General features: G+C 37.0%; 4 protein-coding genes across 14 annotated transcripts; all 4 read left to right on the top strand.

Annotated features, from left to right (window-relative positions):
* The first annotated feature begins 6,380 nt into the window (after window positions 1-6,380).
* Window positions 6,381-15,597, top strand: LOC120526197 (green-sensitive opsin). The gene is made up of 5 exons (XM_039749234.1): window positions 6,381-6,750; window positions 7,882-8,050; window positions 8,214-8,379; window positions 14,451-14,690; window positions 15,466-15,597. The coding sequence occupies exons 1-5, from the start codon at window positions 6,390-6,392 to the stop codon at window positions 15,595-15,597; spliced, it is 1,068 nt and encodes a 355-aa protein (XP_039605168.1). The 5' UTR covers window positions 6,381-6,389.
* A 10,779-nt stretch (window positions 15,598-26,376) lies between these two features.
* c3h6orf89 (chromosome 3 C6orf89 homolog) lies at window positions 26,377-58,580 on the top strand. Its single transcript, XM_039749232.1, has 8 exons — window positions 26,377-26,630; window positions 30,700-31,203; window positions 31,980-32,145; window positions 49,318-49,472; window positions 49,663-49,814; window positions 49,943-50,078; window positions 50,264-50,387; window positions 58,330-58,580. Exons 2-8 carry the CDS (start codon window positions 31,015-31,017, stop codon window positions 58,410-58,412), a joined length of 1,005 nt encoding a protein of 334 aa, XP_039605166.1. The 5' UTR covers window positions 26,377-26,630; window positions 30,700-31,014; the 3' UTR covers window positions 58,413-58,580.
* A 5,492-nt stretch (window positions 58,581-64,072) lies between these two features.
* On the top strand, window positions 64,073-77,586 carry LOC120526196 (peptidase inhibitor 16-like). The gene is made up of 6 exons (XM_039749233.1): window positions 64,073-64,210; window positions 64,858-64,961; window positions 74,096-74,314; window positions 74,570-74,679; window positions 74,844-74,932; window positions 76,735-77,586. The coding sequence occupies exons 2-6, from the start codon at window positions 64,950-64,952 to the stop codon at window positions 77,157-77,159; spliced, it is 855 nt and encodes a 284-aa protein (XP_039605167.1). The 5' UTR covers window positions 64,073-64,210; window positions 64,858-64,949; the 3' UTR covers window positions 77,160-77,586.
* A 5,941-nt stretch (window positions 77,587-83,527) lies between these two features.
* LOC120526193 (6-phosphofructo-2-kinase/fructose-2,6-bisphosphatase 2-like) lies at window positions 83,528-131,068 on the top strand. 11 transcript variants are annotated; one of them, XM_039749222.1, is made up of 18 exons: window positions 93,734-93,807; window positions 94,758-94,862; window positions 96,038-96,163; window positions 101,098-101,194; window positions 104,500-104,566; window positions 104,658-104,732; window positions 104,956-105,012; window positions 105,770-105,894; window positions 106,172-106,379; window positions 112,359-112,505; window positions 114,729-114,833; window positions 119,360-119,489; window positions 122,167-122,229; window positions 122,360-122,424; window positions 124,551-124,583; window positions 125,833-126,024; window positions 129,557-129,703; window positions 129,969-131,068. In XM_039749222.1, exons 2-17 carry the CDS (start codon window positions 94,778-94,780, stop codon window positions 129,671-129,673), a joined length of 1,692 nt encoding a protein of 563 aa, XP_039605156.1. In that variant the 5' UTR covers window positions 93,734-93,807; window positions 94,758-94,777; the 3' UTR covers window positions 129,674-129,703; window positions 129,969-131,068. The 11 variants fall into 11 exon arrangements, with proteins under 11 accessions (XP_039605160.1, XP_039605156.1, XP_039605159.1 ...); XM_039749225.1 differs by lacking the exons at window positions 93,734-93,807; window positions 129,969-131,068 and adding exons at window positions 126,690-126,712; window positions 127,259-127,316 and having other exon boundaries at window positions 94,093-94,862; window positions 125,833-126,018; window positions 129,557-129,631; XM_039749221.1 differs by lacking the exon at window positions 93,734-93,807 and adding an exon at window positions 94,094-94,231.
* The last annotated feature ends 13,111 nt before the right edge of the window (window positions 131,069-144,179 follow it).

Here is a 144,179-nt window from a genome sequence, read left to right as displayed (position 1 = left end):
AATTACATTAATTTCTCTACCACACTTTCATACAAAACATGAAGCATGATGTTAAAGAACAAAAGTGAATAAATCAATGAAATACCAAAAATAATAAATAATAAGAAATCGATGTGTACTCACATAATGTAGATAAACAAGCAATGTGTTAAGCAGAGTCCCTCATTATGGATTATTTGCTACATTTTTAGGTCTTTAATGATCATAATGATAATTCCAATGTCATGATCAGATGGCCAGGAAAGACAGAAAAAAAACTCCTGTCAACACAATGCTAGAGAATGTAAACTTGCATTTGTTCCAAGGTCAAATGACCACCCAGTCTCCATTGAACATTCTACCTAACATAAGTGTGGTTAAAGGATATAAGTTTGGCATTTTTCCAGTTGAAGTTATTTCTTCACATACATGGTATCTATATTCTAAAGTTAGGCATTATAAGAGGAGAACGGGCATTGCGGTCAGGAAGAACTTATCATCGGGACTCGGGGCCAGAGTGGAATGTCAAACGAATTGGCTGGCAGGATGGAGAAATAACTTATTTTCTGGCCGGTGTCATTTAGTGGATGGACTAACAGAAGCCGAGAATTAGGAGATGTTCCATCTCATATGGCAACCCAGTCAGGACACCCACAGGGGTACTTGGGAGTCCAGATGTGCAGCCTGCCGGGGTCTCTGGGTGCCAATAGAGAGTGCTGTTGGGGGAGGACCTCCCTACATTCTTTATCCCCCAGAAGTGCTTCCTGGAGGACATGACATGGCACCGTAAGCATTCTTGGGTCCAGCTTAAAAGGGAGCCTGCTGTCACACATCAATGAGTTGAGAGACAGCCGGCAACACTAAGTGTTTATTATATTAAAGGTTTTGCCATTTCCAAGTGGACATATTTGGTAAGTTTTAAGGCTTTTGTTTTCTAGTCACATTTCATGCTCTGTAGCGTCCATTATAAAATAGCAGGATAGGCAATGTACTTTTTAAAATTTATACAAAACACTGAACTGTAGAACACAACTTTGCATTACAAATCCATATGTATATATATATATATATATATATATATATATATATATATATATATATATATATATATATATATATATATATTGTCACACACGTGCGCATGGGAGGCAGCTAAAGGGCTTGAGTGAAGACAGTTCTGGGGCAGGCCAGGGTGTGGCAGAGTGCACTGACTCTTTTTCTCACTTCCCTGTAGACCATCCCTGGGAGACTCCTCCTGGCTCTCGTGACATCACTTCCGGGACCGAACCAATGGAGACAGAACTAACCGGCGCCGGCCCTGATGTCACGCCCGGGCCTGATCCAATGAGTGACGAACACATGCCCGATTCCCAAGACCCCACTTCCTGTTTTCCCCTTTAAAAGCCTGCCCTTTTTCCCTTTTCCCTCAGTCTTGTTTTGGACTCAGTTGTATGCACTTCAGTGCTGATTATTTGTAAAAACGACTTTTGCAGCCAGGATACCACATTATACGGGTGGCTGCCCCAAACCTTTCTTGGAGTATGTCTCAATTTTATGACAATATATATATATATAGTACCATGTTTGTGAAGAAATAACTTTGACCTGAAAAATATCAAACTTATCCTTTAAGTTCCTTATTGTTTTTATGTCTCATCCTACAAGATTCAATGCAGCAGTAGTATAATGTTTGTATTCTTCTAAGTGTACATTTTCTGGCTGCCTTTTATTTTGTTCTAGTGTGATCTTTTTATTCTTACATTTTCAATGACATCCTCGTTCATCAATTTCAGTCATTTCTTTAGTTTTTTTGTATTATTGTCTTTAGGAATAAATTTATTTTGGGCTTGGACTGGGCTGTCTAAAATGATACTATTATTAACAATTGCAGTACATTTATTCTTCCATTCTTCATTGTCTAGATGCTTATTCATGCTCATAAAGTCTTCCTTCTGCAAATGATGTCTTTATTTGGATGTGCATTTATTCTACAGGACGTCTTTAAATTTTACCATGATATGATTACTGTTGCTTAAAGCATCAATAACTTCTGTTTTTATAATTCTGTCTTTATTGTTGGAAAAGATGAGATTTAGGCAGTTGCTACCCCATCAGGAGTGCATTTGCCGTGAGCAACATTTCAATTTCCTCCTTTCTATTTTCAAGAGGGGCTTCCCAATCAACATTTAGGAAGTTAAAATCCCCATTCACTACCACATTTTGTTTATTACACATAGGTTCTGCTTTTCTTAAATAATACTACTGCTCTAATTTCAGAATTTGGTGGCCCATAGCAAACTCCAATAACCAAATTTGTGGACAACTTCTTTATTGCTGTAACCTGACTTTATAGGTGCTGCTAGTACTTAATTTTATACCCTTTTTGTACATGTACAGTACTGTGCGTGTTAGGCACAACGCTATAATGTGGGGATATTTTCATTAATGCCATGAATAGCATGTATTAATCAATAAACTTCTGCAAAAGTGCAGTAATCACAAAACATGCATACATTAAATCAATATTTGGTGGGACCACCCTTTGCTTTCTCTTAGGTCCACTATCACGTGGTTACTGAAAGGCCTTGTGTAGTCAGTTATTGTAATCCTTTTGGAGAAGTTGCCACAGTTCCACTGCAGACTTTGTCTGTCCTATTGTATTTTCAGACTGGCTTGATGATTTTGAGATCAGGGCTCAGTGGTCCATACCATCTTCTGCAAGATTACATGTTCCTCTTTTAGCTGCAGATAGTTTTGTTATAATTTTGACCATGTGTTTTGTGTCATTGTCATGCTGTAAAAGAAGACGGGACTGATCAGATGCCTCCTTGAAGTATTAGATGATGGATATGAATCCACCTGTACTTCTCAACAGTGGGGGCATCATTTTTGATCAAATTTCCATTTGTGGAAATGCAGCCTGCAGGGGACCTCTACAATGCTTCACTGTTGCCTGCAGGCATTCATCCACGTACCATCCTCCAGCCCCTCAGCAGATTGCCTTCTCTATGAGCTATATTTTTTCAAATCAATTCAAAGCACATGCTGCCATTTTTGCACCCCAGTGTTTTTGATTTGTGCATGTGTGAGTCATTTGGGTTATTTCTACCTCAGAGGAATGGCTTTTTGGTCACAGCGATTCCATGAAGACCACTTCTTTTAAGACTTCTCCAGACTTTAGATGGGTGGAGCAGGGTCCCAGTGGTTTCTGCCATTTCTGAAATGATAGTGGTGCTTTACAACCTCCAGTTTTGTAGGAAAGTAAGCTTGATACATCTGTTATCCATTTCTATGGCTGACCATTGTGTTTCCATACCTTGGACAGCACATCTGGAAACACCTATTTCCGTTGAAATTTCTACTGAAGATACACCTTGATAATTCAGGATGTCCACATTTTGTCTTTCCTCTGTGCTCACGTTTGCCATGGGATACAATCTGATGGTTAAACCACTGCTTCTACCACAACCTTACCCTTTTAGTCTGGCTGTCTCTTGCCCAGTTTTATATTCCTTTTACACAGTTTTTTCTGTTTTAGTTAATCACTTTGGTTCAACCTACACATGATGCCACTAATCATTATCACCATAGGAAAGCACTGGGCTGTATGGCTTCAAAGATCTCACCTTTCTGAATGGAAATTATATTAGTTTATTCTTTAAGGACATTCAAATATCTTATTGTATTGCTTTCACTTTTCGCAAAAAGAAGGTTTGAAATTCTAAAATATGCTTCTTACTATTGACACACTGACCCAGAAGACATAAAATAACTATCTGAGATAAATATTTTTGTGAGCTATCTAAAGACTTTTGTACAGTATTATTATTCATTTTATGATGTGGAAAACTCTTGCTAATGCTAAGCAGCACTCTGTTGTTGACTCGCAATTTCTACTGTATATTGAACAGGTTGTGTGTCCTGTGGGATAGAATCACATTAATACTTGCATTTTGAAACCCACTTTCAATTTAACATGGTTTGACTCAGGAGAAGGCTCATCTTTACCATAACTGTATTATTATTATTATCTTTCCTGCTCTATTCACTCATAATGCCAAGTCCATCCCTTGAGCTTAAGGCTACCATGAGGATGTGACGGTTCACGTGATGGATAAAGTCCTCTTCAGTATACCTGTATGAGCAGTGCCAAGGAGGACGGTCTTCTGCACCTCTTGTATTTTGATATTAACAGGGATTTTGTTGGTGTAGTTTTCCATCCCTTTCTTCACCAGCCTGAGAGAACCTCTTACTGGTATTATTGTGGTTTTCATACTCCACATTTTCTCAATTTCTATTTCGAGATCTTTATATTTAGAGAGTTTTTCTGTAATTTTAATGGAGATATTTCTTTCATTGGGGACAGAACAGACAAGATCTCTCCTTCTTCTTCACTACTATATCAAATATGTTAGCCTTGATTTCTTTATCAGTTTTCATTGGCATAATCCATAATATAGTCACCTCATCATTTTCAGTTACCGTTGGCAACTCATGTTCGGAACATTTTCCTTTGACTTGGATATTATAGTCTTTGTATATTGCCCAATGGAGGTATGCTGCTGCTTTGTTATTCAATTTTAGCCAATTCTGAAAAGCCAGAGACTAGATGGTCTATTATCTGTTGTTGTTTGTTGCATATCCTACATATCTGGTTGGTGCCATCTTTCAAGATATTGTTTTAGTAACATTTGGACTTGATGTAATGGTCTTGAGCAGCAACAATGAGCCTTTCAGTTTCTGACTTTAGGCCTGCTGTTTTTAGCCAACGGTTTGTTTGGGCTTGGTCCATGTCTTTGCCATTTATTCATTTCGGATACTCTCCATGTAAAGATTATTCTTCCCATTTGCTCTTTAGTTGTTCTAGGATTTGATGTTTGGCTTCCATTATTGTTCTTCAAGCATAGTTAATAATTGGCTTGCTATTATTATTATTATTATTATCTCCTAGTATAGGCGGCATGGTGGTGCAGTGCGTAGCGCTGCTGCCTCGCAGTTAGGAGACCCGGGTTTGCTTCCCATTTCCTCCCTGCATGGAGTTTGCATGTTCTCCCCGTGTCTGCGTGGGTTTCCTCTGGGTGCTCCGGTTTCCTCCCACAGTCAAAAAACATTCCAGTTAGGTGCATTGGCGATTCTAAATTGTCCCTATTGTGTGTTTAGTGTGTGTGCGTGCGCACCCTGCGTTGGGCTGGTGCCCTGCCTGGGATTTGTTTCCTGCCTTGCGCCCTGTGTTGGCTGGGATTGGCTCCAGCAGACTCCCGTGACCCTGTAGTTAGGATATAGTGGGTTGGATAATGGATGGATGGATGGATCTCCTAGTATGGAATCTTCAACCACTGATGCTATTTTCTGCCCCCTTTTTATTTTAAGTTGGTTTGACTCAGAAGAATGCTCACCAGTACCATAACTGCATTGTTATTATGGCATTTTATCTCCTATACCATGATAACAGGCAACATTGTTCTGTTTGTATATAAACTGATTTCGAATTATATTCAATCTATCAAAGTACAGGATATCAGTGTCATCTAAGAATAATTAATACAAGTGTTTTGTTGGTTATAAAACATTATACAAAGGAAGCCAAGAAATGTAATGTTTTAAGCTATTCATTTTTTATGAATTATATTTTTGATAGCCTTCAAAAAGTATTATTGCAAAAGCCAGAAGAATGCTTGAAAACATCATACTGCAGCAAAACAAATCATTCATATTATACTTATTTAAATATTAGTGAACAATCATCTAAATTAACAATGTCTCATTTTTTCTTCCTCAGTGGTCTCCAAAAATCAGTTTCTACTGATCCAGCTTGGGCGTCTTTAGTCTAAGCTCAGTGAAGGTTAAAAAAAGGAAAGCAGAAGTAGTGTAGCTGAGCTGAAATTTTACTTTGAGGATTCAGAAAATCCCCCACCATCTTTAAATAATGCTGAATGACCAAAGCTCATGAGAAAGATGTAGAGCACATCCTCTAACAAATGCCAATCCTGGCAAGTGGCTGCTTCCTGGGTGGGTTGGGGGGTTAGTTTGACTTATGCTTTAAGAAGTCCTCAGTTTCAGCCTAAATCGAAAATCTTGTAATGACGAAATACATTAAAGGGTCTTAAGTGGGGTATGGGCCAACTAGCTAATTAGAAGGTTCTTAAATCGTCAGTTCCGTTCAATCTCCTTGTCCTTGTCACAAAGTTTTGTCTGCACCTAATCCCTAGCGGTATCTACTTAAACAAGGTATAAAACCCTCAGGCAGAATTGTAGAGAGCCCAAGAAGACATTGCAAACATAAGGAGTGTGCAAAGGAAACAGCAGAAGATATAGGCAGGTTTTGAGAGGGGCAGCTGCATTGCTGGTAGTCCTGTCCTTCAGTGTGATAGCACCATTTTCTTTTTTGAGTTCCTTTAAGTTACGGCACCATGAATGGCACAGAGGGCGTTAACTTCTATGTGCCCTTCTCAAACCGAACGGGTTTGGTACGGAGCCCTTTTGAGTATCCGCAGTACTACCTTGCAGCTCCCTGGAAGTTCTCAACGTTGTGCGCCTACATGTTTATGCTTATTAGTCTGGGCTTCCCCATCAACTTTCTGACACTGGTGGTAACTTTCAAGCACAAGAAGCTTCGGCAGCCCCTCAACTATATTTTGGTTAACTTGGCTGTTGCAGGTCTCTTTATGGTCTGTTTTGGCTTCACCATCACCTTCTATACAGCCATGAATGGCTACTTTGTCTTTGGACCTACAGGCTGTGCTATAGAAGGCTTCATGGCAACACTTGGAGGTAAGAGGCTGGAAGCAAAAAAGGGCAAAACTTCGATGGCTGAGAAATAGGAATATATCTTGACAAAAAACATAGTTTCTTTTGAATCTTTTCTGCAGGATGTGGGTATTACCTGGCAGAAATTTCTTAACAGACCATCAGAAAAATGTAGTGATATGTATGGGTGCATTGTGCTTTAAGTAGCAGACTAAGCAAAAGGAATAAAAAAGAATTTCGTAGGTAGAAATCAGTGGGTAGTAGTTTGTTTTTAAAATTTTATTAGGATTTTTATTACAAATATTAACAGATGTGTGAGTGTAGGTGTGTGTGTGTTTGAATTAATTGCATTCTTAAGCATTTTTAAACAGTATTTCTCCAATGTTAATCCGTATTGTGGTAACAGTAGTCATTTGTGGCTGCAAGAAGTACTAATAGAAAGTTAAAAAATGCTTGATGGATCGTATTTCATAAAAAGAGATTGTTGTGTTATTTTTATTTAAATTTGCATACATTAACAAGCAGAGCCTGGTATTTATTGAGGAGGACGTGATGTTTAGTAGATGGGACATACTGTAGTTGGTAAGTCATAAACTAAGCTGCTATTTAAGTGAGCTATATAGATCACTGAAGCTCTTGAGAGCACAACCAAAAAAAATGTAAAAAATTGTTTTGAAAAAATGGAGAAGAGGAAAACACAGGTGTGAAAATATGGACCTCTGTATAGGTTGTAGATGGTATTTTCTATTTATTTCTAGTAATGACCATCCAGATACTGCCCACTTCCAACCTAAGCATTGTAAGACATGCTGTTAAAGGTTTTTTAAACTCAGCAACATTTTCTCTAGCTGCGATGGGCTGGTGCCCAGTCCTGGGTTTGTTCCTGCCTTGTGCCCTATGCTCGCTGGAACAGGCTCCAACACTAGCCGGTTAGAGAATGACTGTCATTGGACTGCATTGCAGGATGTCTTTAGTTCTTAACACTAAATCTAAATGTTTTTCAGACTACAAGGTTGGATATTGAAATTGAAAGAATATAAACAGAAAAATTCATATACACTTATGAAGATTAAAATGAATAGTTTTTTTCACACAATTTTCTTTGTTTCAAGTTGTACTAGCTGGATGTTCTTTACCTTCTCTCCTCTTCCACAGGTGAGGTAGCTCTCTGGTCCTTGGTCGTGCTGGCCATTGAACGATACATTGTAGTCTGCAAGCCAATGGGAAATTTTCGCTTTTCTGCTACTCATGCTTTCATGGGCATTGCTTTCACCTGGGTCATGGCACTGAGTTGCGCTGCCCCACCACTATTTGGCTGGTCCAGGTATGTAAAGGGTTGGAAAAGGTCAATAATTTAAATGTTTCCTTCTAATATGTGTGGGCAGTTTCTTTTTTTTTTTAATATCTTTTCTTTAAAGAAAGTCCACCATAACAGTAAAATATATTTTAATGCCAGCCACAGATGTATGAATGTGGTTTTGTTTCAGATATTTGCCGGAGGGAATGCAGTGTTCATGTGGACCAGACTACTACACTATGAACCCACACTACAACAATGCCTCCTATGTTATCTACATGTTTGTTGTGCACTTCTTTATTCCAGTAGTTATAATCTTCTTCTCTTATGGACGGCTCATATGCAAAGTCAAAGAGGTGAGTTATAACATAATCTAAATGTGAATATCAAGCCCATGATATTCTTGAAAGTATAAGTTTTCTACTACATTAGGACACTGTTAATAGCAATTGAAACCAGTCTGAATTATCAAATGTACTATCTAATTTTTCTAGTTTGCTTCCTGCAAGCATCAAGGTTGATTTGATTACTGATATTAACATGCTTGAGAATTGTAATAGTCCAAAGTCTTAATCACAGCATTTTTGTTTTAACATTTCCTATACTTTCCATAAGTAGAAAATAGTAGGAATCTTCTGGAATTAAGCTCATAATGTTTACACGGCTAATAGAGATCAAATTTGCAACCACATAATATATGTACAGTAGTTCATCATTACTGTGTGCACATGTTATAAACTGACCTAGCCTGGATTTGAAAGGAGGTTTTCTAACTCAAATGTTTTTTTTCTAAAATATGCCTATATGTACATGCATATTTCCTTTAATAGTTTTTAATGTTGCACATAAGTTTCTGATAGGGAGATCCATCCATCCATTTTCCAACCCGTTGAATCCGAACACTGGGTCACGGGGGGTCTGCTGGAGCCAATTAATAGGGAGATCTTTTTTAATTTTTGGAACTGAATAAAATGCAATGGTTTAACTGAAAACACAACAAGACTACTCATATGTTATGAGGCTTCCCCCAAATTACAAATAACAACTTTGCAAAAATTTGCATATACAATTCTATACAATACATTTTTTTGACTTACACACTACACAGAAGTTGAATTTTCTCAGTTTTGATCATTAAACCTGGAATGATTTTGAAACACATGCCACTAGCGCTAACACCCATTCATTTTCTCAGTCATTAAAAATGTACTTCGTGGCAGCCTGCAAAACGTATCCTCAGTGTGGAATAAGGAATCATTAAAAAGGCCGTGCCTTTAAATGTGAAGCTTGAAGTGATAAAGAGTAGGTAAACAGCTTAGATAGATAGATAGATAGATAGATAGATAGATAGATAGATAGATAGATAGATAGATAGATAGATAGATAGATAGATAGATAGAACTTTATTGTCCCCAAGGGGGGAACTTTGGCTTTTTACAGAAGCTCTTTAAATAAACACAAACATAAACAGATAAATAAATATATATACAAAAAACACACACATGCACACACATGGACACAGAAGCAATTCAACAGTATTTAATGAAGGGTAATATCTTATTTGATTTTGTTTTGATATCTAATGTTATTATTTAATTAGTTCTGTCAAGAAATATTTTGATGTTATCTGAACAAAAATTTATTCATTATGGAGGCCAGGAAATGTTAAAAATGTTTTCCATTTTAAATTAATGTTGATTAGACTTTCATGTTACAAAAAAATATAAAATAATTTGCTTCATAAAGTGAGGGAAGCTTATTTCTATAATTACTGAGTAATTTGCTTTGATATCACCAAGGGTTTGCCAAGTTACTTTTTTATTGAAAATAACAAACCCAAAATATTTCTCACTTGAAGTTAAATGAAGGCTGTCCAAGACCTATGCTATTTTGTTCCTACGTACTACAGAATTAGATCATATTACCTTTAAAGGTTTTGTAATTATGTTTTCCATACCTTTGTCTAAAACCAATTTAATATTCCCCATGTTCCTATTATGGGGAGATTTTCAGAATTTTATGGCATTGAACGCAGTAATCAGGGTCATCCACAGTCAAACTCAGAATAACTCTGACAACATTAATGAATGACTATACCCAACACCTATTAACATTATGTAGGTTTATATGAAGTTGCTTATTATTTTAAAATGTGCCTCAATGCTTTTCTTATTGAAAATGATCAACTTTAATAATTTCTGAAGTCTAACCCCTAATAGCTAGATGAAAGGAGACAATTTTCTTAGTGGTTTCAGCACATTTCTGCACCATTGAAACGTTTCACTCTAATTGGCCCAATAGAGGATACACTAAAGAGATATTCACAAAAGGTATTCTTTAAGGTTTTCAATACTTAATTTTAAAGCCACACCCTGCAAGTACAGATGAGCTGCTGTTACAAATTAAATTAATTTATAAAAAACAGATGTAGTGGCTCCAAAGGTGTGCTCACATGACAATAAAATAAACAGCAGCAAAAGGAAATGCCATATTAGGTTTGCAGTGTGTGACTATGAAATTTTTAAATAGCCAATCTAAATACCTAAACATTAAAATGACAAAAAGTATATTTTATATATTACTAGCTGTCCCCTACGGCTCAACCTGCATAGTAGTGAAACAGGAAAAACTTTAAAAATCAATAAAAAATAAATAAAAAAGTGTAATAATTTGTATTGAGAAGAATTTATATTGATAGCTTTCATATCCGAGGGCCTCTTGATATACAATATTTTTGGATTTGCTATCTGGGGTGAGAATGTAGCTGTGATCTCTTTGCCAACAATGTAAACATTTGGCAAGGTATCTCTGCCCAAGCGGAAGGTAGGTACACTCCAACGTCAAATGTTGCCACTGTATCTGATCATGTTCAGCTCTGATGGGAGAGCATTTGATCATGCGTGCGGGAAACCAGTGTGTTAGAAAAAAAGAGGTCTCAGACTGGCCGCCCTGTATGTCAATGAAGTGACAAATGCCATAGGAAGGATATGTGATAGACTAACATTTAAAAAAAATTTTTTTTGGAATGCAACGCGATCTACCTGCACTATCTTTGCGATCTACCGGTCAATCGCAATCGATGCATTGGGCACCACTAGTTTACATAATATTGATGAAAGCTAACACATACTGCACAAACAAAAACATGAAAAAATTCAAACAGCCTTTAAATGAATTGCTGTTGTACTGGCTAACACTTAATATCCTTCACAGTTTATACATTCAGCAATATTCAAACTCATACATTCATTTTCAGATCATCTTTATCCAAATATATGATAATGGGCCACAGCATATTCTTGTAACATGAGACACATGCCAGTAGCCCTCCCCAGATGGCTTGCCACTCAATTGCACAGCACATTTAAAAAACATAAAACAATTTTGAAATTTCTAACTTATTCAGACTATGCCAGTTTTCAGAATTTACTTCTAATAATCTTAAAAATGCTCAAAATTTTGTCACGCTTCTAACAATTGAAGCTATCTCTCACTGACATGAGACCTATTCTATAATAATAAAACTGAATTGTTTTATTGAGCATATCTCTTAAAATACAAAATGGAAAGTTTTACAGTTGTAAAATACATATTTCCTTAATACTGAAAATTATTTTAGTTTAAAATATAATTATTAAAAAAGACTAGAAAAACCCACCATGATTCAACCAATAATTATGATGCTCAGTAACCAGCCATGTGCTGTCTGCTTTGCTTAATTAGTATCACGAGTTCAATGGCCAGATGGCAGACTGTTCATAACCGAAGGAGCACCTGCCTGTACTCCAAGTCTATTCACTACGGACAGTCTTGTGCCCTTTATTATCTGGAAATACAGCAAGTCAAAATGGACATTAATGTAATGACAATGGTCAATGCTTTTTCAGATTGAACCTTTACATAGGTAGATACAGTAGATAAACAGAAAGATATCACTTTATTAGGGAAATTAGGCTTTTTACAGAAGCTCAATTAAAGAACTTCCATCCATCCATTTTCCAACCCGCTGAATCCGAATACAGGGTCACGGGGGTCTGCTGGAGCCAATCCCAGCCAACACAGGGCACAAGGCAGGAACCAATCCTGGGCAGGGTGCCAACCCACCGTAGGACACACACAAACACACCCACACGCCAAGCACACACTAGGGCCAATGTAGAATTGCCAATCCACCTAACCTGCATGTCTTTGGATTGTGGGAGGAAACCGGAGCGCCCGGAGGAAACCCACGCAGACACGGGGAGAACATGCAAACTCCACACAGGGAGGACCCGGGAAGCGAACCCGGGTCTCCTAACTGCGAGGCAGCAGCGCTACCACTGCGCCACCGCGCCACCCAAAAAACTTAGCAAATAAATAAATATTATTACATTATGATAAACAATAAACCTCTTATATTATGGCAGACAAGAAACCCTTCTCAAATACACACCAGAATAACAAAAAAGAAAGAAAACCTCTGACTTGGCAGTTACAGTCACAGTAAGGAATTATGCAGGCATATTATTGTTTGTATGAAGGAGCCCCCTTAGTATTTCTTGACACACTTTAGCCGAGTAATTTGTTCGTTGAAAGTCCTCAGTATTAGTGTGTTACAGAGAGGCTGAGCAGCATTGTTCATAATAAACATCAGAGGAGCAGAGGAGCTTGACAAACCTCCAGCATCATTTAAAAAAAAGTTGTAATCAATAATGTAACTTTCCCTGCAGCGTCAATATGCAGCGCCAACAGGAGCAGACACATCTCCTCCTCAAAAGAAGTCGGCAATGGCGGAGCTTTTTGGCGAGACCTTTGCACAGAAGGACATGGTCAGCATGTGGCAGCCATTCCAGTCGATGGTGATCCACTAACTTGGTGGAAAAGCAACGAATGTAAATACCCTCACCATGCCACAATGGCAAGACACCATCTTGATGTGCCTGGCACTTCAGTGCCTAGCGAGAGGGTGTTCTCAACAGCAGGGGACATAGTTACAGCAAAGTGATCTACACTTTCCCCAGAAACTGTAGACATCCGCATGTTTTTGAAAAAAAAAAAATTGAAATTATAAGCGCAGGTCTGCTTTGCTTTCTTTCGTCTTTTTTGATGATGTGGACATAGGCTAGTTTTTATTTCTCTCTCCATGTTCAAAGTAAGAAGCAATGATGCCTTAAATTGCATTTAAAGTTGTTTTTTATTGTGTCCACATTAAAGGAAATAGTTATCATGCCCTATATTGCACCTTAATTTGTATTTGTATACAGTAATTGAGTGGAATGAGTCTTGAGTTGAATGTTTTTTAATGGGCAAAAAATACTTAACAAAATAAATGGAGAGCTAAATTTGTCTTTTTTTAATTTTTTTTGCTGATCCGAAAATTGATCCTATCTGTGACTTAAAACCGTGATCCGATCCGAACCGTGAGTTTTTTGATCCGTTGCACCACTACTCCCCACATTAAAGGAGTACAGTCTCCAAAGGAAAACAGTCTCCTCTGCTCATTTCTTAAGTAGTTCCTCTGTGTTTAATGATCAGTTTAGCCTGTCAATGATGTGGACCTCCAGAACCTGTAGCAAAGTACCACATTCACTACTTGACTGAGAGACTGGACATAGAGATTTGTTGAGTTTTGCTGACAATTTTTTCTGCACCAAGAGACAAAGTCCTCCAGAATCCTATCCTCTGTCTCATCCCTCTTGTCAATACACCCCAAAAGTCCAGAATCATCAGAAATAACTTGATCAGGTATTATATTTATAGTGCAAGGTGTACAAGGTGAAGATTGTACGATTCTAAATATAAGAATTTAAGTTAATTAAAAAAATCTAAGAACCCAATGAATTAGCATCAGTAAAAAACATTTTACAAGGGGTGTTCACATCTAGGTCAGTATTTAACATTTCTGCAGCATCTGTTAGAAACAAAACCTCAAGGTATCACATTAAAACTAGACAAGTATGAAACTGAAAAGTCATGCACACACAGGAAAAACTATGGACTGAGCAACAAGACATTACTGAGCGCACATAACCTTGGCAATTTTGATTGACCAATTAACCTAACCAAAACCTTTAGGATGTGAAGAAAATCCACATGGAGAGGTGAGGTAGCAGCGATTAACAACTGCGTTAACCTTTTTTAATGTACTATAATTCAAGTGTTGAGTACTTTTACATTACAATGCTGTCTACAACTACATCATGAAACTGGGAAACAAATGTAGCAATTAAAAGATGCCATGTAGTAAACTGCATGTAAATTACCCTTTTCATTATCTATACTGGTAATAATTATCTAAAAATATATCAGGTGTGTTCTCGCTATACAGGTCTAAGTCTCAGGCAAGAGTAAAAGGGTAAATTACATTAAATTAATCCTGGACAATACTGAACCTTGCATTCTTCTTTCAAGTAAAACCTTAAACAGCACTTCTTTCTCTTTCTCTTAGGCAGCAGCATCACAGCAGGAATCAGCAACAACCCAGAAAGCTGAGCGAGAAGTCACACGCATGGTTATCCTCATGGTTATTGGGTTTATGTTTGCCTGGACCCCTTATGCCACTGTAGCTTTCTGGATTTTTATGAACCAAGGGGCTGACTTCACTGCCACTCTCATGACCATACCTGCCTTCTTCTCCAAGAGCTCCTCCTTATATAACCCTATTATATATGTCCTGCTAAATAAACAGGTAAGCAAAGAAGTTTAAAGGGTCCTAAACAAAACATAACCACCTGCTGCAACATCTATACTACTTAAGTAAGCATCACAAACAACTATAAATATACTGTATATATTTGTACATGTATATGCATGTGTTGTGCATATTGTACATGTGTATTTATACATTTATGCATAATCTTAAAGTGCAGGGCAGTGCCTCATGCATCCAGTATTCTGGATTCAAATTCTGTGCCAATTAATTTCCATGAGGAGTTTCCATGTTCTCCCCATGTCTGCATGGCATTGCCTTCTACACCCCAGCAGTTGCTATTTAGGTTAGGTACATCAGCAATTCCAAACTGGCCCTGTGTGAGTCTGAGTGTGTGTGAGTTGGGTCTATGATAGACTGGCATCCTTTTTAGCACCTTTTCATGTCTTATGTCCAATGCAGTCAGTATTGGCTCTGGCCTCCCTTAACCCTAAACTGAACTAAGCTAGTTAAGAAGATCAGATTCTTCAATGTCAAATTATCTTGGTGTTCAGGCCTCTTCAGACTTTAAATGTCCTTTGATGGTATCGATCTATTTTTAAGCCAGTATCATAGGCCCCATTCCAAGTCAAAATGAGTGAGGTCTGCTTTACATTTGCCTCATCATATCATACTACTCTCATGTTATGTCCTTCAGTGTCCATAAGCATCTGACTGACGGAGGGAGGGAAGAGTTCTATGACACTTCTACTCAGTCTCTAAATGATTGGTTATCTCAAAATGTAGCCTTCAATGCCTTCCTTTTTCTCCTTAGTTCCGTAACTGCATGATCACCACAATCTGCTGTGGCAAGAACCCACTTGGAGATGATGATGTGTCCTCCACAGCCTCTCAAAGTAAGACAGAAGTGTCCTCAGTGTCTTCTAGCCAAGTATCTCCGGCATAGTCACATTTTTTACTGACCTAAAACACATTATGGTGACTGCTCTATTCCACAGTAGCATCTTCCTCATTTTTTTTCGATAACGTGCATTAACTGTGACAAAGATTTTACTGATCAAAAGGTGAAAGTGAAAAGGCAACCAAGATCAGAAGAGTATGTCTGTCAAGAAATCCGTCTTCCTAATGGTGAAAAAGTACATTTATGTACTATTATATTTATATACTTTCAGCACAGAATTTGTCAACCCTTTTCTTGCTGCCACTCCTTTTTTGGCAGCGACACTATCATCAAGGCAACAGCAAGACTGCAGGAAATATCACAACGTCTCCAGGTAAACCAAACTATATTGGTTAATGATATTTGAACATTCAGTCATCCATCTGATAGCAGGTACAGTTTATCAAATGAAATTAAAAAGTAACATCACCTTTGAACCTCTATAGTCACTGTTCATGATGCCTCCCTAACTCCCTAGTACTGCAAAGCAGCCTTCCACCCCTAATACAGGAGTGTGAAAATTATACACCATGTGGAAAGGTCCTACTTTTCCTAAATATTCATGGGCAACCTGTGGATTTGCTTTTCTCTAAAACGCACTCTACGGTTTGCTCCATTCAGCTAAAGTGAGCCTCTTGATGACACTTTTCTTTTCAGTGTTGTAAAGAATGAGGATAAACATTTCATTTGTAGGTTAACATCAGCAAAGTGAAAAATGGAAACATATGCAAAGAAGAGCAAAAGCAGCAGGAGAACTGTGCAGTTTCACTGGGCAATATTGTTTTAGTGTTCTGAATTGCTGATATCTACCAAGCTCCTTAAGTCAGCAGAATATCAGAATATAAGTCTATATCAAGATAAGCACAGAAATGCAAGCTGAAAAGCCAGCCGTTCCAGTATGATGGCAACAAAAGTTACTACCTGTGATTGGTATGATAAAAAAACACTTAAGTAATACTAGTGCATCTAGTGACTGAGTAACAACAACATGGGAATTAGTTTCCAAGAAGAGCTTTAGAAGCTTCAGTCAGCTTGAGAATTAATGCTGTATATAACATCAGCTTTTTCTGTGGCGGAGAGCTGCAATATTTACAAGGGTATACTGGACTACACACCTGTTTTGGTTTGTTTTTTGTCACTCTGGGCAAATAATTCTTTATTTGTCTGACCTTGTCACCACTGCTGTATATATTTTATAAATAAAGTATATAATGTGAATTTGTAAAGTCAAACAAAACATAGTAATAGAAATAAATGCATGCATCAAAAACTTGACGCTTGTGTGTTTATTTTTACACTGGTGTTTCTAAATCAGTCAATACCTCCTTAGCAGTCCCATTTCCTTACTTGTGAAGACCTCAGAAAAATTCTTATTTAGAGCATCCGTTACTTCACTGTCTGTATTTTTTAATTCCCCTTTACTATTACTGATGCACTTCACCTCTTCCTTGACTGTTCTTTTAAAAATAAAATATTGAAAGAATCTCTTTTGGTCATGTTTCACCTTATCTGCTGTATTACTCTTCAACTGCCTTTTAGCCTCCTTAACATCCTTCTTAATGGATGCCCTCAAGTTCTCATATGCCCTACGATTCACATTGGAGTTATTAGTCTTGTACACCTTGTACAGCTGCTTTTTCCTTTGCAGCTGCTTTTTTTGAACTTTTTGTTAAACCACTGCAGAGTTTTTTTATTTCCTAATTAATTCCAAATTTAGGTATGTACCTGCCCTGCATTACCTGTAAACCATTGTAAACATGTTCCATTGTTCCTCAACTGTTTCTGCTCTTAACAGCTTATCCCAGTCTATCTTCCTCAGACATTGCTGCATTTGCTTAAAATCTGCGCTACCTAAGTTAAACTTAGCAGTTTTGGTCTTTGCATAGTCTTATAAAATACTGAGAATTGTATTATATCATGGCCAATTGACCCTAGTGGTTCAATCACCTCTATACCCTCAATTTTATCCTGATTATTACAAAAAAACTAAATCTAGACAGGCTTCACCCTGCATTGGTGCTTTAACATACTGAGTTAAAAAAACAGTCACTGATTACTTGTATAAACTCTTGTGCTCCACTATTTGCAAGATTACCTCAGTTAATACTGGATAGTTAAAGTCCCCCATGACTATAATATTCCACTTATGATGGATGGCCGGCCATTTATCCCGGCCAATACCCCCAAGCCGCCAGGTGGAGCCCTCCTTGCAGCATGGAGGTCCCCAGAAGACCAGCAGGGCATCATGGACATTGGAGTTTTTATGTAAAGCCCTGCTGGATGCTGTGGGGGCCACAGGAGGGAAATGCAGGGAGGACCAAGGGCTTCTTCGTGCCCTGTGACCCGGAGGTTTGTCATAGGAAGAGCGACGGACTTCCAGGTTGAAGAAAAGGACTATTTACCCTGACCCGGAAGGAATAAGGACTTGTGGACTGTTGGGCAGAAACACCTGCGGGTCAGGGAGTATAAAAGGACAATGGGAACTCACAGACAATGAGCTGAGCTGGATGGAAGGGTGGCAACGCGTCTGGGAGCTGGAGGATTGTATTATTGTGGTTTATTGTTTGTTAATGAGTATTGTGGTGGAGAGTGTGCTTTGTGCACTGTGGCGACAAAATAAAGTCAACATTTGGACTTTTACCTGGTGTCTGGAGTCGTGGACAGGGGTTCAAGGGAGCGAGAGCACCCCCTATCGTTCACACACTGTAAACTTGTCTTTTTAATATTACTAAAAAGATGTGCTTTAAAATTACTGTCTGCATTGGGCGGACTGTAACACACTCCTAAAATAAGACCTCTTTCCCTAATGCTTTCCAGGCGAAGTCACATGTCCTCATTAACATGGGGCTCATCATCCAACAGAAGAGGACTTGCATTTAAATTCTGTTTGACATAAACAGCAAGCCCACATACTTTTCTGTTCTGTCTATTTTTCCTACAAAATGTATACCTCTCTATGTTATACTCATCCTCATCTTTGTTATTTAGCCAGGTTTCCATTATTGCTCTAATATAATAATTATGCTCTGCTTCATAAAATTCCAACTCACTTGTTTTATTTTTGATACTTCTAGCATTAAGAAAAGCTCTTTTTAATGTGTTACTCCTTTTAATATTACATTTAAATGTTGGGTTAGAATTTACATGCATTGTTATTTTTTACACTATTGTTTGTTCCACCATGTACAGTTCGAAGCCTAGCCTGTCCTAAACTCCCTGCCCCCCATTTCCTAGTTTAAACAACCCTTGAGTAACCTACTCATACACTTTCCCAACACATCTGTGACCCCTGGTTCAGATGTAACCTGTCATATCGGAACAGGTCCCATCTGTTCCAAAAGAAGTCCCAATGCCCCATAAACCTATACCCTTCTGTCCTGCCTTCTAATCTCCTCAGTCTTACCTGGACAGGTGCATGGTACATGCAGAACTTCAGAGAAAACTATCTTGTCAGTTCTGCTCCTCAGCCCGGCACCTGACGGGCTACTCTTAAGTATGTAATTTGTTCCAATATGGACAATGACAACTGGATCCACCCCTGCTCTTGCCAAGAGCCTATCCACCCTTCCAGAAAGGTCTCCCAGCTGTGTACCCCAAAGGCAACACACAGTGTGAGACTCTCTGTCTCTGGAGCAAACCTGTACTTTAATCACCCTAATGATTGAGTGGCCAACTATTACTACCTCTCTCTTTCTGGGAACTGGTTTTGAGGTGGCCTGTTGGTGCTCCTCCTCCCTGCATACCACCTCAGAATCTCCAGAGACACCATCCAGCTCCGCAAAGACCTAAAAACAGTTTGACACTTCCAGTTCTGGGGCTGTTGCCCCCAGACAGCGTGCACCCTATACCTTACACCTTGTGACCATGACCCACCTATCACTACTTGTCTGGTTTGGATACTCCTCCCGCACCACCTTAGGTGTTTACACTATCTCTCTAAAGGACACCTGGGCCAGGTCCACCAATTCTCTACTACAATGCATGCTAACCAACTCCTCCTCAACTGGCAAAAAACAGGAGACAGAGCTGGAGGTGGCAGAGTTAAAGATGTTAAGAATTGCATTGGGTGTGACAAGGATGGACAGGATCCGAAATTAGTACATTAGAGGGTCAGCTCAGGTTGGACAGTTGGGAGATAAAACCAGAGAGGCGAGATTGCATTGGTTTGGACAAGTGCAGAGGAGAGATGCTGGGTATATTGGGAAAAGGATGCTATGGACAGAGCTTCCAGGCAAAAGGAAAATAGTAAGGCCTAAGAGGAGGTTTATGGATGTGGTGAGAGAGGACATTCAAGTGGTGGGTGTGACAGAGCAAGACACAGAGGAAAAGAAAATATGGACACAGATGATTTGTTGTGGTAAACCCTACTGGGAGTAGCCCGAAAAAAGAAGAAGTCATAGTTTTCCACAGTGCTATCCAATAATGAAACCCTCTTGTGTTACAATGATGTATTTTATAGATTCCACTGGCCAATATAGCCTGTCAATCAGAGATGTGTCGTTGATAGTTTGCAAGTCACAAATTTGCCTAAACCTAAAGAAACTGCACTGAAGGATATGCTACCATGCCCATTCTTCTGTAAGATCTAGTTAAACAGTTACGAATTAGAGTCATGGAAGAATTGCCAAGTAGTTCAGTGCATATCTCTAGTCTGAAATTCAATGTTTAGATTGAAGACGATAAAAAAATGTCATATCACATATTGCAAAATATTAAGCATACAGGATTTATTTCTAATATACATAAACACTTGGCTATCTTCTTTTCTCCTGTTGTGTAGGTAGCTTGCCAGTATTCTACATGATAGTAACATCTTTTTGTTTTTTCAACAGTATTACAATAATAATGTTGAACAGGGAAGATCACTAACTTATTAGCTACAGTATAGGACAACATTGCAAGGTGAAAAAACTAATTGTCTGAAGTTTACTACAAGATGCTAATATATTTACTGAAACGTGTTAAATCAATTATAACTATTATTACTAGTAGTAGCATTATCTACCTTTCAAACCATCCGGAATGATTGAGTTAAAAAAAGATGACAAATTTCTTCTGTCTGGAAAAAAATACAATAATGAAAAGTTTCTTTAAGTCAGAAATGCAGAAGGGTGTGTTGTTAGTGCCACACAGCTGAGCCCATTAAAAAGATTTAATACTTTAAATCAAGTTGGCTTGTATAACTTGTATAAAAAACACTTTAAAATGTTTTTATTTTTAATTTCAATCTTTGGCTATTGTAGATTGCCTATAGGTTGTTTGCTTAATTTATTAAAAAGATGTACATTTGAAGTTCTGAAAATCCTAACATTATTACAGCACATTAAAACTAAAATCAATTTAGCTTGAGTAGTTGTACTTTACTTACATGTGAGTACATTTCTGGATGAGTACTTTTACTTCTGGTCTGGGCTACTCCACTCCCCTCTGAATAGATTAATTTCTGTTGCTGGAAGAAGTATCATTATAAGTCAGCTGGCTGATGATATATTATTTTGAAAAATTCTAACAATATGGCCAGCTATTGACATACTCGTAATTAATGTTTTCTCTAAAGCCACTGGTTTGTTTATAAATATTAATAAATATTATTTATATTATATTATGTATACTATATTATTTATATTAATATAAATATTATAAATAACATTTGATTTTACTTCCCTTAAAAAACTTTAATAAAGCAGCTATAAATAGCATCTCATTAAAGGAGAGAATAAATTATTCAAGCATCTTGATAACTATAGACCATGTACTCGTTAATTTTCTGTGGAAGAATTGTGTACATTGTATTAGAAAATCTGTGGTTATTAACATATAAAAGTAGAGGACATGATTTTTAAAAATTTTATTTAGCTCCTTTGGCTCTTCAAAGGAGTTGCTGAAGAGTCTCAAGTGTGATATCCTGGATTTTATTTAGCTGATGCCAAACTTTTACAACTTACAACTTTTGAGAGACAATTGATTGCATTTTTTTTTGTTTTTCCGATTGGACCATGGGCAGATGAAGTGACTTGCTCTTGTTTACACAGTGTCAGTAGCGGGAATTGAATCAACTACTTGTTCTTGAGTGCTGTTTGAAGCATCAGTACAAGGAGGAAGGCAGCTGAGAGACTGCCTACTCTGCAGCTCCACTGCTATAGGTAGGGTAAGCCCTTAAAAACAGCAATCCTGAAAAGTCACAAACAGAATTCCAACTAGTGCAGCAAAGATAAGCAGTCATTTTAAGCATAGAAAGCTACCCAAAAAGCAATTTAAAGAGCAAAGGATTTATTTTGTCACTTGGTGCCAGTGCGATAATACTATCTGTCGTCTTGCAATTCAAAATTAGTCCATTCTCCTCCTCCTTCTACTTCCACATTTAATATTTCTTGTAGTTCTTTTTCACTTTCAAAAAAAATAAGAGTATCTACAAGAGTTGTACAAAGAGTAATCACCTTTAACAGTATACAATAATAATTGATTAATTAATTAATAAGAAAGTTCCTTACTCCTTAAGAATGTGAAATGTATGTGAAAGATACTAAATTTTCCATAAATAACAAAAAGTAAAAAAATTTTTTACAAATTTATAGTGAATTCAAGGCTTTTGTATCAAGTTGACAGCTATTTGAAATTAGTACCTTTTTAAAATTATGTTCATCATAATTTGGAAATTTGGTTTGTATAGAACTGATGTAAATTGTCTGTGCAATTGTTTTGTTATTTCCTGCAATAGAACAAAAGATAGACTTAAAAAAAAAACAAATCAATCACAGAACCGATAAAGAAGTTCATTCTCCTATTCCGAATTTTTAGAGAAGTACTGACTTCCAATATCCATTAAAGAATAAACAATTAAATTTAAAACCATACCTACTGTTCAGACATATTAAATTATTACATAATATAGTCATTGTGAATTTAAAGTCAAATGTAGATATAAACTAATTTCAAAAGACAAAACCTAAAACAATAAATATCTTAGAAAAAATTGTCAAAAATATACAATCTAATCAGCAAAAAGCCTCAGGCTTTCTCAGTTTGACGATATTGATTGGAAGGAAGCTTAAAAAATCTCATGAAGCTACTGCTTTACCAATAAAATTTGTGACGGTACAGGTACTTTAAAAAATATTCATTGTATTTGCCCTGCTAAGCAGGTGCTAGTAAAGTTTAAAAATGGCTTCGATTTACCTTGTGTTTTTTGTAACTTTGAGGTGGAAAGTAGTGTTCAAGTAGTGTTACAAATTTAACTGAACTGGAGAGATTTTGTATGGAAGAATGGTCAAAAATAACTCCATCCAGAATTCAGACACCTATCAAAGGCTATAGGAGGCATCTAGAGGCTGTTATATTTGTAAAAAGATGCTCATCTAAGTATTGATGTAATATCTCTGTTGTCCAAATGTATGCACCTGTCTAATTTTGTTATGATGCATATTGCATATTTTCTGTTAATCCAATAAACTTCATGTCACTGCTGAAATACTACTGTGTCCATAGGGCATGTCATATATTAAAAGGAAGTTGCTACTTTGAAAGCTCAGCCAATGAGAAACAAAAATCCAAAGACTTAAGAGGGGTTCCCAAACTTTTTCATATGACTGTAGATAGATAGATAGATAGAACTTTATTGTCGCCAAGGGGGGAATTTGGATTTTTACAGAAGCTCTTTAAATAAATACAAACATAAACAGATAAATACATATATATATATATACAAACAACACACACAGAGGCAATTCTAGGTAGTCGGGTTGGGGGCCTTAGACAAAAAACTCCATGCGGCATTCCAACTCACCCTTCAACAAGCCCCAACATGGCAAAATCTATTCCAATTATTTTAGCGCAAAATCTAAATGAATAAGGTCAACAGGGTGTTAAGGGATGTTAATAGGAATGCTAAGATGGAGATATTTTTTTCTGCACTAAGAAATATAATTCTCCACCTGAGTCCTATACTCTGTCTCATCCCCTTGTGAATACACCCCATAAGTACAACTACTTTATTTTAGTCATCATCTACCTTGCTTAGTCCTGGACAGGGTCATGGGGGGGTGCTGGAGCCTATCTCAGCTAGCTAGCTTAGGGCACAAGGCAGGAACAAATCCTAGACAGGGATAACTTTTGTAAAGAAGAAAGAAAAACGACAATAATATAATATAGTTTAAAAGTCTAAATTAAAAAAGCAAATAAAAGTGATGAATATCTATTCTAGGTCTGACCTGGTGACTTGGGTGCCCAGGAAGTAAATTTTCTTAGACCACAGTCTCACTGTTACCAACTTACCCTTGTGTCTGAGCTGGTTCTGCTGATTTTGGCTACACACTGACTACAGTGGGGTCTGGACAGACTGAAGCCGAAGAATAAATGGCCAAATTGTCTAAACAAACCGATATAATCCAATTTTCAGTTTGCCTAATCACTATTAGATTCCTAATGTGGTCTTCTAAATTGAGTATTTTCCAGACCAACTCTGTCAGCGGAGACATATTAATTGAATCAACATTGCAGATTCTCCACTACTTACCACTGCTGTGCTTCTTCTCTTCTTCATGTTCTTGTGTTTTTTGTTTTTATCACTTTTAACTTCCAGATATGTATATCCTCTCATAATTAATGCAAAAAGGTGCTGATTACATTTAACATTTGTAAAAAAAGTAACAGTTTCTCAACGGAAATTGGAGCACCACATTGTCATTGTACTGTAGTGTGTCAATGCTTCATAGTGGGTTCAAACAGAGTTGTCATTGCAATGAGTGCCTATGTAAATGGATGCCCTCAATGACCCCCTCCAAGTTTGGGACACCAGGAAATTTCCTGCCTTGCCTGTCCTTTTTGCTACGCTTCTGCACACACACCACAGTGACGAAAAAAGTAGAAAATTAAAACGAAACAAAAACTTATGAATCGGCAGTCACATTCACTATTCAGGCATACTGCTATTGTATAAAGGAACTACCAGTATGGCTTCCAGACATACGTCTGCTTAATAATGTGTTGAATGAAATTCCTCAGTGTTAGTGTGACAGAGAAAGGAAGTGCAGCATTGTTCAAAATGGCACTCAGTCTTGTTTTAATTTTCTCCTCCACTACTGCCTCTATGCGACCCATAACTGAGACTGCCTTTTTTGCAATAGCTTCTTGATCTGGTGGGCCTAGAGACTGACCTACAGTTATGGACCACATCTACATACACTCCCTGCAAAGTGAGCGAACACAGAGGCTCTTTGGTGTGGCAGAAGTCAATGACCAGTTCCTTGGCATTGTTGACGTTAAGATGCACACAATATTTTCTGCACCAAGAAATACATTTCTCCACCTGACTCCTATACTCTGTCTCACCCCTTTATGAATATACCCCATAAGTGCATATTCATCCTAGAATTTCTGCAAGTAACATGGCCTGTTGTTATATAGCCTGAGGTGTACTGAGTGAAGAGAAAAGGAGACAGGACTGTTCCTTGTTGTGTCCCAGTGTTGCTCACATCCATATCAGAGACACAGACCTTGAGCCTCACAAACTGCTATATGCCTGACAGATAGTCCATTATCCAGAATACCATATGCTGATCATAATTTAATCATCTAAACAATGTGCACAAATGATTCAAAAGGCAAATAAAATGTTAGGTTATTTTGTAAAAAACTATTGAATTCAAATCAAGTGATGTTATGCTTAAAATCTTTAATATATTAAGGTGACGGCATCTGGAGTATTGTGTGCAGTTCTGTTCACCACATTACAAGAAAGACATAGCTGTGCAGAGGAGAGCAACCAGGGCTATCTCAGGACCTAAGGACGTAACCTATGCTTACAGACTCAAAGAATTAAATCTGTTTAATCTTGAGCAAAAGAGACTGCATTGGGACCTCTTCCAGGTTTTCAAAAAGAGCATTTAGGACTGAATTCAGAAATCATTTCTTTATACAAAGAGCTGTGGAAATCTGGAACCAAGACATGGAGTTGAAGCAGAAACCTTGACAACATTTAAGAAATATCTGCATGAAATATTAGGACAGCTTAGATTTTAGCTAAACAAACACACTTAATGGACTGAATGGTCTCCTCTCGTTTGTCAGATTACTTATGTTCTAAGTTAAAGTGCGTTGAGAATCAATGCTTTATATTTTTATAGTTCTATTTCCGACTGAGCATTTTTCACTTCTTCCAATGTGTTAATAAAATGACCAGATTTTATTTTAAATTGTGCAAAGTTAGGCATCTTCTTGGACCATTAAATTAATGAATGTTGAATTTACCTATTACTTATTTATTTAAAGAGCTTCTGTAAAAAGCCAAATTTATCCCTGGGTATAGATAAAGTTCTATCTATCTATACTTGAGTTCCAGTTTTCTTAGGATAATTTTATTTAACCCTTTAATGTTAGTTGTGTGTAACATTTACACAATGCTTACATATATATATATATATATATATATATATAGTTTACACTTAATTTTAATTAGATTTTTTCAGACGTTTTGTACTAAAAGTTGATTCCCAGAAGGCACCGCGGGACAAACATGTATGTGCACCTAATTAGGTGGAAAATACGTGTCGACGATTCATCGAAAATAAATGTAAAATGTTTAAATTGCATTTAACAGGAAATATTTACTAAACTGTTTCCACGTTTATGTCCCTGCTTGAAATTATGTAGCTCTGAAACCATATAAACTGGGCGCAGTGTGGAATGTGTCGCGGTAAAGCAACATCTTCGGCGTCGCAATCGGAGACTGAACAGACCAATCAGAGTCAAGCATTGAAGCACTCGGCCGCTCGCAGTTGCGCGATGACACGTGAAGCCGAGGCTAAACCGGAAGTGTTGCTTGTGTAGCTCTTAGTCTCAAGGCCAGAGCACATCTACGAATTATCACGGAAATAAAGAATTCAGTTTCGTGACACTTGATCTTATGATTTATGCATAAAGATGTGAGAAATTAGCAAATGTTAAGCGACTTTTTACCTCAAAATAATGAAAGGAAAACTGAACTTGAGTGCGCTGAAAAGTGAGGGATGAAAGGCAATTTCACCGACGTATCGCTAACCCAGGTAGTACAATACTGCAACGGTGAGGGGTGGGAAGTTCCTGTAAACTGCCAGGTACCATGCCTGGCAAGGTTTTGCGTACAACACCTACCAAGCGTTGTAAGATGTTCTGAAACAGAATTGTCAATCTTTAAAACTGTCATGTACCAATACACATTCCGAAGGGTTGTTTAATCAAGTAACACGTGTAATGTTTACTGACTTATTTATAGGTTGAATTTTGTTAAATATGTTTAAACTTATTCAACAAAATATGAACGTTGCTAATTATTAAACCTGTGCCTTTGAGTAGTTCGAATATCTTGTAAATTCACATAGGAGGTAAAGAGTGTAGCAAATGTGAAGCTAGTCCTACTTGGGCTGATATGCTCACAGACTACAACAGCGGCTCTTAACGCTCACTCCTCGGGGCCTCTGTGGCTGCAGGGCTTTGTCCCAACCCATTTCTTCTCTCAATTGCACTTCTACCTTAATGAAGCAGGCCGTTATTTCCAAGTTTCTGTGCTTTTAACAACCTCCCGGATATTTCATTATTAGTCTTTTTCTGAGTGAAATAGGAATTAATATGTGTTAGATGGTTTAGAAGTCATTGCTCTATCTTTCTATTTCCGTCTATGAGCACTCGAGTGGGTAAACACTGAAGTAGCTGCTTCTTTGGAGTCGTAGTTATTTCTGCTGGTGTCTGCTCTGTTTAACATTAATTGTTTGAATTCAGATATAATTAAAAAATGCAAACTCCACTGAAAATGTGTATTAAAAACCCAAATTAAGCATTTAAAGATACAGAACAAATAAGAATATGTTTTAATTTCCTACAAGTGTAAACCTAACACTACTGCACTTTTCTAAATGCAAAATAAAAGGATTAGCATGCCAGCTACTTAAAAATTTCGATCAATTAACAGTAATTAACAGACTCTTCAATTCCACCCGGGGGGAGTAAATGCTAATTTTAATTTTTTTTTCATTTTTTTCATTTTTATTACTATTTAATTTAATATTGTTTCTTTGTATCAGTATACTGCTGCTGGATTATGTGAATTTCCCCTTGGGATTAATGAAGTATCTATCTATCTATCTATCTATCTAACAATAACTGACTGCTTGAGGAACTGGTTGGAACAAAAATATGCAGCCACGGGGGGACCTTAGGGCTGAACATTGAGAACAACTGAACTAGACTCTAGCTACTGTATCCAACCAGAAATGGGATTGAGCACCCCGATTAATAGTAAACGTGTTAACAGTTTGGGAAACTTACCATTAATATAGATGATCTTGTAAGTGTCCGATTTTTCATAAATTTACGTCTGCATAGTTTAAATCAGAAAAACCATTGTCACAAAATGTTTTTATTGCAAGTTAAAAATAAAAACAACAAGCTGATATGTTCTATTAGAGCAAGATTTAAATATTTTAAATTGACTTGTTGGGTGTTGTTTGTGGTGATCTGATTTTTATTTATTTTTTTAAGCTTTAAGTTAGAGTTTCATGGTAATTTTATTTCCCAGGTTTAGAAAGGACTGAGATGATCTAGATATCTGCACTGGCAATCGGAAGGTTGCCGGTTCGAATCCTGGAAATGCCAAAAGGGACTCTGCTCTATTGGGCCCTTGAGCAAGGCCCTTAACCTGCAATTGCTGAGCGCTTTGAGTAGTGAGAAAAGTGCTATATACATGCAAAGAATTTTTATTATAAGAAAAATATATAAAGTGTTAAAATAACATTTTACAAAGCGATTAGAAGGGCAAATGAAGGGAAGAATGAAGAATTGATGTAAAGGCTATAAGTCATGTGGTGGTAATAAATAGGCAATGGATGGTTTGGATGTATAGTGCCAGAAAGTTTGAACACATCTTAAAATGTCTTGTTTTTTGATAGTACTAGGGTGTTGTGCCGTGTTAGCCATTATGAATGTAGTGAGAAGTCAAGCAAAATGGCACATTTTATTGGCTAACTAAAAATATTACAATATGCAAGCTTTCGAGGCAACTCGGGCCCTGAAATTTTTTTAGTTAGCTAATAAAAGGTGTCATTTTGCCTGACTTCTCACTACATTGTTTTAGATAGAAATGCTAAATACTGGTGGTGCTTGCAACAGAGGTAAGGTGATTCCTGAATGTTGACCATAATATGGTCTTCCGGACCTCTTCAGTCCAATGTTTGTGTTCTTTTGACCATTTTAATCTTTTTTGTCAGTTTCAGATATGTCTTTTTTCTTTGAAACTCTGCTTCTAGGGCCAGCATCTTTTATAGAAAACAAGTATGAATTTCTAATAACACCATGAAAATGTCTGGAAGTCCAGACTTTTGATTGGTACTGTAAGGAGATAAAGGCAATAACTGGGTGAAATGATGCCTCATTTGTTTTGCCCTGTGACTGAGCATTCAATTAATCTTTAAAGTTGTTTACAAATGTGGGAATACAATTAGTCAAATTGTGTTGGTCACTCAGTCTTTAAGTAAAAAATATAATAAAACAGCCTCAGTAGAATACAAATTTAATGATACACATTTTAATGCATAATTGCTATCTATTTGTTGGTTGTAACACAATGGCAAGATAAATGATGCTGTGAATGTGGTATGTTTGTTATTGGTAGTCTTGCAGATAGACTTAGATGAAGCTTCAAAACTAAGTAACACTTTTCTCTAGGACTGGAGTAGTAATATTTTTGTACTTTAACATCAGGGTTTTCATTGTTGTGTGAATAACAGTGCATAACCAGCACAATAAAGAGTTCTGTTTTGTTGGTGTTCAATACTTTCTGGAGTTAGGATGCAGCCTTTTATAAAATGTAGTAAAAATATAAAGCTGAGGAGAATTTAGGTATGAATAGGGAAATTTCTGATTGAAAAAAATGATTTAGTTAAACAGAACAGTCTTTGTTAAAAACATAATCTGGTTTCATAACATACAAACACAAGTTAAATTTGTTGTGGAACTAAAGCATTGGATAGTATGCAAGTCTATCCATCATCCATGTTCCAATCCTGCTTATCTTGAGCTGGGAAGTTGGAGCCTATCCCTGCACTAACTAATATCAGTGGCATAAGTAAATGTTATATGGAATTAGCATCTTGGATGAAAGCTTGAAGGAACAATGTAAATTTACTTTAAAAAGATAAAAAGTGTGTAAAAGAAAAGAGCATGATTATGGATAGCAAGGCAGCCTCAAAAGACAAGCTAAAAATGTATTTTAATAAGGAGCCAAAGAAAGCCTGACAGGTATCACCAGCAGTTGCTGGTGATAAGAACTAGAAACACTGTAAAACTGTTCAGAGTGAATGTCTGCCTGCACATGATCTGAATAATTTATTATATACATTTAACAAGCTTCATTTTGTTTTAGACCATGAAAGGGATAAGAGCAAGGTATACTATAATGCTGTTAGTTTACAATTTTAGTCTTGTAAAACAAGGAAAAACACAAGACCCAAACTGAGTCAGCCATAAAAATGTAGTTAGTTTACAAGCATAGTGAAATAATTCTTGACCTTTGGGAAAGACCAGGGGCCCAAAATAATTCTGCAAAAGCAAGTGGTCTGTATACATTACCGCTCACTTTATATCATTGATGTGTTCTGTGTAGGTTGTAGTAAAGTGGTTTCCTCTCATAAGTTACATTGCTCTAATTACATGTTGATTTTTATTTCTTTAAAGATGTTTTTTAAAAAGTTAAATCTCATTGATATAATAATCACCATGACTATTGGGTGGAAAGTAATGCTAATGATGCCCAGTTAGTCATTCTAAACATAATCTTTGAATATTTGCAGCAAGCGTAAAGTTTAAGAAAGATTTTCTTTAAAATATTCAGATACTGTTGTGCTAATGGAGTCCAGGGCTGCTTACTTCTTTGTATCAAATGCTACAGATGTTTGGCATCGTGACCCTAAATTGTATTAAATAGGTTTGAGAATGTTGTGTTGTATTAACTTTTGAATAATTATAAATGTGTTTACAGTTTATTTCTACTTCAGTTCATGTTTTCTGAACAAATAGAAATAGTCTGATTATGTGCAGATCATAAATAATTAAACTTAAATATATGCTTTCTTTTATTAACAGAGAGAAAAAAAAGCATCATTCCAAACCATCTGCTAGCAGGGTTGTGAAGATAAGTCCTCTATATCTTGTTAATGATTTCCTGAGTTCAAAGTAAAAACTCTTAACCATGAGGACTCGTCCAGGAAGTCGACTAAGCAGAAGTGGCATGACCTGGTTAATTGCTGTGATGTTCCAGAATATAATTATAGAGTCCTGTGATGCCTTACTGTATCCTGGGTTTATTAAATACTGAAGGAGTAGGACCAGAATCCATCAGGAGGAAAAGACATTTTTTTCCATTTATTGGATCAGTGCTTCAGATGGGAGTTTGAAAACATGGGCATGGCCCCAAGTGAACCAAGCATCTATGACAAGCTGTCTGAAAGCATAGATGTCCTACGTCAGTCAGGACACCGGTTTGGCATGTCTGAGAAAGAGATTGAGAAGTTCATTCTGGAGGTGCTGGAGACCAATGTACCCAGGAGGGACCCACCCCGATTCCCCATTCTGATAGCAGCTAGTAAGGTGCGGGATAATATATTAATGGTTTTCAGGAGAATGTAGAAGGTTGTATGTCATTTTGAAAACATTAGTCATACTTGTAGGTTTTTGTAAAATGGAATTGTATTGCTTAGATTTGTAGGTATTATTCTAATGAGCCTGAAAAAAATAGTTTTGTGTTAACAACCTTATTAATCACTGTTCTTTATCAGTTATTTATTAGTGAGATTATGTTGTACAAGTTTTGGTTAGATGCAGAAGTTATTAAGATAGGTGATCTTCTTGAGAGAGTAGTTAATAGGTGTGGTATATAAAATGCAACAAAACAAGACAATCTTGAATTACTAAGTTTGAGTTATAAAAACACGTATTTAGATAAGTGTTAGAGGCAGTGATGAATGAATAAGATGTCTTATGGCAGAATTGGCCATGACCTATGATCAAGTAGCCTTAAATACTTGAAGTCTTTGATTGTTCCTGCTTTTTTTGTGGCACTGAGGTCTTATTTCATTTGCAGCTTTTGTCTACTAATCATCAAACCAAACGTGTATTTTTAATAAAGTTATCTTTATTTTAGCAATGCTTCCTACATTTACTTCTCACTTGCCCCAAGACTAAAGGGTTTTTTAATTTTTACAATTGATGAAGTCACATGAGCACTCAATAGCAAAACCTGTATCTGAGTTGCATAAATTGGAATAAATTGGAATGCTCTTTTAGGATTAGTACAATGCTATATAGTTTTGATACATATTCTGTACTAAAATGTATTAATGTTGATTTTTTTTTCCCTCCTGCAGCTTTTTTTCATACTTGCATTCCTTCTCCTGACAGTGCTGGCCTTCCTTTACCCTCAAAGCTCCCTTCAATATGGACTTGCAGGCCATCACTCTTATAACTGGTCTTCACCCATTAGCCATGTGCGCCTTCTGTCTCTGCCGATTGCCAAGAAGTACAACCTTCAAGGTACTGTGTTACCTAATGTTGTTTTTGTTTTGAAAGGGACTATGAAGCTTCACTTATACTAAATACCATACACCTGTTTTGTAATTTTTGGGATGATATACTAGATTTTAGCGAAAATTGAGACAAATAGAGAATCTACAGAAAGGTCATCATCAACATTGTTTTAACTGAAAGTGATCTTTGTTGAAGGGATATTCCAACTGAAAATGATTATTTTTTATCTGTTATTTATCCTGTGTTTGTAGTAATGACCACGAAAAAAATGCTAATCTAATGTTTTAATAGAAAATGAAGATCACAGCATTCTTGATACACTGGATGTCAGTGGGGAGCAATGTTGATTAAAAGCAAGCTATATTAAAATGTCATCGAAAAAAATCTGTTACTTGTGTCACGTAATCCATCTGTTAGGTGTCCAGTTGTATGCTGCCAATATGTATATTTTAGATCAACAAATATGTGACACAGGAGAAAGTAATAATTAACACCTTTGGGTGGAGTTTTGCTTTACGAATTGCATAACATAGGTGATACTAATTTGGCGGTTTTGTGATGTTTAACTGTTTTAGGCAATATCTTGTTCTAGAAACAGAATATATTTTCGTTGTTTCCAATAACAAGCCAAAATTCTGTATGTGCCATGTTCAAGCTTAGAAATCTGTGTTGTAAAGTATAGGCCCTTTCCTCAGTAATAGATTCAGGGTGTAAATAGATATGGAAGTCTGCTGGGCTACAAGCTTTGCAGACCTGATAGTCCATGTATGCTTTCTGGTAGCCCAGTGTTATATACAGGGTGAAGGGTTACCTGTAATATTTTACAGCGTTGTTTTTTGTAAAGCATTCTTTTATCACAATATAAACACAATCAGCATCTTGGATGAGAATATTTTAACAAATACAGTAATCCCTGCTCGATTGCGGGGGTTGCGTTCCAGACCCCCCCGCGATAGGTGAAAATCCGCGAAGTAGAAACCATATGTTTGTATGGTTATTTTTATATATTTTAAGCCCTTATAAACTCTCCCACACTGTTAACATTATTAGAGCCCTCTAGGACTAGAACTGTGCTCCATGACAAGACTGAGATGGCAGTTCTTTCTCACAATTAAAAGAATGCAAACATATCTTCTCTTCAAATGAGCGCCGTCAGGAGCAGAGAATGTCAGAGAGAGCGCTCGCTAAGAAACGCAAACAATCAAAAAATCAATATGTGCTTTTAAGTATGCAGAAGCACTAAGATAAAGTGGCATTTTGTAGAGGATCATCCGTATCTTCTAGGCAAACAGCTTCTGTGCAAACAGCCCCTCTGCTCACACCCACTCCGTCAGGCACAGAGCGTGAGAGAGATAGAGAGAAGCAAACAATCAAGCACCGCGCGGGAAGCATATCTTTATATCATTGAGGAGTTTTAGTTAATATGTAATACATGCTCTGATTGGGTAGCTTCTAAGCCATGTGCCAATAGCGTCCCTTGTATAAAATCAACTGGGCAAACAAACTGAGGAAGCATGTACCATAAATTTAAAGACCCATTGTCCACAGAAAGCCGCGAACCAGCGAAAAATCCGTGATATATATTTAGATGTGCTTACATTTTAAATCCGCGATAGAGTGAAGCCGCGAAAGTCAAAGTGCAATATAGCGAGGGATTACTGTAGATGATTTTTCAAAGGATTGTGTGATATTGATGTGTGGTCTTTTCCAATATATACAAAAAATATTTCAGAGAAAATGAGCTGTAATACCACATTAATGTTAGTTTCTCCATCAAAAATATCATCAGTTTGACCTTCAGGGTTATTCTGATTTGCAAGACGTCCCTTACAGTGTAATACGCTAAGAAGTTTAGGCATATATGATGTGTGAATAATGTGTTATGTAATTGGGTTGATGTTTTGTTTTGATTTTGTTTTCTTCCCTTTTAATGTTTAGTTGATCAGAGTGTTGTAAGAGTAGACCTCATTCTCCTTGAAAAAGTTTATTATTCTTGCATATTGTGTGATGATTATGTTGTTTTAATTTCTATCTTAATAAAGGTTGTTAAAAATTTTAAACATATTTATCTATCTAACAGTCATGCTGTGCACACTGTAGTAAACACTTAAACATGTTCTTTAAGTAAATGGGACCAAAGCCATTCATGTCATAGTATTTTAGAAAAAGAAAGTTGAAATTAGCTTTAAACATAAATGCAATCCAATGTAGTGATTTAAGAATAAATGTTATGCAGTTGTACTTTCTACTCCTAGTAATTATTCCTCTGCTAGCATTTTTTAAAGCAAATCATTTTAACAACCTGTGAATAACAAGTTACAGTAATAAATGTTGTTTAAATTAGTGCATTAACATATTTACTTTTATTCTAAGATGCACATATAGTCACATATGTCTTGGAACTTTGCACTCAATATAAAGAAACTGATATCAGCATGCAAAACTGAAAGGTGTGATGTCACTCCAAGCTGTGAATTAGTTTACTTTTTTAGTTTAATAAATTTGTGAACCCCTAATTAGCATTTTTGTCAGGAAGATTTAATTCTGATGTATCTCTTACACAAATTATTCTATATGTAGCAAACCTTGGTGAAAGCTGCTTTATTAATCAAAGCAGATGTAAACAATTATTTGTTTTATGATTATGAAACTCACGCCTATTTGCAAATCAGTAGCACATAGAGCTAGATAACTTACATTAAGTATATGCACACAAATGTAAAAGATTGCTTCAGGTGAAAGATGTAGCCCTCACAAAACAACCATCCTTGCATCTATGATTAAAAGAAGCAGTTTAAGAATTCTGATTTTTATTTGAGTGTACAGTGCACTGATAATTTAAACAATGTAAAGTTGTTTCACTCACCCTCCAACAAAAACACTTAATTCCTGTTTAATTAAAATATGACATTTTGCAGGGTGGTATTTATAGGGTTTACTAGGTATCGGCTAAGAGAGGATATTTTGATATATCAATATTTAGGGGTAACCCCACCCACAGTAGAAAAAGTAAACTACCACAAAAATCTCAAAAAAAGCTTTGATTTGATTTAAATTTGATGACATTATAGAAAAAGGAAAATTAGACCTCTGTACGCATAATATAGTACTTGGCGGCTTCAACAACAATGTCAACTGCCCTCCTTCTGCTCTTACATGCTTCACAAATCCTTTGAACTTAGTCAGGTCCCAGTATAATTTGTGCTGCTGGTCAAACTTGGGACATCCCTGTTGCTTCCCCTGCAAAAATTTCTTAACATGACTTTGCTATTACTAAAAAATACAGTGCAGTCTAACAGTATAACTTTACCTTGTTTTTTCATATATGATGCTACACAAAATGTTAGTGACTTTGCATGTGGTAGTAGTAGTTGGTACTAGGCCTCTTGGTTCTTGCAGCTGTACTCATGGGCCAAGCATGGTAAGAAAAGCAAAAAAACTACCTATGATAGATGATCCTATAGACAAAATTAGCTTGTTAATCAGAGTGGTCAAACGAGAAAATCATACAAGGAAATAAACGGGCCACAGGCAGGGAAATCTGAATTCAAGATTGTTTTGCAGTGTGTGATCTCAGAAAGCATCAGTTTCTGGTGATGTCTGAAATGGGTTACTGCATTCAATGTTGTCAGCAACTAACCAGTGGAAGCATAAGAATCAAAACTTGATTGTTAAGTAAAAAAACATTGCTTGGTCAGATGAATCCAGGTATGTTTTGCACCATACTGATAAGAACTTTGTGCAAGCAACATGAGTCAATGGGGCTGTCCTGTTTGTAGTACACAGGTCATGCTTATGGTGGCAGTGTGCTGTTGTGGAGAATATTTTCATGGCACATGTTAGGCCCCAGGTACTTACTGACAAAGTAAATCTGAACATCTGCACATGTATGAAATGTTCCAGCATGTTAATGCGCCATTGTGTGCACAGTCCCTGGATCTCAATACTATTAAGTATCTTTGGGATTAGGAGAAAAGGGCTGTTTGTAGCAAGATTTTGCAGCATTCAAGTTTACAGCTACAGTGCAGTACAATCCTTTAAGTATGGTACAGAATTCCCAAGCAACATACCAAAACAAATTCATTGTGTTTTGAAGGCTAAAAAAGGTGCAACAGAAACATTGCTAGATAGGTACACCTATAAACTGAATGTATAGACAAGATTGCAAGATTCCTACACAAAAATTTACTACTTCTTATGAGATCTCCATCTGAACTTGAAAAGCGTGACCTTTTCACATTTTTTTTCCCTTCAATCCAGCTGATTTTTCCTATTGTCTACCGACAATAGCCCTGGAGTCATAGTTGCCACTACTCTTCAATTTTAAAGCAAATTGCTGTAATAGTCAGGATGCCTTTCTACTTTTTCAGAGCATGACTAGTCTCTCACCTTTGCTGTCCCCTGTTGATGCCCAAATATCCTGTCACACCTCTGTATATTCTCATTTAGAGCCTTTCACTTTAAATTATCAGAAAATTAGAGCAGTCCAGAATGCTATTTCAAGATGTCTAACCAAGCATAATCAGCCCATGATTATTCAAATTTGCTTAATTTCACCATCTTTATGGTACTGTATTGTCTTTTTAACTTAGGTACTGACTTTCAAAGCTGTTAACTATAGCATCCCAAATTATCTGTAATTGTTCCTTGCCTTATACCAGCTTACTAAAATCTTCATGTGTTTTAATACAACCATTTGATTATTCTAAGTGCTCATTCTGCAGCTATTGCTAAGTGTTCATTATGTCTTTTTGTAGCTGCCTTCCTAGGGTCTGTTGGTCAGGTCACATTGACATTGCTCTTGAAAAGTGGAGCTAATAAACAATAATGTGGTGCTAATTGGGTCATGGCTGAAGTTTTGTTTATTTTTAGGTCTCAATTCATATTTATATATCATACTGTGATTTTGGTACAGGAATCAGGCAGTTTTTGTTGACCTATTTTATTTCTTTACCAGTTTGTATAGTAATTTTTTAAATGTTGAAAGTGTTCACAAAGTGAGAGAGTTTGCTAAGATTTCTCAAGTAACAAGTTGAAAAGCCCAGGGGCCTCGTACATAACGCCATGCGTAGAATTCGCACTATATCATGACGTAAGCACAAAAGCCAAATTGTGCTTACGCACAAAAAACTCCAGATGCAGGAATCTGTGCGCTCACCAACTTCCACGTTCTTCCGCTACATAAATCCCGGTCAGCATGAAAAGTAACGTTTGTGCACGTGCCTGCTGTCCCGCCCCACTCCTCCCAGAATTACGCCTCTTTAAATATGCAAATAAATAAAAATAGCCCTTAAGCTAAGCGTTCTGTGAAAAGATAATGGGAAAAGAGGGAAAATGGAAGAATTTCAACGAATACCAAGTGGAGGCAAGGAAAACATACTATTTGTTGGTTTAAACAGTGGTATAAACAACAAAAGGAAGCTGATCGAGTGACATAGCGTGTCGGAGAAACTCGAAAGCTCAAGTTCACAAAGTCACACAGTGCTCAAAATAAAAAAGAATGTTTTCAGATATGAAAGTCGCCATGAAAAGGCGAGTTGTAGCCCACCATCTGAGTGTCATATGAAAGCTTATTAGGATACAGAGGAAAAAAAAGGCACACAGTGGGGGGAAAAAGCACGAAATGTCAACTTCAATCTCAGAATTTCCACTTCAATCACGTAGTTTATTTTGTCATTAAAGTAGAACATCATAAACTTCATCTTAAAATCGTTTAACTAGTTTCTCAAATTACATCGTAAGTAAAGTAGCATGTTAAATGCTTTGTTTTGTATGTGTTCTTCTATGTGCTCTATGTGTGTGAATCACTACGTGCTTCTTAAACCGGCTTTCTCTACCTCCGACAGGACACAGAATCCATTAATTTTGTAATATTACAGCTCTCTGAATAACTAAAATACTGAGATGTATATGTGATATTTTCATGATGATAGCAGTTAAAGCACGTTATTAAACATTGGAACACTGTGGTGCAGTGATTGTGCACGACCTTTGATTAAATAATTTATTGCAGCAGTACTCGGGGGCGGCTCTAGGCTCGTGGCGGCCCTGGGCAGAGAAAGAATCGGTGGCTTCTTCGCCTGCCAATGTCATTATGATATTTTATGCACAGTGGATGGCCACGTCAGTTGCGGACACTGCATAGCCGCCTCGTGCTCATGACACAAGCGTTTAACTGTTGCTGAAATTTAACACTGCATTTTTAGCTGTGTTGTTATTTTCTCTTTCTGTTTTATATTCAATATATATTGGCGAGGCAGCCCTGTGCAGGTACACAGTTTGCACATGCCTAAGGCCGCCCCTGCAGTACTGTCTCTTTCAAACGTACTAACCTCCAATTCCTGTCCTTCCTTTTCTTTCTCCAAGTTACCGATCACCACACAATCAGCTCTATAATGGACGTTAAGCCATCTGTAAGCTTATAACGCCGATTCTTCAAAACTTTTAAGGAACATTGAAATATCTTCCTAGTACATGTTTAATTATTCAATCCTTCACGCTAGTCCCAGTGAATTTTACAGGGTGCGGCAGGAACAATCCGTGAGCGGAGCGCCAGATCCTTGCTAGCGTAGCAACACCATGTCCTTTAATTATTAACAATATAAATTATTTAAATGAAGTTAAAGTTTTATATATAGATATAGATATATATATATATAGATATATAGATATATATATAGATTATATATAGATAGATATACATATATATATACACACACGCACACACACACACACAGACACAGTACAGGACAAGACAAAAGTTTGGACACACCTCCTCATTCAATGTGTTTTCTTTATTTTCATGACCATTTACAGCACTCCATCACTCTCCTTCTTGTTCAAATAGCCCTTACACCTGGAGGTGTGTTTGGGGTCATTGTCCTGTTGAAAAATAAATTATCGTCCAACTAACCTGACTTCTGCACAACACAACTGCTGGTCCCAACCCCATTGATAAAGCAATAAATTCCACTAAATAACCCTGATAAGGCAAACCTGTGAAGTGAAAACCATTTCAGGTGAATACCTGTTGAAGCTCATCGAGAGAATGCCAAGAGTGTGCAAAGCAGTAATCCGAGCAAAGGGTGGCTATTTTGAAGAAACTAGAATATAAAACATGTTTTCAGTTATTTCACCTTTTTTTGTTAAGTACATAACTCCACATGTGTTCATTCATAGTTTTGATGCCTTCAGTGAGAATCTACCAATGTAAATGGTCATGAAAATAAAGAAAACACATTGAATGAGGAGGTGTGTCCAAACTTTTGACCTGTACTGTGTGTGTATGTGTGTGTATATGTGTGTATATATATATATATATATATATAATGAGTAATCCCTCCTCGATCGCGAGGGTTGCGTTCCAGAACCCCCCACGATAGGTGAAAATCCGTGAAGTAGAAACCATATGTTTGTATGGTTATTTTTATATATTTTAAGCCCTTATAAACTCTCCCACACTGTTAACATTATTAGAGCCCTCTAGATATGAAATAACACCCTTTAGTCAAAAGCTTAAACTGTGCTCCATGACAAGACAACGATGACAGTTCTTTCTCACAATTAAAAAAATGCAAACATATCTTCTCTTTAAAGGAGCGCTGTCAGAAGCAGAGAATTTCAGAGAGAGAGAGAGTGTGACAGAAAAGGAAGCAATCAAAAAATCAATACGTGCTGTTGGGCTTTTAAGTATGCACACCGCGATAAAGCAGCCGCAACAGAAGGGAGCAATGTGAAGGTAATCTTTCAGCATTTTTAGAGTAGCATCTGTATCTTCTAGGCAAACAGCCCCTCTGCTCACACCCCCTCCGTCAGGCAGAGAGAGTGAGAGAGACAGAGAAAAGCAAACAATCAAGCACCGCTTGGGAAGCACATTGCTTATCATTGAGGAGTTTTCGTTAATATGTAATACATGCTCTGATTGGGTAGCTTCTAAGCCATCCACCAATAGCGTCCCTTGTATGAAGTCAACTGGGCAAACAAACTGAGGAAGCATGTACCATAAAGTAAAAGACCCATTGTCCGCAGAAATCCGCGGACCAGCGAAAAATCCGTGATATATATTTAGATATGCTTACATTTAAAATCCATGATAGAGTGAAGACGCGAAAGTCGAAGTGCGATATAGCGAGGGATCACTGTATATTTATATACAGTGGTACCTCGGTATACGTCTGCTTTGGAATAAGTCCAACTTGGTATACGTCCTGTTTAGAGGCGAAATATTTTGCTTGGTATACGACCTTTGTTTGAGTCGTGTGCTAGAACAACACGTGTGGTATACCGGGCGCGCGCTGGGTGCCGCCAGTCTGCAAAACCGAGCAGAGAACTTGCGTATGTCAGGGTATGAGGTACCGTGGAAATGTGCGTGGCTTTATGCCAAGTTTAGGTTTTATACATCACGATTTGAACGTGGAAACATTCCTATGCAACATTTCTGTGCCTACGTACTGTTTATACATGAGGCCCCAGATGTTCAAATTTTAAATGGTTGCAGGTTAATGGGTAAACAAGGTACAGGAAAGTCTTGCAGAGCACCCAGACCTTCTTTACAGCTGTGGGTTCAAGTTGAGTAAGGTAACCTTTTAAAAATACATAAATGTTTAAATTCATTATCAATCAATCAATCAACATTTATTTATATAGCACATATTCATACAAAAAAATGTAGCTCAAAGTGCTTTACAAAATGAATAGAAAAATAGAAGACACAATAAAAAATAAACATAAGTCAACATTAATTAACATAGAATAAGAGTAAGGTCCGATGGCCAGGGTGGACAGAAACAACAAAAAACTCCAAAGGCTGTAGAAAAAAATAAAATCTGTAGGGGTTCCAGACCATGAGACCGCCCAGTCCCCTCTGGCAATCTACCTAACATAAGTCAAACAGTCCTCTTTGTATTTAGGGTTTTCATGGAAGGACCTGATGATGATGGTCACGTAGACTTCTGGCTTTTCAGTCCATCAGTGTTGGTGCATCATGATGCTTTGAGTAGGTGGTGGTGGAGCAGGCCACCACCACAAAGAAACCGGAAAAAGAAACAGAAGAGAGAGTAGGGGTCAGTATGGATTTTGGAGCCACTGTGAATAGTTATTATGAAGAATTGAACATACAGAATATCAGTATTAAGTTAAAGTGAAGTTATAAAAAGGCCATGTTAAAGTAATGTGTTTTCAGCAGTGTTTTAAAGTGCTCTACTGTATTAGCCTGGCGAATTCCTATTGGCAGGCTATTCCAGATTTTAGGTGCATAACAGCAGAAGGCCGCCTCACCACTTCTTTTAAGTTTAGCTTTTGGAATTATAAGGAGACACTCATTTGAAGATCTAAGGTTACGATTTGGAATATAACGTGTCAGGCATTCCGATATATAAGATGGAGCGAGATTATTTAAGGCTTTATAAACCATAAGCAGTATTTTAAAGTCAATCCTGAATGACACAGGCAACCAGTGTAGTGACATCAAAACTGGAGAAATGTGTTGGATTTTCTTTTCCCAGTTAGGATTCTAGCAGCTGCATTCTGCACTCGTTGCAAGTGATTTATGTCTTTTTTGGGTAGTGCTGAGAGGAGTGCGTTACAGTAATCTAGTCTACTGAAAACAAAACCGTGAATTAATTTCTCGCATCTTTCAATGATATAAGAGGTCTAACTTTAGCTATGTTTCTTAAGTGAAAAAATGCTGTCCTAGTGGTCTGATGAATATGCGATTTAAAATTCAGATTACAGTCAACGGTTACCCCTAATTTTTTTACTTCCGTCTTAACTTTTAATCCTAGTGCATCAAGTTTATTTCTGATAACCTCACTGAATCCATTATTGCCAATTACTAAAATTTCAGTTTTCTCTTTATTTAGTTTGAGAAAATTACTATTCATCCATTCAGAAATACCAGTAAGACATTGTGTTAGTGTATCGAAAGAGTCGGAGTCATCAGGTGCTATTGATAAGTACAGCTGTGTGTCATCAGCATAGCTGTGGTAACTCACGTTGTAACCTGAGATAATCTGACCTAACGGAAGCATGTAGATTGAGAATAACAGCGGACCCAGGATAGAGCCTTGTGGAACACCATATCGGATATCATGTGTCTTTGAGATGTGATTACCACAAAGAATTTTCTACCTGCCAGGTAGGATTCAAACCAATTTAAGACACTGCCAGAGAGGCCCACCCATTGACTAAGGCGATTTCTAAGAATATTATGATCAATGGTGTCAAATGCAGCACTCAGATCTAAGAGGATGAGAACAGATAAATGGCCTCTGTCTGCATTTACCCGCAAGTCATTTACTACTTTAACAAGTGCAGTTTCTGTACTGTGATTTGTTCTGAAGCCTGACTGAAATGTATCAAGAATAGCATGTTTATTGAGGTGGTCATTTAACTGCATAATGACTGCCTTCTCTAGAATTTTACTTAAGAAGGGCAGGTTAGTGATGGGTCTAAAATTTTCAAAGGCAGAGGGGTCAAGATTATTTTTCTTGAGCAGGGGTTTAACTACAGCAGTCTTAAGACAGTCTGGAAAGACCCCCGTATCTAATGACGAACTAACTATGTCCAGAATATTGTCAATTAGCACACCTGATATTTCTTTGAAAAACCTGGTTGGTATTGGATCAAGGACGCAGGTGGAGGGTTTCAGTTGAGAGATTATACTATGTAATTCAGGTAAATCTATCCTGGTGAAAGCATTTAATTTGTTTATAATGGAGTACCGGGGCTTTGGAGGTTCTGCAGTGTTGGGGAGATATACTATGTTATCTCTAATATCATTAATTTTTTGATTGACAAATACAGCAATGTTCTCACAGGTTTCACTGGAAGTATTCTGGGGGCATTCCTTTGTGTTACCTGGGTTTAACAGACGATCAGTTGTAGAAAATAAGACTCTGGGATTACTAGCATTGTTATTTATAATATTAGAGAAATAGCAGCGCCTGTCAAGACGGACAGTGTTATTGTATTCTGTTATTTTAGCCTTCAATATCTCATAATGGATAGTTAGTTTAGTTTTCCTCCATTTACGCTCAGCTCTGCGACATGTTCTTTTTAAATCAGACACTCTTTGGGTCTTCCATGGAATAACAATACTAGAGGATTTTTTAACTGTCTTTTCAGATTAGTAAAGAGAATTATTTATTTTAAGTCTTGCACCCGTTTTCCTTTATAGACTGGTACACATTAGTTTTGTAAATCCTCAGAAGAAATGGTAAATGTTTTTTGCATTACATTATAATTATCATATTCTGTACAAGACAGTTTTATCCATTGTGCTGGAGCCCCATCTAGGTTTAGTTCCTGTGTTATACATAATACTGTTTGGATAAGCTATGCATGAGTTGAGTTTGGAAAAATAATGAAAAAAATGCACAAGATGCATCACTACGCACTTGCATTTATCTCTCTCTCTCTGTCTCTTTTATTTGATCACACTTATCCATTGCTTGGATTTCAGACCTTTGATAACTGCTTAAATTTTATTCAGAGCCCTCCATTGTTTTACATCAGTTGCTGCCAGAATATGTTTAGATTATGTTCAGCCTGTTCATAATACATTCAACCAGGAAATACAAAGCTGTATCAAATTTCTGAATATAGTTTTCCAGTCAGTCTGAATCCACTCAAGTCAAATGATTACTTGAAGAATGTGAGACTGTTTTCTTTACCTCATGCTGTACCTTCCAGCTTACACGGTACAGAATTATTGGCTTGTTTAAATGTAGCACTGTTTTCTGCAAGTGATTTTTATTGGACTTAAACTTTGCTTTTACTACATGCCAGATGATATAAATTTTAATAACTACATGAAATGCCACATTAGCTTGTAATATGAAAGCTGATATTTCCCAGTTTTTCATTCTTATATGTAATATTTATTGCAAAATTAAAAATTTTAAAACAATATTTTAAATAATGCTGTTGCTGGCTTGTCTACAGAAAACCAATTGCATCATATTTTTTTTCCAGTGTGTGCGTTCATACTCTGTATTAACTGTGTGCTCTGTAACCAATAGAAATTGATAGAAGTGCATGCAGTTTTACATTGCATGAGTAACAGTAGGTTTTATTTTTCAATGTAATGTCCTCAAATTTACAGCTTATATGGTGAAAGTTATCTAGTCACTTTCTTATTGTGTACTCGTTGTACACTCTTAAAGTGTTTTGTGCATGTATGCACTGTTCTGATTGCAAAAATAAGTGAAATGTGTTTACTTACAAAGGATAATCAATTCACCTTTTCCTGTTTACATAAGCATGTTGATGCTGCAATTCTGTATGGATTCTTTTTGTTCAGTGCAATGATTAATATTGCCTATTTTTACTTTGTGAGGTGTGTGTGTGTGTGTATATAATTTTATAAGGATTCCTAGTACAAAAAATATTTCATTGCCCTTTTGATATTCATTGTTAATGCTGAGTAGTCACATTCTTGATAGGTCACAGCTTGAGTAAGATTTACTTTTTGCAAATGACAGTGACCTTTTGTCCAGTCAGTCTTTAGAATTACAGTATTTTAAAACTTTAAACATGCATTGGACTATTCTTTGCAATTTTTATGTTAATCACAATAATAGGAAAAATTTATTTCTCTATAGATATCTCTCTTCGCATTTTGTAGTTTTGTAATATAGATTAATTTTTCATTAAGCTCTCCTTCCTGCACTGCCCTCTTCTACATGTTGAAGCGCGTTTGGTATGCTGATTAAATCCCCCCTTAGTGGATTTGTGTTTAGCTTGGCTGCTTTTTTCATACCAGAATGCTGATCATTATTTTAATATTGCAGTGCTTTTTTTCTCCTTTAGTTCTTTTCCTGGATTTTAGGTTTGTTTCCTACTGACATTTACTTCACCTTTTATCCTGCAATTAACAATTGCTACATTATTTTTCTATAAGAGCTAGGATTGTACTGATTTATGAGAAAATGGACATTCCTTTTTCAGTTTTACTTAATTTACTTTTACTTTGTTGCATTTTAATTTTTTGTTATTTTTATGTTTCAGTGGACTGAAAACTACAATACATACAGGGCAATCTTCAGTTGTTTTATAGATCCTTCCAAATTCTACAGTATGACATATCAGTGATTTTGTTAAACATACCTGAAATCATATCTCTGATAAATGTTATATTAACAAATGGCAGTTATCCTAACTACAGGGTCACGGGGGGTCTGCTGGAGCCAATCCCAGCCAACACAGGGTGCAAGGCAGGAAACAAACCCCTAGGGACAATTTAGAATCGCCAGTGCACCTAACCTGCATGTCTTTGGACTGTGAGAGGAAACCCACTCAGCCACGGGGAGAACATGCATCCACGCAGGGAGGACCCGGTAACTGCAAGGCAGCAGCACTACCTACTGCACCACCGTGCTGCCCCTTAGGCAATACTAATTAAAATAGAATAAAAGTAAAGTCTGATGGCCAGGAGGACCGAAAAAACAAACAAAAAAAACTCCAGACAGCTGGAGAAAAAAAGCAAAATCTAAAGGGGTTCCGAGACCGCCCAGTCCCCAGTAGGCTTTCTACCTAACATAAATTATCTAAATTAATTAGATGACAATGTTCATGTGGACCTCTGGCCTACAGTCCATCAATGTAGGGACTGCATGGTGCTTTGATCCGGTGGTGGTGGCACAGATCACCACCACAGAAAACCAGAAAAAAACGCAGAGAAAGTAGGGGTTAGTACGGATTTTGGCGCCACGAAAAAAATAATTAAATACATAAACACAATATCAAGGTTAGACTAAAATGAAGCTATGAGAAAGCCATGTTAAAATAATGAGTTTTTGTAGAGATGCACGATATATCGGGAACTGTATTGTTATCGGCTGATGTTTGTTTATTAAAAATGATGAAATCAAAATCGGTTAGATGTGTTTATTTTAACCAATACAGCAGACCAATATAATTGGGCTTGTCAACATTGTCCGTTCACTAAATAATTAAAAGTTGCTTTCATTGTTCTGTGAAGCAGACATTAAGCTGCAGAAAAACATGCATGTAAGCACAGCCCCTTGCACTCACAAAAAAAAGGGGGTTTCCTAGTTTTGCTGACAGGAGCAACTGTGTGGTCATATTTTTCTGTAAAAAAGGAAGATAACAGAGTTGCTACCTGCTCTTTCTGCAAAAATGAGATAATGTGAAGAGGCTGCAGAATTAAGTATTTCAGTACCACAAATTTAATTTCCCATCTGAATAACCACAATAACGAATTATACACGGAATTTTATCAACTAATGCTAGTTGAATCAGATGCTACTGGGCTCAATAGCGGTATCCTTATACAGCGAACCCTTCAAAACACGATGACATTTCCTCAAGACTGCACCATAACTACTAAAATAATGGAAATAAACGCACTCGTGACCAACCTTTTTCCCTAGCTGAGGACGAGGGATTTTGTCGGCTACTACATCATTTAGAATCTCGGTACATTCTTCCAAGCTGGCGATACTTTGCAGATGTCTCACTGCCTGCATTATATGATGTGATTACTACACATATCCACGAGCTTTTAAAAAAAATGTCACCAGCATTAGCTTCACTACAGATATGTGGAGCTCAGAGGTCAGCCCCATGAGTATGCTTAGTCTAATGACACACACTGGATTGGCGAACAACATTTGGAGACAAAAGAATAGTCTTGCATGATAACGATTTATATGGTTCTCATTCTGCATCTTTCATTGCACAAGCTTTCGATTCCATGTTAGCGAAGTGGAATATTTCAAAAAGTAATGTGCACGTTGTGCTTCGTGACAACGCTCTCGCATTATGGCAAAAGCTATAGAAGAAAGTGTCATTAAAAGTTTAAGCTGCATGGCTCACACTTTACAGCTTGCTGTAAATGAAGGCTTATTGAGCCAGAGAAGTTACTCATTTTAAGCACTCGCTATTTCGAGGCTGAGAGGAAAACAAACAGACCTTGGTACCCCAACAAGAATGCTTCAGCAGGACGTGACAACTCGTTGGAACAGCACGTATTATATGCTGAAAAATCTGGTTGATCAGAAGCGCACTCTTGCTGCGTATGGTGCTGAATACAAGCTTCCTGCTTCTCTCACGCTGCATCAGTGGGCACTTGTGAAATATGTGATTACTCTACTTGAACCATTCAAGCAAATTACTAAAGACATAAGCGCGCATTCATCTACAATTGTGGACTTCATTCCATCTGTTGAAGCGCTTAAAAGTCTGCTTAGCAAGTGTGGCAGGACAGATTCTGGTTTCAGACGGCGAAAAACATACTTTTTGAGGCTGTCACATAACACTTCAGCGATGCATTCTCCGAACCACTACCTATATATCTACTGTCCTTTTAAACAAAATCACCCTAAAATATACAGCAGTCTCTCAATATTTCAAGGCACACCTGTGTTACAAAGTGTTTCATTGTGGAACAGCTTGTGCTGCATCTCTTGTCAGTCTGCATCACAATTTATAGAATGCCCTTTTATATGACCCAAATCATTATATTTCAAGCTTTAAACATCACCAAACATCATCAAGTTTTTATTAATGGCAGTGGCTGGTTTAGGCAGTTGTCTTGTTTTTCTTTACCACATATCTGGTCAAACTATTAATAATTTATTATCTTTCATTATAATATAGGTAAATGTTTGTACATTTTTTTTTTCTTTCAGCTGAATAACTATTTAAGCAAGCCCCCTATCTCCAGAAATAACTGCGCCCTCCAGTATTAGAAAAGCAATGCAGCCTGTTTCCCAACCTTGACCAAGGCAGCACTCAAGTACCTATTGGCACCTTGTACCAGTGTAGACATTGAACACCTTTTTTCAGCTTTGTCAAATATAGTAAATGAAAAGAGAAGCAGTCTTGCTAGTGAAAAGGCAGAAATGCTTCTTTTTGTTAATAAATAACTACCATTTGTGCTTTTAAAGAAGCCAACTTAAGATTAGGGTTACTGGCCTCATTGTACCTTTTATTTTAGTTTTACTTAAAGTAATATAATGTATGTCTCATTATGGCACAAAGAATATGTATTCATTTTTTTTGTTAATATACCCAATGCAATGTTCTGTAATGACAATGTATTCATATGCTTAAGTTAACCAGAATGTGTACATCAAGCAGCTTTTTGTACATGACCTGGAGTATTTTTTCTATATTGACAGGCCATATCTTGTTCTTTTTCCCTTCAGAAAAAGTACTGGCTGCTTACATCTATATCAAATAAGAGCATAAAAGTAAGCAAGTTAATAAAAAAAAGTCCATCTCTGTTTTACATGCTACTGTTGTTTATTTGATAATGCGTAATACATTTTTAGCATAACTAAAACATTCAAACTTGAAATAAATAAAAAAAAATATATATATATATCGGCCATTGGTTATCGGTATTAGCAAAGATGGACAAAAACATATTGGTTATTGGTATCGTCCGGAATTTCCATATCGGCGCATCACTAGTTTTTAGCAGTTTTTTAAATTGCTCCATCTTATTAGCCTGACGAATTTCTATCGGTAAGCTATTCCAGATTTTAGGTGCATAACAGCAGAAGGCTGCCTCGCCACTTTTTTTAAGTTTAGCTCTTGGAATTATAAGCAGACACTCATTTGAAGATCTAAGGTTACGATTTGGAGTGTAAGGTGAGAGGCATTCTGTAATATAGGATGGAGTTAGATTATTTAAGGCTTTTTAAACCATAAGCAGTATTTTAAAGTCAATTCTAAATGGTACGGGTAACCAATATAGTGACATCAAAACTGGAGAGATGTGTTGGGATTTTCTTTTCCTATTTAAGACTCTAGCAGCTGCATTCTGCACTCGTTGCAATCGATTGATGTCTTTTTTGGGTGGTTCTGAGAGGAGTGCGTTACAGTAATCTAGCCGACTGAAAACAAAAGCGTGAACTAATTTTTCAGCATCTTAAAGTTATAAAGGATCTGATTAATATGTGATTTACAATTTAGGTCAGAGTTAATAATTACCCCTAAATTCTTTACCTCTGTCTTGACTTTTAAGCCTAATGGATTCATTCATTATTTCCATTTTTGCCAATCACTAAGATTTCTGTATGAATGTATTGTCACTTTCCACATTAAGCAAAAATGCTCATATGCATTTTAATGGAAAGGTCTTGTTCTTTTCTGTTGCTTTTTAGAGTTTTTTTTTCTGAGTTTTTCTGTCCTTATAATTCCTTACAGAATTTCATGAATGGTGGAGCTCAAGTAGGAAGAGTCATTCTGAAGTTCCAGTAAACTGTTCTGGTTGTGCCTCTGTTACAGCAATACATGAGCTTACAGAAAAGGAAGGAAAACTGGACTGTATTGTCCAGGGTTCACAGCCTGTATTATTCAAGGTAAATTTGTATCTTCCTGACCCTTATTTTCTTACTATTGTCTCATTTACTGGACAAAGCAAAAACACATTTAATGTTTGACATTTAGGGTTTCTAGGCTTTCGCTATTTTTTTTAATGTGTGATTTACAAAAAAATATATGTATTGAAATGGTGATTGACACTCCTATGTAAACATCTTTCACTTTCAGGGTGGACAGGCTTTGTCACTGACTTATGAGGACATTGAGCAATTATACTCCAAGAGGAATGAGTCTATGGATTTGTTTGTAAATGAAAATAGCAGCCTTATTGTTTTGGCTGAGGCATTCCCAAAAGAACCAGTGAACTTCACCATCTTCTGGTATAGTGGCAGAGTTTTTAATTTGGGGATTGGGGTAAAAACTTTCATTCAGGTATTCTCTTTGCACTGACTTGTTATCCCAATGAGCATAACAGTTGTAGTTGATGGTGGGACCTCTTTTTGAATAGGAAAACACAGCTACTGAACCCAACAGAGGTTCTTCAACTGCTATTTCCTCATGCAGACCTGAGGCATTTCTTGAATCAAGAAGCTGTATCCATTAAGCGCTGCCTGGTGTTGGATGGCCAAGAACCCAATTCTCAGGTAAGAAGCTGCCTCACCCATTTGAACTTGATCTTGGAAGCCAGAAAAACTAGAAAAACCTTTAAGCCTTGAAGTAATAAGAGCTCATCTATGCTGGATGAGTAAGAAGTTTTAAATTAATAGACTGCTTGTTTGGAAAAAAGAAACAGCTGGAATGAAGTGTTTCTTTCCATTTTGGTGTATAGGTTCTCCATATACACAGGTGGTTAGTTATTGGAAAGGGATTTCCATCTCTCAAGATCCTGCCCCATTCGGGATGTTACAGACAGTGCCGCTCCTTCTATGTGTGGCTTGCACCAGGAGACTTGGGTAAGAATCCATACAATCAATTCATGCATTAAACGTGAGTTCAGACTAAGGTAATTTAATTCTCGGCACTATATTGAATAATGTTTTTTATACCAACAATTTCTGAATCGTACTGCTTGGTTTACCACCCATCCTCTTAAATCAGGAATCAAATACCCTGTGTAAGTGTCCATTACATTGCTAGAAAAAGATTAAACTTTTTTATTTGTTGCCTCATTCTGTGTTCTTTATGCAATCATTGGGTTTACTGAAGTATCTTTGCCATGAATATTCACCATTTTTCATTAAGTCAAACCAGTATTGACTATTGCAAGAGGAAAGGCTGTTGTGTTCAACTACAGGAGTGCTGGTGTAAAAGGGTATGCTGTAAGCATATATCCTTTTTACTACTTTCTCCTTTTATGTGACTTTCCTGCCACTTTTTCTGGTGTGAATCATGTGAGTAGCATGCAGTATCGGACAGATCAGTTTACCTCATTCAAAATCTCATTGGCCAGACTTTTATTCTTGAATAAGAAGACATGTCTAATGACAACTCATTAAAAGGTATGTAGTGAATAGCAACAAAATATACCACCAAAAGGGCCACGCCCAACGAGCTTCTTCTTAAAAACCTACCCCAATTCCTCCCATCCGTGCACTTTAAACGGTCAGGGTTTCAGAGAGCAAAAGAAACTGAGTTAAAACACTGGTATCAATTCAGGATCTCAGTACCAAAGTTATTATAGTTTTGCCTTTTTGTATTAGTTTTTATTTTTTCGGACCTTACTTGGAAATTCAGTTTAGTTTTAGTTTTCCTTCATCGTGTATTTTTATTTTAGTTTAGTTTTTTTTTCACAAAGTCATTTCTATTTTATTTTTATATCTGTTAGTTTTAGTTTTGGTAATTATGGCATGGAGCTCCTACGGAGTTTAGTTTTGTGTCACAATCAGACAGAACTGTACACTTAACAGATCTGGATACGAGTTTAATGTTAGTGGAAGCTTACTACACTACATGGTTTAATATCTGGTTTTGTTTTTGTCTGATAAAAACATGCATAATCAAAACCAGATACTGAATTGAACAATTTTACACAATTTTATAATTTTTAAAATATTTTCTCATGAAAATCACAGGGTCTTAGGAAGAACAGGGCTCATAGGCTTGAATCAGTGTGCAGACCCCATCTAGCTGTATTGAGGGAAACAGAAAAACAAGCATGTAGTGTCAAGGTTAGGGGCAGTGAAACTTGATTATCCCAACATAAAGGATGGTAAACCCATAATGAGCAGAGCAAGAGCAGGTAATAGGAGTACGGACAGGCATAAAACAACAGAGACAGCAGCTGAGATTAAGAACAATAAATACATTATCTAAACCTATTTATCCAGAGCAGGATCGCAGGAAACCTGGAGCCTACCACAGCAGGTTTGGATGTGAGGCAGGAAAACTCCCTGGTATGCAATATGTATGATAAGGCATAAGAACAAAATGAATATATTTCATCTGTCTGTTTTGTTAGAGAGAGAAAAACATTGAAAAAAGGGAAACAAATATTTTAAAATATAATTCTGCTAATGGATTACTTTCTATGAAAATGTGTGGGCGGCTTGTGCTGGATGACTTTCTGTTTTACAGTAAAAACTTATAAAGGTTAAAGACTAACGGCAAGAATATACTTTCATAAATGAAAACTAGAAATATTTTTAGTATATTATTATTTTATTTCAGTTAGTCTTTCCAGCTACTTTAATAGTTTCCTAGGACCTCCCCCAACGGAACGACAAGCCGAAGAGCGTCCGAAAGTGCGATCACCGTGTCTGTGGAAGGCTGATTATCCATTGCCGAAGCAACAGCAGGCTCACAGCTCTGCTGCGGCTCGCCACCAAAGCAAACAGAAAAGACCTTGATGGGTTATACAAGGAACATTGTAAATGCAGGGAACAGTATTACTTGGCCACTAACCTAGCCCCAACCCTGCCTGACTGCTGTGTTTCTGTGTATAGGAGAGTGGCAGATCATCCTACAATAAATAACTATGCTGTTCCTGTTTCACGCTGAATAAAGCTGGTTTTGCTAAAATACTGAGACTCAGCCTCGTGTTTTGGGGTGCAAGACAGGGACTTGTAGTGCGACCATGATATTTTATGATTTGCTTTTGTGGCGCTTTGCTGCAGCGCTGTGAGCCTGCTGTTGCCCTGCCCCGGCAACAGACAAACAATCTTGCACAGACAAGGCAATCACACTTTGGGACACACTTCGGCGTGTCGTCCAATTTGGTGGGGGTTGGGGGGATCCCAAAAGAGTTCAGAAACCTCCCAATATGAGGAAGAAGAAAAGGATGATTCGACTTCTGATTGATAACTGTGTTGCCCACAACATGCTTCCACATTTAGATAATGTTCACGTTGAATTCCTTCCACCCAATTGCACGGCAGTGCTTCAGTCATTGAATTTGGGCATCATTCGCACCCTGAAAGTGTATTATCGCAAGGAAATGCTGAGAAAAATTCCCGTCAGCATAACTTGTAGACAGGAGGATATTAAAATTAATGTGAAAGAAGCTATTGAAATGATTGCAAACACCTGGACGCAAGTTAAAGAAAGCACTATAGCGACAAATACAGAATCTTATTACGACGAAATTTTCATTACAATGAAATATTTTTTAGGTCTCTGGCACTTTGTTGTAACGGAATTTTACCTGTAATTATTTACTGCAGAAAGCAAGTTATTCTTTTCTGTGAGCAGGACAAGAACTCAGATTTGGAGGTTCTAATTTTCATCCTTTTTCACATTACACTGAGCTATGAATCACTTCAGTGCACAAGGGAGATTACTGTCCTGAAAGTATCTTTATTAAGCAGTGACCAGTATTTAAAAGTATTGAGGAATTTCAAGTTCCTAGTCATCACCATCTTCAGTATACCAATATAGGAGGTTAAGCTTCTTCACACAATCACATTTCACAAACAGAGTGAATTGACTAGCCTTTAGAATCCATCACACCATGTCTCCCTTTTTTTCTGCTTAGGTCATTTAAGATTACAGCTACTCTATACCATAAAGACAGCTCATCTGCAAGCTGTTTGCAATATGTGAATTTGACATCTTGATGAATACGACTAAATGTGCTTGAGGTTAAATTAGTTGTTTGTTGGCTGTTGGCCATACATTATCATGTTTGTATTGATATTTTATTTGTATGAGTTTCACTAAGTCATACTCTATGCCACTGATATTGACATGGTAATAAAGTATTTATTTAAGTAAATAAAAATGGATATTTTCCATACCTTGGTTATAAATCCAGAACCATGTACATGAAATTCAAGAACAAGACATGACATACCTTTGGTGAGGTTCATTGCCCACTTCAAGTGGTTTTGACTTAATGCCAAGTTGCAGGCATGCCTTTGTGCTGCAAATACAGGGATCAATTGGAATGCATCTGCAGCTTGTACCAATTTTGACTAGAGTATATGGTCATAAGTGTGTTCCATGTTCGCAAAGAATATGTAGGAAACAATTTGTAAACTCTTCTGACCTGTAAGGTGGCTGTGTTAGAACAAAGGCTTGTTCCATTGTTTTATGGTATGATTGTATTCTGTGCTGATCGTTCTGCTAACAAAAAGACCTCTGGTTTCAGTTTTCTCAACTATTTTATGGTAACCCCCCTTTACAGTCTAAAGCATTCTTTTCACCACTGTTCAATCCAACATTAAAAACGTATGTTAACAAAGATATTTCAACAATACTTGATTACAGAATGTTTTTTAGACCTACTTCATCCACTTTTGTGGCCTTGCTGCTACAAAGGTTTTTAATCAAAACAATATACAGTAATCCCTCGCTATATCGCGCTTCGACTTTCGCGGCTTCACTCTATCGCAGATTTTAAATGTAAGCATATCTAAATATATATATCGTGGATTTTTCGCTGGTTCGCGGATTTCTGCGAAAATGGGTCTTTTAATTTATGGTACATGCTTCCTCAGTTTGTTTGCCCAGTTGATTTCAAACAAGGGACGCTATTAGCAGATGACTTAGAAGCTACCCAAACAGAGCATGTATTACATATTAACTAAAACTCCTCAATGATATAAGATATGCTTCCCTCGCGGTGCTTGATTGTTTGCTTTTCTCTCTCACCCTTTCTGACATTCTCTGTGCCTGACGAAGGGGGTGTGAGCAGAGAGGCTGTTTGCCTAGAGGATACGGACGCTCCTCTACAAAATGCCGCTTTATCACGGTGCTTAGGCATACTTAAAAGCACATATTGATTTTTTGATTGCTTTTATTTTGCGCTCTCTCTCTCTGACATTCTCTGCTCCTGACGGCGCTCCTTTGAAGAGAAGATATGTTTGCATTCTTTTAATTGTGAGAAAGAACTGTCATCTCTGTCTTGTCATGGAGCACAGTTTAAACTTTTGACTAAAGGGTGTTATTTCATGTCTAGAGGGCTCTAATTATGTTAACAGTGTGGGAAAGTTTATAAGGGCTTAAAATATATAAAAATAACCATACAAACATATGGTTTCTACTTTGCGGATTTTCATCTATTGCGGGGGGTTCTGGAACGCAACCCCTGCGATCGAGGAGGGATTACTATAAACCTTTTCACAAATATTAACTTTATTTCACCTCGTCCTTCTGACACTATGTTCAGATGTGTAGTATACACTCACCTTAAGGATTATTAGGAACACCATACTAATACGGTGTTTGACCCCCTTTCGCCTTTAGAACTGCCTTAATTCTACGTGGCATTGATTCAACAAGGTGCTGAAAGCATTCTTTAGAAATGTTGGCCCATATTGATAGGATAGCATCTTGCAGTTGATGGAGATTTGTGGGATGCACATCCAGGGCACGAAGCTCCCATTCCACCACATCCCAAAGATGCTCTATTGGGTTGAGATCTGGTGACTGGGGGGGCCATTTTAGTACAGTGAACTCATTGTCATGTTCAAGAAACCAATTTGAAATGATTCGAGCTTTGTGACATGGTGCATTATCCTGCTGGAAGTAGCCATCAGAGGATGGGTACATGGTGGTCATGAAGGGATGGACATGGTCAGAAACAATGCTCAGGTAGCGCGTGACATTTAAACGATGCCCAATTGGCACTAAGGGGCCTAAAGTGTACCAAGAAAACATCCCCCACACCATTACACCACCACCACCAGCCTGCACAGTGGTAACAAGGCATGATGGATCCATGTTCTCATTCTGTTTACGCCAAATTCTGACTCTACCATTTGAATATCTCAACAGAAATTGAGACTCATCAGACCAGGCAACATTTTTCCAGTCTTCAACTGTCCAATTTTGGTGAGCTTGTGCAAATTGTAGCCTCTTTTTCCTATTTTTAGTGGAGATGAGTGGTATCTGTTGGGGTCTTCTGCTGTTGTAGCCCATCCACCTCAAGGTTGTGTGTTTTGTGGCTTCACAAATGCTTTGCTGAATACCTCGGTTGTAACGAGTGGTTATTTCAGTCAAAGTTGCTCTTCTATCAGCTTGAATCAGTTGGCCCATTCTCCTCTGACCTCTAGCATCAACAAGGCATTTTCGCCCACAGGACTGCCGCATACTGGATGTTTTTCCCTTTTCACACAATTCTTTGTAAGCCCTAGAAATGGTTGTGCGTGAAAATCCCAGTAACTGAGCAGATTGTGAAATACTCAGACTGGCCCGTCTGGTACCAACAACCATGCCACGCTCAGAATTGCTTAAATCACCTTTCTTTCCCATTCTGACATTCAGTTTGGAGTTCAGGAGATTGTCTTGACCAGGACCACACCCCTAAATGCATTGAAGCAACTGCCATGTGATTGGTTGATTAGATAATTGCATTAATGAGAAATTGAACAGGTGTTCCTAATAATCCTTTAGGTTAGTGTATATACATGGTTTAAAAGTTACACGCTTGTATCAGTATTCCTAGTTCAGGTAAGTGTTGAATGGTTTGCCAACATCTTTGTGGCTGCCCAGATTGTATCCATGTGAATTACTCTCCATAGCCCACTGGTCCAGGTGCAGTTTAATGGCCTTCTAGGATCGCTCAGTCAAATATGGAAATCTTTTTGCCAACTTTGCATAGATGGCCTCTTTCTTTATCTTTCAAACCATTCCTGTTCACCAGTTTTACACAACTTTAATCTGTTTAGGATGCAACTGACTTTTCCCACATTTCCTCCAATTAACAAACAAATTAAAAAAAGTAAATATTTCATAATTTATACAGCTTCTAAAAATGTTTTACCTTTCCATTTTGACCCAGCATTGCTTTTTTCAAAATATTTTGTTCTTTTTATGGTAGTTTAATTGTTTTAACACATATAAAAAACATCCTGAAATTAATCATTTTATGTGATTGCTTTTTAGTAAGGTGCTACGAATTTTCTAAAACCGAAAAAGTTTCCAAATGACACAAATTAAAAACTTGACATATTCAGGTCAATTTTGATCTATTGTATACTTTAATGGATTTTACACTTCATTTATGAGGTTTTGTTTATTCACAAGCCATATACAGTCATCCTAAATGGCATATTTTCAGTTCAGTAATATGAATTTTAAGAGGAGCAAAACATTTTCCAAATGTAATATTGCTGCTACAGCTTCCAAATATTTTGAACATTGCCATGCCCTTTGGGTCAGTTTGGACCCACAACTGACTGATGGATTTTCCATTGCATTTAAAGTGCTTTGTTCATAACTCATAAAACCATCCTAAAATGTCATCTGCTCTAAAAGTTTAGATCATCAGTACTACGTGTTAAGATGGTCAATCAATATTAAATAGGTTTAGGTTAAAATTTTATGTCCAAGGCACCTAAAAAGTAGGTGTCAGAATTGGGGAAAAAAATCCTGTAAGGCACAGCTTGGATCAGCATATTAACATGTTATTAGAGTTAAAATATTTACAAATGTATGTCCGCATTCTCCACAGTAAAACTGTGGTTATTCGGTTATTGCATACACTCACACATTGGTACATCATTTGAGCTTTGTTTGGCTTAAGTCCTTGTGAAATGAGGCCTTAATGTATGTAGTAAGACTGTCTACTAGTAATTGTGCTTTAAATATTTCATAATTTAAATATTATTAGAATGTATATAAATGATTTAAAATGCTTATTGTTACATACAATTACATTGTCGTCGGGTACATTAAATGCTTATACACAGGAAAACATATCTAACACTTTTTAGTTCTCAAGTTCTGATCAAAATGTCTTTTTAGTTATTCATTGTGGGGGTCAGGATGGATCCTGTGGAGCGTTGCATCAATTTCTGTTTCTTCTGCAGTTGTTCAAGCAGAGATGAACTTTTGACAGTTGGGACGGAAACAATGACTCTGCAGGTGTTTGGAAATGCTGTGCAATTTCAGCAAAGGGTTCTTGCCTCCTTACTTTCTTGTTAATTACATCAGCAAGTTAATTCTATATTCAGTATAAATCATCCATCAAGTGCTCCTGTCGACTGGAGTTGATACACAGTTATACATACTGAACATACTGAATCACTGTTTTCTGTTTTAACACAACATTTGGTATATTTTTTCCATTCTTCTGCAAAGTCCTTATTGCAGAATTAACTAAAATGAAAAAATACAAAGATGCAATTTTGAAAAACATCTTTTCGGTACAGAATTACAAGACTTTAGAGCCAATCGTTTTGTCTCTTCCTTTCATGTTGCCACAAGACTTAGAGACTTACATATGTACTAACCCAAATTAAATATTTGAAGAATGTTATGATTTAATTTTCTGTTAGTATGAAGTTTTATTTTTGTATTGAAAATAGCAGATAAAATAGTCTTATTGTTTCAGGATGTCTTAATTGGCAGACATGGGTTCAAGTAAGCAGTTATAACCGCAGTTTGCTTGTAACTTGATATCTGTTTGATAGCCTCTATTGCCTCATAAATATAATTCTGTTTTTCTCTCAACAGTATTTGCAGATTCCCGGTTATGGCAAATGGAGCTGTTTCCCAGCAGAGGGCAGAACATTGTTTGTGATGGATCTGGATTCTAAAGGACATGGAGAACTCTAGGATGACCATTTCCAATACAATCTAGTTTTTTGAAAATTGACTTTTTTTTTAGACTTTAAAATTGTGAATCCTGAATATGACATTCCTGATACTTTACAGTATCTCTTTTTCTGTGCTTGACGCTCAATACAGCTACTACATAAAAGGTAGAATATTGGCTTTGTGCACTGTTGTTTACAATAGCCTGGTGCTGATCAATCAGGCTTTACAGCCATAGGATTTCTTTCACTGTACAAAAGCTGAGTATTCATCTGTTTTCTTGACCTAAAGCAATTAGGTGTTCAAGAGATGTTGGGCTACACTTATGCCACAGTTGCCTTGAGTGCTAATGTGGAGCACAATAAATACAAGGCAACAAAGATGCTACATTGTTTGTATGATCGTTTTTCTCAATGTTCAAGGCATGCCTTATGGTAAGATACTCAGCAGGACATAATTGTTTGGTTTATAAATTATACTTTATACTTTGAACTGGCTGAATGTATACTTAAGAATACCCATTTATGTCATTCATACTATTTTTGTCATAGTTTACTTTATCTGGCATCAGTATATGATGTTAGCTAAGGTTTACCAAGGTGGTTTTATTTATTTATTTATTTATTTATTTTGTTTTTGTGAGGTAGTGGTAAATATTAGCACAGACTTCTGCTGTGCAGATATTTTGCTGATGTTGATTGCCCAGGTTCCAAATGCCTAATACCGAATAATGAGCACTCTCATCTTGGCTGACATTAATGAAGTATAATAGTTCTCAGTATTGTGTAATTCATCTGACAGCTTTGCAGATTTTCATAACAGTCAGATTTTTTGTTTTTTATTTAATTCCAGCCTACAAGGTTTTTGGCAGATGTGGCATATTAGCAACAGATGAAAACCATAGGTATTAGTCCTTTTACTGCAAGGCTATGTACTGCAACAGGATTTCTAGATGAGCTGTAAATGGTAAGAATATTTGCTGCCTGGGTTCCTCAGGAGATGATTTAGGGCTTATTGAACCATGGCATATGGCTCTTTTCATTTTTTAAAGTAATTAAATCCTATTGCATTATTACATCACACTTTGGGTGGGGTGATATTTGGCCTTCTTACCCCACATTTGTTGTTGGAAGTTATTTCTGCTGAGATCACTTGCTTCAGCTGTTCTACATTGTAATATCTGGAGGGTGTGGCACCACATCTGTAGCAGTGATCTCGCATTGTGGGTTCAGAATCTTTCAGTGATCCAATTGCCATATTTCCTCTGAGGGTCCCAGACCTGATTTTCGTCCAGCACACATGGAAGGGGTTATGTTGTTTTCGACAGATTGTTGACTTAGAGACTGGTGGACATGTGCAGGCTAACAGCCTCTGTCTGATTGTGTGTGAATTTGAAGCATAGAAAAGGAAAAATACTTTGCTGTTTCAGCAGGACCAGGAAGCATTTTCATAGCCATCCATTGTTTACAGCTTGAATTGACAAAGTAATAAAATCAGTGCCAGTCTTAGCAGATCACAACCAAGTAGGTTGTAGTGTGTTGTATTGTACACAACTGTAATGCAAATCCACAGGGTTACACTGTTGTTTTAAGAAGACAGTGGCTTTCTACATATGTAAAACAAAATTGGTATGTCCCAATCAACCCACCGCCCAACACACGCACATACACAAACACATCTGTTTTTATGAAAGTCCTGCTGTGCTGAGGACATCTTAAAAGGAATAACTCTTTTCTTTGCTATTGTTTACTTTTAATCCAGCCTGAATGAATATAATCTAAGTCCTGGCACATTGTTGATGTCTGTGGTCAATTTCATAATCATTGCTGGGGAAAAAAACATAAACAAATCTATCCTTGAAGTATGCTTATTTGGAGATAGAGTGCAGTGAACAATAGTAAAGCTTATTTAGTGGGTATATGAATTGCATTTTGCTGCTTCAAGATGGTGAGATGCGTAATTCCTGTCCAAATCACATTTTCCACAATGCCCCATGAACCCTATGGCTGTCCTGCTCTCTCTCTCTCTCTCTCTTTTATTTTTGTCATTTTTGTGCCTCTCAGATTCTTGAAAATGAATATTAGTAAAATATTAGTAATATTAATTTCAACATGCCAGAGCTTTGGAAGGTTTGTAAATAATTTGGATATGGGATGTAAAATATATAAACAAATAATGTTTATGCAATATATATTACTTTGATAAAAAATATTTTCTTCACTCTGTTGATTTGATAATGTTTATAAATTAAAAATATTTATCCCTAAGAACATCTTTTTTCTTAGTTGAATAGTTGATTTCTAAATTTGTTCTTGTGTGGGTAATGAATTCTCAAAATGGGCAGCTTAGTCAAGATCAGCAGGTCTGTTTATGATGGGAGACCATGCTGCTGGCTTTTATTCCTATTAAAGGCTTAACTATGCACTTAATGAATTTCCCAGTACTGTATGTTTTGTTTCTTGGACAAGAGTGTGATGTTTGTAGCTACAATACTTGTTAGAATGGAAACTTTAATTCTTTGCTTTTTATTTCATATGATTATAAAGATTCTGAATCCATCTTTTTTAATTCAAAGAATTGGATGCAGACAAAAAATAAGAATATACTGTCTAGTTAAACAGCATGTTTAGTTAATGAAAAGAATTGGCTAAAGAAAATTAAGATTAAAATGAAAATCACGTTGGCTCCCTAGAAGCAAGTTTGAAAATCCTGGTTACTGCCAACTCTCTGCAATCAACCTCCCTCAGGTTGTTTTTAAACCAAATTAATTATAATGTGTATAAAAACTTCTTATACAGACTGTAGTACAGTGAGTGACCACATTTTTGTGTTCACATTTTTATAAGGTAAGATAATGTGCTTAAACACTTATACGGATATATATGGGAAAAGTATTGGGCTACCAACAGGGACTTTAAGGACATTGCATTCAAGCACATAGACCTTAATATGGAGTTGGTCCCCCCTTTGCAGCTATAATAGCTGTGTGTCGTGCTTGTCTTGCTTTGTGTCAATCACTTAAAAGCCTGTACAGCAGCTGTTCTTCTGCCACTTCGCGTCTTTGCCGATAGCATTCCAGGGTGTGTGAGGGCTGAACACATGCTAAGGAGAAGCGCTCAGATCATCTAGTTTGCTGCAGCTGTTCTACTTGTCGTTATTTTATAAGCTGGGAGCACCTGGATTTTGTCTGCCAGAAGCATTCCAACAACTGCTAGGTTAGATGTTAGTGAACTTGTTTTAAATTATAAGTAGGGCGTGTCATGCAAAGGTCACGCGTATCACGGGTTTTGCTTCCTAAAGTTGTAACATCTAGTCTTGCATGTCGTCAAAGTGTCTCTCCAAGATGATCTGGTCTCGATCGCTTCACTCCACCCCCCTGGAGGCACGCTACGTTCCTGCCACTTCGTGTGTTATCCGCTCATGTAGTGAAGGGGGGAGGAGGGAGCTGAAAGCACGCTAAGGGGAAGTGGATGGATCAGCTACTGGCTTTGTGCTGCTTCTGCCAAGATGCCTGTTCTGCTTGTCGCTCTGCGCATCGATCATTTAAAAGCCTGTACAGCTGCTGTCCTTCTTTCTCACTGCCTTGTCTTGCCTGACGTTAAAATGTCTCTCATGGGATGTCAAATTGTCTTCCGAGAAGATCAAGCCTCGTCTCCCTGCCAAGGTTTTTTTTTTTTTTTATATAATAAAGAGCGTGTGTGTGTCCTGCGGTGGGTTGGCGCCCTGCCTGGGATTGATTCCTGCCTTGCGCCCTGTGTTGGTTGGGATTGGCTCCAGCAGACCCCCGTGACCCTGTAGTTAGGATTCAGCGGGTTGGAAGATGGATGGATGGATGGATGTTACTCATATCCTTATATATAAATGTTTATTTATATGGTCTGTCTATATCATGGATTTTCACTTATCGCAGATGGGTCTGGAAAGTAACTACTGCAATAGGCGGGGATCACTGTATATGAGGTTTAATGATGATCAGTATTCAGATGTTAGCCTACAGAGAGAGTTATTGAAAAAAGTGAATAAATGTAAATATCTGGGACCAGTGGTAGCCCAAGCTGGAAAATGAAGATGCCCAGATAACCCATAGAGTGCAGTGTGGATGGAACAATTGGAAGAAGGTGTCAGGAATATTGTGTGATAAAAGACTTAATGGTTAAAGGTAGGGATTTTAAGACCATGGTAAGACCAGCAATGATGTTTGGAGCTGTTTGGAGTAGGTTGAACAAGCATATTGATCCTCCATAGAAGTGGCAAAAGATGAACATTTTAAGCAGGCACACATTTAGCCATTGCTTAGGTGGTCCAAATGGAGGCATCAACAAGTGGCAGAGGACCAGGTATGATAACTTGAGTGGTAAGTGGATAGAGTGTGGCATGGTTCTTTAAGTGCAGACTGTAGATAAGTTGGTGATGAGCCCATTTTCAAGATCTAAAAGAATTCCACTTGTAGAAAATGGACTAGTTGAGTGGCTACAAAAAATGTGATTGAGATTGTGGTATGTAAATAAGACTAATCTGTGAGTGACACTGGAGCAAAAGCTGAGTTTTGATGAAACTAGGCTGGCTCAACTGGTATTATTTTTATTTATTTTTTAATAAAAAGATCTGAAACATCCACTTGCCCTTCAACTAATTGCTGATCTATTTGGGTATATTAAAATATAAATGATAGAACTTTGCATCTAGATTCACACTTCTGTTCATAATTCAGCTTGATGTTTTAGCAGCATTACACACTGATGAACCAAAACATTATGACCATTCCTTTTTGAAGTAAATAACATTGAAAATCTCATAAGATAGGCACATGTCAAAGTGAACAATATACTGTATTACACAATAAGCTAACATTTGAGTAATCAGTGTGATGAATGCAGAAGAGATAGGCCGGTGTAAAGGCCTCATTGACTTTTAGAAGCATGGAATCATTATGGCCAGGCGACTTGGTCAGAGTATTTCTGAAAAGTCAAGACTGATGGTCAGCTATGGTGAGAGCCAACTGACAGTTGCCCAAGGAGAGGGAAACCACTAACTGAACTGTCAGGACTCATTGATACACAAGGTTAACAAAGATAATCCGATCTGGTAGACCCTACAAATTCACTACTTTGGCACTCTTTGCAGATAATTTTAATGATGGTTACAGGAGTAATGTGTAATAACACATAATACATCAAATCCTGCTGTGCATGGGACTGCAGGGGCGTAGCCCAATCAGAATGCCCATCATCAAATGCATCAACAAAGGGCATGTAACCATCAGAATTTAATGTTGGCTCTGCAGAAGAATGTTGCCTGGTCTGATGTTGCATAATGTGGACTGCTAGGTAAGTGTGCACATCGTTTACCTGAGGAAGAGATGGCACCACTATGTGCTGTGGGAATAAGACAACCCACTTAAAGGAAGTGTGATGCTTTAGGCAATATTCTTCTAGGAAACCCTGGGTCCAGGCATTCATGTGGACATAAATTTGATGTGCCAGGCGTGTCACCTACCTAAACATCATTCTAGACTAGGTGCACTTTTTTTTCCCCTCCTTCTTATGGTATTCAGCTTTGAGCAGGATAATGTGTTCTGCCACATTGCAGAAATTGTTCGGGAATGCTAAGGTTTTGCCCTGGCTTTCAGATTTCCCAGATCTCATTGGCTGAGCATCTCGGGGACGTTTTGGAACAATAAGTACAATCTGGGGCGGCTCTACCTCGCAATTCGGAGGAGTTAGAACATCTGCTACAAACTTCCTGGTGTCAGATACCACAAAACATCTTTGGAGCTCTTGTAGCGTCCATGCCTTGAAAGGTAGGAGCTGTTTTGGTGATGCATGAAAAACAACAGTATATTAGGCAGGTGATCATATTTTAGCTCATGAGTATATTTCCAGGTGTTATTTTCTGTGTATTCAGAAAGAAAGTTCCATCCTATAGTCATAAGTGGAAGTGAGCATGGTGCTCACTTGAGAAAAGAGAGTTTACGAAAAAAAAAAATACCCAGGACTGCTGTGGAATATTATAAGAACTGTTTGAATGGGTGACCTACAGTAATTTCTCTCCAGTTGTTATTTTTTGCATGATTAAAAACAGGTGGACTGGTCACAGGTGAAAATACTAGTGGTTCACTAATAAAATGAAATACCTTTACATTTCATCTATGATTTATGGAACCACCTTGACTACCTATTTTCCACCACTAGTCTGCTATCTGAATACACTCTGTTGCAGTTGTGTTGCTTTGAATTTTGGAAAGAAGCCTCTTGTCAAATCTGCCCTTCTCTCACTTCAAGCTGTAAACTGAGCTGTAGCCCCCCTTTCCCTCCCCTTCCAAAGCTGGGTGTTCCCTGCTCACTTATAATGCAAACTGAAGTTCACACAGCTTCTCACTACAGTAGATTGCAGCTGACAAAATGCAGTGGATGTACTTTCAACTTTTATTCTTTTTACTCTCTGTAGGACATTCTGGATGTCTCTCAGAAGAAGAAAAGAATGGAGTTCTTTTCCTACACAACAAGTTACGAGGTGCAGTCAGCCCCAGAGCTACCAACATGCTGGCTATGGTAAGACCACTGTGGGAAAGGGGTCTGGAAGAATATGAGGAGGTTTGGGTTTTGGTAAATCGCAGCATCACATTTATACTTCTGGTGATCTTGTCTTTCATAATTATGTGATTGTGATAATATAACTGATTTAACTGTGCTTTCTTGACTAAGGACTGTTTTTATACTTGTGTGGCAGTAGAAACAGGAAAAAACTAGACAGACTAATAATTGGGAACCTGGTTCTGTTCATGTGACATTTTTTATAAATCATTAAATCATGCCCACAGATTCTTACATGACAAAATGGCATAGCATTTGCTTAGATGGATCAGGCAAATACTCCGACAGATGCTCATGGGTAATTTCCAGTGATGAAAGGAATGTATCTTTTTTGTTTTAGGTTAATTGCAGGTAAAAACAACTGATACGTTTAAGCATTATTATGATGAAGAATACTGTAGGTCATAGGAAACCATTACATTATACTGAATCTTTACACTTACGGTAAGATTATGAGGTTTGGCAGTACAGAAATGCAACGAATATCATGCTTTCAAACCAGCAACCTACTCTAACAGAAAATGTACAGAATATAGTGAGAAACAAATTGGGCTCCTAGTAAGGCTAATGAGCACAAAAGGTGTACAGAATTGGGACAAGGTAATTTTGGTGTTAATAAAGTTAATTGATCCACTGGCACATCCCCATTATGCATAAATGTTTTTGAAGTCTGTCAGATTCATATGCAGTACACTGTGAGATTTTACAGGAGCAGTCAATAAGAAACTGGTGCAATATACTGAGAACTTAAACAATCAGACTTACGTTTTTTCTATAAGAATGTATGACATGTGATCAGATCCCATCAGTAAAATGCAAACTTTTGAAATGATAACATCAGGCAGAAAACTTCAAATCAGCCTCACAGGGTTACTAATGGAATAATGCAGTCTTGCAGAGATAGACATATGTACAGCCGGAGATAAACATGAATGAATTTTGCTTTAAAGTGGTTGGGAACCATTAAATGGCTCACTGAGTGTCACATTTCTAAACCAATGAAATGTCTCATGAAGGTGATGCTCAAAGCAGGAGTGGGGATTTTGAACTGCATAGATCAGAGGTGCTCTCATTAACCTGGTCCAACAGACAGTGAGCTTATGATTATATTAAACTGTCTACAGCTGAAAAGCCTTCTAAAAAGACCCCTATCTATATATATAAAATTCTTTTTGCGTTTGAAACAGAAATTACGTACGACCACGCAAAACGGAAATTGCGTATGACCACAGAACATATTATAATACAGAAACTAATCACTTCGTTAATGGACGCCATTTTTATATCGTCTTTACAAATTGTTATTATTTTTGTGAGAGTTATTTTACTAATATTGAAAAGAAGTAAACACAAACATGCCAATCTATCCCATAGAAGTGCGCCCCGCGTCGCCCTCTCCCAGCCCTCCTCTCTGGACTCCAGTGCTGAGCCTTCCGCCGCCAGGCGTGTTCTGACAGAGAAGTTTTATTTATTCGTCCACATGACTGTCGCGGAAACTGACACATTATAACTTTTTTTGAATTGGCAGTACTTGATAGTAGAAGAGATGAGGAAAAAAGCTTTGTGTCTTTTCTACTTTTTAATTGGTCTGAGCTGTTAACAATGTGAAGTCGACACCGCCTTCCGCGGCGAGGGTTCGTGAGAACAAAGTGGACGCTGGGAGGTGCAGAATGTCGGGCTGCTCCATCGGGTTGAGAGCTGCGCAGTTTCGGACGCCGTCTTGCACTGTTTGTGACACTCCGAGTCCCCCTCGGCTCCTGGGAGGCTGTAAATCTTTGTGAATGAGTGTGATTGGTGCAATCAAAGCAAAACTCTCTTTGTAAATTGCGCTGCATGACTACTTACTGTCCCTTAAGGTGAGTTCAGGTCACTAAAACCCCACAACATTCAAGGTTGCTTTTGTGATGAATTCTTTTAGGACGATGGAGTGTTTACATCTAAGAAGATGTACTGACCTCTTCATGTTAAGTTTTGGACTTGGGAATTGTTTGGACTTTCTGCCTGTTCAGCACGGAAGGGCAGGGTCCACATTTCTCAGAATAATTTTTCTCTTAAATCACAGGCATGTAGTGCAAGGTTGTCGGGCAGAATTTTGTAGGATCGCCTTTCACAAGGGATCTGCTACCGAGAGGTGATCCAAATACATTTAAGCTGCTGTTAGTGCTACTTACCTGTTGTGTTATAGCGCCTTTAAAATGTACTTTACCCGAAAGCACTCCAGTACTGCTCAATGTATCTTCTTACATGTTAATGTTTTACTGTTTAATAATTTATATACTACATTTTATTTTTTTCTCTTGCACTCAGTGAACGAAGCCACTGGGTAATCAGCTAGTTAAATATATAAATATGTTTGATGAGCACATTGCAGGTGTTAAATAAACATAACCTATTACAAGAGAAAAACCTTTTTACATCAGATTACTGTATATACATTGGCATTCAAAAACATTAAGGTGATCTAGACTGTCTGATACTGCATGCTGCTCACGTGATTCACACCAGAACAAGTGGATGGAAAGTCAAATAAAAGGAGAGAGTGTAGTAAAAATGGTAAGTGTTTGCTGTATACCCATTAACAACAACACTCTACAGCAGATAGACCTCGCCTTTTCCCTTTCCATAGTGAATATACAATACAATTTATTTTTGTATAACCCAAAATCAAACATGGGCTTTAACAGGCCCTGCCTCTTGACAGATCCCCAGCCTTGACTCTCTAAGAAGACAAAGAAAAACTCCCAAAAAAACCCTTGTAGGGAAAAAATGGAAGAAACCTTGGGAAAGGCAGTTCAAAAAGCGACCCCTTTCCAGGTTGGTTGGGTGTCAAAAAGAAGGGGGTCAATACAATACACAGAGCAGAACAAATCCTCAATACAGTATAAAAATAAACAATTTACAAGTATGGAGCTGAATTTAACAGTAGATGATATCACATGATATGATTTGGATTTGTTTAGAGTCCTGGAGACCTCAGCCATCAAGCTGCCTCCCCCATTTGGCCATTCCACAGCTGAAACAGTCCTGGACCAGCCAATCCGATGAAAGGTCCCCTCTACCCCATGATTCCTGCGATCCTCCATCAGGAATGACTTTACCTTAGGCAGGCAAAACAACTTGGCAGGTGGGCCGTGGTACCAAATGCCACAGTTGAGTACCGAGAAGAGAAACAGAATAGGTAAGGGTTAGTAATAAATTATAACTATCATGTTACTTATGTTTTAGTGCTAATAACTAACAACAGAGATGCAGTCCCTACAGCTAATCAGCAGCTCTAGTCAGGATATGCTAAACTGAAGTAGTGAGTCTTCAGCTGGAATTTAAAAGCTGAGACTGAAGGGGCATCTCTTATAGTAGCAGGTAGACCATTCCACAGCTTAGGGGCCCTGTAACTAAAAGCTCGACCTCCCACTGTTATTTTATTAATTCTTGGAATCATAAGCAGACTGACATCTTGAGATCTTAATGTGTGCTCTGGTTTGTAAGTCATAAGTTTAGAATATGGGTGTGATTTAAAAACAATGGTGAATCTCCAGGGCAAAGGTACCTCAGTAAACCCGTTGACTGAATAAAGGACATAGAATGAACAACAAATACAGTTGTAAGCTTTTTCTAGCAGTGTGTCCCCATGCGTTTATTCTTCTGGCCCATTGAGACCTGATATGACTGAGTTTCTGGGAAGTCCCAATCAAAATGACACATTTTTATTGGCTAACTAAAAAGATTAGAATATGCAAGCTTTCAAGGCAACTCAGGCCTCGTAAATCTTGCCTGAAGAAGGGGCCTGTGTTGCCTCGAAAGCTTGCATATGGGAAGTCTCAGTAATCATGAGGCCTTGCAGGATCAGGCCCTGGACAAACTGCATACTGATTCCTAAAAGTAACATGCAGAGTGTAAAGTCCTAACAGGAGCAGATGGCTAGTATGGAGGAATACTTAGGACAAAATTAAATAAACATATTGTGAAATGTGGCAATGAATAAATAACAAAATGGTATATGAGCAGGGAGGCACGGTGGCGCAGTGGTAGCGCTGCTGCCTCGCAGTTAGGAGACCCGGGTTTGCTTCCCGGGTCCTCCCTGCGTGGAGTTTGCTTGTTCTCCCCGTGTCTGCGTGGGTTTCCTCCGGGCGCTCCGGTTTCCTCCCACGATCCAAAGACATGCAGGTTAGGTGGATTGGCGATTCTAAATTGGCCCTAGTGTGTGCTTGGTGTGTGGGTGTGTTTGTGTGTGTCCTGCGGTGGGTTGGCACCCTGCCCAGGATTGGTTCCTGCCTTGTGCCCTGTGTTGGCTATGGATTGGCTCCAGCAGACCGCCGTGACCCTATATTCGGATTCAGCGGGTTAGAGAATGGATGGATGGATATATGAGCATTAATAATTAAATGTAGCACAAAATATTTTATTTTGTTTTTTTTTTTCTTATCTATAATTTAGTCATTTTTTTTGTGAGACACCCCTAGTATTGATTGGTGAATGTTTGCTGGGTTTGCTGCTCACCTTGTTTGACATTTTGTTTCCCCTGAAAATGCACTAATTTAGCCAAACCTTTTTTCTCCCAGCACCCGTTTTGGGTGCTGATGTCACTATCTGATCTGTGTTACCTGCCTGATTTGTGTTAAGCATGCACAGAACTTTCACACTTGCGTACTGTAAGAGTATTCCATCCCACACTTTATGGCACTGCCCATTCCTACCTGATCAATAGTCCAGCTGGATTTAAACCCTACATGCATTAAAAAAAAATCAGTATTTTCATTTGAGGGGTACATTAGCTAGCTAACTGTAATGAGACTATTATGAAAATAAATTGTTGTTCTGGATAGATTAACTGTACATTGTGTCTTCACTGCCAAATTAAGCACTTTATGCTCCTTGCTATGTAATCTATGTATGTGGCTGTGTGGGAGTCAAAGTGATAGGAGTTCAGGACTCATAGTATTGTGGAGATGGAGTATAATTTTATTTTAGTGAGAAGTGGTGGTGCAGCAGTTAGCACACTTGCCTAACAGCGTAGGTCACATTTTTGGCCACATTAATGACTTAATTCAGGAACACTTACATTTTTGCTGAGTTCACTGAAGTTACACAACAAGTTCACATTTTTACCGAACTCAAAGCAAGTTCAGTGGGATTTGCTCATCACTAGACACCATGTGTGACATGAAATATGCCTTGAAATGAAAAAGTTTCATTTTCACTTGTCAAAGTTGTGAGGGCTTCCTCTTCCAAAGGATGCAGCATGCTCAGCAGATGCTGGACTTAAAAAAGTGTCACTTCATTCCACTCCAGATTACCTTCTTAAGGCATATGATATTGGAACAAGGAGTGGAAGTCAATCCAGAGTAAAGCACTGCTATTTGAGAACACCCCAGTCCCTCAGACCTTAAGATTCTCTTGAGATTCCAGGGTCTTGTGGACTGGTTTCATCAGTTCATACTAGGCTTGGCTGACATTGCTGCACCTTTGAATCATCTGAGGAAGAAAGACACTCTGCGAGAATGGTCCACTAGATGTTGGGATGCAGTTGACCAGCTCAAGTCAGTCCTATAATCTCCATCTATTCTGTCTTAACCCAGATTATCAGCTCACCATATAGGTACAGACCAATGCCAGCAACATGCTGCTTGGTGCTTTCCTTACCCAAAGGAAAAATGGGGAATCGTTACAGCATGCTGCCTCAAAGAGCTGGGTTCTCTGTGAAGAGTTTACAGGTATGGTGGGCTCAGCCGCAATCTTATCCCTTTTTATTCCATTCTGTTGTGTGTTGTAAAACGCGCAGTGTCAGACATACAACCCCATCTTCTGTTTGCAAGGTCCAAAACACCCATCTCATTATGTTGGTCACTGCATTAAATGCATTGTACTTCTGGTTGACCATTTATTGGATATCAGCTATCATGCACACACAGCCGCACCTCTATAACTAAAGACAAAATCCAGTCTTTTTGAGTCGCAGGGTATGTCATACTACATGACAGACTGCTATGGGGCCACACTCACTAAGGTTATGTAAATAATTTCTACAATTGGTAATCACTGGAAAAGTAATGTAATCTGGAATGGCCTTAAAATAAAACAATCATATTAAAAAAGAGAATTTTGAGTTTATGTGCTTTGAAATAAAAATATAACAGGCTCCTGATTCAGGGTAGCATTTGTCATTAAGTAATACTGGAGAATTGGTCAAAAAACGGAATACTTTTGCAAAGTATGATTGTTAGGCCAGCAAGATTGGACTGCAGAAAATAAAATGCAGATTATAAGAACCTGAAGGCAGTAAACTGTTAACTACCTGGAACTATGATGCCATATACAGTACTGTATGAGCTGTAACAACGGACTCAAGTTGGACTTTCCATGCCTGATTAGGGTTATGTGAGGTGCACTGCTGAGGGAAGCTTTAGCTTCTTGGGTAGATCAAGCTCAATGCTGGGATTCACACAATGGAAAGGATGTCCTGCATAATGGTGACAAATAAACCACATCAACAACACAAATCACTACACCAATAATACATTTATACTTGGCTTGTTTTAAATAGTCTTTCTATTATACAAATCCACAGACAGGCTCTGTCAGGAGACCCAAGATAAAAGCTTACAGAGATAACCAGTCGACTGAGATGCTCTGGATGTTGGCTTTTCCAGGAATTGTAGGAGTGTGTAGATGTTTGGAAGCAGATGGTTACAGACAGCCTCAATTTAAAAGTCCCACAATGGAGCAGGTCAGCAGCTTTGGTGCTCCAGTGTCTCCAGGGTCCAGTGATTAAGGGGTCACAACCTGCTAAGATGTGGTAACACTTTTTGTAATTTAGAATAATATTCTTTGGATAACAGTAAACCAATTAGTATCTGACTTGGAGTTTTTGCCCTTCTCTAGAAGTTTTTGTTAAAAAAGGGGGGGTTTCCAGCCTTTCTCACAGCACAGCCAAAAAAATTATTTGTCATACTGCACAAGAATGAAAACAAAGGAAAGCAATGTCTAACAAAGAAGAGAGTACTGTAACAGAGTAATAACCAGAAATCAAAATATACAGCGCCTTCAGAAAGTACTCAGACCCCTTCAATTTTTTGACATTTTGCTCTGCTGCAGCCTTGTGCTAAGATAATATAAATTCATTTTTTGCCTTATCAGCTAACACCTGATGACAAAGTGAAAACAGAACTTTATAAACTTTTCCATATTCATTAAAAATATAAAAAAAAACGGAAATCTGACACAAGTATTCACCCTTAACTTCACTGAAGCAAAGCCTGCAGCAACTACACCCTGGAGTCTGATACAATAAGCTTGGCACACCTGGATTTGGGGATTTTTCTGCCATCCTCTTTGCAGATCCTCTCCCGTTCTGCCAGGATGGATGGACGCTGTTGATGAAAGGGTGTTTTACAGTCTCTAATAAGATTTTCAATTGGGTTGGCTGTGCTGCTCAAGAACATTCAGATTTGCCGTTAAGCCACTCATGTGTTGTCTTTACTTTGTACTTAGGGTCATTGGCCCATTGGAAGGTGAATCTTCATCCCAATCTGAGGTCCAGGCTCTGGAGCTGGATTTCATTAAGGATATATTGGTATTTAGCTCCATTTCAGCTTTCCCTCAACCCTGTCTAGTCTCCCAATCCCTGCCACTGAAAAACAAACCCTCAGCAAGATAATGCTGAATGGTATTACACAGGTAGTGAATAGTGCCTGTATTCCTCCGGGCATGACACTAAGCTTGGTTTCATCAGACCAGAGAATCTTGCTTAAAAGTCTGAGAGTCATTTAGGCATATTTTTCTAAAAGTGGGCTTCTGTAATTTTTTTTTTCTTTTCTTTTCTGAGGAGAGGATGCTATATGGCCACTCTGTCATAAAGCCTAAATCGGTGGAGTTTTGCAGTGGTGGCTATTCTTCTGGAAGTTTCCACCTTCATACAGATTCCTTTCTCTAGAACTTAGCCAGAGTGACCTGAGGATTTTGGTCACATCTCTTAACAAAGCTTTTCTCCCTTGATTGCTAAGGTTGGCTGGGTGGCCAGCTCTAGAAAGTGTTGTGGTTATTCTCAGCATCTTCCATTTAAGAAGTATGTAGGCCACTGTGCTGTTGCAGAACATTCAATGCTGCAGGAATTTTTTGCAGCCTTTCTCAGATCTGTACCCCAACGCCATCCTATCTAAGCTCTGCGGGCAATTTCTTTGACCGATTGTACTTCCAGCTGACCATTCATTGGTTGTCAACTCTCATGCAAACACAGCCCACCCCTATGGTTAAAGACAAAATCAAGCCTGAAGAATTCTGGAGGTCACTGTGCTCTTGCAAACCTTTAGTTCTGCAGGAATTGTTTGCAGCCTTTCCCAGATCTGAGCCTCAACATGATCCTATGTCTAAGTTCTGCAGGCAATTCCTTCAACCGAATGCACTTCTGGCTGACCATTGATTGGTTGTCACCTAATGGCTTGGTTTTTATTCAACTGTGTACCGTCTGTAGGCAGGTGTGTGCCTTTCCTACTCATGTACAATCGAGTTGTTCATATGTGGACTCCAAACAAGGTGAAACGAGGATCAATACAATGTGATGCATTTGAGCCATATTTCAATTGTCATAGCAAAGGGTCTGAACAATTGTGTCAAAGGAATATTTCAGTTTTGTATTCTTAATAAATATGCAAAAATTTCTAAAAGTTTGTATTTGCTTTGTTATTCTGGGGTATTAAAAATGAATTTAAATAATTTTAGCAGAAAAGCTGCAACATAACAAAACATGAAAAAAGTGAATCTGTCTGAATGTACTGAATATGAGCAGGTATTTATTAACACAAAGCTTAAAATACACAGACCAGAGTGACACACTGAAAGTCATTAATCTTTACTGCCATCTGCTGACATGCAATAACATCCACATTCTACGGTACAACTTGCAAAATGCTGAAACTGGAGACAACTGCCATTACAGCTGATTTACAGGGCACTAGGATGTGGTAAATTGAGCACCCATTGATATAAATTGTTTTTTGTTCTTTTGTTTTTTCTCCTGAAGCATAATGTGCCAGAAGTGCAAGTTTGCTACATAGGTGGCTTGAGATAAAATAACCACTGCTGTACTTCCTTCTTAGAGCTGGAATGCCACCTTGGAGGATATTGCAACTGAGTATGCAAAGAAATGCATCTGGGAACATAGTGAGGAGTCTAAATATTTAGGAGAGAACCTATATATGACAAGTGGGAGTCTTAATGTGACTCGAGCGGTAAAGAGTTGGTTTGATGAGTACGTGGACTATAACTTTGAAAAAATGGAATGCACGCCTAACAAAATGTGTGGACACTATACTCAGGTGAGCTGGTAAAAATAACAAATGGCTTATCTTTTTGTATTTGACAAGAAAAAGTATAATGTGATTAGAATGCCTTGAGGACAAAATGGGGTTCTGTTGCTTTTATAGTGTATCCATTAAGTGTTCAAGCTTGGTTTGTGGATTTCAGTTTTCATTAACTAAAATAGAATCGCCTCTCCTTGTGCCCTTAGGTGTGGTAGACAAATGACGGAACCTACTGTTACCTAGCTGACTTTTGTCTTTGACATGTTCCAGGTGGTCTGGGCTGAGAGCTCGCAGGTTGGGTGTGGGGCTTTCTTCTGTGAGTCTGTTGCTGGCATGAACAAGCCAAAGCTCTCCATACTGGTCTGCAACTATTACCCACAGTAAGTAATAACCTCACAGTGGCCCCTTCTTTTTCAGGTTTTTCATATTTTTGATACAGACTGTAATTTGACTGCATGGCTTCTGTTAAGTGCCCATTCCACCTTCTTCTTTGATAGGTGCATATCATTAGCATTCAATCAATGTGATCTCTGAATTTTTTCAGGGGCAACTATATAGGAGAATCTCCATACATCCCTGGCTCTTCCTGTTCTGCCTGTCCGGCAGGCCAAACTTGTCAGGATGCACTGTGTGGTGAGTGGAAGCTGATGCTTGGTTTGGTCAGAAAAGAGACCAGAAGTAAACTGCAATCCTGTTTGCATTTAAGGTTGTGGGTGGGCTCAGTTTTTTTTTTAAACTGGATTAACTTGTCAGGGTTAATGGGAGGGTACCCGAGTTGTAAAAATGAAATGTAATGCAGTTTGTCAGCAAGTCTTATTTTAGAGGTTGCTCAAAGCCAAGAAGATGTCAGAATGGCAGCTGCTAAAATGTGAGCACAGCTGATATAATGTGCTGAGCTTCTTCCTAGATGGGTAGTATCTGTTGTTTTCAATCCCTTATCCAGTTCCATGTTCACCAAAGGGCACAAAGCATGAACTCTCACAGGATAGTGTACCTGTCCATCATAATGCTCTTACAGTACATGCACGATTTCTCACACATTCAAGTCTGTGTATTTGACAGTGCATCGACTGAATTATGTGAGGAAGCCCATCCAAATATGAGAATACACTAAGTGAAATACATGAATGTAACAAATTTGATAAATCAAAGGAGGCAATTCAGTCCATCAAGCCCATTTTTTAGTTAATAGCTAAGCTGTCCCAATATTTAATCCAGATCCTTCTTAACGGTTGTCAAGGTTTCTGCTTCAACTACATATCTCAATAGTTTTTTTCAGATTTCAACTACTTTCTGAGTAAAGAAGTGCTTCCTGGCTTAAATCCTAGACACACCTCACCCCTTAATTTCCACTGGTGTCTTAGAGTATGATTTACTGTTAAGCTGATAGAATTTTGCTGGATCTATTTTACCAATTTCTTTTAGAATTTTGAATAACTTAATTAGGTCCCCACACAGTCTCCTCCACTTGAGACTAAGCAGATTTAATTCTCTGAATTTGTCACATTTCCTTTAGTCCTTTAATGCACCTGGTTGCTGGTCTTCCTTGTGCCATGTTGACCAGAACTGCACTCAGTATTCCACATGTGCTTTATGTGTAGTCTATGAGCATAATGTTCCTTAGTTTATATTAAACAGTTTTTATGATATAGCCTAACATTTTATTTGCCTTTTCAAAAGCTTCTGAGAATTGCTTAGATGATGAAAATGTTTTGATAACATAAACACCTAAATCATTTTCAGAAGCTGTTTCCAGTGGGACAGTGTCTTCCATCTTGTATTTATAACTGTTGTTCCTTTGTCCATGTGAAGCACTTGTATGTGTTAAACTGCATTTTCCAAGTGTTTTCCCAGTTCTGAAGCTTGTCTGGAACTTTTTGGATTGTTTTTGCTGCCCCCTCACCATCTGCCATTCCTCCAATTTTAGTATTATTTGCTAACAGTACTGAAGTCAAAGTCATGAATGTAAATCAGAAAAAGTAACAGTGTAAGGACAGTCCCCTGAGGGACTCCACTGATGACCTCACTCCACATGGAGTTTTCTCTTGTACTCTTTGTCTTCCACTGGTTAACTGGCTTCAGATCTAGTTTTGTAGGTTAATTCTGATACTTATAGCTTCTAGTTTCCTAATTGACCTTTGGTGTGGGACTGTATCAAAGGCATTTTGAAAGTCAAAGTAGCAGATGCTTTTGTCAACTATTACAGGTGCCGTTCAAAACATCTAAAAGCCTGGTTTAGCAAGGTCTTCCTTTCATAAACTCACGCTGGCTGTTATTTCCTATATTATTTTCAAATAGGTACTTTCCTAGTTTATTTCTTATTATAGTTTCCATAATTTGGATTATACTTTGGTCTACATTGAATTTAGATGTCCAAACATGCCATGGAAAAACTGATTACAACACATAACAAGTACTTTTCTTCTTCTCCACAGTGATTCCGGGTGTTTCTGAACCAACTACATCATTCCAAACCTTTATGAGTACCACTCAGTACCCTGAAGTGTACCAAGATTCAACCAGCACAGGAAGCACCACGGAGCCCCTTGAATATTATGAGGAGCCCACAGTTTCAACAGACTCAAGCAGCACCTCTCAGTACTTTGAGAGCATCACTGAACTGCCTGAGGAGCCCACAGACTCAAAGAACACAGTCAGTCCCATTACAGTGTCCATGGAGCCCACATACACAAGTACGGACACCAACATGCCATCGTTCGATCAAATGTTCACTAATGTGAACAACAACCTCACCAATCTAGATAAGGAACAGCTGACAGTCCAAAAAGATTGCGCAGCTATGAGTGTTCCATGTTGTTTAGTGATACTCATCCAACTTTTTGTCCTAATGATGCATTAAATGTGAACCCCTATCGCCTGCCAATGAACTCCTTTGGGTGTGGCAGAGAACAGAGAAGACAGCTATCCTCCTTGTGACATATGTGACTTTCAAACTGTGGAATGAGGATGAATGGATTGTTAAGAGCCAGTCCAAAGCTGGCAGAGGAACTAATGTTTTAGACGAAGAGTCAGTAGCTCACTGACTGACTAACTAGTATGTAAATGTCTCCAGAATCTGGCTTACTAAGAAGTTGTGAAATCCTGGTGGAAATCATTTGGCCATCACAGCGGCTTGCTTAGCCTTAAATGGCCCTCACAGAGTGCCTGCATCTTTGTAAAACATAGAGTATTTATCAGTGATCTAAATTTTTGTATAGTGGTATTTGTCACAATGGGACACAAGTAAATATAATGTTAAAATGTAATAAAAAAATCAGATAATCTCATTCAGTCAATGCTCCATTTTTACTATGAATCTTAAGATATAACAGATACCAACAGATAGGTGAGGGTTAATATGGCGGCACAGCGAGTAGTACTGCTGTTTCACTACACTTACGAGTTTAGCTAGATTGCAAGACTAAGTTCCTTCTGTAAGGATTTTGAAAATTCTCCTCATGGTTTGAGTAACTAATCCTGGAAGTCTGGTTTCCTTCATTCATCCAAAGACATATTGATAGGTAAACTGACAGCATTAAACTGGCCTGGTGTAAGTTAGATTTTGTGCACTGTCCTGCTAATGTTGCTACTATAATAGACTTTGCTTCCGTGGAAAAGTAATTCATAAAATGGATGAATGAATATCAGAAAAAGTTTTATTTAGTAAACAAAATATTTCAATTGGATGGCACTGTTGGTAGAGCTGGCACCTCATAAATTCAACTTCTTGGGTTTGAATCTTGGCCCTGCTTGTTATTTGCATTGAATTTTCATATTCACCTTATATCTGTGTATGTTCATCCCCAGGTATTCCAGATGCCTTCCATACACAACCTAGAGTGGTGCTTTTTAGGTTTATTGGCAATTCCTAATTGTCCCTGTGTTGGTGGGTCCTGTGAATTGGATTATGCAGCAGGATTGAGAATTTTAGGTTAAACGTGTCAAACATCATGAAATTACTAGGACTTGAGTGTTTTACAAATGTCATTTTCTTTAGAAGACATTCTTTTGTAAAATTGTGTGTATTCAACCTGCAATGGGTTGGCACCCCATCAGAGATTGTTCTTGCCTTGCGCATGTTGTTTACTGGGATAAGTTGCAGCTGCCTTGCAACCCTGCTTTGGATAAGTGGGTTTAGAGGATGGATTAATGGATGCTTCAAACATTATTAACTCAAAAGTGGAATCTGTCACCCTCTTCAGGCAAGATGTTTAGGGTTTTTTTTGTGTGTGTGCCAATTCCTGTACTTCAAGCTATTATGTGAATCAAACATTGCAGGCATTTAATGTAAGCTTATAAAATGTGTTGTTTTTTTTTTTTACAGTGAGAATGACATTAATATTCTTTTATTTAAATATTTCTGTTTTCTTTTGTAGTGTCATTATTTTAACATTTACTTTAGGCTTATGTCAGTCAGTCAGTCATTGTCCAACCCGCTATATCCTAACACAGGGTCACAGGGGTCTGCTGGAGCCAATCCCAGCCAACACAGGGCGCAAGGCAGGAATAAACCTCGGGCAGGGTGCCAGCCCACGACAGGGCAAACACACAAAGTACACACTAGGGACAAATCAAGATCACCAATGCACCTAGCCTGCATGTCTTTGGACTGTGGGAGGAGACTGGAGCACCCGGAGGAAATCCACGCAGACACTGGGAGAACATGCAAACTCCACGCAGAGAGGACCCGGGAAGCAAACTGGGGTCTCCTTACTGCGAGGCAGCAACGCTACCACTGTGAAACCGTGCTGCCCGCTTTAGGCTTATGAGTAGTGATAATTGCAGAACATTTGTCTTAGCTGTAGGCAGTGCTACTACTGAATGCTAGCATCAACTGCAATGTTTTATTCCAACCAACTACATACTTGAATTTCAATCCTTGCTGTTAATTCAAGCCTTCATTTAATCAGACACATCACTTGAGCATGGTGTCTGGTTAATGCAACTGCCGGGATCTAATTCATTTTGTTGATATTTCCCAGAAAAGTAAATTATAGGCTGGCAGGAATTTTAAACACAGCAGAATAACAAAAAATGTATGTGCTCTATTTAAATATCATGTTCTGTTAACCAAAAGAATTGGTTTCTAAATAAGGAAATGGTTGGAATATAAACCTACAGCCACTCTAAAATTGAAGTTTCTCATACCTTATCTGTCAAGTCATTGCATCAATTAGGATGAAAAATAGGAATATACCTGTACAATGTTTCCATTGATGAAATTTAGTTTTTCCTTCTACGTAGAGAGACCTGTCTGAACAAAAACCCTGAAACTTGCGAGTTTGACCAGTGACTGTGCGGCTTAATAAACACGAATCATTAACATATGAAAACAATGTGGGATGATAAACAATAGAAAAACATATTTAGGGAAATGTTAGTGAGGTAATTAAGCATTAGATAGTGCTTTTACATTAGGCGCATTTTCCATACAAGTCACTGACTGAATGTTTTTTTTATTCTAATCAAACCCACATATGTTATCTCCATGTAGTCAGATTTCCTCACACATGACACTGGCATTATAGGCTTCAACTTGCAATTGAAGTTCAATCCCACAGCAATTGAAATAAATTCATAACCCAGGAGATTGGGTTTACAGTCTCAGCCCATTTGAAGGTACTCTTGATGTCAATTAGGATTTTCCTTAGATATGTTGATTTTTTTTCTCATAAACTCAAAGTGACTGGCAGTCTATGTTAATTCTGCTGCAAGGATAAACTGGTTTGAGCAGGTTTTGGAAGTTGATAAATCTGATAGGGTGACATTTTCCAAAAATTGGCATTTAGAAGGTTGGAGAACTCTAATTAACCACTTGAGAGCAAAGAGTAAGCTGTTTGCCTTAAAAAAGATGACAAAAAGGTTCATGTGACACAAACAAACAATCAATGTAACAAATTTTGCCACAACATTTTGTGCTGCTGCTGGTGCTTCACTAGGAAGCAGTGATCTGGGTTATGCTGCCGTTTGACCTTAAAATATAAATTCAAAGTTTTTAGAAAATACTTTTAATTCAATTCATTCTTGTACAGCACTCTTTTTTGAGTACAGATTCAGAGGCCTTACTTCTTTTAAAACTGTAACACCGTAACAGTACACTCACCTAAAGGATTATTAGGACCACCATACTAATACGGTGTTTGACCCCCTTTCGCCTTCAGAACTGCCTTAATTCTACGTGGCATTGATTCAACAAGGTGCTGAAAGCATTCTTTAGAAATGTTGGCCCATATTGATAGGATAGCATCTTGCAGGTGATGGAGATTTGTGGGGTGCACATCCAGGGCACGAAGCTCCCGTTCCACCACATCCCAAAGATGCTCTATTGGGTTGAGATCTGGTGACTGTGGGGGCCATTTTAGTACAGTGAACTCATTGTCATGTTCAAGAAACCAATTTGAAATGATTCGAGCTTTGTGACATGGTGCATTATCCTGCTGGAAGTAGCCATCAAAGGATGGGTACATGGTGGTCATGAAGGGATGTACATAGTCAGAAACAATGCTCAGGTTGCCCATGGCATTTAAACGATGCCCAATTGGCACTTAGGGGCCTAAAGTGTGCCAAGAAAACATCCCCCACACCATTACACCACCACCACCACCAGCCTGCACAGTGGTAACAAGGCATGATGGATCCATGTTCTCATTCTGTTTACGCCAAATTCTGACTCTGCCATTTGAATGTCTCAACAGAAATCGAGACTCATCAGACCAGGCAACATTTTTCCAGTCTTCAACTGTCCAATTTTGGTGAGCTTGTGCAAATTGTAGCCTCTTTTTCCTATTTGTAGTGGAGATGAGTGGTACCTGGTGGGGTCTTCTGCTGTTGTAGCCCATCCGCCTCAAGGTTGTGCGTGTTGTGGCTTCACAAATGCTTTGCTGCATACCTCGGTTGTAACGAGTGGTTATTTCAGTCAAAGTTGCTCTTCTATCAGCTTGAATCAGTCGGCCCATTCTCCTCTGACCTGTAGCATCAACAAGGCATTTTCGCCCACAGGACTGCCGCATACTGGATGTTTTTCCCTTTTCACACCATTCTTAGTAAACCCTAGAAATGGTTGTGCGTGAAAATCCCTGTAACTGAGCAGATTGTGAAATACTCAGACCGGCCCGTCTGGCACCAACAACCATGCCACGCTCAAAATTGCTTAAATCACCTTTCTTTCCCATTCTGACATTCAGTTTGGAGTTCAGGAGATTGTCTTGACCAGGACCACACCCCTAAATGCATTGAAGCAACTGCCATGTGATTGGTTGATTAGATAATTGCATTAATGAGAAATTGAACAGATGTTCCTAATAATCCTTCAGGTGAGTGTATATCACTAAACTATACAACATTGACACTCACAAGCCTTATTGAGCTAAAAAAAGAGAACAGAAATTAATTATAAGGATTAGTATAAAAACTCATGGCAAAATAAAGTTTCATTAACATTATAATAAAGTCAACATAATTCTCTGTCAAAATAAAATGCTGGGTCCTCCACTGTCAGTCACATAACACAAAGTGACAGTTCTGATGACCTATAGGCCAGCTGACCATCTAATTGGCATTCCATAAAGTCATATGTATTTCACAAAATGCTGCTCATAAAAAGGAATGGGTGTATTCTAAAAATGAAAAATTGTAAAAAAAAAAATGTTTGCATTAAAGTGAATTAGTAATCCTCCCATTAACAATAGAATTATCACATGCAGCAGAGATAAAACAATTCTGGGATGCTGGCCTTAGATGCAGAGTTTCAACGATAAGCCACTTCCAGAAAAAAAAAAACAAAAAACATTAAAATAGGGAAAAGAATATAGAAATTGGATTGAAGATAACTGAAAAGGCAAATCATGGTAAGCATCCTGGAGATGTCTTTTCCCTAATGCAGATGACACTGGTATTTGACATGTATTTAAAGAAGAAGTCACCTGAGGACCAGTAAGGCATTTGTTTTTAAACTACAGAATATGATGTACATATGCAGTTGTGCATCTGGGTTTTTCTTATTTTTCTTTTCTGTCCCGAGACAGTAATAGACATCTTTGTATGAAATTTTCATTTTCTTGGCAGTCTTTCAAATGGAATAAACTTCATTCTTAAAGAGAACAATAGACTGATGTGCTTCTTCAGAATGCAGTTTCATTTTGGCCATTTTCCAACACAGAAAAGAACTTAAGGAATGCCAGTGCCTTGTACCACAAGTCAATAGATTAACAGGTTTCAGCATTGCTATTACACAGAGGTTTCTATAATAATCAGTTATTATCAAGGGTAAGCTAAGGGTGTTGACCATTAGGACACTGAAGGAATGGCTGCTGAAACGTTATTAGGTGAACAAGAACATAATAAAATTGACAAATGAGTGAAGACCATTCAGTCCAATACCATCTGTTTGGTTAATAGCTAAGCTATCCTAATAACTCACCCAGATTTTTCTTAAAGGTTGTCAAGGTTTCTGCTTCAACTCCACGTCTCACTAGTTTGTTCCAGTGTCCCAAAACTCTTTGTGTAAAGAAGTGCTCCCTGGCTTCAATTTTAACAGCACTTTCCATTCATTTCCACTAATGTCCTCAAGTAAACAATTAATAAATTATAAATCCACCATTTCATACAGTAATAATCATTAGCAACATTAATAACATCTTGGTAATAACATCTTGGCAGGTAGTGTAGTTTTTCCAAAATGCAGTTCTGCCCTTCTCTTCTCCATGATTAACTTCTGCACTTTTGGGCTGTGGGATGGGGTGCGTGTTTTTATATTGTACTGATGCGGTCGTGTTTATATTTGATTTACCGTAATGTATTGTATTTCCATATTTCCATCCATCCATTATCCAACCCGCTATATCATTACACAGGGTCACGGGGGTTTCTGCTGGAGCCAATACCAGCCAACACAGGGCGCAAGGCAGGAACAAATCCCGGGCAGGGCGCCAGCCCACCGCAGAGTAAGGATAAAGATGTGTTTCTCAGCCATACACTAATGCCCAGCTTGAGTACAACAGTAATGGCCAAAAGCTTACAGCACTCGGGGTTCCCAGGTAGTCTCCATTTCCATAGTTACTTAATAAAAAAAATTGATAACAAAAATGCATAATGTTACAGGTCTCTTTAATAAGTGACGCTACCGCAGAGCCACAAGTCATACATGGCGTTTCTAACTTAAATGCATTACATTCCTTATTGTATTGTTCATCGTTTCCATTTCAGGTCTTTTCCAAGCTCCTCCTACTGGATAGCAGCGCTTCTTTTTAGTACTTGGACACATTTTCTACTCAAACTCATTCGATTTTTTAAAAAGCTTTGTGATGATGTAAAATGGCGACAATAAAAAATTTAGATGGTACAAAACCCTCAGAGACGCAAATCTTGTGCTCAGGCTGAGTGTCGCCCCGCCCCGAACAGGTCGAGGTGTGGCAAGAGAAGAAGAAGAAGAAGAAGAAGAAGGAGGAGGAGGAGGCTCACCTGACGTGGCCCCTCTCCACAGGCATAATCGCGCAGCTGGTGTGTGGCGCGCAAGGAGCAGGAGGGATGTCGGCACGTAGTGTGCGAAAAGGTAAGAGAAAATTGTGGAAAAAAATGTTTGGTTTTTAATCGGACAGCGCGGGCCACATTGCGCACGATTGACTTACTATTAAATAGTGGCCGGCTATGGTTATTTAACTCGGTTTCTTCAGGTTAGAAAGTATATATCCCACACTTGGAAACCCCGGGTTCTGTTTGTGGGCGTCGCTTGGCAGCGAATGTCGAGTCAAGGGCAGGACGTTCGGAGAGGTGTATTGGATGACTTGTTGCTTTTTCCATAATTTACGCAAAACCGCTGCCGAGCGATAATAAATAATTGAGGCATGAGCTACATCATCTTGGTTTCAGTTTATTTTGGCATATCGTTAAGTGTGACAGCGGTGCCATTTAGTGAATCGCGAACTGCTTTGACCCGAGAGATTTCGGCTCTGCTCTTCAAGCACACATACTGCTGTATACTGTATTTTTTTCTGTTAAGGAGTATTACGTTCTGTTCATCGATCTCTTTTATTGATTATATGTATAAGTTTTGGATTGCTGCAGCCTATGGTGAAAATCTGGCTTGCTCACTTTTTCTCTGGCATTCCAAAACCGTGCGTTTTAGCGCAGTGCTAATTGAGTTGAATGTGCCTATCGAGGTGAACTTATGAAGGAGCGGGTCCCTGGGCTTGAACCATTGTTCGGATCCCACCTAGGTATTATGAGACAACCACAAAAAAGCTAGTAAGTAATTGTAAATCTTACGAGTTGCCAAAAACTTAAACAGTACTGTTCAAGTACAGTAGTGCTAGAGTATGTAATCAGTGTATGGAGGGCAGCAAAAATCACAGAAACGACATCTGAGATCGCAAGTGTCATAGAAAATGAGAGGCGGACTTGATAGCCATCACAGCACAATATGCCATGCTAAATGTTAAAAATAAAGAGTCTGATCCATTTCAACTATTTATTTTGAGGGCAAAAGATAATGAATGAATGAAGGAGGGAGGGTTACATATTTAAAAGCAGTATTGTGGCATTTAGTTATTTTTAAAATATTGGGTATTTTCATCTGCTAATATTAGAGAGAGGTTGGGAATATGCACTGATTTTACAGTGTGTTGCCACACCCACCACACGAGGATCTACTCTTATTGGGACCCGAGTGTGGCTATGCAACTGGTGACACCTCAGCACCCCACTGGAACAGTGTGAGGATTTCTGTGGTGGCTGCAGTGGCATTACTGCCACCAACCCCCAAGTTTTCCCTGCAAGTTGGAGGACATACTTGCAGGTAGATCTGGATGCAGGCTACCACCATACCAGGAGGAAGCAATTGCAGGTTAAGGATCTTGCTCATGGCCTCAACAGTCTGATTGTCGGTGTGGACCTCCGAGCCACCACTCCATTCATATCATGTGTGCCGATAATGGTTCCTACTGACCCTGAATTGGATTTGGTTTCTTTGTGGTGGCGGCCTGCGCCACCACCACCTACTCAAAGCATCCTGATGCACCAACATTGATGGACTGAAAGCCAGAAGTCTACGTGACCATCATCATCAGGTCCTTCCATGAAAACCCTAAATACAGAGAGGACTGTTTGACTTATGTTAGGTAGATTGCCAGAAGGGACTGGGCGGTCTCTTGGTCTGGAACCCCTACAGATTTTATTTTTTTCTCCAGCCTTTGGAGTTTTTTTTTTGTTTTTTCTGTCCACCCTGGCCATCGGACCTTACTCTTATTCTATGTTAATTAATGTTGACTTATGTTTATCTATTATTGTGTCTTCTATTTTTCTATTCATTTTGTAAAGCACTTTGAGCTACATTTTTTTTTGTATGAATATGTGCTATATAAATAAATGTTGATTGATTGATTGATTGAAATGTGTCTGTGTGTGCCTGGTGATATTACACTCATCATCTAGGGCTCGGTCCTGCATATTCCCGATGTTAAACGGAATGGGCACCATGCCTGTGTGGGTTTCCTCGCACTGGCCAAAAACATGCAGGTTAAGTGAATCTGCAGTGCTAAACTGGCCTAGTTGTATATGTCTTCTCTGTTTGATGTACTAGTCCCCTGTCCAGGATTTGTTCCTTCCCTTTGTTAGCTGGGATATGCTCCAAAACCCTGCCACAATCATGGTCTGGATTGAGCATTTTAGAAAATTACATGACATTCTTTTAGCATTTTTATTTCAATTCACCTTATTTCTGTGGAATTTCCTCTTTAAGTTGTATCCAGATACTGACTGTTAGTGATGAGCAGTGTAGACATGGGTACAAATGACGCTGACTGTTAAAGCAGAGCCAGTATGTCAATGTTACATTCCTTTGTGAAAGTGGTCCTCAAGTTTAGTCCTGCAAGGTTACCTTTAACTGCAGATGTTCATCCCAACCACCTTCATATTTTAAATGGACTCCTGCCTTTATCAAACTAGCTTTTATTCCCTAGTCTCTGCCCTTTTGTTTCAATCCAGAAGTTATAAAATGTATTTGCTAAATCTTAAGGGGAATAGAGCAAGCAATTGTATGTGTGACATTAATAATTGTTCTTTGTTTTGTTTTTTAATATTTTCCTAATTTTTATGCTCTAATCATTTAAACATTTTTTTAATTAGTAACTCACAGGTGAATTTTATGCAGAAGTCACTGCTTTGCTTTAGTATTCAGTGTCATTTGTACCTGTGTCTGTACTGCTCATCACTAATTGTCAGTGTTTGGGTGTATTTGGATAAAATTGGGGGAGTAAACAACACAGGGAAAGGTGAATTAAAAAGAGTATGGTAAACTAAAGTTGGCATATGAAGATATAAAAAAATGCAAATTTTGAATTTTATTTACATATAAATGTACTAACACATTTTTGAATGCAAAGTCAGAGAAAAAGACTGATTAAAACAATTAGATCATTTCAAAGTAAGACATTTACATGTATTTATTTGGCTGACATCTTTATACAAGTTAACTAACATTATAGGAGACACAATTGATTACATTTCTTTTGGTTTTCTGGTTGGATTACAGGCAGGTTAAGTGATGACTTGCTTGCTCATGGTCACACACTGTCAGTAGTGGAATGTGTGAACCCATAACTTTGGGATTTGAAGTCTAATGCTTAACCTCTAGGCCACTGTGCCCACCATTTATTTGTGAAACTGGTCGGAATGAAAACCTGCAACAAAAGTGGTACCCAAGGACTGAAGTTGGGAATTAAGAGAATGGGATATCCAATAAATTAACAAAGAGAAAGTTAAGCACTTAGAAACATCAATTTACTGAGTTCCCCAAAGTTCACGGTCTTGTTATACCTGCTAGGTAATTATGGAAATTGCACTTATTCACACATTGTCAGTATAGGAAAATATCATGTAAATGATGATTAATGAAGTCTAGTTTCACTGTTATTGATGGTTGATATATTTGTTTTAAAGATACCTGGCCTTGCCGACAATTATAGTGATTTAAGGCTTCACTTGGATTACACTTATTATGTTTTAAAGTTAAATTAGTTTAGATTAGAACATTATAGTCAGTGGACACACTGCTCACTGATTGAGTTTTGGATAGAAATTTATGTGGTGTAGACCAGATTTCAGAAACTCCTGATCTGACAAAATTGGAGAGTGAATAAAAATTGTGTAGCTGTGAAGAAGGAAGGAAACAGTTTAGTACAAGAATGTGTTTTGTGATATTTTCTCAGAGAAGACGTAACACCTGTAAAGTGTGTACCTATTCATTAAAAAGTAATTGATTTGACATATATTACTTTAGGGATGTGTTTAAATGCCTTTTGTTAGCAAAAACAACAGCATTTATTTCTATAGCTTATTTTCATATACATGACGTACAGTAGCTCAAAGTGCTTTACAAGATGTCAAAGAAGGAAGAATAGAAAATTAAAGAAAAATGAAATTAGGTAAGAATAATAATGACTAGGTAACAAATTATAAATCAATACATACTTACATCATATAGATACATGATTAGTAGAAAAGTAGAGTCCTTTTTTATAACGTATTGTATGAGTCTGATGATAAGGTCAGATGGTTGGGAAGACAGGAACAAAAAGTGGTCTGGATAAAATAAAATCTGCAGGGGTTTTAAGGTCAAAAGACTGCTAAACCCCTACTGGGTATTCTATTTAACATAAATGTTCATATGTCATTCCTAATTACTTTCAGGCTTTGTCCCAGAGGATTAGTTAGAGTAGGTGTCATGGATAGTTGGAGCACCCACCCTACTTACCTTTAGTAAAACAAAATGTAGTCATGAGCATAAATACAAGGAAGAAGAAAAATAAGTAGGAAATAAAGAAAACTCAAACAATATCTCAATAATGTATAAATTCTCTTTCAAAGATCCTAGGATATGGTGGTGAAAGGATCTTTCATTTTATATCTCAAAAATGGAGCGGAAGGCAGCCATGCATGGAATACGCACTGCGTAGATAGAATTCAATCATACAATTTTAAATCTTTCATTGATTTGTCTCATTTAAAATTGTTGAAAATGTATCCGGGACAAGATCCAAACTGCGAACATTGCAATCTAGCTCCAGCCTTACTGGGCCACATGTTTTGGAAATGCACTAAATTAACATCATTTTGTGCACACCTAGCCCATTAACAGCTGTGTTTGGTGTACTCCCACATGGGCTCAAAGTGGAAAAGGACAAGTTGATTGTAATTGCTTATACCACTCTACTAGCACGTAGACTTATCTTGCTCAACTGCAAGAACCCTAACCCACCTTTTATAAGTCCGTGCATAACTGATGTTCTATACTATTTGAGGTTGGAAAAAAAATAAAATTCTTTTTTAGAGGATCTGTTGAAATCCTTTTTAAAATATGGCAAGATCTAATTAATAAAACTTTAGAATAAGCATTTATATTGGGGTGCGGGGTAGTTTCGGTGGAAGGGAACTCTCCCTTCTTTGTTTTAAAAAATTTGCCCTTGCTGTTGGCTCTTGATTAAGTTCATTTTGAGTGTATGTAATGTTTTTTTCTTTGGTGTATAAGTTAGATTTGATTGTATGGAATGTTATTTTTTTTTTTCTCTCAAATAAAAAAAATTATAAAGGAAAAAAGCTGTCTGTCTGTGAAACAACTGATAAACAGAATAAAAAATGCAGTGTAGCTAATATTTGTTTTGTGCTGTTTGATGTCATTTGTTGACGTGGTTTTCTGTTCAGAGCAGAATGTATTTTGCTTAATTGTGCATGCCTATTAGTAAAGTGCATTAACTTGTGTATATATCAGGATAATCAACCTATTTGAACTTGGTGCATTAGGTTTTTGGCTATGGTATTATCATAATATGATCCATTTAATTTTTTAGTTAAATATGATTATAAAAGGTGGATCTGCAGCCATTTATGGTTAGCAGAACTTACTACAATTGTTTAATATGCGAGTGCTTGGCTTATCTTATTTCCTATGTCCTGAGTGTTACCTTTTTATGAAGCTTTTCATTTATAATGCTCTAGGAAATCCATTTTATTTTTTGGTAGTTTTTTTGGTTTTTTTTGTTTGCAGTTTGGGATTTTTGTCTTTTGCTATAAGAAAGTACAGTATGTGTAATCGACTACAATAACACCATAACACAAACACTAGAAAAATGGAACATTGCATTCTACATTGGGTATAGAAAAGAATCACCCCCTTTGTAAATATTCATATTTTGTTGCTTTACAGCCTAAAATGAAAACACACACAACAACAACAACATTTATTTATATAGCACATTTTCATACAAACAGTAGCTCAAAGTGCTTTACATAATAAAGAATAGAAAAATAAAAGACACAATAAGAAAACAAAATAAATCAACATTAATTAACATCGAATAAGAGTAAGGTTCAATGGCCAGGGGGGACAGAAAAAACAAAAAAACTCCAGACGGCTGGAGAAAAAATAAATTTCACACACACACATATATATATATATATATATATATATATATATATATATATATATAATTTTCAGATGTATTTACTCAATGCAACCAATTGCATCCATGTCAAAGACATAATAGCAACAGTTGAGAAAAATAATCACCCTTCCCAAACACTACTTATAAACTCAATCAAGTGTAAGTAATCACCTTCTCCATTGCACACCAAGGTAATTAGCGTCCGTCTGTTATCCAGTGTAATCATTGTGATTGGTTTAGCATAAAAACAGCCATTCTTGGAGCATTCCAGTGCTAGCAAATAATCAACTATTTGTGGCAAGGCACATTCAAAAGATCTCACAGATAAAGTTGTGGACAGACACAAGTCAGAAGATTGATTCAAAAATATTTAAATAGCTTTATCAATCCATATGCTTTACTTTTTTTTTTTTTTTTATTAAATAAAGTCCATAATTAAGAAGTGGAAACTAGTTAGAGGCCAATGGCAACTTTGAAGGAGTTAAAAGACTTTAAGGTAAAGAGTGGTCATTTTGTACATGTGACAACAATATCTCAAGCGCTCCACAAATGTGGATTGTATGGGAGGATTTCAAGAACCAGCATGACTAGTCAGAGCCCAGCCTTAAACCCTGTTGAAAAGCAGTGGATTGGTTTGAAGTTTGTAGTCCACCAATGGTCACTATCCTAATTTGACTGAGCTTGATCAGTTTTGTGAAGAGAAACAGGCAAATATTGCTCAGTCTAGATGTGTAAAGTTGGTACAGAAAGATCCAAACACGCACCATTTTGTATTTAAAGCAGAAGGTGATTCCACAAAGCACTGACACCTGGGGTTGGTAATCCTTTATCAGTTCAAACTTTATTAGCTTTTTATTCATTACTTTTTCAAACTGTTGCTTATATATGTTTGACTTGGATGTTATAGGTTACACTGAGTAAATAGAGCTTAAAATAATGTTTGTGTGTTTTCATTTTAGGCAGTAAAGCAACAACAATGTGAATATTTTGACAGGATAATTCTTTTCTATACCCATTGTAGTTATGAAAATTGTACAATTGCGTGAATATACTGTATTTTCATTAATGGCAAGAAGTTCATGGCATGCATAATTCATAAATGAATAAGTAAGTGAGTTAAAGTTCAGGATGAAGCAGAAAAATAACTACAGTATAAATAAGCCATATTTTAAAGAATCTGAACTTCCCAAACTAATAGTCCTCACATTCTCATGTCATTAATCAGTGAAATTGCTATAAATTTAAGTTGTGTTCATTTGGCTGATTTCCATTTCTGATACACTTCCCCATTAAAGAACATGATTGTGAGATGCAGGCATTCAGCTCACTGAAGAACTCTTTTCTGTCTGTAAAAAGTGTTTTTTCTGAAGCTCCTTTCACATTCAAATGACGAGATAGCCTATCATAATGTTGAGAACAGCATTGTCTCATTATCAATCATTTCATTAGGTCCATTGAAGATTTTCTTGCCACAGATTTTTCAAAAGACTGCGTCCATGTGTTGTCCAAAAATTGCTGAAGACTGCTTTCTGTCTCTGGCAGCTCACCTGGTTGTTTACAATGTTTAATGACGAAAGGGTGCATCTTCTTAGTTCTTTCAAATGGTACATCCGACTCCATACTTAGCCACAAAATACCCTGCAGACCCATTTTACATCCAACAGCATTATTTCCTTTATTGTTAATTTGATTGGCACACTAAATTATCTTTATTTCTTTGTCCTTGGCACAGGTCTTGGATTGACATGATCATTGCAAGTGTCTTTTCGTGTCCCGTCTATGGTATGTTTGTAAAACTTGCAGAAAAATTGTTGACCAGATTCATACAAATTACTGGCATATTATATCTTGCATGTTTTAGTTAAAATAATGTTTTTTAGTTTTCCTGGATGTCGTTGAGGTACCCGATACCAATTGCTTCAAAATTTTCCCCCTATTAGTTCCATGCAACTAGCTAACCCACGTCATTTTCTGAATTGCAGTTGATGGATGTGCTGTGATTCATATGTACATACAGTACTTAAAGACACAGACAAATTACATTTTTTTGGCCAAGAATAGTATTTGCTGAAAGAACAAACAAACATGAACATATTCTCTGGATAGTTCAAGGATAGACTTTTATATTTCAGCAATTTCATAATCTCCCCCATGTCTCCAGAGGATCTTAAGAGTGTTCCTATAGGCTAGAAAAGCATCTCTAAAACCTGTGTGTTCGTCGGTCCACTATTGGACAGTTTGCCTATAAATGAAGAAATTCATTACTGTTGCTAAGTCTGTATATAGGCCTTAAAGTAGGGTGGTTTTTATTGTTGAATAAACATGCTTCTTACTTCTTTTGTTTTTCAGTCCAAAATCTATATGGAGAGATAATTTAACAAAATGTAACATGTACTATCACTCTTACTGCCTCGCAGTTTTGCCAGTTGGAATGTACTGTAAGTAGTGCTAAAGATCTTTGTTAGCCTATTGCCTACATTTGGGCAGAAGTAATTAACAGGAAAATATTAACCAATAAAAACAGGTTCAGCCCGCTGGTTTTATTAACAAGTGACAAAATCATCATGAAATGAGGCCTTCTTAAATAAATAGTGCTAACATTCAAGGGCTGTTTAGAAAAGTCCCATTGTTAAATAAATATAAGGCTATTTTGAGTTAAAACCTGCAATGAATAAATCTGAGGCAACTATATTATTGAATCAAAATAAAATGATTTATTTTTCATAATAATTAAATTAATTATTTAATTATGTTGTTTCATGGTTTATATTGCTGTACATTTTTCATGTGATTATTTCATAGTTGTCATTTTCATTTATTTTGGCATAAATATTATTCCATAGAAAAACCTTTTTATTTATATATTATTTATTTTAATCCCAGGAGGCTTGTTTGAAATTTCTTAGGTAAGCTTTTCTTATAGAATCTGTTATACAAAACAATAGAATAAATGTGTAAAAAAAAAAAAAAAGTGGGGGAATGCAACTGTAAATGGTTGCCTATTGTGCTATAGGTTTTTAACAAAATAGAAAGAGGTACAGAGAGCAAATCAAGAAAGTTTCAGATGTGTTTTTTGGGATTCTAAGAACCCACTATGCAATTTAACTTATCAGATGGCAGACAACTATCTTGAAACATCACAACAAAGTTAACAGAAGAGGTTGAAGAACAATAAATGAAAGCATTAAAGCTGAGAACAAATTAGTTCTGCATGTTATTAATTTGCCTCAATCCTGAATGTTGCAGAGAGACTCTTTCCAATAAGTGAATAAAATAAATACTGCTATTCTTGATCAGATATCTGTTTTTGTATGTCACAAAAACTGTTAAATCATTTTTGTATAGTGTCAAATATTCATATTGGCACTTAGGGGTCATTGATTTAAATTAACAAAATGAAGACATGATCAGTAACTGTAGTTTGTCTTTGTGGTTGTGTTTGTGATTGCGCCCTACATAAACTGATGCCCTGTACATGCCACGGTAGGCTTATGTCCCAGTGACCTTGAATTAGAATGTGCTGCCATGTGAAATTGTAGTACATACAGAACATGTACTGTTCTTTAACAGGCCAACGTTGCTGCTGTGGAAGCTTATCAGTTCAGTTATTAATTCTGTTTCCGTGATTTTAATATTCATAACTTTCTAATGGTGTTTTTCTGTATATTTAAAGTATATGTAAAGTCAGTAGAATCTCCTGATTGGCTTGGTCCCACTACCATGTTATCAAGGATTTTTAGTTCTTAGCCTAGTTCTTAGATGGTTAGGACACTTTTTTTTGAGAAGTGACAAACAACACTATTAAAATACATTTAGTTCTAAGTGTATTTATACCATCGGGTTAAATGATATGTTAACGTGGCAGAGCGGCATGATTTAATGTACAAATCTTTATCAATTACGTATTATTCCGTGGAGTAACAGCGCTCTCTGATGTTCAATTTGTTTATTACATCGTGAAGTTCTAATCCTGATAATCTCGCAAAGCAGTTTTATCGTGTCATTTTAGTTCAGCTGTTTGTTTATTTTCGGAGCATCTCGATTAATGTAAACGGCATAATAACGATCATGAAGGTAGCAGTATGATGTCGTGTAGTTTCACTTTTTTCTTTTAGTCACTTCAAATTGCTGTGGGTATTTTCATAGTGATCATTAGTTAGATACGTTTCTCCAAATTTCTTCTTAATCGTCATCTTGTGAAAAACTTTTTTTTATTATCGATTTGCACAGTTTATTGACGACTCAGGCTGTTTACGAGAAAACGCGTCCTTTCCAGATTTTTGATGCTGCTGTGATGTGAAAGATACGGTGCTGCGCTAATACAGTTAGGATTACGGTTAAATTGTGACGCAACTGTGAGAGGAAGAAAAGAGGATCCTGATACGTCCGGCTTCGCCGCACTGCCGGCTCAGTGTTTCTGCGACAGTTGTCGAATTTTTTGTTAAAGAACTGTACTAACAGCTGCCAGACTGAGCCTGGGAAGCAGGGTTTTATGAATGTAGGGGTAACTAGCAGAACCACGCCGAAAATGACTCGTTACAATATGCTTTTTTGCCCGGATTATTAGATAAGGGTATATTATGGCGGTCATGCATTGTATTTTAGGGAAACGTGTAATGTTGTTCAATTAAAATAGTAGCATTTGTCAGATAAAATGCGCATATTTTTCAGTTACTGGACTATAATTGCTCTCGTAAGAAGAATTTAATGGAGGCCATCTCTAAGTACTAAGGTTTCCATTCAAGTAACAGCCGATTATTGATAACTGAGTTTCATAAATAATCTAATAATGATTTAATTCAGTAATGTCCGTTAAATTTACGTTGTTACCCTGCTAAAAAATGACAAAAGTGGTTTGAAATATTTGTAAGGAAAACCCTATCTTAAACTTATTTTCAGCTTTTTGGCATACAAATGGAAAGCTGTATTTTCTAAGTATACTTGTGTTTTTTTTTTTTTGGTTTTTTTTTAAAGTAGGTGAGCACTTTTACTCTCCAACCCTGTACTTAATTGTACTTCTGTAGTCTATAGACCTATAGCCAGCATGGCCACCAGTTCAGTAATGTTGACTGGACTTGCCAACTGCATTGCTAAGAAGACAAATGTGCGGCCAAGTGTAAAGAAATGCTGTAAGTATAAGTTCGGTCGACTTTGGCAAATGCCGGTTCTACAAGGTTGATCAAACGCTAATAATGTACATGTCTTCTAATTGTGGAATTCAGCCAGAATGAAGAGAACATGCTTCAGGTGGAAATCGGTTTAGTTTTATATTGACCAAAACCCTTGGAGTATTTGGTAAACTGAAACAGAAGTTTGGTCCACATTAAGGTGGGTCCAGCTTTAATTAGTGAACCCTACATAGGAAGGAAATGGCTGGTCTCTTTTTTTTCTTAGTATACATAACATTAAACTATAATTAATATAATAAACATGAACAGTAAACTTGTTTAAGACAGTTCAGGGTTTCAAGTGGTTAGAGTCTACGTTAGTTGCACAAGTAAGGAAACAGGCTAGCACCCCGTTTAAGGCGATCTCAGAGTTCACTCACTAATATAGTGCTTTGATTTATATATTTATTTTTGGCCATAGAATCTCTATAAATGTATAGCAATGTTAATAAATGTGCTCTTAATTTTTTTTTTTTGTTTGTCAGGATGTCTGTTTATTAGAATTGAGTTTTCTAATGTAATTTTGGCACAGAGTTTCATTCCTTCAGTCTTTACACAATGTGTCCTAAAAGTGGTGCCTGACTGTTCTAGCTGGTTTGCAGCAGTACAGACCAGTTTCCATTTCAAAACCATTAAATGTTTAACATTGTTTGCACTAAGCTTAAATTACACATAATGGTAGTTTCATGCATAAGCTCAAATTACACATAAATGTAGTTTCATACATTATCAACCTTTTACAGGGTTTGATAATAAAGATATAGATGAATGCATAGATAGAAGTGAACTGGCTTTGCCCTGTAGGTAAATGTGTACCCTTGGATGAAAGAGAGCATTTGCATATTTTTTGAGAGCATAACTGAAAAAAACTAACAGTTTATTCTGTATCCTTAGATGTGGAGTAAGCAGTGCTCACAATGAACAGCATTAAAAATGTAGAAAGAGACCAAAGCATTTAAGATCAGATATTCATAGTCTTGGGAAAGTGTGAACAATTTAACAGTATTTCAAGTTTCTGAAACAGTTGATTTTTGGAATGTGACTTTTCTAAACTGTTTTTTGCTGCTGAGTGTTTCTTCCATTTTCTGTGAACGAGCAGCTTGTGCATTCAACTACATTTTTGTGTCACTTTTCAGCTTGGGCTTCCTACATGACCAATTCACCAACTGTCATTGTCATGATGGGACTGCCTGCCCGTGGGAAGACTTACATGTCTAAGAAACTAACCCGTTACCTCAACTGGATTGGAGTGCCCACCAAAGGTTAGTGAAATTTGCTTGCTTCTGAGAGTGTGGCGTGTACTCGCTTCAGAAGGTCTGAGAAACAATTTATGTTTAGGTTTTGACAATGTCATGTGGACTGAAGTTATAAGACGATGTCAGTGCATGCATACCAATTACAACAAAGTATTTTTCATGTGAAATGTTTTTGCACTTCATATTTAAGATAGTCTGCCAAGGCCATTCTGTTTGAGACGACCCACTTTTTTCCTATTGCAGTGTGCTTCCACTACTTTTACCAATAGGGAGCATCTGGGAGTTAAAGTGACTTGAATGTGCTTGAGGGAAAATACCTATTTTTTTTGGTTAATGAGAATAATAGAATACCGTACACAACATTCTCAATGTGGAATTGATCAGAACTTGCTAAATGTAAGAATTACTATTGAAGCACCATAATATACTAAAATTTAAAAATCACTTTAAAATGGAAATACGTTAAGTCAATGTCAGTTAAATTAAATATATGTTACGTGGTGTATGGTTCTAAATTGTCTCTAGTGTGTGCTTGGTGTGTGTGTGTGTGTGCCCTTCGGTGGGCTGGCGCCCTGCCCAGGGTTTGTTTCCTGCCTTGCGCCCTGTGTTGACTGGGCTTGGCTCCAGCAGACCCCCGTGACCCTGTACTTAGGATATAACGGGTTGGATAATGGAGGGCTGGATGGTGTATGTAAGACTTTAGAGACTATTGTGTGATAGTACTTAGAGTGATGATACTATGGGTATGTCTACTTGACATGTCAGATTCAGCTAATCTATTTGGCAACTCATTTGGAATAAAGTACCTTCATGTAAAAATCATAGGAGGCACAGGCTAAATGCTAAATACAACACTCTGCAGGTTCCAAATTTATGTAACATTATAGCCATATGATAGTTTACATAATGTCACATCATATAGAGATTTTACTTCTTTTTTTTTTATCAGTAAACCTACGGAATGTGTAACTATTTAGTGCCAGGATTGGCTTGTGTTTACGTAGTTTATTTAAATGCTATTATCAGGAGCAGATTGAGATTGGCTTCAGCCTTTGCGATTTCCTTTTTACAGTGTTTTTTGACCTTGAAAGTTCCAATGCCCAAACAAGGTGGAGTTTAGTAGCTAGGAGTTGCAGGATGGTTGGAAAGGTGTCTGGGGAAAAATAAGCAGGGGGGGGTGGGGGAGGAATTTCCTCCTGAAGTCGAGTATGAATATTTCTAAGGGCCAATGAATGTCCATCACATGGTCAAGAATTAAAAATCATAGACAGACATTGTAGTGTAAACCATCAGTGGTTATTACAACGTGCAACATGTTGGTTGCAGTACCAGAAAGCAGGTGACAATGGTGGCACAAAATAAGTCTGTGGGATGTGTTGAGTTCATGTGCTGTTGGATTATCTGGAGCTCACAGTTGTAACATTTCATCTTTCCACTTCCAACAACAACCACGTCAACACAATTGTTACTTGATCTGTTAAAACTGTAACGATAAGCTGTATATTTTTCTTGAAAATTAACAGATCTAAATGTAATAAATGTGAATCACTTTGTTCCATATGCAATTCGACCAAAAAAATGGCATTTCCAGCTGATAAGTATTTGCATAACATTGTTCTTCCCAAATTGTTCAACTGATACCTCCAAGTTTGTGGGGTATTCATGCACAATGTCTGACTCAGAAACTCATATTTACCATCTGTCTGATAACATGTGAATGCAGCAATAGCACAGCAACAAATAAATGTCAATGCAAATGTGGAGGAATAAAAGGACTACAGTGACAAATGCACTTTGTTAGTAAGTACCCCTTAGTAATTATTTCTCCATTGCATATTGTGCCCTCCATAATGTTTGGGACAATGACACATTTTGTCCTTGATTTACTCCTGTGCTCCACAGTTTAAAATTAGAAATCAAACAATTCAGGTGTGATTTAAAGCACACATTGTAGACTTTCATTTAAGTGTATTTGCATACATTTTGGTCCTACCATATAGCAATGACACTTTTTCTACATGTTCCAGTAAATGTCTCCAAGCTCACTAGATAGTGCTTCATCCTACAACTATGGTATGATCCTAGACATATTGCTAAGACAACACAGGCATTTTCTTGAATTCTTGAATGGCCAATGCATTCGCCCAATTTAAATCCAACTTACCATGCCTTCCATATGCTGAAGTGAAAACTTGAAACAAGACCCAGGAATAAGCAAGAGCTGAAGATGGATGAATTAGAAGCTTGGAAGAGCATCATTAGAAAAGATACTCGGCACCTGGTGATGCCTATGAATTGCAGAATTCAAGCAGTCATTGCATGATAAGGGATATGCAAGAAAGCACTAACAGTGGTAGGTATATTAAAGCAGTCATATTTATGTCCCAAACATTATGGTGCACTGAAATTAAGGGACTATGTAGAAAAATTGTTGTCATTTCTACATGGTGTGACCAAAATGTACGCAAATGCCCTTTAATGAGAGTCTGTGTACTTTAATTATGTCTGTCTTGTTGGACTTTATTATTTTTAACTGTGGAACAGAGAGGCAAATCATGGAAAAATGTGTATTTGCCCTAAAAGTTATGGAGGGAACTGTATATACAGAGTTATGATCCAAAGTCATGGAATGGTCTACTTCAGTATGTTTTTAATCCAGTTATTTCTTCACAATCGTATTAATTCATATAATCATATTAATTTGCCGCCTGAAGTTGTATTTTAAAGTGAACCTATTTTTATAAACATTAAAGCAAAACCTGCTGTTGCATTTTAAATTTTGAGGTGAAGGGTACTTGAGATCCAATGTGTAAACAAGCCTTAAAATTTACAGAATACATCCACTTTGAAGCAGCAAAGTTTTCGATTTAAGAAAGCGTGTCTTCTTTGTTTCTGAGTTAATGCTTTTGACAACAAAAGTAAACCGGAAGTAATACTGTACGTATCATCACAGATTCTTGATGCTATTTTCTTGTGGCAAGGATACGTTTCCTTTTTGCTTTAAGTGGAGTTTAGACCTTTATGCTGGGCACAACCCTAATGCTGGCAAACATACTGAATCGTATGGAAGTTTATTTCCAAACACTCAAACTTTTGTTGTGTTATTTTTTAATATTTATTCTGTTATTTTGCAAAGACATTGCCTGCTGCATGCGAGTAATCTTGTGACAGCTAGTAAGAAAAAAGGCTAATCGTGTACATAGCTTGCAATCAAGTGACAAAAAATGAACAGATGTTATAGTAATAGTTATTTATTAGGTAACAGTTTGCCAGGTGTGGTACAGATGTTTAACAAGGGCAAACTGCACAACTGTCATTGCTCTGCACGTTCTTGTGTAGAGACTGTTTGATGTTAGTCATTGTGGTAAACTGTGGATGATTATTACTGGAAATGTGTTAGCATGTATTGCCAATTGCCTAAAAAAAATCAGACCTACATTTTCTGTGAATTAAATTATGTCCATCTCCTTTTTTTTCCTGAAATACAGCTTATTATACAGCTTATATACAGCTTAAAGAAGTGATTGTGTGGCCCTTTTCTTTTTTCCACTAATAGTTCTCTACAGAACAGAGACAGTAATTCACATCTGGGTCTCAGCTTTCAATATATCAATTACCGTGATTTGGAGGTGATTTTCCTTGGTGTACCCAGGAGGGAAACGGGGGCTGAAAGGTTTCTGTGAAGAGTGATGAGTAGTGAAGTAAAGTGTACAACCAGCATCCTTTTTAAAATTGCTGAATCTTACAAAAAATTTTTTTTTCCTGCCTTAAACAACATGGCAAAAGCATTTTGCAGTATGTGTGCAATCTCAAGATGCAGATTAATACTTAACACTCTTGGCTTGAGAAATGCATATATTCATTAAGTGTTATTGCTTTTATTTTCACATTAGGCCGTGGTACACTCCAACTTCATTTTAAAGCACATCATTAGGCTAGATATATTTTTTTGGTTTAACAAAAAAAAAAAAAAAAGCTTCACTTTAGAACACAGTTTCATGAGGAAAATGAATATATACCATGATTATGAAGAAATAACTTTGACTTGAAAAGTACCAAACTTATCCTTTAAGACTCTCTTAAAATAAGCATGCACTTTTGATATGACCACACATTTTCATTTACTGAATGATTATTTAGCTTCAGGTGCCAAGTTCCACTTTTGTTTACCTCGAGTTGAAATGGAAACCAATTTATTTTTATGAGAAAGATATGAAATATGTCCCCTTTAAAATGCCTTCAAAATGAGTATTCCTGCAGATACCTTTTGAGGATGCATTTGTCTATAGAAAATAGTCAATTTGCTTGGATATGAATTCTGTACAGTTCTTATCAGCTAATGACGGAGTTAAGACGGCAGCTATGCGATAAGTAGGGTATAGTGGTTTAAGCTCCATGGTCAGAGGGGTATGGTTGGAGATAACAATAGCGTTATATTTAAGAGATTTGATAATGGGCAAAAAATTCTCTGTAAAGAAATAACAGATAATTTCAATCCTGAAACCAATGTGTAATGCACTCACGAATGTTTATTAATTGCTACATATTACTATATTGTAAATAGAAATAAAAAATGTGAATGAAAAACATCTGGTAGAAAGGTAATTTAATGGTAAGGTACACTGCAGTTTCTGAATGAAAAAGGTATTGAATTGCATGCTGGTGCAAAGCTGCTGTGTGTTGAATTTACCATGTAGTAAATCTGTCACTCCTTCCCAAGTGGACAATAATCTGTAATTAGTCATTTTCAAAACTATTCATTAGAATTTCATAAACTTTTTCCCATATTTTGTTGAATTTTATTAAAAAAAAATACTATCCCATCTTTCTTTTGCTATGGAATTAAATAAAGTTGTTTTCTGATCATATATATTGTATTCCAGTTTGAATATCCTTACATCTCAAGTAGGAGCAAACTCTGGATTTTTTTTCAATTTCAGTTTTTAATCTTGGTGTATATCGGCGAGAAGCTGTCAAATCCTACAAGTCTTATGACTTTTTCAGACATGACAATGAAGAGGCCATGAAAATCAGAAAGTGAGTCCTAAATCATTTTCTTTTCTGCTTCCTTTACATATTTACAGTTTTTAATGATGATTATGTAATATATGTGAAATGCTGTATTCAGTGAAAAAATTACTTTTTATAATTTATAGTTATTTACTGTTGCTAAACCATTTCCCAGGGAATACCTGCTAAGTTTGTTTATAGCTATTTGTTTTAATGGGCACAAATCTGGAAAAATGATGTATAGTTAAAGGATGCATTAAAGAGAAGAAATGAAAAGTTCATTAAACAAAAGAAAGTGATTTAACTGACGAAAAAAATACAAGGCTTTAAAACAATCACTGGAATGGGTTCTTTGAACAAAACTAAGATTCCAGTATAGGGAGATAACTGGGTAAACATTTTAAGGCATTTCCTAATACAGAGGTAGAAAATGAAATATTTTACAAACATTTCATTAGAGATTGCTAGTGAACATATCAGTGGATAAAGTAATGCCAGTATGTCTGTCAGCTGCAACTACTTACTACATGTTATGTTTATGTCTTGGTAGCGAAGATCCATTCAAGTTGGGTAATTGATAATGTCGTTCAGACTTGTCTTATTTCCCTAGCCATAGACTAATAATACAGATATGCCACATTTGTGCATTTATGCCTGAGTAGAATTTAGAGTGGTACAGCAGTCCCATCTGAGCAGGTTGTGATTTGATGGTGCTTGAGCACCTATATGGTTTGCTGTAAGTGCCACTTTTCCATATTTTTAAATTAAAGCATCAAACGTGGAGTGAACGGTTACATTTTTTTTTTTGGTGAATTCTTACCCATGCCTAGTGTGACTTCTTAACATGAATTCAGCACCTGCCACTTTCAAGCTGGTATCATGGCTAAATCAGATGTTGTCGGTTCCTGATTTTCCAAAAAAAAAAACAAACATTCACGTTCAGTCAGTTTTGAACCAAACCTGCCATCGCAAATCAGGATGTGTATTAAAATAAAACACAAATTATGTTGTTTGTAGAAATAAAAATGCCCTCCTGTTTTAATTAACAAATTCTAATGTTTTGGAGGATGGCTTGAGGCCAGGGAAAACTTATGCACAGGTGAGATTTAATGTTGCATAGGGTTTTGAACACACTACTTTGCTTCTCATGTTTTGCTACTCCTCTTCTGATAAATTCTGCTCTGTCTGCCTCACAATTGAATATTCTCTTGTGCCTCGTTTCAAAAGTGACTACACGCTTGATGTTTTTTACACAACAGTTTTACAGTACAGAGTATAGGTGATTTAATCCCATCTTGCTACAAAATGTCTTCCACCCAGGTTGAAAAGAACGACTGCTACATGCCCTTTTGCACCACATTTACACAAAGTTACGTCATTTAGATGATTTTGGCATCAGGTACTGCTGCTATTGTGTGTGCAGCTGCTCAGTGAGGTGTGCACGCATGCGTACCATTGCTGTTAAGCATTGTTATTGTACAAACTTAAAACTGCATTATTATGTTTCCTTGCAGAAGAGACCTTGTTTTATAGTTAAAAGTGATCCTTAGGCCGGAGTTATACTTCACGCGACGCATGCTGCAGTAGACGCTCCTGCTACGCAAGCTTTGTAGTGTTTATACTTGCGCGCGTACTTTACGTAAATCTGGAGGAATCCACCAGGTGGCAGTGCGAGATATTATCACGGTGAGAACAGGTTTGACTTCTCTGTGTTATGAATTGCCTAGAACACCTATTAAATTCTGATGACACCTTACCGCAATATCTCTGAAAAGGATGTTTATTGATTAAATCCATCAGTCCAGGGATGTGTCCATTTCAGGAAGCATTGGGCACAAGTGAGAAACAGTCCCTTTAGTACAAGATAAATATTTTCACATGCTGTATTTGTATAAATACATGCTAAATGTATCTGTAAATGGAGTATATGCTGTATGTATGCTTAGCCATTTAAAGCATATATTATAGTATTTATTACTGTTAAATACAAAATCCTTTGGATTAATGTGCACTCAAGTGATGAGATTAGAAACTTTTAATTCACTTTTGCTTCTCGTTTTGAATATGTTTGAAATGCAGATATTTAAATTTTAAAGGTATGCTGTAGCACTGTTCAATACAATTGTATTGTAATTGTATTTCTGGCTACAGGGCTGCTCTAAATGCCACATTTTCAACTGTCTTATGCATGCTAAATGAACCTGTGGCACACCTTGTTGTCCTCTTTTAAAGAAGTGTTAATTCTCATGCAGCTTGTGCTTGAGACATTTTTGACAAGCGAGTGTGTGCCCTAGGTTAGTTCTCCGAACCAGTGCTGCCAGGATATGCCATGGCCATGGAAGGCTCTAAAATTGCTAAGCAGATTTAATGAAAAGTTGATATATAGGTGAAGAATGACATTAAATCGCATTTTTATTTAATTGTATTCTAAAAAAAAAAAAAAGTCAGTTAATTCTGGCAGCAGTTTTCAAAATATTTATTTGGGCTTCTGAGCATAAAGTCTGCTTGTTTTTCTTCACTTTCTTCTAATTATGTTTTGAGTACCTTAAAGCTTGCTTGTTAAAGGACTACTGCACTCAAAAAATATTTTTAAATTGTTACTTACCACATGTTGTTTGCAGTGATGGCCAAGAAAAAGTTTTAATCCCATGTATTCATAAAGGATGAACATCACAAAGTTTGTAATACAACAGACTTCAATGGGAGCCCAATACTGAACAACACCAAATAATATTAAAAAATCCATGAAAAAAATCTCAACTCAATTGTGTTGCTTAATCAACATGTCAGTTATCTAACTGTATGTTCCCAATGTCAAAAATGCATTCATTTTTTTTCTAAAAATATTGCTAAATAAATACTTCTGGAAAATTGGGGAAGTACATATGAGCATGAAGCGCATTCAAGTGAATTTGAACTTTCAAATTAAATGTTGGGTATTGTTTTATTTTATCACTAGTATTTTTTGTTGTTGAACTGATTGTAAATAAATTTTAACTTTAGGGTTTTTCAATCCGGCTCCTAAATACCCATGTGACTACTGCCTGCATTTCCAAAAAATCGATATATTGGATGCATGTTACCACAGTTAATTGTAATTATAGTAAATTTAATGACGCAATATTACCATATTGTAAAAACTAAAATTCTGTATATCACAGCTCTAGAGCAAGCTTCTTTTTATGTACGTATTTCAATTTTAAATGAATTATTTTACACCTCCCTTGATTTTATATCAATGTTTATATATATATCTCAAAGTGCAAGGTACATGGTCAGTGCTACTAGCAGTTTTTGTGTTTAATTCATTTTCTTTTTTTCTGCTCCCACAGACAGTGTGCCTTAGTTGCCCTAGAGGATGTAAAGATGTATCTGACAAAAGAAGGGGGCCAGATTGCTGTAATTATCTTTTAATTTTGTCCTTTGCATTGGAGGTTTTTCTTAATATACATTCTATTCCACACTCTTTGTCTTCTTCTGTCTGAATTAGGTGTTTGATGCAACCAATACAACCCGAGAGAGGCGAGATCTAATCTTAAGTTTTGCTCAAGATAATGCCTACAAGGTAAATGTTGTTTATTCTAAAAAGTGCTTATTCAGAGAAGTAGCAATTGTGCTTTGTTCTGGTATTTTAACAGGGTTGAACATCTTTCCTGCAAACAACACTGCGAGCTACAACCAATAACACTAGCAAACTGATTATTTTTAAAGTTGTGAAAGGAAATGTTGCCTAATTTTAATGATCAGGCTACACAATAGTAAATTTTCTATGTTTTTGGTATTTTCAGGTGTTTTTTGTGGAATCAGTCTGTGATGATCCAGATGTAATAGCTGCCAATATACTGGTATGTAACAAATTACAATGATAGAGTAGAGGTAGTGTTACAAGTAATAAAATTCACACGTAAGCTATAATGAAGAATTCATAGATAAGATGCATTAATTAAACTAAAATGCATATGCAGCTGTGTACAATTTTGATTCTTTTGTAACTAAATTCCTAATACGATTACCTGTATATCATTAATTTTTTTAGATTTGGACTAGCTGTGCTATCTGGGATGAATTCTAAGTAATCAATGTATTCCTCCACATTAATGTTTGCAGTGTACCATGGAATGCATATGTCTCTGTTATCTGTCATTTGATATGGAATCTAGTGTTTTGTGATGGGCCATCTATTGGAATGACAAATGCAATGAATTTTATTTTTACAAATGTTTGTGATGCGCAATGTTTTGGAATGACTAAGGCAAAGAAACCAGACAGACACAAACAAACACACAGACACTTGTCATTTTATTAAGATAGATTAGAGGTCTTGTGTAAAGATTTTCTAAATTTCTATTATTTCTTACGTTGAGCTGCTTGCTGCTACAATTTATTATTTATGTCTACACCCAAGTGATGTAATTAATATATCTTGAGCAGATAAATTCTGGCAGTGGCCCATTTACACTATTAGACTTTCATATGCGATTCTTTTGCTGTAGGTTTTAAGTTTTTATACTGTTATTTGTGTAATTTAATTAATACCAGTTAGAATATAAGCTTTGAGTGCTGTTCTCATACAGCTAAATGTTCTCTATATGTTTATCACAGGAGGTCAAAGTTTCAAGCCCGGACTATCCAGAAAGACACAGGGAACTTGTAATGGATGATTTTTTGAAAAGAATTGAATGCTATAAAGTTACATATCAGCCACTAGAGCCAGATGACTACGATAAGTGAGTGTGTCTTACTGTTAAGTTAGACAAGTATCTGTTTATTCCTATTTAGATGAAATCCTTATTGCTTTCTGGTGGCAAAAAAAAATAAATTAAAATTTAGGAAACCAATAAATTCACACATAGAAGTTCCTATTCATTGAATTTGAGCTAGGATGATCTACTAGGAATTGTCTGATGACAACTTAAGTAAATGCTTTTGTTAATTAATGATAACAAAAGCAAAACTTTTTTTCTAAAATCAATACTCAAAAAATGTTTTTTTCTCTCCTCCAAGGGATTTGTCCTTTATTAAGGTAATAAATGTGGGGAGACGTTTTTTGGTGAATAAAGTGCAAGACTACATCCAGAGTAAAATTGTGTACTACCTTATGAATATTCACGTCCATCCTCGCACTATTTATCTCTGCCGACATGGAGAGACAGAACACAATATTTCTGGCAAGATTGGAGGAGATTCTGAACTCTCTGTTCATGGCAAGCAGGTGAGGCTTAAATGAAACCTATTGTTTATCATCATCCACAGCCATCAGGAAAAAAGCTTGTACTTATGTACCATACTCTACAAGATGCACCTCTTGTTGTTCATTTGCCTTTATTATGCTTTGCATTATGGTTACTAAGCTCATTCAAGCATAAATTGTAAATTTTTATTTGGGATGGGGTTGGGATTCGAATTGTCAGCTATTTATGGCATTCAAGTTAAGAACACAAATGACTATCTTTAGTCTGAAATTTTATAAATGGGTAGTTTGACACTGAACATCCATTCTGTGGTGACTTGTTTACGCATGTTTAACTTCATTTAAGATGGTTAAAAGTTCTTTACTTCACTTAAATATCACAACCCTGTTAGCTATATTCCAATATCCATTCTGACATCTTTATACCTAATAGCTCATAGGCAAAAATGGGTACTGCAAAATGTGCCTTTATTTTTTTGTTATGGAGATAAGACAAATTCAGGAATCACATGAAAGTGAATGGCACGATCTTCAAAAATTTATAAAGTGAGTGTACCTCATTCTACTGGTCAAGTAGTGTTAAAGTTTTATAAAACAACATAAATACAATAATGTTTGTTCTGTTTCTACTTTTTTAAGAAGAAAAGATATTGGACAGTAAATTTCCATTGCAGATCACAGTGTGTCCTTGAGCAAGATCTTTCGTCTGAGGGCTTTATTTGTATTGAAATATAAAAGTAACTAATGTAAAATACATAGGAAAATTAATAGCTGCAATAATTCTACCATTCAACAACAACAACAGCAACATTTATTTATATATCACATTTTCATACAAACAGTAGCTCAAAGTGCTTTACATATTAAAGAATAGAAAAATGAAAGACACAATTATAAAACAAAATAAATCAACATTAATTAACATCGAAATTCAGGGTTCGGAAACCCATTCAGGGTTAAGGATCATGAACCTTCACTTTTGATTTTGATTGGGTGTGATTAAGTCAGTCTGGCTTACAAGAACTAAAGCCTTCTCTGAAATATTTGCTCAACACCTACACCTCTACCACTTTGTGTATACACCTGGTGAGACACATTATTGCATACATCCCTTCAAAAATCAGGACAGAGGAATATAAATGAGCCCACATATCTCTTTATGACTTAAACATCCATCCATTATCCAACCTGCTATGTCCTAACAGGGTCACAGAGGTCTGCTGGAGCCAATCCCATCCAACACCAGGCGCAAGGCAGGAAACAAACCCCGGGCAGGGCACCAGCCCACCGCAGGGCATGCACACACACACACCCCAAGCGCACACTAGGGACAATTTAGAATTGCCAATACACCTAACGTGCATGTCTTTGGACTGTGGGAGGAAACCGAAGAACCCGGGGAGAACATACAAATTCTACGCAGGGAGGACCACACTTTTATAATACACTGCTCACAAAAATTAAAGGAACACTTTTTTTATTGGGCCTGGCATGAAATCAATTAAACCTGTCTGATAATTTTCTGGTTGGTTAAGCAGCTGAGGTCATTGTTAATCACTTTCAGCTGTATTGGTGTTCATGGACTTAACGACAGGTGCACTAAAGTGGCAACAATTAGAAAACCCTCAAAACAGGACTGGTTTTACATGTGGAGGTCATTTCAAGTTTCTCCCTCTTGATCTTTTTTGGTTGGTTTTCCACTCGTGCTAGTTTTGGCTTGAGTAATTATCTCTACTGGCAGTATGAGGCGATTCCTTAACCCTACAGAAGTTGCACAGGTTGTCCAACTTCTCCAGGATGGCACATCCACACGTGCTGCAGCAAGAAGGTTTAATGTGTCTCCCAGCACAATCTCCAGAACATGGAGGAGATTTCAGGAGACTGGCTGTTATTCTCGGAGAGCTGGACAGGGCCGTAGAAGGTCCTCAACCCATCAGCAGGACCGATACCTGCTCCTTTGTGCAAGGCGGAACAGGCTGAGCACTGCTCGTGCCCTACAGAATGACCTCCAGAGGGCCACTGGTGTGAATGTCTCTACCCAAACAATCAGGAACAGACTTCATGAAGATGGCCTGAGGGCCCGACGTCCTGTAGTGGGCCCTGTGCTCACTGCCCAGCACCTTGGAGCTCGACTGGCATTTGCTCAAGAACACCGGAATTGGCAAGTCCGCCACTGGCGCCCTGTACTTTTACAGACGAGCAGGTTCACCCTGAGCAGCTGTGATAGACGTGAAAGAGTCTGGAGAAGACAAGGAGAATGATATGCTGCCTGCAACGTCGTTCAACATGACAGGTTTGGTGGTGGGTCAGTGATGGTCTGGGGAGGCATATCCATGGAGGGACGCACAGACATCTACTGCGTAGGAAATGGTGCTCTGACTGCCATAAGGTATCGAGATGAAATCCTTGAACCCATTGTCAGACCCTACGCTGGTGCAGTAGGTCCTGGTTTCCTCCTAATGCACGACAATGCCCGGCCTCATGTGGCAAGAGTATGCAGGCAGTACCTGGAGGATGAAGGAATTGAAACAATTGAATGGCCTTCACGGTCCCCTGACTTAAACCCAATAGAACATCTGTGGGACATTATGTTTCGGTCCATTAGGCGCCGCCAGGTTGCTCCTCAGACTGTACAACAGCTCAGGGATGCCCTCATACAGATCTGGGAGGAAATGCCACAAGACACCATCTGTCGTCTCATTAGGAGCATGCCCCGGCGTTGTCAAGCATGCATACAAGCTCGTGGGGGCCACACAAGATACTGAAAAGCATTTTGAGTAGCAGAAATTAAGTTTTTGAAAAAATGGACTAGCCTGCCACATCTTCATTTCACTCTGATTTTAGGGTGTCTACACAATTGAGCCCTCTGTAGGCAGAAAACTTTTATTTCCATTAAAAGACTTGGCATCCTTTTGTTCCTAAGACATTGCCCTGTCGTTATTTGTATAGATATCCAACTTCATATTGAGATCTGATGTATCTAATGTGTTTCTTTAAAGTGTTCCTTTAATTTTTGTGAGCAGTATATATACACATGTAGGCTGCATGTAGTTAGCATTTGATTATTTCACTTATTGGCATTTATAAACAAACCACTTTAGTTCGGAATCTGTCCATTACCAGTTTTTCTTTACCTTTACTAAAAATAGGCTAGCTCTGCTAGTACATCAGAAAACACTAACTAGATTTTTCTTTTTTCTTTTCTTTTTTTTTTTTTTTTAAATGCAATCCGTACTATTTTTGTTAAGTATTTAGGTATTCGATATACTTTGCAAAAAGGATATACAGTAATCCCACGCTACATCGCGCTTCGACTTTCGCGGCTTCACTCGATTGTGGATTTTAAATGTAAGCATATCTAAATATATATCACGGATTTTTCGCTGGTTCGCGGATTTCTGCGGACAATGGGTCTTTTAATGTATGGTACATGCTTCCTCAGTTTGTTTGCCCAGTTGATTTCATACAAGGGACGCTATTGGCGGATGGCTTAGAAGCTACCCAATCAGAGCATGTATTACATATTAACTAAAACTCCTCAATGATATAAGATATGCTTCCCGCGCGGTGCTTGATTGTTTGCTTTTCTCTCTCTCTGACATTCTCTGCGCCTGATGGAGGGGGTGTGAGCAGAGGGGCTGTTTGCTTAGAAGATACGGATGCGCCTCTAAAAAATGCCGCCTTATCGTGGTGCTTCAGCATACTTAAAAGCCCAAAAGCATGTTTTGATTTTTTGATTGTTTGCTTTTCTGTCGTGCGCGGTCTCTCTCTGACATTCTCTGCTCCTGACACGCATTCTTTGAAGAGGAAGATATGTTTGCATTCTTTTAATTGTGAGAAAGAACTGTCATCTCTGTCTTGTCATGGAGCACAGTTTAAACTTTTGACTAAAGGGTGTTATTTCATTGTCTAGAGGGCTCTAATAATGTTAACAGTGTTGGAGAGTTTATAAGAGCTTAAAATATATAAAAATAACCATGCAAACATATGGTTTCTACTTCGGATTTTCATCTATCGCGGAGGGTTCTGGAACGCAACCCCCGCGATCGAGTAGGGTTTACTTTAATACAACTAATGGAGGCACATGTACCCAGGAAGGCCCAATATTCTACACTTTTTCATTTTGTCTTTCCTTCCTCAACAGTGGTTGGGCATCTCACAATCTTGGAGGTTGTAAGTAAGTCGTAATGACTTTATCTAAATCACTGTACTGCAGCAAGTATTTACACACATGATGCCTGTGCATACCTCTTTTAAATAAGATCATATTTCGTTGTCATATTTGATTAACTCAATTATTATTGGGTACAATGGTGCTTAAAATATAGGTCTAAATACATAACCAGATCAAACATTGGTAGTCTGTAATATTTTCCTCCATTTGGTGCTGTGCCATTGCAATTTTTCATATCTCTAGACTGTTGTCCACTCATCCCAAGGATTGTGTGGTTGACGTTTTTTTAATTAAGTCCATCAGGCAAACAAGTGTGTCCTCAAGTCATTCAGTGTGGCCTGTGATGTTTGCAAGTGTTTTTGCCTCCAGTATCTTTTATGCCACTTCATAAATTACGTAAAGAAACAAGGCCAGACAGCTTTTCTTTTTTCCACTGCATTACAGATGGCCATAGTCATGACATACATACTCTGAGTGGTCACTTTACTACATACCTTTGTCTTTCTGACATATTCATTCCTTTGTTAATGACAACACCATGCACTCAGTGTTACTTAATGTAAGTACTGTATGCACTTGGTAACAAATTGTGTGTGTGTGTGGTTTTGAGGGAGAATAGGCATGACTTAAATTTTAAATAACTTCTAAAATACCATGAGTGCAACAGAAGCTCTGCTAGGAGTTTCTTGCATGTTACTATCATGAGTATGTGTAGAATGTCCACCAGCCAAAACCAACTTTAGTAATAAACATATATTTGATCAAAGGAGTTGAAGGAGGATGACGCGATTTAAAGTAAAGAACAGCCACAATCCGTTAGATACTCACTACAACTAAATGTACCTCACCCTGGATCTAGTTTAACAAAGGACAGTTCAAAATAGTTGAATTTCTGTCAGTGCAAATACAAAGATGTGCATTGGCTGTAGATTAAAGAACAAAATGGATGTACTGTACATTCAAGGACTATCCAAACATCAATTGGTTTGTTAGTATTCATTTGGCTGCTTACTGATGAAGGAAAACTCCTGATATAAACCTGTCCTGATGGGCTGCAGCAATTTAAGCTAATGGTGGGGTTAATTTTTGTATGTATTTGGCACCTTAACATGAATTCATCAGTATGTCCGCACCACGGAATATATGACATTGATGAGTACTCTATTGTATCTCTTCCTAACAAGAACATACCAGTATATGAATGTACTATTTTTCAAGGGGATAATGATCGACAGGACTATATAAATTAGTAGGACAATTAAGGAATTTTAATGATGGAACTGTCACTGTCTCAAAGTTTCACTAAACCGTTGATGGTGAACATTTTAATCAGTTCTTGATTATTAAGTAAGTAAAAATGTATTTCTAAAGAGCCCATCACAGACAAAAGTCACAAAGCACCAAACAATGAAATAGAATAAATGAAATACTAAAAACATAGAGAACTTAGAATATCAAAACATAAACAATAGAATAAAATTAAATATAAAACATAATATAAAACAAGGCTACCCCAATGCTTGCCTAATACATGTGTGAACACTGTACTTTACTCTGTTGATGTGGATTGGCTAATTGAGAATATTTAAGATTGAATGCATATTTTTTTTTTCATAGAACTCTTCTTCTTTCATGATTATGCTCCACCTTCCATTTCAGTTGATCTTTTTCTCAGTTTTGTTATTCAATGTTAATGAGTACAGGTATTTTCCACAATCCTTTTAAAGTTTATCAATGTTTATTTTTTTATTTGTAATTTCAGTGTATATTGTTACTGCCTTAATTTTGTTTTAATTCCTTTATCTCTTTCTGTCCACTAATTATAGTTTGCTCATGCCCTTCGGGACTTCATAAGAGAGCAGAAACTTGCTGACCTAAAGGTGTGGACAAGCCAGTTGCGTAGAACAATCCAAACTGCTGAGGAGTTGGGTGTTCCTTATGAACAGTGGAAAATCTTGAATGAAATTGATGCAGTAAGTAACTTTTTTGTGCTTTTATGCAGTGTAAATGCAAGTTGCACATATTTCTGCATTTTCTTTTCTTTCCTCTTTCCTTACTTAAATTGAATGTATCTGGTTATCGATACTTTTTAAAAAAAAAAAAAAAAAAAAAAGAATATTGTTTTTAACGAAAGTGCTTGACTGTACACTTTCTGGAACCAAAAAACTGTGTGCATGTTCTTGTCCTTGCATATTTTTGTGACATCTTTGAAAGATGGCATCTTTGTTCTTGGCATAATGTTTAGACTGTTGCTATAGATAAGTTGTAGGAGACTTGCAGTGGCCTTGTAAAAAAATTCACAAACTGTACCAATTTAGAAAGAATAATTTTGAACAAGCCTTTTATGTTTTATTGGGTATGCTCCTTTACAACACTAAGATCTTGAAAATTGTATTATACATAAGAGAAAGTATGGGTGTGTGTATCCGTGTGCCCTGCAATAAACTGGTGCCATGTCTAATAATAGTTTCTGCTTTGTGTCCATTGATGCTGACATAAACTGTGCCTCTACACCCATGTGATTCTAAACTTGAATTAAACAGGTTTATCAAGTGGATGGATCAATGGATGATCATCTACAGCAGGAAGTCATTACTTGCAGCCTGGTTTGACTTAAATGTTTTTAATAGGCACCTCTTTTTTTTTTTTTTAATCTGCAGTAATGCTCCAGAATCAGAAAAGTGATAGGAATGAGCTGCCCTGCTATTTTTATATTAAAAATCAAACAATGAAAGAAATTAAGCAGTACCAGAGAACTTGGGAAATGTGAAAAAATCCATTTAAATATCAAAAATGATTTTTGACTCCTGGAATAGTCATTTTTTTCATATTTAGTATCTCCATTTCAGATTTATCTGTTTCTTATTACAATGGAAAGATTATTTATTTACTTTAATTTGAATTGTTTTATTGAAATTATGAAGTGAAAATAATTATTACTTGGTACTTAAGTGCATAGACTAATTTGCACCATTGTTTTGTACTTGTTAAGTGTATGTGGAAATTTAACATGTGCTTACTTCCTTATCTTTCTTGGGAACCAGACACTTGCTAGGCTGAAAAGTTCACATCATATCTTGTAGACTGGTGCCTTCATCTACAAGCAAAGTAAAACACTGGAGAATATAGATTGAAAAACCATATACACAGAATTGTACATTTGTTAAGGTCATATAGATTAGATTCCATGAAGTACTATCATTACTAACTATGCATTTCTCTACGATTGGGAGCAGCTAAGAATATTTCTTTAATATTTTATACTTTCTCCTAAAAATTCTATTAAGAAACAAAACATTTTTATCATTTTAACGTATTTTACTATTTATTTATGATTGTTTACAGTTAGTAGGCATTTATTGACTAGTTTTAAATGACTTGCAGAGCATGCTATAGAGCATGATATTTGGGGCATATTGATGAAAGTTGGGACAGCAGTAATGCTATTTCCTCACATCGTCTGGATACTGTATATGGTGTTGGTATGTCTATTGTGTTTAAGTAGGTACTTCTGCAGGTTATCTGCTTTTTATTTTACCCAGATGTTAAAGTGTGCATAAATGTTCCCTTGCTTAGATGCATATTCCAAACAGTTTTGGATTTTGCCATATTCCTGATGCTTTTGTTGTAGTCCTTAGCCCTATAATCTCACAATTGGATGAGGCAGATTAGAATGGATGGGTGGATGTCCCCATATATTTTTTTAATATTAAAAACAATTGGAAGTTTTTTTATTAATTTTATTTTACGCCATATGTGCTGAAAATCAGTTGTGGAAGCCACAATGGCTTCAGGTCTTTTCTCCTACCAAACCCCCTAAGCAACACATCTTCTTAATTAGTTGGTGCTTTCATTCAGACTCATGAAGTCATTTTCATTTTGCAGATTTTCTTTTTCTGGGAATATCACCTGAATGATTTGTGGTCCACTGCAGATTAGTAATTCTTAGTCCTTCACTTTTTCTTTTACATTTCTTTGCAATTTTTTATTAAAACAAGCAAATCATCTTGAACACACACAGGTGTAAGTGAACTTAGACAGTGAGCTTCTGGCTCCTTTGTCATTTGCATCTGATTATAAATTGGCAACTTGTTAATAAATTCAGAAAAATCAAATTGTCTTTTTTTTGGCCAGGTATGAAGGTTTTTTTTTTTTTGTTTGATCTGATTATGTACTCTCTCATTTTCCATTCTCAGGGTGTATGCGAGGAGATGACTTATGAGAAAATTCATAATTGTTTTCCTGAAGAGTTTGCTCTTCGTGATCAAGATAAATATCATTACCGCTATCCTGGAGGGGAGGTATGAGATATTGCAGTATCTCATTTTGCTTCTATATCAAAGTATAATTAAACAGTGTTGTTTTAAAGCACCAGGTAAACATTCAACTTACTTGTGTTTATTTGAATAAATATATAGAAAATATTTTACCATTTTCTTTTGTAGCCAAAAAAGTAGTAATAATATTGTAATTTTTTTGTGTAACAGAATTTTATTTTGAGTTCAGCAGTGTAAGAGTTGCAGGGAAGAGACTATTATGGATCCTGCTAGTAGTAACACAGAAGCTCCTTTATCTTCTCTCTAATAGTAGAAGTACAAAGACACCTTTTGTGCTGTAGGTCTTTGATGGCATTAAGTAGGGCACCAATTATGTACTAGGTAGTTTTTTACCATCTGTTGAAGGGTATACCAGTCAGAGAAGGTGCAGCTACCATATCTCAACCATAATACAATTGTTCGGAATTCTCTCATTGGTACAGTGATAGATGTTGACCAAAATCTGAGAAGACAGATGGATTTTCCTCAGTCTCTCTACTATGAAGTGTTAGGAGTACAAGAAAAAGCTTCAGCCATGTGGATTTCCAGGAACTTAAAGCCAGAGACATGTTCAAGTGCAGTTCCACTGGTGTAAATTTAGGGAGTGTGTCTTTATCCTTTAGATTTCTAGTAGTCCACAACAAGCTTCTTGGGCTTAAAAATATTGAGGAAGATCAGGTTATTATTAGAGCAATATATTGTCAAGTATTGAGTGTCTTCTGTGTAGATGAACTCATCTTTGCTCATCATATGGCCTACCACCTTGTTGTCCGCAAACTTGATAATGGTATCAGAACCATGCAGCCCTGTGGTATGTTACCTCAAGTAGGACAGGAGACCTTTGTTTAACATTTCATATTGAACTGGTTAAAATCTGCAAAAATAAAAGTTTACTCCAGGTGTGCAGCTTACTGTTTCCCAAAAGCAACATACAGGTCTTTCTAACCTAGCATTACCCTGTGGAATTTATGGATATGAATTCAATCATCAAGTATTTCAGATTAGCACAACAAGTGAGTCTCAATCCATAGTAGTTTCTGTACACCATGCTTTATTTAGTTAGATGCACAGTCCTCTGGTCCTTTCTGCCCTGAAGACATCACAACCCTCTACCTTGATTAGGCTATGTAAAAAAACTGCCTTTAAGCCATGTTTGTAAAAAAAAAATCATAATGTGGTAATCCATAATCCTTTTTTTCTTTGTGAGATGATCCGAAGTTGCAGCTTATCCGTATTATTTGCCAGGCACTGTACATTAACAAGGAAAATACTAGGAAGTGATGGAAAGTGAGGGTTTTGCTTTCGTCTAGCTGCGACACCTCAACCTTTTCCCTGCCTCCATTTTCGCTCCCTGTGCTGCTGTCATGCCCTACCTAAAGGAAAAACACTTTTCCCTGTCAATCTCCTATAGAATTATGTATAATAAGGCAGCTGCAAAATGTCAACTGTAGTGGCTGTGTACTGATGTCCAATATCAAGGAGTACTTGTTGACTACATGAAGTATACGGCTGTACAGAATAAAGAAACTTGAAGATAACAAACAAATAACTACTAAATCAGTAAATCTAAGGAGACACATAGGTTTGTAGTGTTTGCACACTGCCACTGCCTTTGCAATTTAACAGTGCATGAGGCATTGTATTATGTATGAGAAGTAATGCATGGTCAAGTAATGGGAATGAAAATGTACTGGAGAAACACATGCCCACCAGTTGTAGATAGATGCATAATTGGGTGGTTTCTTGGTGTCCTCCCAATCTCTCTCTCTCTCTCTCTCTCTCAAATTCATATTATATGCTCATGTCTCTTTGAATATACAGCAAAACCATGCCCTAAATTTTCCAGTTCTGAGCGAGGAGTCATCAATATCTCTAAGTTTCAGTGTAGTGATGATGGATATCTTTTTTTAATATTATAAAGTCCTTTATGTTTGAACAGCTTCCCACAATTTTGAATCTAACAAGCCTTCAAATATGAAGTTGGCGTTCTCCAAAGAGGTCTTATGGTGGAGAAAGATGAGTAAATTAAATTTTATCAAGACATAAGTAAACAAATGAACACCATGGGCCAACAGGACAAGCTTATTAGGTCTGTGGAGTGCCATCCTGCAACTAGTGCTACAGTAACCTAAATAGGAGATCGAAGTGGGTTAATTGATCAGTTGGTTGATTGTTATTATAATTAGTCTGGCTTTTCTATAAATTAAGTATTTGTGCAAAATTGCAAGCTGTTTATTTAAAAAAAAAATATTCCTGCACAATGCTTTCCTTCATAACACTTCATAGTACAAGTATGCTCTAAAGTTACATTTGCTAAAAAATGTCTTGCTATATATGCTCTCCGGAGATTTTCTCCAAGGACCTGTCTGTATTTGGATGTATTAATCCTTCTCTCAGTTCTTACCAGTCCTCCCCTTTAAAGCTGTGGAGAGACACCCCCATAGCATGATACTGCCACCACTTTGCTGTTGGGATTGTATTAGGCAGGTGATGACAAATACCTGATCATTGCCAAATATAGTGCTTGGAGTTCTACTCAAAGAATTCAATTTTTGTCTCAAAAGATCAGACCGTCTTATTATTCAAGGTCCAAGTCCTTTAAATGTGGTTTGGCAAATTCCAGATTGGCTGTCTTAATGCCCTTTACTCAACAGTGGCTTCTGTCTAGCAACTCTACCTTAAATGCATGATTGATGGAGTTCTGCTGAGGTGGTCATCGTTCTGACAGGTTCTGCCATCAGCAGAGGACTTCTGAAGCTCTGTTAGAGTGACCATTGGAATCTTGTTCATCTCCTATTGGATCCAAACATCTTACATTTCACAATTTATCAAGGCTACTCTGCTTCTGGGAAAACACAAAGTTTTTGAAATGGTTTTATACCCTTGTTCTTATCTATACCTCACTATAATTCTATTGTAGAGTTGTACGGAGAGTTCCTTGAACTTCATGGCTTGGTTTTAGTCTTCACATCCAGTGTGAATTGTGGACCTTATATACTTGTGTATGCATTTCTAAACTATGTCCAATCAACCCATTTTCCATACGTGGACTCTATAAAACACAACAAATGTTACAAACAAGAGGAGACCATTCAGTCCACCAGACTTTTTTGTTTAGCTAATAATTAAGCTGTCCGAATATCTCATCTAGGTATTTCTTAAAGGTTGTCAATGTTTCTGCTTCAACTAAACGACTTAGCAATTTGTTCAAAATCTTCACAACTCTTTACATAAAGAAGTTCTTTCTGGCATCAGTCTTAAATGCACTTGCACATGAGTATGTGATACACCATTAAGTTGAAAACATTTTGCTGGATCTAACTTGACCCCAGTCAAAGTTCTAGACTCATCTCAACAATAAGTAAAGCAAACGGCATGCACCTGACCACAATTTGGAGTGTTCTTAGTTTGTAATAAATTTGTAAACCTTTCTATAAATATGTTCTCACATAGTCATTATTGCTTACTGAGAGTGCAAAACAATGTGTGCAGAAAGTAAACGGGTGTGAGTACTTTCTGTATCCGATCTACTTAGTAATGTAATAGAATGAGCGTCCTTATTTTACAATATTTTTATGGATTAATGTAGATTGGCATATTTTGATCACAAGTCAACTACAGTGAATAGGATTTGGTTAATCTTCAAAGGTTCTCCAAGACAAAAAAATTAATTTTGAGATAAACGGTTGGGGATATGATGAGTTTTATGTGGAGTAGAAACAGAAGTAGATCTGGCAGAAGTAGACATCCCAGACTAAGATGTTTTGTAGACCTCACAAGGTTCTTTTTAAAAGTATTCTTGCATATGGATTACTTCATTCTTACCTGTCATTTTTTGTGCCAAGAATACCAGTCCCTGCATTCCTATAAGATAACATCACGCTTCATAACAGGGATGGTGTTTCATGTGTAATTGGATGTGATAAGTGTGATTCAGGTGTGATGCTTTAGTTAGTGCTTAGTTTGTGTATTTTTTCCACAGTAGGTAATTTTTTTGAGCTTCAAATTCATTTTTTCTCTTCGTAACATCTCATCATGAGTAAGAACATACAGTAGGTCAATCACATAGTTGCATGAACAGAACTCTGATCTTCAGAGTATAATTTCTGTTGTGATATGTGCCGCCAACCGTGTGAACTTATAATAGGCATGTGTGTTTATTTTGCAATTGCGTTGGCCGAGTAAAGCAATTGCAGGTATGCTCCACCTAAATTCTACAGTGACTTCTAGTGAAGCTGAATGTGACTTGGTTGTGTGGTGTCCTGGAAAAGGGATTTAATAATTGTAATGTACTTGTTTTAAGTTTCAAACATAGTGTAAACAATTTCTGCAATTTCCAGTCTGTTTTAGTTAAAGGTTTATATGTGCAAGCTATACAAATACCAAAAAAGTACCATAATTTGATTCAAAACGACAAACTAGCAGTATAATTGTTATTTGACTCTTATTGATTAAATGCTCTAGTTGACTAGTAAAGTGTGGCTAATTAATAATGCCTTTGCTTCTTGAAGTCTTATCAAGACCTGGTTCAGCGCCTGGAACCTGTTATTATGGAATTGGAGAGGCAAGGGAATGTTCTGGTCATCTCCCATCAAGCTGTAATGCGCTGTCTTCTCGCATACTTCCTTGATAAGAGTGCAGGTAAGCCTCTGAACAGAGTTTTCATAGTTGTTTAAAACTAAGTAAGAGACATTAATGAATATTTAGGACATTAGGGTAGGGTTTTTAAAAGCATATCTATTCATTGTCTAAAGTCTATTCTAGTAAAACCTGATACAAAACAGAAGTCAGTCCTGAAGGGAGCAACAGTCTATTGGCAGTTAAATTAAAGGGCATATCTTCGTATATTTTTTTTAACCACTGTACCTCGAGAGGACCAACTTAGACATGTAAAGAGCACTTATATTTTATCTGAAATTCCAGTACATATGAATATTTTATATGGCCTTATGCAGTACATTGTAATATGGATTTTTCTGACCATTTGGTCAATGCATGTTTTTATTGTTGTGGATAGAGCAAGCAAAGATACATGAGTATCACTTTATTAGGTAAATTTGCACTATTTTGAGTTGAACCCCTGTTTGCCTACTGAACAGTCTGAGTTAGCTAGGTCATGTACTCCACAAGATGTTGAAAGAGTAGTAGAGGGCTGCTGGCCATTGTTGATTACAAAGTGTTGAATAGCTTTTGCAAAATAACTTGCCTGTTAAGTGGGTAGGGCACTTCATTTTGCTGAATTCATTGTGATGTTCCTGCAACTATTTCAGGAAAATCATAGCTTTTTAGTATGGATCATTGCCTTGTTGAAAAGCTCCATTCACAGATGGGTCACACTGCTGCTGTTGAAGTATGAACTTGAACAGCAAAGATTTTTGGACTGTTACTCATATGGTTCCAGTGTATGCTATAAACTATCATCTGAAACAATTATACTCCCACCAGCCTGCCTTGTTTCTCACCCTGCAGAATTAATCCGTTGTTATACCATTATCATGAATCAGAAGGAACTGGGATTATGCAGACCAAGCAATGCTTATCACCTCCTGCAGCATCCTGTGTTGGTATTATTTAATCCCTGCAACAGCACATTCTTGTAGTTTGCTGACAATAAAATGACAACGTGTATTAAGTTAAATCATCTGCTGTGCCACTTTTAATGTCCTTGTTGTATTTGACCATTACTAATGATAGCATTTGTTTCACTCTGCAGTCGTCTCGGTCTCCATCTGCTATTGCATCAAAAGTCTGATTATGGACTATTGGTCAACAGCTGGTTGAACATTGTTGGTTGGTGGTGCATTATCAGTAGATTAGTGACACTGTGGTATGTAAAATAATTCTCAAAATCTTGTTCCCTGTATGCTTTCAAGCTACTAACATGCTGAGTTCAGATCCACTGATAGTTTTGCTCATATCGTTTCTACCTGTCTGTGTGCTTTCAATAGATTCAGTAGAACTAGCCGCATGAAGGATGTTGTTACTAATTGAGCTCTTAGTTGCTTGGGTAAAGGCAAGTATTTCTAATAATATGACAGCTTACAGTTTATATACTGTTTGTATAATTATTCAGTATAATTGTATACTGAATATATAAATACTGACATTTCAGTGAACCAACTTGCACAAAATAGCTGCCAACATCGACATAACATTATCTTCAGAAAGATTTCTTATTTACCAAATGCGATGTTACAGTATTAGTGGTTTTAAAAAAATCAATGTATGATTTATGTAAATATTTGTTTAAATTGCTGTTAAATATTTGTTTTGTGGTGAACCTGGTCCAAAATATTCTGATAATTTCAGTAGAGATACCATTACAGTACATGAGCAACTTGATTATAGATGCTCAATGAGGAAAGTATTGAAAATAGACCTTTTTGTGGTTCAATTATAAATAGTGGCACTGCTTTTGCAACTTCATTTTTAATAAGACAAATAAGTTATCTTAACTAGGTTAAAGAACAGGGAGGTCGATTAATTTATCTGTTCTTAGCCCATATTTGATGAAGTAATCTTAGATATCCTTTGGAAGTAGATTTTCTAATGTTGTGGAGTGATATTGGGTAGATTGGGTCTGGTGTTTCAATGTAAAACTCACACAGTTGCGTTGGTTTTTTGACTTAAATGTGGTAGGTGGCTTTTTAATAAAGGAGGCTTTTACTTTGTCAAAAGCATGCTACATTTTTACAATCTTCTATAAACATGAGAATTATATACTTGAGTTTATGTATTCTGAAAATGTTATGGACATTTGACAAACTGACTTTAAATTTAAATGTGTCTATTTTACTAATACTCATTTGACACATGATTATTAACATTGCAAGTCCGGTCTTATGCCTAGGACCTTAGATATGACTCGGTTCCTAACTGTGCCTCTCAGGTTAAAGTATTATTGGTTAATAAATGAGTATATATAATAATTGTACCTCATGTTCTTTATTGACTTCTGAATTAGATTACGATAGCTAAATTGATGTTAAACCTACTATAACATAATGTACATATAAATATCACATTTTTAAACCTTTGAGTTGAAGATCCTTTTTGTAACTTTTTTTGCAAGAATTAAAAATATTCAAACTGAACTGTCTTGAATAATTACCAGCTTTGCATGAGGAGTTATTAGTCTCATTTGCCTGAGCTTGTCTGAAATATACAGTATTTATTAAGTGGGCCTATAGTTTTAGAAGCATTAGTGTATGCTTATTGGTCGCTGAATAAGATCTTACAAAGTATTGTCCATCCCTGCTGTTTCCAGTGATTTGGATTGTTATTTGCTTAGTCAAACTTTGTTCATTTATTTTAACAGATGAACTTCCTTATTTGAAATGTCCCCTTCACACTGTCTTTAAACTGACTCCAGTTGCCTATGGTGAGTAGTTTATTGGCTTTATTAGACTTAGAAAGATTATAAATCTGAAATGGAGCATCACTACCCTCTTTGTTTAACTTCAGAAAATGCTTCAAATTTGCCTTTCAAGTCACTTTGCTTTATTTTCTAGGCTGCAAGGTGGAAGTGTTTTATTTGAATGTGGAAGCAGTAAACACTCACAGAGATAAACCTACTGTAAGTCTATTCTGTGTAAGGCTGTTCTTACTTCCAGAGAAAAGTGTGACTATGTTTCGCAACCAAATTATCGATAGAATTTTTTTACTGGAATGTGTGTTTTTTGTGATTGCTGAAATGTGTTTTTTTTTTTTTTTTTCCTGCCTTGGACCCGATACATACTGGGTTAAGCTCCAGCTTCCCCACCACCCTGCTCCAGATAAGCTGGTTATGAAGGATAAATGGATATAAAAAGAAAAAACTATTTTACGATGTGACATTGTTTATTTTACAGTCAGCATATTTAATTGTGTCACTTATTGGAGATCAACTTAAACCATATATGTGACAGAATGGTTTAAATATGAAAATAATGTCTTGTTGACTGTCTAATCCTCCATTTCAAACTTTGTAGAACCAATAATTGCACAGATGACAACTTTGATTTTTGAAATTAAGAAAAAAACATAAGTAAATCTACAGGATTGAAAAACGTAAAGATTTTTATAAACACTGTTATCATGGAATTTATTTCTACACAAGCAAAAGAAAGGTGTGCATTCTGAAATTAACTCTTTGCAGAGAATATCTTTGAACAATAAAATATCTACTACATTGTAATGCAAATAGGACTCTTAGGTACCACATGACCTCTCATTAAACTCTTGCTACATAAGGTACCACATAAGAGGTTAGTGATAAAACTAAAAGAAGTGAGCATTTAAGTTGCCGTGTGTAGCTTGATACAAAATTGGTTTAGACACTGGGAACAAAGTGTTGTGGTGAGAGGAATTTTTTCACAATTCGTTGAAGTTAAAATTGGTGTCTGTCAGGGATCAGTGCTAGGGATAAGTGCCACAGGTCTTTGTAATATAAGTAAGTGATTTGGATAAGAATATTAACTAGAAGCTTGTCGAGTTTGCAGATTATACAAAACTGGAAGTAAGAGCAGATAATGTAGAATCAGCTGAATCATTATAGACCTGGACAGAATACAGGCTTGGGCAAATTTGTGGCCAATGAAATTTAATGCATGTACATTTATGGTGTTACATGTAAGAAGTAAAAATGTTAGATTTGAGTAAATAATGGAGGTTGTGAAATTTGAAAATTCACCTTCTGAGAAGGACCTAGGAGTAGTATACCAAAGCAATCAAGATAACTCTTATGTTATTAGGTTAAATAAAATGATGTGTAGAGTACAAGTCAAAGGAGCTTCTGGAATACTAATGTACAATTTTGGTCTCTACATTACAATAAGAATGTTGCAGCAGTAGAAAAAGTTCAGAGAAGAGCGAATAAGCTAATTTTTTGGAAAGATTGAAGGAGTTAAACCTTTTCAGTTTAAGGAAACAGAGATTGAGTTTAAAATTATGAAGGGAATTACTACAGTGGATTCCTGCTGTTAGTTTAAAATAAATTCTTTAACAAGAAACTTTTTAAAAGTAAATTATTTACAATTTAAGAATGTTTCTCTTCATGCAAAAGAACTTTAGGTGCATGGAATATGTTACCAAGTACTGCGGCAATGAGTAGGAGTTTAAAACACTTGAAAATTTGAATCAGTGTTGTTTTGAAGATTCTAGGCGAATATAATTGACCAGCTTGTGGGACTGAATAACGTCTTCTCAAAAAATTGTTCTAATATTCTGTTAGTGCTCCCCATGAAAGTTGGGCCTGTGAGCAACAATCCTAACCTATACCATATGTGTTTGCTCATGGTGACTCTCTGTATTTGTACAGTACTATTGTTACAAAGAAAAAACAGTGTTTTGAAAAGTGCAAATTTTATCAGTTTCACCCTCTATTTTAAAGAAACTCTAGTTGTATTCAATATGGATTTACCTAGAATGATTACTATTTGGATATACTAAAACTATATCTTAAACTGATTTTTACTTTTCATTTACTCAGTGATTTTTTTTTTTTTGTCTTCCAACGGTTGACATCTTCCCATAAGATATTGTGGGCAGTTTCTAAAATTTTAAGCTACTTATTTGTCAGGATCATTGTTTTATTTAAACAGAGATAGCTAATTGTGTTTAAAATAAAAGAGCCATACACTATCTAGTCAGGTTTAGTAGTGTGAAAAGATCATTATTTGTGTATAAGAATAATTTTTTGTTCTGTATTTTCCCCTTTGCTAGGATCTCACTGGAAAACAAGGCCTATTATGTGATGTGAGCTTTTTTGTTTTCCTTAAATTGTTTGATTCGCCAATCAGTAAATCAATCTTATCAATCTTTACTTCTGACTTTTCTTTACTAAGTAGAAAGCCAATCCAAACAACAGATCCCTTTTCCGGTTGCATATTGGTTTGGATCCCAGAACTAGAACTGTATCAAAGTTTTCATAGTCTTCCAATGAAACAAGAAAATTACTGAGTAAACCACAAAGATGCTAATTCTGTTTGTTCATTTTATTAGTAATTCTGCATTTTGTTTCCTTTAGATGGTATCCAAACAAATTTCTTTCCATGTAACTAAACATATTTATTTTTAGGATATTATCCAGTGCTATCTAAAATTGTGGTGGTGCCTTTTGCCTTTCCCTTCTTTATGTATTTGTTTATGTAAGAGAAATGAACTGCAGTTGCACATGCAAATTGGACTCGCCTTTATCATACGAGAGTGCACTTACAACTCCATGTATTGCGAAATCTATATGTGCCCCTGTAGTTCAAGAAGTGGAAATCTTCAGGATAAGCATTTTTTGATTTATGCCTTTGCTGAAATTATGTAATCAGAATATGTGCAACAGTTTACATTATATTGGTTTTTATTTTTATTTCACTCTGAGCAAAGTTCCCTGGACAATTTCAGAAATGTTTATGATACAGGAAAGATTTTTAAATATACTATACACACTTTCATTTGTTCCTTCACTTCAGTCTTACAAGTCTCAATGGATACCACCAGACTATTTTTTTAATTTGAAGGTCTGCAGTTATCTGGTTGTTTTTATAAATTAACATTGATGAGGGAAAGAGATTTATTTATTTTTATATATATATATATATATATATATATATATATATATATATATATATATATATATATATATATATATATATATATATATATATATATATATATAGACTTATGGCCCGGTGGCATTCATTGTCTCTATTTTCAAATTGTTTTTAAAATTAAATGATATAATTACACATTTGATTGACATTGATTATAGTATTTCACAGTAAACCTCTGCTTTTTTTCCGACTCTGCACTTTCTTGATTGCATGGGATGCTTTAATGCTCATTCAAAATATTTTGGGAACAATTGTGGGTGTTTTATTTTTTTCCTTTCTACTACTTGTGCCAGGTTCTCCTTACCTTACCTTACCTAACAGATGAACAGAATCAAGTCAATTTTTTTAGCATTTTCCTCTAACTAAGTAATCTTCATGATCTCTTCAATCTCCATCAGGATAAAATCTCAAAGGATCCTTCCTTGATGAGAAGGAATAGCTTTACACCTCTTGCCAGTCCAGATCAAGTCAAACGACCACGTCTCTACAGCGAGGGAAATCCCCCTTGGCGGCCTTTGACAGCTGCTCCAGGAGAGCTGTGCTTTTCAGAAACTCCAGAGAGAGTCAGGCAGCAGCTCAGCCAAGTTAGTGTATGAATGTTTTGTGCTCATGCTGTCAACATTAAATCCAGTCCTAGTCAGTCTGTCTTGTGTACTGAAAATTGTATTGGATTATTTAACTGCATCAGTGTTGTTAATTTGTCCAAATGCACAATCCTTTTTTTATTGACATTATTAGAAGTCAGTACAGCTTTATCATTTTGTACATCTGGCTTAGCATTCATTTCTCTTCTAGTATATCAACATTATACTGTATAATTTTCTAATGACTTTTTTTTTTTTTTTTTATATAACTAAGATGTACTTAGAACATCTTTTTAGATTCCATCGATTTCTTTGGACTCTAGAAATTCCACCGTTTTTAGCTTTCACTCCTCACTGCATTTGGTTTCTTAAGGTAGAAGAAAATTCCAATAGAGCAATTCTTGTTACATTTTTCATACACCTGTCCCATTTACATAAGTTTATCCTCTTTCTTAGCATGGCAACACTTGATGAGTTTTGTATCTCACGTACAGAGCAGAAGATACTTTGATAATATTTATGTGACCCAGCCATACTCAAAAGGTTCACTGTTGTCTGTCTTGTCTGATTTTTATTATATTTCTTCTTTTTCTCTCTTTTTGCTGTCTTGTCTGATTTTTTTTTTTCCTCCTCTCTTTCTCTCTCCTTCACCATTTTTTATCTCTCTGTAGCCCTGGGTAGAAAATTCTTGTTCGTGAGTATTGAAGCTTTTTTTTCTCTGATGCCACTTTCATTTTATAATATATGGTTGAAAATACATATTTATTAGAATCATTTTAATTTTCTTTCTTAATGTTATTTTTAGCCAAATCAAGTTTACACAATTTATTTCTTTTTTTTGTTTCTCAGACACGCTACTACATAGTTCACAATAAAATATTTGAAATTACTTTATTTGGATGTAAAATGTAATTTCACAAATTTTTTTTTTTTTTTTAATAAATTACAGTCACAGCCTTTAGTATTTCCAAATCAGTTAATATATAGTCAACTTTCCTGTAACTAGCTACAGCAAGTTAGTGCAGTGATGTCTTACAATGAACTTAAGAACTTAAAGAAAATGGAGAATTTATTTTCAGGCATATGCATTTTTATTTTAAATAATTTAAATAGTAGTAAATGCATGTGTGTTTCTTTTTTTTTTTTTTACCTTGACCAAGACATTTTCTGTGATGATTGCTTTATATATTTTTTATTGTCTGTGCCTAATGAAGGCAACTGCTTTTTCCTTTTCTTGAAGGAATCAGGCCTCCAAGATAAACTATGAGAGCTGGGTTCCAGTCTCAACAACTGAATAGGTCAGAAAAGGCTGCTTTTACATGCCTCCTAGCCAGTGGATGATCCTAATGTGTGGGAATCTTCTGTTTTCTTTTTAATGTTTTCGGTACCAAAGGTCTTTGAATCACAATACACACAGTAGACTATACAGTCTGATATGGTGTCGCCTTTATTTACTTATTTTTTAAATGAAGATGTGTTTTCTTGATTTTACTGGGCAGAGCTTTGTGTTGCTATTTGGTTTAGTCAGTCACAAATTCTCAAAACGCTTCCACAAGTACTGTATGTCATTTTTAAATATAAAATTGGTTGCTTTCATTATAGCTATGGAAATGTTTACAGTTGAAAAATGACAATGGAGTCTGTAACATTTTGAAATGATCCTCAGTATATTCATTTTGCCTAAAATGAAATGCCTGCATAGTTATGTACATCCTCTAAAAATGTAAATATCACATGCTTATTCTTTTTGGAGTGCTTTTTATTCATATTACCTATCACAGACTGCTAAAGCTGCTATTAGCTCATTAGTGAAAGGTGTTAAAAGGCTGTGTTACATAGCTTAATGTATGTCAGTCTGAAATTTGCTTTTGTATTTTGTCTATTTGAACATGAGTTACCACATAATATGTTCATTACTTGAATTCTGTAACTTATTTTAACATGTCATTAGGTTTTAAATAATACTATCAGTTTTGCTAGGTGAGCACATAAAGTATGAATACAAAGGATTAAATAATATGCTGTGTTTTCAGACTAATTTAGGGAAGTTTGAGAGTTATTGTATTTATAACCCCTCTGCAATGTGATGTAATTGAAGGAAAGAGCAGTTTAGCAAAGATTCAAATTTTCCAGTGTGTTTTATTTTTGTGCCATATAATGTTTTTTGGATACTCAATCCTGAGTATATACATATTTTTTTAGTGTATCGGTTAGGAAAACTAGACTATGTACAATTTTTATGGTGGAATGCAGTTTATATCTATTAACTTGTAAAAAGGTGAAATTTATTTGTTATCAAAGTATAGTTCAAGACTTCACCCCTGTCACTCTAGAGAATGTATTTTTTATATCCAAAGAAAGATCTCTTTTATTATTCTATTTAATTACATTTTTGGAATGTGTTGGAAGCATGATTCAGTCGCAGAAATTTTGGATTGCCATGTACCAATCTTTGTATGCCTTGCTGATGTGAGGCTTTTTAACAATCACTTGTTGCTAATGTTATAAGCTGTTTTAAACAATGTTATGAAGTATCTGCCTTCTCAATGATTTGATAGATGATTGAGGAACTTTCATTTAAAACAGAATTTTACTCATGACCTACATGTATTGTAGAATGTCAGTCCGCTGTTATGATGTTAGCAGTCTAGGTATTATAGCAAGTACACTGGTATCTCATTAGTTTCAGACATTATAAAATTCAAAATGATTGTGCTTAGTGAGAATGTAGCAAAAGGTAATATGTTTAATTATTTTCAAAAAATGTCAACAGGTATTAATTAAAAGTTAATATGTTGCAAATTATTTTTGTAAAAATATTTAAATTGTGAAAACGGTGTTTTTAAATTATATTTATTTAGTGCCTGCTCCTTGCAATCTTGGATTTTTTGTTTTGTTTCCATTGCCTTATTTTTCAAAGGACAACTTTCCTTGCAAGATAAATTATTGTGTAACCGAATAATGTATTCACAGAATTCTTAGAATGTATCTATTAGCTACTTTTGTAAAAATAAAAATGTCTCTGTCTGTCTGTCTGATTCCAACAGGTGTTTTATCAGATGTTGTACTTGGTGTGGTGTGTATCTTTGATCAGTGTCTTGAACTTTTGAATAACTTGCTTAAATCTGAATATAAGCTTTGTGCTTATAATAATTTTCCTATTTATGTTTACTTGCTTTAAATTTCTAAAATTAAAGATCTATTTTACTTCAAATCTATACCAGCATTTATTTTGAAATGTCTATATTTTAAATTTATTTATAATTTAGTAATATTTTGTTAATATACTTTTACTTAATCTTTAAAAGACAATTAGAATTATTAAAACCTCGGCTATCTTGGACAGGCTCTCTTCTCCCTCTGTTCTGGACATTACCACACTCTGTGTGTGTGTGTGTGTGTGTGTATGGTACTGTATAGGTGTTCATAGTGTGAGTGAGACATGCAAGTAGTAATTTCATTGTGCTATACAAGTGTGACAGTAAACCTGACTTTGAACTTGAGTTAAGACTAATTCACCTGTTTCATTTACTGGCAGAATGTTACCCTCAACAGAAGTAAAGAAGCAGCCCTGGAAACCGTCCTTCACCCAGGACAAACTGTGGATTTGGCTCAGGATGTGTGCTTGGGGACGTGTGTTCCACCAGTTAGTTGATGTAAATGATCTACACAACAGGAGACCAAGGTGCCTGGACAGAGAATTTGGAAAATTACGTTCAGTGTTAGGTGTCGCTGCCAAAGCTTCTCTGTCTTAATACTTTTTTATGTGCTTAGTAGAGGAATAGAAAGACTCGGCAAAATCAATATGTTACAATGGCAAAAGAAGCTTAAGGCAGCTATTACCAATGAAAAGCATGTTGAGGTGTTCTTAAACTGTGACAATTGTCTTACCATTTGTACTTGTCTATCTTTTTTTTTTAATCCCTATTTGCATTTCTTTTCAATTTTAGTGGAAGTCCATCCCATAGAAAATCTGAATATTTCCATCTTCCTGCATTTCTTCTCCCATTCCACTTGTTGATGAACAACTGAAATTTTGTTTTAAAGTTTAAACAGCAGCCATGTACCTTACTTATCTAGTCTTTGAACACTATGAAGGTTACGTTTTGCTTCAGGAAAAACTTAATAGATAATGGGTGTAGGATCACTGTTTCTGCACAAGTGCCTAGTGGGAACCAAATAATTTAATTTCCAAAGTGACAGTGAGTTAAGTGAGGATTACAGCCATATGATTTATTTATATTTTATTTTGAATGTCAATAGACACTGCACAAAATCAGTTGTTGAAACTTTCCTGTGCTAAATGCAATTTTAATATGACATTTCAAGTGCTCTTTACTAGTACAGTACAAACCTAAATGGTTTTAAAAGATGTTTTAAATATTTTAATATAAATTAGCTAATCCCAAGGTTTCTAATTTTATCCAACTTGTTTTTTCTAAAATTGCTATGAATTTAAGAAAAGGAGAGTTAGTACAAATAGTGTGTCTGTGTTTTTATTTATTTTTTAATTACTGTATTTGACATAAATTTGAACTAAGTTTCCAGTGAGCAATCTTAGATAAAATATGTGTATAAAAATTAGATTAGTTTTATGAGATTTTCAGCTGTTTTAGAAGAAAACAAATCTTCACTACTTTTAGGCAGTAAGACAGATGCTATTTTTTTTATAAACTTTTACAAAGAAAGGTATTTTTGTAATGCTACTAGTGAAAAGTTGACTTGGCTGTATTTTATTTTGTCTGATTTAAGTGGCATATTTGTATTGTGGATAACTGTGGTGATCACTAGAAGTCTCTTTCAGTATTCGTAGTTGCTAGTAAAATTCTACTTCATCCTGAAAATGACATTGATTATATGGTCTGATTTACTTGCACTAAACAAAATGAATAACACTGTGTGTCTACAGTTCCTGCATGTTGTACAGCATATATTGAGAGTTTGAGCATCTTATGAGGTTCATTGTGAAATGCATTTGTTTTTGAACATCTCTTAAGGTGAGGTTTTAGCACAAAAAATAAAATATCTTCATAGCACCTGTTTAACAGCATGAGCACATGCCTACAGCTTTCTCTTTTTTGCTATCTTTTTATCTAACATTCCTATTGTACAATTTATTGGTAAGATAAGATAATTTTATGTATGATTCATTTTCCATCCATCCATTTCCTAACCCGCTGAATCCGAATACAGGGTCACAGGGGGTCTGCTGGAGCCAATCCCAGCCAACACCAGGGCACAAGGCAGGAACCAATCCTGGGGAGGGTGCCAACCCACCGCAGGACACACACAAACACACCCACACACAAAGCGCACGCTAGGGCCAATTTAGAACTGCCAATCCACCTAACCAGCATGTCTTTGGACTGTGGGAGGAAACCGGAGTGCCCGGAGGAAACCCACGCAGACACGGGGAGAACATGCAAACTCCATGCATGGAGGACCGGGGAAGCGAACCCAGGTCTCCTAACTGCGAGGCAGCAGCGCTACCACTGCGCCCCCGTGCCGCCCATGATTCATTTTTCGTTTTTTTAATTTTACATTCTCTTTTATAAAAAAGCTGTAACAAATATCTGGCACCCATCCTCTCATACCATTTTTCTTGTTTGAAAGTGCAGGTGATTCTTGGTTTGAACAAATATTTGAACTTTATCAGGTATTTAATTTTAAATAAACCTGACATTTTTTATGCTTACAAATGATGAATAATGTGAAAGGTGCTATATAAACTAGAAGCTTAATAATGAGAAAAAGTAAAGTGAGTGCCTGCAGAGGTTGAGTATGACTACCAAACATGCATTTTGGATTTTGATAATTGAGATCATTTTCTTGCTTTTTGAGCAATATTTAATATTAACCGTTTATATCCAACATCCCTCTATTATGTGGAAAGCATATTGACTGTCTTTGGTAATTAATGCTCACTTAAAATAGTTGTGTAACATTTACAACTTGTTAGATTAAATTGTAAAACGATAAGAAAATTTTTGTACTCAATTTAGCTTTTCACAATAGATAGATACTTTCTTAATCCCAAGGGGAAATTCACATACTTCAGCAGCATACTAATAAAAAAAAAATAATAAATGAGGTATGCTCTTAGATAAACTACAGTATTCAGTATGCCTTCACATAAATATGTGCATAATTAAGGTTTGTCCTCATTATGACAAAGATTAATATGAATACAGTAAGTATAAAGTCTGTTCTGTAAACGATGTGTTGCCCATAATTCCAAACTGAACATGTTTGCAGCTACAGAACACACCTTATGAAAAAAATGGAAATCCTAATGGAGTCAGCACCGTCCATATCTGGATAACAAAAATAATAATGTTCTTTTGACTTTATATAATATGGTGTATAAAGTACAAGGCAAGAGAGGTAAAGCGTAAGCAGTATGCTGCACTTGGGCAAACCTTCATAAGGAGAGTAACTGCTAGGACTGCAGGGTGTGAATATGAGAAGACTGAACCATTCTAGTTAAACAAATGGTAGCATAATAGAAGGATTTTTAATAATTGATAAATTATATATGTTTGGTGCCAGTACTTTTCTTTAAGATAAATTTTTCAGCAAGGACATTGAGGTACAAATTAATTCCTTGTAATTTCAAATAGAGTTTTGAGTTTATTCACACAGATACTCCCACATTGAACAAGTTACTAACAAGGCATTTTTTGAAAACTTCTGTCCAGAGGTACCAACCCACCAACCTAGAGGATCTCTAAATTCTGCCAAGAAGAACTGGGACAAATCACTCCTGAACAATGAGCAAAGTACTTACCACAAAAGAATTAAAGCAGATATTGCAGCAAAAAGGTCCTTAACAAGGTTTTAATATGTAGAGCTTGAATACTTGTGCAGACATTAACTTTTGAGTTTTTTTTTTTTTGCCTTCAATTAAATATCTACATAAAATTTATTATTTTGACTTTGGAAATGTAATGTTACAGCATTTGAGTTCATATTTAAAATACTGAATGGATAAATGAGTGTGCAGATCTTTTCCATGCAGGAAATTATGACTTTCAAGTGGATTGAATACTTTTGCTCTACTGTAAGTAGTAGTATAGCTGACAGGAGAGCTTTGCACTTAAAGACAATCTTTAAATTATGTTAAATATATTGGGAAACTAGAATTTATAAGGAATTGAATGCAGTTTTTAAATTATCAAGAAAAACTATGCACAGTAGCTCTTTATTTGTTCAGTTTTTGTCTGATTTGGACGAGGTAAATGTTATAAACTGCTAACTTTTCAAGACCTGTTGAGAAATTATTCCGCAGTTCTTGCTCACAATGATCTGAGATTGATCATACACGACATATTAGAATTACTGGGAATCATGCCACTTCTCCAGAATAAGCATCTCATCCAAATCAGAAGCATTTACAATTGCATTCCAGTTCAAATGGAAAACTACCAGTAACATCTGAATTGGAGTGCACAAGAACTGAATATATCAAACCTGTCAGGATCTCTCCATTTTATTGTAAATTGTTCCAAGTCTTATTTCAAATAAGATGTTTATTTCCACGATCTTATTGGAGTTTGTTTGTGTGTATGTGTTTTGAGATTGTTGATTTGTGAATTATGTAATTTAACAAACACAACCTGTGTTTTTTTTAAACTGCATGATTCCATAAGGTAAGTTGAGACATTTGTTTCAGTTTAAATTACGTGACTGCATTTTCAATTGTTTTTAAGGCATCAATCATTGCTTCTAGACCCACGATGACAAGTGACTTATTTTTAAATTCCTTCGGGCAGTACCATAAATTGCATCCCACAGTTGCTCAACTTCTGGTTTGTAAATGACGTCTGTATCCCATTTCTATTTAAATCATAAAAATCATTTTCAAAACCACACTGCCTTAATTTTTAGAAGTATTGTCCTGGAAGACAACTAACAGGAAGTGATACAGTTTTTCTGTAGAAAATATGCTTGTGGTTTTACTCCTCACCTCCCAATATGCCATTCGACTGTTCTGAGACTGTGTGGCATTCCAAACGGTACGGATTTACTGTCATTCCCATCTTAAAGCAGTGTCCCAGGTTTCTTTTTAGAACAGCCATGAAATGAGACCACTTGCCATTTCCATCTAACACTTTTTTCCTTCTACTGGCAAACAATCTGTTATCTGGTAACATTTTAAAACTGTGTTTGTTAAGGTGTGGTGACTAGATGAATGCTGCATCTAGTCACCACAGCAGCAGGCAGAAAAAAGCCCTGACAGGTACTTCTTAGCACACAGTGGTGAAGGAGCCTCTGGCTAAAAGTCCTCCATGAGAGCGCCTGCTGGAGGGAATGATGGATATTTTTCATGATGGCCTCCTGATTTGTTGCCATCCTCTTGTGTGATTTGTTCAGGGTTAGTCCTGTGATGGAGCAGGCTCTCCTGATAAGTTTGTTTGGGCCTTGTGTGTGTCTTTTGAAGTCAAGTTGCTTCACCAGGATACAACCACATAAAACACTGGCTACTACGGCTTGGTAGAACATTTCCAACAGCTTTCTGCACACATTAAAAGGCCCGAGACTCCTTAGGAAGTACAGTCTGCCCTGACCCTTCCTATACAGTGCTATTGTGTTTTCAGGGCTGTCCAGCTTGCTCTTTATATGAACCAGTAGAAGTGGCAGCACGGTAAGGACAGCATGGTGCACATCCCAGGTCCTTCCTGGGTGGAGCTTGTGTGTCCTCCCCATCTCTCAAGTTTCCACCAGGTGCTCCAGTTTCCTCCCATGATCCAAAGGCATGCAGGTTAGGTGGATTAGCAATGCTATCTGGCCCATGTGTGTGGCATGTCCACACCTTGATGGCATGGTGTCACATTCAGGGGATTGTACCTGCCTGCACCGTAAGCTTACCCCTGCTCGCGAGTAAGCAGTCTTAAAATGGGATGGTACGGTGAATCCCCAGGCACTTGTAGCTCTGCACCACTTCTCTCGCCTCTATCTGGATGGTAGCTGTTCTCAGAGACTCTTTTTGGTATTCTAGAAATCCACCAGCCAGTACTTTGATTGGCTCCTGAGCTGCTGGTGGTGTATTGTTCTGTATTAACAGACTAGCACTCTGTTATTAGACTGATCATTGCTTAAGAGTGTAATGGCTTGACTTTTATGAAATCTGTCAGTTCTGCACTGTATACTTCGATACCACTTGCCAGAGGGCAGAACGACAAACCGTCTATTGCTGAGGTTGAATGTGGTCTGTGAAAATGGCGGTAGTCCTATTTTGACAGCATTTTCTGTAGACTTCCTATATTGGAGGGAAGAAATGTCCCAGTTATGTTCTTGGCCACTCTTGGTAGTACAGTCCCCATACCAGAGATGCAGGTGGTCAATGCACTTTCTAAGCAGCACCTGTAGAAAGAGGTGAGGGTGGGAGACAAACTCTTCCTTATGCACCACCAGAAGTGCAGTTGCTTCTGTCGGACTCCAGGCCAGGCCCAGTAAGAATTGTTTTGAACGTACAACTGAAGACTGAGAATAGCATCCACATGTATGTGTCTTGACTCTCCAGGTGGAATACAGGATGATTAGGACAGTAAGCAAGTTGGATGGGATCCACTCTGTGTGTGTGTGTGTGGTTTGGGGGAGGAGGGTGTGTCTGGATGGGATTTGCACCTTGCGCAGTTTCCCAAAGCACTTTATCATAATGGGAGTGAGTGCTGTGGGGCAATAGTCAGTGAGGTACGCAACCGTTGACTTCATTGATACGGGTTTGATGGAGGTGACTATTACAGATGCGGGTGACTCGGTGTGCTAGTTGGTCAGCACCTTCCCTGAGCACTCAATCCGATTTTGCTGTCCTTTCCTGCAGCCTTTCTGAGGGTTGAGTCAATGCAGTGTCCTCCGAACAGAGATGTGGTATCTGGTCTTCATGATCAAGGGTAAATTTCCTTGCAGATATGTCACTAGACACATCATATGTGTATGTATATGACTCTCTTTTAAACTTAAAAGTTTTTTGTTTTTTTTTTTGTTTCCTTTTAATGCAATAATATTTAACATGTTCTCATGTTTGGGCTTCTGAGCTGCACAATAAACCGCCAGCTGCCTGCTTGCAAGCAGATTTTATTCTTGAACTTGGAGTAACACGACTGGAGCCTTTATGAAACACACTGCAAATTTGGCCATTTCTTTACTTTTTCCTCGGATGAAAAGAATGCAAAGGCGTCTTCCTTGAAGGTAGGCAGGAGCCGCATCACTTGGCACCACTTGAAACACAGAAACAATGACCGAGAAACAAATGACTGGATAAATTGGTCAACTTTAACGATTCTTATGACTGTAAGCAGGGAAGGATTATAGCAAGAGCCTCGACCTGTAGGGGTCCCTCAGAAAACACTCGTATCTGAGTTTACCAGACCTTGTTTGCTGATAGTAATGAGCGAACAGTAAAATCGCGTAAATGTTTGTCATATTCGCCAAACCTGGCAAAATGTATTCAAAATCATGGGAAATAAAGAACTGAACAGGATTAAAATGGTGCAATGGCCTTTTAGTGCCCCCAGGGGCTATAAAAATGTCTGGCAACTATACTGGAGCGATTACTGAGGCCAAGTATGTGATATGAGCTATGAGGCAGCAGAGCTATCCACTGTGCCACCATGCTTCAAATGCCAACCACAAACTATCAATAAATAAAACGGAGACCATTGCCCTCAGATTGTCCACTCTTGGTGCACACATTATCCCACCGTTCTTGAACAGCAACTCAAAAGTTCTGCTAGTAAGAAAACAAATAACACACGGGGACTTTTTCTAACAAATCACAAGAGGTTTAAAAATAAAAAGCTTACGGAGAATTGGAAGTGTGCAGAGTTGGCTGATTTGATACCCTTGTGTTATTATTGTTATTAATTTTGGACAGTAGGTGGCACTGTAAGAAATAAAAAAGGGCAAGGAGAGGAAACGGGAGGAGAACTAGAGAGGCAGTCGGAGAGTTCAAGTTGTTTCAATAAAGGAGATGTTTGGAAATTGCAGCTTCGAGATTTGTTTATGTACTGACAAATATTACAGATACGTTTGTAGAGCGAAGAATAACCGGATTAAACTAAATGGGATTCTCGTCCACATTTACACAGGTGTAACATTAATACTTATCTTTCCTTTTTGTTTTATGAATTATTTGTTAAACCAGTTACCCGTGTTGGCTGAGGTAGCTTTCCTGACCCTGAAAATACTCGTAGAAGTGTCGATTTTAAAGCTGTTAAAAAAAAACCTAAAATCAATAATATGGCCGCTACTTCCCATTATGTTTAATAAGAAAGGAAACCAGCTATTATTTGCTATGAAGAATGCTTTACGATTTTAATGTAAAACTAGAACAAATACGGGATCTCGGGTTCAAGAGTGGAACGGAACAGGATCGGGGCAAAAAGTATTAGAGGGTGCAGAAGACGTGTTTAAAATCAGAAAGCAAATAGCGGAGCAGTGTGGTAGAGAATCTGTCTGATTTATTAATGATGCTAGAAACTAACAAAAAGGTGCAAAAAATCTAAACGATTGTTCGTCTTCAATCGCATGTAATAATGTTTGGGACAAGGCAGGTATTCCCTTGGTTTACCACTTTGCTCCACAGTTTAAAATTGCAAGTCAGACAATTCGACATCACAATTAAAGTGCAAATTGTAGATTTTCACTTAAGAGGGACTTTTTCTATTTCCACCCCAGTAGCGAACGACGGCTACGGGCATCCATATCTGGGGGAAGGCGGTGGGCATCCAATTCAAAGAGTGTTGCTCTCTAGAACAGCCCTGTTTCGAAAATAATTTTAATTTAACAAGGGGGCTTGTGAAGAGGGGGTGATCGCACCTCCGACACCCCCTCTTAAACGGTGATACCCTGGGAAACAAATACTTTTTTTTTTTTTTTACCTCCTCTTTGCTCCATCGTCTGCTGCCATGCTGCGTCATCTGCATTTCACAGGGCACTTCTTTCATATCACCTATGTCTATACAAGTGCCGGTCATAAAATTAGAATATCATGACAAAGTTGATTTATTTCAGTAATTCCATTCAAAAAGTGAAACTTGTATATTAGATTCATTCATTACACACAGACTGATGTATTTCAAATGTTTATTTCTTTTAATTTTGATGATTATAACTGACAACTAATGAAAGTCCCAAATTCAGTATCTCGGAAAATTAGAATATTGTGAAAAGGTTCAATATTGAAGACACCTGGTGCCACACTCTAATCAGCTAATTAACTCAAAACACCTGCAAAAGCCTTTAAATGGTCTCTCAGTCTAGTTCTGTAGGCTACACAATCATGGGGAAGACTGCTGACTTGACAGTTGTCCAAAAGACGACCATTGACACCTTGCACAAGGAGGGCAAGACACAAAAGGTCATTGCTAAAGAGGCTGGCTGTTCACAGAGCTCTGTGTCCAAGCACATTAATAGAGAGGCGAAGGGAAGGACAAGATGTGATAGAAAAAAAGTGTACAAGCAATAGGGATAACCGCACCCTGGAGAGGATTGTGAAACAAAACTGTGGGGGAGATTCACAAAGAGTGGACTGCAGCTGGAGTCAGTGCTTCAAGAACCACCACACACAGACGTATGCAAGACATGGGTTTCAGCTGTCGCATTCCTTGTGTCAAGCCACTCTTGAACAAGAGACAGCATCAGAAGTGTCTTGACTGGACTGCTGCTGAGTGGTCCAAAGTTATGTTCTCTGATGAAAGTAAATTTTGCATTTCCTTTGGAAATTAAGGTCCCAGAGTCTGGAGGAAGAGAGGAGAGGCACAGAATCCACGTTGCTTGAGGTCCAGTGTAAAGTTTCCACAGTCAGTGATGGTTTGGGGTGCCATGTCATCTGCTGGTGTTGGTCCATTGTGTTTTCTGAGGTCCAAGGTCAACGCAGCCGTCTACCAGGAAGTTTTAGAGCACTTCATGCTTCCTGCTGCTGATGAACTTTATGGAGATGCAGATTTCATTTTCCAACAGGACCTGGCACCTGCACACAGTGCCAAAGCTACCAGTACCTGGTTTAAGGACCATGGTATCCCTGTTCTTGATTCGCCAGCAAACTCGCCTGACCTTAACCCCATAGAAAATCTTTCTGAAGAGGAAGATGCAATACGCCAGACCCAACAATTCAGAAGAGCTGAAGGTCACTATCAGAGCAACATGGGCTCTCATAACACCTGAGCAGTGCCACAGACTGATCGACTCCATGCCACACCGCATTGCTGCAGTAATCCAGGCCAAAGGAGCCCCAACTAAATATTGAGTGCTGTACATGCTCATACTTTTCATGTTCATACCTTTCAGTTGGCCAACATTTCTAAAAATCCTTTTTTTGCATTGGTCTTAAATGATATTCTAATTTTCTGAGATACTGAATTTGGGACTTTCATTAGTTGTCAGTTATAATCATCAAAATTAAAAGAAATAAACATTTGAAATACATCAGTCTGTGTGTAATGAATGAATCTAATATACAAGTTTCACTTTTTGAATGGAATTACTGAAATAAATCAACTTTGTCATGATATTCTAATTTTATGACCTGCACCTGTATATTCGATTTCTTTTTCGCTTTTACCTTTTCATCAATATCACAAGAAATTCCTCTACAAGAAGTGTGTCTGACATAACCACGCAGGACTTTTCCAAAATGTCTTCGCATAAGCTCTTGCCTCGCGGCGTGTTCGGCCCAGGCGTGGTTACATCACTTAGCAGGAAGACTTGTGTCTCGCGGGACGTGAAAGTGAGACAATCATGTCTGGTCTCCTTCCAAGATTTTTTTTTTGTAATAGATATGAAAACATTCAAAATATTATAGCTCATTCTCAGTGACGCACTATGACTTCGAAGTGCTAGACGTGCTCGCACCAGGCCAGACCAACCGAAAACAGAAATTGAAGACCGCAGTGTTTGTCTTCAAGACCTTCGAAATCGATGTTCTTTTCTTCTGGATTTGCATTCAGTCGCAATTGAAGATGAAAAAGAAAGAAAGAGATTAAAGAAAGGAATGGTCAGCCTGTGCAGATTGCTATATAATGATGTGACAGCAATGTAATTATATGACAAAATTATTGATTTTGTGGATGCTCCTTCGAGCTGGGAGGAATACAATTCCCCTGAATGTAAGGATGCTCTCCAGTGGTTAGTACAGTTTGGAAGGGATGTGCTTCCCACGATTTGCATTGTGCACACATTGATTACAGCTTACCATCGCTAGTTGTGAAATATCATTTTCAAAATTGAAATTAATAAAAACTCATCCGAGATCTTCCATGTCACAAGAGTGTCTGACCAACCTGCCTTTAATCAGCATTGAAAAAGAATTCCTCACAGATGATGTAAAAAATGAAGAGCACTAGTGGAATTGTTTTCAGAGAGGAGATCTAATTTGGGTAAACAAACTTAAATGAATATTTAATATGAATAAAGTGTTTATTTCTTATTTAATATGCCTTCTTACCATTCACTTTGACAGCACCTCACTTTAGGGAGGCATACAAGCAAGGAGTTTGACCCGGGCATCTTCTAGCCTCTGCATGCCAATGTTGGTCAGGGCACCAATGTCAGTTTATTTATTTAGCACATTTAAAACAACATAGGAATGCTGTGGCCAAAGTGCTTTACAATAAAAGAAGAAATAAAAAACATACAATTAACATAAATAGAAATAAAATATGTGAACATAAATAAAATACTGTAAATAATAAATAGGAGTAAGATTACATAGTCACAATGAGGAAACCATCAGTATTACTGAAGATCACGGAATTCAAGTGAACAGAAATGAGTCTTTAATCTCGTTTTGAACAGTTCAATTGTAGACGACTCCTTTATATGATGAGCTAAAGAGTTCTACAGGCGAGGAGCAGCAGCTGTAAAAGCCTTACAGGAAAGGCTCTATCCTGGGTCCGCTGCTCTTCTCAATCTACACGCTTCCGTTAGGTCAGATTATCTCAGGGCACAACGTGAGCTACCACAGCTATGCTGATGACACACAGCTGTACTTATCAATAGCTCCTGATGACCCAGACACTGTTAATTCACTAACACAATGTCTGACTGGTATCTCAGAATGGATGAATAGTAATTTTCTCAAGTTAAATAAAGAGAAAACTGAAATTTTAGTGATCAGCAATAATGGATACAATGAGGCAATTAGAAATAAACTGGATACATTAGGATTAAAAGTCAAAACGGAGGTAAAAAGCTTAGGGGTGATTGTTGACTGTAATCTGAATTTTAAATCACATATTAATTAGATCACTAGGACAGCATTTTTTCACTTAAGAAACATAAGTAAAGTTAGACCTCTTATATCACTGAAAGATGCTGAGAAATTAGTTCACGCTTTTGTTTTCAGTCGACTAGATTACTGTAACGCACTCCTCTCAGGACTACCCAAAAAAGACATAAATCGTTTGCAACGAGTGCAGAATGCAGCTGCTAGAATCCTAACTGGAAAAAGAAAATCCGAACACATCACACCAGTCTTAGCGTCACTACACTGGTTACCTGTGTCATTCAGGATTGACTTTAAAATTCTGCTTATGGTTTATAAAACCTTAAATAATCTCGCCCCATCTTATATATCGGAATGTCTGACACCTTATATTCCTAATCGTAACCTCAGATCCTCAAATGAGTGTCTGCTTAGAATTCCAAGAACAAAACTTAAAAGAAGTGGTGAGGCGGGCGGCCTTCTGCTGTTATGCACCTAAAATCTGGAATAGCCTGCCAATAGGAATTCGCCAGGCTGATACAGTGGAGCACTTTAAAACACTGCTGAAAACACATTACTTTAACATGGCCTTTTTATAACTTCATTTTAATTTTAATTTAACTTAATCCTGATACTCTATATGTTTAATCTCCTCAAAATAACTATTCATACAATACAATACAATACAATACAGTTTATTTTTGTATAGCCCAAAATCACACAGGAAGTGCCGCAATGGGCTTTAACAGGCCCTGCCTTTTGACAGCCCCCCAGCCTTGACTCTCTGAGAAGACAAGGAAAAACTCCCAATAAAAACCTTGTAGGGAAAAATGGAAGAAACCTCGGGAAAGGCAGTTCAAAGAGAGACCCCTTTCCAGGTAGGTTGGGCGTGCAGTAGGTGTCAAAAGTAGGGGGTCAATACAATACAATATACACAACAGAACAATTCCTTAAGACAGCATAATAAAAATTTTAGAATTACGGTTTAACAGTAGATGATATGACATAATTAGGTTTCGATATTTTTAGAGTCCTGGAGACCTCATCCATCTAGCTGCCTCTCCATTTGGCCATGCCACGGCTGAAACATTGCTCCGATGAAAGGACCCCTCTTTCCCATGATTCCTGTGATCCTCCATCAGGGATGACTTTACCATAGGCAGGCAAACAACTTGGCAGGTGGGCCGTGGCACCAATGGCCACATTTGGGTACCGAGAAAAGAAATTATTCATGGTGGCTCTAAAATCTGTACTGACCCCTACTCTCTTTTCTGTTTCTTTTTCCGGTTTCAAAGCTTCATGATGCTCAAACAATGATGGACGGATTAAAAGGCAGAAGTCTACGTGACCATCATCATCATCAAGCCCTTCCGTGAGAACCCTAAATCCAAAGAGGACTGTTTCATTTATGTTAGGTAGAATGCCAAGAGGGGACTGGGCGGTCTCATGGTCTGGAATCCCTACAGATTTTATTTTTTCTCCAGCCGTCTGGAGTTTTTTTGTTTTTTCTGTCCCCCCTGGCCATTGAACCTTACTCTTATTCGATGTTAATTAATGTTGATTTATTTTATTTTATTATTGTGTCTTTCATTTTTCTATTCTTTAATATGTAAAGCACTTTGAGCTACTGTTTGTATGAAAATGTGCTATATAAATAAATGTTGTTGTTGTTGTCTGTCCCCCTTAGTTTTACATTTGGTACGAGGGACAACAAGAGACCACTGACCAGAAGATCTAAGCACTCTGGATGGCTGGTGTAAAACACACAGTTCAGATAAATAGGCAGGAGCAAGCCCATGTAAAGATTTCAAAACTAGCAACAAGATTTTAAAATCAATTCGAAAACTGACAGGCAGCCAATGTAAAGAAGCTAATATAGGAGAAACAGAATCAGACTTTCTTGTCCCAACCAGAAAGCGAGCGGTAGCATTCTGGACCAACTGTAACCTGTGTATCAAGGATTTGATAATCCCAGAATACAGCGACTTGCAGTAATCGAGGCGAGAGAAGATAAGAGCATGAGTAGCGTTCTCAAAGATCCCTAGAAGATAAGAAAGGTTTGATCTTACCTAATAGACGAAGCTGGAAAAAGCAACTCTTGACTACAGAATGTACTTGTTTCTCAAAAGAGAGGTTACTGTCAAAGTTAACACCAAGACTGCAGACTTGTGGTTTGCAAAAGACAGAGAAAGAGCCAAGAAGTCCAAGACCAATTTGGGCTTTAGCTGATGGACCCACTATAAGCACCTCCGTTTTATTTTGATTCAGATCAAGAAAATGATTAGCCATCCAGGATCTTAGTTCAGAAAGACAGTTGTGGAGTTGAATTATTGCAGAGTTGCAGACAGGAATATAAACCTGAGTATCATCAGCATAGCAGTGAAAAGAAATGTTAAATTTCCTAAAAAATAGCTCCGATAGGGTGAAGGTATATAGAGAATAAGATAGGACCCAAAATGGATCCCTGAGGAACACCACATTTAAGAGGAGCAGTAGATGAAAAAGAGGAATTTAAAGTCACTGAAAAGTGTCTACCAGTTAGATATGACTTGAACCAGTTAAGAGCAGCCCCTTTAAGCCCAACAAGATGTTCAGGCTGCATCAGCAATATCTCATGGTCAATAGTGTGAAAGGCAGCAGATAGGTCAAGGAGGACAGGGATTGCAGCACCACCTGAGTCAGTAATCATAGAGATGTCATTGAATACTTTAAGGGGGCCATCTCAACACCATGATAACGCCTAAAGCCAGATTGGTAGATCTCAAAGAAATTATTGGAGTTAAGGTGATCAACCAGTTGATTATAAATAATTCTTTCTAATATTTTAGCCAGAAACGGCAATTGGGAAATCGGGTGAAAATTGGCTAAAACTCCAGGATCTAATTCTGACTTTTTTAGACAGAGACGTACAACAGCATGTTTAAAAAATGCGGGCACAAAACCTCACTAATAGAAC

This window comes from Polypterus senegalus, chromosome 3 (assembly GCF_016835505.1).
Source record: "Polypterus senegalus isolate Bchr_013 chromosome 3, ASM1683550v1, whole genome shotgun sequence".
NCBI lineage: Eukaryota > Metazoa > Chordata > Cladistia > Polypteriformes > Polypteridae > Polypterus > Polypterus senegalus.
Note: the sequence above shows the minus strand (reverse complement) of the source record. Positions and strands in the feature narration are given on the sequence as shown.

Coding starts and splice junctions, on each gene's coding strand:
- LOC120526193 (XM_039749222.1), top strand. CDS start 94,778: ATGGCCACCAGTTCAGTAATGTTGACTGGACTTGCCAACTGCATTGCT. Junction 105,013..105,769: donor TAATAGCTGCCAATATACTG/GTATGTAACAAA, acceptor TGTTTATCACAG/GAGGTCAAAGTTTCAAGCCC. Junction 122,425..124,550: donor CTCACAGAGATAAACCTACT/GTAAGTCTATTC, acceptor CCCCTTTGCTAG/GATCTCACTGGAAAACAAGG.
- LOC120526196 (XM_039749233.1), top strand. Junction 74,680..74,843: donor GTCTGCAACTATTACCCACA/GTAAGTAATAAC, acceptor GAATTTTTTCAG/GGGCAACTATATAGGAGAAT. Junction 74,933..76,734: donor TTGTCAGGATGCACTGTGTG/GTGAGTGGAAGC, acceptor TCTTCTCCACAG/TGATTCCGGGTGTTTCTGAA.
- c3h6orf89 (XM_039749232.1), top strand. CDS start 31,015: ATGGGCATGGCCCCAAGTGAACCAAGCATCTATGACAAGCTGTCTGAA. Junction 31,204..31,979: donor TTCTGATAGCAGCTAGTAAG/GTGCGGGATAAT, acceptor TCCCTCCTGCAG/CTTTTTTTCATACTTGCATT. Junction 49,815..49,942: donor GTGAACTTCACCATCTTCTG/GTATAGTGGCAG, acceptor CTTTTTGAATAG/GAAAACACAGCTACTGAACC.
- LOC120526197 (XM_039749234.1), top strand. CDS start 6,390: ATGAATGGCACAGAGGGCGTTAACTTCTATGTGCCCTTCTCAAACCGA. Junction 8,051..8,213: donor CCACTATTTGGCTGGTCCAG/GTATGTAAAGGG, acceptor GTTTTGTTTCAG/ATATTTGCCGGAGGGAATGC. Junction 8,380..14,450: donor TCATATGCAAAGTCAAAGAG/GTGAGTTATAAC, acceptor TCTTTCTCTTAG/GCAGCAGCATCACAGCAGGA.